The sequence below is a fragment of the Phacochoerus africanus genome, chromosome 8 (genome assembly GCF_016906955.1).
Source record: "Phacochoerus africanus isolate WHEZ1 chromosome 8, ROS_Pafr_v1, whole genome shotgun sequence".
NCBI classification, from domain to species: Eukaryota; Metazoa; Chordata; class Mammalia; order Artiodactyla; family Suidae; genus Phacochoerus; species Phacochoerus africanus.
The window spans coordinates 134,246,995-134,391,173 of NC_062551.1; the positions used below are offsets into that span (position 1 = coordinate 134,246,995).

Sequence of the window (144,179 nt, forward strand, 5' to 3'; positions counted from 1 at the left end):
TCTGATTTACTTCACTCAGGATGAGAGTCTCTATTTCCATCCATGCTGCTGCAAATGGCATTATTTTGTTCTTTTTTATGGCCAAGTAGTATCCCATTGTGTATATATACCACATCTTCCTGATGCAGTCATCTTATCAGTGGACATTTGGGTTGATTCCATGATTGGCTATTGTGAATAGTGCTGCAATGAACATGCAGGTGCATGTGTCTTTTTCAAGGAAACTCTTGTACGCATATATGCCCAAGAGTGGGATTGCTAGGTCATATGGTAGTTCTATGTATAGTTTTCTAAGGTGCCTCCATACTGTTCTCCATAGTGGTTGTACCAGCTTACATTCCCACCAACAGCGCAGGAGGGTTCCCTTTTCCCTACACCCCCTCCAGCATTTGTTATTTGTGGACGAATTAATGATGGCCATTCTGACTGGTGTGAGGTGGTATCTCATGGTACTTTTGATTTGCATTTCTCTAATAATCAGTGATGTTGAGCATTGTTTCAAGTGCTTGTTGGCCATCTGTATATCTTGCTTGGAGAAATGTCTATTTAGGTCTTTTGCCCATTTTTCAATTGGGTTATTGGTTTTTTGCTGTTAAGATGTATAAGTTGTTTGTATATTTTAGAGATTAGGCCCTTGTCAGTTGCATCATTTGAAACAATTTTCTCCCATTCTGCAAGTTGTCTTTTTGTTTTCTTTTTGGTTTCCTTTGCTGTGCAAAAGCTTTGTTCTTCTCTGGAATGAATATCCTTTTCTTTAAGAGACATTCATTTGAGAGAATGAAGGTCTTTAAGGGACATTCTTCAAGAAACCTTCATTAAGAGACAGAGAAAACAAGGGGGAAAAAAAGATTCCTGCTAAGCACATGAAAAAGATCTTTGGTCCCATTTATAGCCCACATCAAACATGCGTGAAATGGTCATTACTAATTAAAAATTACATAAAACTGTTAACATGTCTTGGGCATTTAACCATGTTTTTGGCACTGGGCTATTCTATGCATTTTCCTGGGTTTCTGCTCCAAATAATCTCATACAGTAATCATTATTAGCATCCCTATTTCTCAAAGTATGAAAATGAAACTTAAACACTTTAAGAGACTTTGCCCAAAGCAATTCATCTGATAGGCCGGTGTAGTCAGTGCCATTCAAAACCCAGTCTTTCTGCACTGCATCTCCTTCAGACGATTTGGCTTTTCCCAAATTCACATATAAGGTGGTGCACAGCATCTCTTCCCCTTTATACATTCATTCCTTCAACACTGACTCAGGCCCTGGGAAGAATAATCCTGAGTAAGATAAAAACACTGCCCTCAGGGACCATTCCGTGTATTCAAGGGGACAGTCAGGATCACAGAGAGTTATGTCAGTGCACTGAGTGCTGCAATGGTCTTCTTATCCATCCTGAGTCTACGCAACATGAATCCTTCTAGGCTAGCAGCAGAATCTCCCTTGCATCAAATCGCTTTCAGAAAAAGCCCTTTTTTGAAGGGTTTACCTGACTGCAACAAGCCCACCCACTGAAGATAATCTCTTTTTTAAGGCCATTAAATTAATCATGGATGTGATAGCCCATCATTTACAGATCTGTCCCACACTCAAGGGGAGGGAGTTACACAAGAAGGTAGGTTATAGTGAGGTCACTGTAGATTTCTGATTATCACAAAGGGCAAGACTGAGATCAAAGAGCCCACTTTTTAGTCTTTTGTGGTTATTTATTCAACTATTCATTTCTTTTTTTGTGAAGTATTGTTGATATACAATATTGCATTAGTTTCAGGTATAAGGCATAGTGAGTCAGGATTTTTGCAGATTATATTCCATTATAGGTTATTCCAAGATGATATTCCATTACTTTTCACTCCAAGATAATGGGTACAGTACATCTTTGTTGCTTATCCATTTTGCACATAGAGGTTTTATCTGTCAATCCCATATCACTAATTTGTCCTTCCTCCCATTCATCCCTCTACACTTTGGTAACCACATGTCTGTTTTCTACATCTGTGAGTCTACTTCTGCTTTGTCTATAAGTTCATCCACATTATAAGTGATTTATTATATGTTTGTCTTTGTCTCACTTATTTCGCTAAGTATGTTATTCTCTAGGTCCACCCATGTTGTTGCCCCTCTGCTTTTCTTATTCCTAAGTTGTATACCTGAAACTATGAAAACACCGTACCTCAATTATACTTCAATTTAAAAAAAAAAAAAAAAAACTTTTAATCAAATAGAAAGACAATGAGATTCCTAGATCTGCCTAGAGTAAGATGCTAGATCCTAGACTCCAGGCCTTAAAGACTAAAATAGCCGAAGTTTTTTTATCGCTTCAGTTACTCCTACAGCTAGATGGGGTTCCACTTCTAAAAGCAGTGAGCCTCCCTGACACTGTGTGTAGTCAGGAAGACCAGAGCCACAGCTGCGTCACCCAAAGAACAAAGTCTGGACCTGCCTTCCTTATCTTTCTTCTCACTTCCTGTTCTTCTGCAGCTCCTCCTAGTACAGACTCAAGGTTTCTTACTTCCTGCACTGTCTTGTTTTGAACATTTTATCTTCTTTGCACTCAGTCTGCATCCTCATCTCATCGTTCCTTCCTTTTTTGGTTTCTGTCTCCTCAATGTTCCTCCGTCCTTGGCTTTCTTCCTTCTCTGTTGTTTGTCTTCACTGCTGCTTGTTATCCCCTAATGACTTAATATACAGCTGAAGGATGAATTAAATGAAACAAATGACACAAACCCCTAAGTTAGCACTCCCCCCTTTCCCCTTTGGTTAACCCTAAGTTAGTTTTCTATGTCTATGTGTCTGTTTCTTTCTTTCTTTTTTTTTTTTGGTAAAAACAAAAACAAGCAAAAAAAAGAAAAAACTTATTTTGTAAATAAGTCCAATTTGTATCATTTTTTAGATTCCACAAATAAATGATATCTTATAATATATATTTATCACTCTCTAACTTACTTCACTTAGTATGATAATCTCTAGGTTCATCCATGACGCTGAAAATAGCATTATTTCACTTTTTTGGCTGAGTGATTTTCACATGTGTGTATGTGTGTACCTCTTTATCATTATCATTATCCATTCATCTGTCAATCAACATTACCCAATGTCTTTAGTGTTGCTATGTACATTGGGGTACATGTATCTTTTGAATTAGGGCTTTCTTCCTTTCCAGTTATATGCCCAGGAGTGGGATTGCTGGATCATACGGTACCTCCATTTTTAGTTTTTTAAAGAACCTCCATACTGTTTTCTGCAGTGGCTATACCAACTTACATCCCCACCAAAAAAATATACAAGGGTTCCCTTTTCCCCACATCCTCTCTAACATTGGCTACTTGTAGATTTTTTGATGATGACTATTCTGACCAATGTGAAGTGATACTTCATGTAATTTTGATTTGTGTTACTCTAATAATTAGCAATTCTGAGCACCTTTTCGTGTGTCTATTGGCCATCCGTATGTCTTCTTTAAAGAAATGTCTGTTTAGGGCTTCTGCCCATTTTTTTATCTTATTAACCTAAAGACTCCACAGAAAATCTTATAACTGATAAACAAATTTATCAAGGTAGCAAGATACAGGATTTACAGAACTCCATCACATTTATTTATACTAAAAATGAAATATCAGAAAAAGTAAAAAAAAATAATAATAATAATAATCCCTTTTAAAATCACATCAAAAAAAAAAAAAAGTATCTAGGAGTAAATTGACCAAATAGGTGAAAGACTTATATGCTGAGAACTATAAAACACTGATAAATGAAACTGAAGGTGATTCAAAGAAGTGGAAATATATCCCATTCTCTTGGACTGGAAGAATTACTATAGTTAAAATGCTGTAAAATTACCCAAGATATTTTCACAGAACTAGAACAAATAATCCTAAAATTTATATGGAACCACAAAAGACCCGGAATTGCCAAAGCAACTCTGAGGAAAAAGAATAAAGCTGGAGGCATGACTTTCTCAGGCTTCAGACAATACTACAAAGCTACAATAATCAAAAAAGCATGATATTGGCACAGAAACAGACATATGGATCAACAGAACAGAATAGAAAGCCCAGAAATAAAACTGATACTTATGGTAAATTAATCTTCAACAGTAGAGGCAAGAATATATACAATGGAGAAAAAAATCTCTTCAGCAAGTGATGCTGGGAACGCTGGACAGCCACATGTAAATCAATGAAGTTAGAGTACACCCTCACACCATACACAAAAATAAACATGGGATGGTTTGATGACTTAAATATGACACCGTAAAACTCCTAGAAGAGAACATAGGCAAAGCATTCTCTGACATAAATTGTATTCATGTTTTCTTAGGTCAGTCTCCCAAGGCAATGGCAATAAAAGCAAAAGTAAGCAAATAGGACCTAATCAAACATATAAGCTTTTCCACAGGAAAGGAAGCCATAAACAAAATGAAAAGACAACTTATGGCTTGGGAGAAAATATTTGCAAATGATGTGATCAACAAGGACTTCATTTCCAAAATATACAAAGAACTCATCAAAACAACAACAATGGGGGGGAACAGTCCGATACTTTCAATGCCAAACGCATTGATATGCTAATGATTCCCAAATGCATATCTTCTTTCCTTACCTCTTCCCAGAGCATCAGGCTGCCCACCTACTCTCTCTACTGGATGTCTAGAAGGCATTTAAATTTTAACTGGTCTACATGTAAGAGGAACTTGGTCCCCATGCTGTACAGTGGAAAAAATATTAAATAATAAAAATAAATAAATAAATAAAGTAAAAAGATTTATGCTGTGGATGTGGCCCTAAAAAGACAAAAAAGAGTTTGAAAGTTTTGCTTTTCACATTTAATTGTTGAATTGATTGTTGGGAATTATGTGAGGTAAAGCTTCATTTTTCATTTTTTTCATATGAATAAAAGGTTGTCCCCCCCCAAAAAAAAATTTAACTGATCTACAACAAAACTTGCATTCAAACAGGAACTCTCTTCTCTCCCAGTAGTCCCTATTTTAGTCAGGAACAGAGGGAGAAATATAAATGTTTGTGCATATGTGGATTAGTATACAGGCATATATTCCTAGATCAGTCCATTAAGAAAGGACTATCTTTTGGTGCCAGAAAGTTAGGAGGTGCTCAAAAAATGTCAAAAAAAAAAAAAAAACCAGGATGCCCTAAGGGGAAAGAACTTAAGAAACTAAATAAATAATTTTTGTATTAGATTAAAACCCATAGAATAAAATAAATATCCACAAGCTCATACTAATATAGATAAAGAATTCAATAAGTAAATAAATGAGAGAATACAGGTCTGAATTCCAGTTAATAAATGTAGAAAAAGTGAGGGAAATAGAAAATCAATATTAGGTAAACCCCATCAATGTCTGCTAAAATTAATGAATGAAAGTGTAAGGAGAAATCGGGTATTTACAGATTCGCAAAGTATCTCCCCTGAGACATTTATTCATTTTGAAGGAAAAAAATAGTAATTTAAAGTAGAGAATTTCTGGAGTTCCCTTGTGGCATAGCAGGTTAAGGACCCAGTGTTGTCACTGCAATGACTCGAGTCACTGATGTGGCATGGGTTCAGTCCCCGGCCCAGGAACTTCCACGTGCTGAGGGTGAGACCCAAAAATAAATAAATAAAGCAGAGAAGTCCAGCAGATGCCACCTTAAGTAACTGAGGTTAACATTACCAGGATAGACTTACTGATGTCATGTACTCTTAATTATCACACCCTGAGAAGAACATATAAACTTTATGGTATTCTTGCTAAAAATAACATAACTTCTACTCATAAGAAAACATCAGACAAACTCAAATTGATGGATAATTTACAAAGAAACTGGCCAGAATTCTTCAAAGTTGTCAAGTTTATAAAAGACAAAGAAAGTATGAGCACAGAGTGAAGGAGACTAAGGAGACAAATAAATACAATGTGGGATTTGGGGATGGATCCCAGAGCAAAGGCATTAGTAGAAAAACTGATGAAATTTGAATGAGGTCTGTGATTTAGTTAATAGTACAATACCAATGTTAATGCCCTAGTTTTTATAATTGTATTATGATTATGGGAGATGTTAATTTTTAATGGAAGCTGAGTTGCGGGCACATGGGAACTCTGTGTACTGTGTCTGCAACTTTTCTGTAAGTCAAAAGCTATTACAAAATTTAAATTTAAAGGAAAACCTGCTCACAAAGAAAATCTCAAACCCAGGTGGGTCTGTGATTTTTTTTTTAATATTAAGGAAAAAATAATACAAACTTTTTCACGAATCTTCAAGGACACTCCCAAATCATGAGATCAGTAACCTATATAACATAACCACATGTAAGACTTGACAAGGACATTAGAAGGCAAGAAAGGAAAACTACTAACCAATATTAACATAAACACCAAAAATCGTAAACAGTATTGAGGAGACTGAATCTATCAATGACTATAAGGGATAGTACATCCCAAAGACTTAGGTTCATTGCAGCAGTGCAGGGTGTTTTTACATTAAAAATCAGCATAATTTGACATATCAATAAACAAAGCATTTTAAATAAGATCAGTTTAATAAATTTTAACATTCCTCATTATTTTTAAATAATAATAATAAAATCCTTAACAAACTTTGAATAAAGGAAACTTCCCTAATCTAATAAAGAGTATCTGATGAATAAACAAACAGACAAATAAATAACTATAGCATGCATTACCTTTAATGGGCTAATACTAGAATTTTCCTCCAAGAAAGAGAGTATTTACCATTCAACCTTGTACTAAAGATGCTGAATCTAAATAGGCAATAAGTCAAGATATAGAAATAAAATGCACAAGCATTAGAAAAACATAATCTCAGTAATTAGCAAAAGTGTGTATGTGGACAAATACAGAAAATTATACAGGCACATTGTTAGCATTAATATGTGAATTTAGCACATTCAGTGACTAAAAGGCAAATTGCCAAAAATCAATTAGATTCCTACCTAACAATAACAAAATCAATGATAAAATATAAAAGATACCATTTACAATGATATCAATGTATGCTAAAAAAATTAGGGAGTTCCCGTTGTGGTACAGAGGAAACAAATCCAACTAGGAACCATGAGGTTGCAGGTTCAATCCATGGCCTTGCTCAGTAGTTTAAGTATCCAGCATTGCCGTGATCTGTGGTGTAGGTCACAGATGTGGCTTGGATCTGATGTTACTGTTGCTGTGGCTGTGGTGTAAGCCAGCAGCTACAGGTCCAATTAGACCCCTAGCCTGGGAACCTCCATATGCTGTGAGTGTGTCCATAAAATGCAAAAGAAAAAAGAAAAAAAGAAATTAGTAATAAATTTATCAAGTGATATACAAGAATAGAACTAAATGGAAAAATATACCATGTTCAGAATGGAAGACTTTATTATAAAGATGTTATATCAGCCTGGATACATTTAGGAGAAAGAAACTACTCTGGGAATGTTTAATATAAAGAATTGTTTAAAGTAACAGAAGGTTGTGACAATGAGAGATTGGCTAGAAGTAAAAACTAAAAACTATATAGCAGATATAAGAGAAAGTCATCCTCCCAGGCTGAATTAGAACACACAGGAAGAGCTCCCAGTAGGATGAAGAACTCCAAACCTTAAGTGGGTTCCTGGCTCATTAAATGGCAAAGTGCCTGTCATGTGCTTTGGTGAAAATTGCTGGAAACTCACCCTCTAGGGTGCCAGGAAAGCTGCTCAGAGAGTGATGTCTCATTAGAGTTATGCTGTGACAAAACTACTTGAGAAAAAGTACTGGGAAAAGCTGCAAGCTGCTGAGTGCTGGTGGCCACCATGCTCTGAGGGGACCTGATACTAGAAGAGCCAGCTGTGCATGCTGCAGGAGCTGGGCCCTGGAGAAGTCGCATATGCTGCAGAATTTGCAGAATTAGGAAGCAAAACTCTTCTCTTGCAATATCTCTCCAGTGCTCTGTCCTGACAAATCTCAACTTCATGCCAGCTGGCAAAGGAAAAACATTGAAATGGACGATTTGCATTCAGAGGCTGGGCACTAAAGAGTGAATTTGGAACCAGGAGGCAATTCATTGATAACTGCAAGAGAAGAAGAACAGCATAAAAACTGGAGGACTCACTATTATAAAACTATTGTAAAACCATCATAAATAAGATAGCATGTGATGGATGAAAGATAGACCAGCTGACCAACTGAACAGAATAGAGGCCAAAGACAGACTCACACATACACAGTCGCCTGATTAATGACAAACACCCAATGTAGTACGGTGAGAAGGGAAGATTTAATAAATGGTTCTGAGCCCATTGGAAACCCAAACAAAAAAACTTCATTTTGATCCACACTCAAAAATTAATTCTAAATGGATTGCAAACCTGAATGGGAAAGGTGCAACAATCACACTTTTAGAAGAAAGTTATATGGAACATTTCTGGAATTTGGAGCAGGTGAAGCATTCTTAAATAGGATGCAAAAAGTGTTAACTGTAAAATCTGATGTAGTAAAAAATATTAATATTAAGGGTTTCTTACCAAAATACACACTGCTAGCAATGAAAATACATCCCACAGATTTGGAGAGGAGATTTCCAATTATTCAACAGAGAATTTATATCTAGGATACTCCGAGAACACCTACAAATCAGGATAGACAAACCAATGGAAAGTGAGTGTGTCATAAATGATCAATAGACATATGCAAAGTATTCAACTTCAACAGTCATCAAGAAAATAAAAATTAAAACCACAATGAGCTATCCATCACTATTCACTAACTAGACTAACTAATATGAAAAAGACTAAGTGTTAGCCAGAATGTGGCACAATGGCAATTCTGGTTGTGGAAGTGTAAACTGGTACAACTATTTTTTTTTCTGGACGTGCCCACAGTGTGCTGAAGCTCCCGGGCCAGAGATCAAACCTGAGGCCACAGCAGCAACCAAGCCACAGGAGTGATAATGCTGGATCCCTAACCACTAGGCCACCAGGGAACTCCTGACCACTTTAAAAACTAGTGGGCAATATCAAGGAAAGCTGAGTGTAAGGGTACCTATGACTCAGCAATTCTACCACCTGAGCATTCTCCTCTGCATATTCATCATAAGACATGCACAAGAATGTTCATAGTAGCACTGTTTGTAATAGGCCCAGACCAAAAACTCCTCAAATGCCCATTAGCAATAGAACAAATAAATATGGTATATCCACAAAATGAGGTACTGTATAGCAATGAGAGCAAAAGAATATTATCTTCACACAATATACCTGGATGAATCCCACAATGTTAAGTGAAAGAGTCAGGTGGAAAAAGAACACATAATGTATGATTCATCTGTATTTAAACATAGTAAAAAAAAAAATCAGAATAGTGTCTGCTCTTGCAGAAGTGGTGACTAGAAACAGGAACAAGAAGAAAGTTCTCAGTTATCTTCTTTTTCTTGATATTTCTTGATACAGGTGCTGGTTATATAGGTATGTTCAATTTGTGATCATTTATTGACTATACACTTGTGATTTGAATACTTTTCTGTATGTGTTATAAATAAATTGCTTTTAAAAGGGAGAAGAGAAAAGGAAACATACACAAACACAATGAAATCAAATTAATAAATATGGTCAATTAGCTCATAATTCAAATGTATTGGCTAAGAAATGTATTGGCTAAGAAATGTATAAGCTAAGAAAAATACAACTTCCTTTAGTTATAGCCTTCTTTCAGAATAAGTATTCTCCGGCCACAAGGGGGTTCCCTTGCTACATTCCTTTTCTTATAACACTACATATTTTCTAGGTTCTTTTGGTCTTCTGATGCATTTTACCCATTTATTTATTCTTTTTTATTAGAATACAGTTGAGGGTTCAATGACACACGCTGCTGAAAATCTGCAAATCTGCCAATCATAATATAAAATATGAAACCACAATTACTCTGAAAATGGTCATCCAACAGGTAGTGAAACATATTTCTTCACTCTTAATCTGATTACTAGAAAGTGCATCCTAATCTAATATTTAAATCTATCCTTTGTGGAGTTCCCGTTGTGGCTCAGCAGAAATGAATCCAACTAGTAACCATGAGGCTGTGGGTTCGATCCTTGGCCTTATTCAGTGGGTTAAGGACCTGGCATTGCCCTGAGTTGTGGTGTAGGTTGAAGACCTGCTCAGATCCTGCATTGCTGTAGCTGTGGTATAGGCCAGCAGCTATAGCTCTGATTCAACCCCTAGCCTGGGAATCTCCATATGCCACAGGTGCGGCCCTAAAAAGTAAAAAATAAATAAATAAATAAATAAATCCTTTGTCATTTCTAGACTTTGTTCTTTCTCTTCCTCTCAGGACTGAATTTCTCTGTTTTGCAAAGTATATAAGCTTCCATTAAGACATTTGAGGTATTCTTATCAGCTACATCCAATCTCCAACTTCTTAAACTGAGAGTTGGGTAACACCCACAGATGAGTTTTTTTTTTTTTTTTTCTGGGTGTTGTCATGTTTAAATTTTTTGTACAAACCCTGTTGCAGGTCTCTGTGAATCCTTATGTTAATCTTATTAACTTTCTGTTAAGTTTAGACAATCATGTCAACCTATCATGATCTTTTTAATCTAATTCAGTTTTCAAACTAGATTCCACAAGTCTTATAAACAAAATATTATCACTTAAAAAACACTTTTTAGGTTAGCTCAAAGACAAAAACTTTGACAAAATTTTTAATAAGGCATATATCCAACATTTGCCTGCCTTCAGTTTATTTTCTCCACTAACCTGATAGGTCAACTCAATCTTAGCATCAAACCTGTTTGGCAAGATAGATAGAGATTTACCTAAACTGGGGTCAGACGCTACTTATTCTCACCAGATGATTTTACTTTCTGATTTAAAGAAAACTGCTTCTACAAATCCAGGTCTTCATTTTAGTCAGCATGGAGCATAATGAGAAGGCTGGGAGATGGAAGGAGGAAGAAGCAGACAGACAGACAGACCAAGAAAGGGAAAGAGAGAAGAGGAAAGGAGCAAATTACAGAGAAATATATTGGCGTGTTTACAAACACTTAGAACTGTTGGGAATTAAAGGTTTTGTATCTTAAAGGTACTGTAAATAAAATCTTCAACAGAATTTGTTCAGTGAAATATAAGCATAATATTGTCAAAATAACAAAAGTATATTAATAATGACAGTACCATAGACAATAAATATATTTTCTTATCATGGTAACTATCTACAAAATAACAAATGTTAAAAGAAGTATAGGCAAAATTCTCCTTTCTACAAAATAATAATGAATTCTTTTAGTTTTTGAAATTATATAAAACATTTCAGATCAGACTCCACCAGATCAGCATACATAGCTGCCCACAACTACTCAAAAATTAAAAGATAAAGTATGATAATAGAAAATATATGTATATAAATAAAATTTTTTCTTATTATTTGAAATCTAATTTTCAATTCAACATACATAGTATTTTGCAGAAAACACCCTGGTATATTGAAAATAATTATTTGCCGCTTATAGAACTTGCACTGGAATTTTTAGCTCCATTTAGTTCCAGTCAACAAATATTAATCCTATCTCATATGACTACTACGGCAAATCATCAAAATTTTACTTAATTTTTCTGACAAACTTCCAAGAAAGTGCATAGAATGTTGTGAGAATTATATTGATTATGCCTTACTAAACTGTTCTAGAAAGCCAAATTTTAAGGTATATCTTCATTTCTATTATTCATATCATTCCTACTATCTTACATTAGAGTCCAGTGAATCTAAACCACTAAGAGTGAAGAAATAAAGAATTAATAGCTGACAAAGAATGGCAAGTTTGGAGAACTGGGCAGAGAAATTTTAAAACCATTTTCCATTATTATTCATGCACCAAATCTTTATTGACCATCTTTCATGAGCCTAGCTTCTGAGCTAAGTACCATGAAGAGAGTGGTGTACAGAATAAATAGGGTTCCTGTCCTCACCCAGTTTTCCGTGTAGTGCAGGACACAAATCTTGCAAATACATCCACACATATATATGTAGATTACAGAAAATAATTATAACTATGTAAATCCTCAGTCTTTTCCCATCACCGAACAGGATAATAATAATTTTTTTTTTTTTTTTTTTTTTTTGCTTTATAGGGCTACAACTGCAGCATATGGAAGTTCCTAGGCTAGGAATGGAATCGGAGCCACAGCTGCCAGCCTACACCATAGCCACAGCAACACAGAATCTGAGCCTCATCTGCAACCTACACCACAGCACATGGCAATGACAGATCCTTAACCCAGTGAGTGAGGCCAGGGATCAAACCCACATCCTATGCATCCCAGTCAGGTTTGTTACAGCTGAGCCACGACAGAGATTCCCGGAATTATTTTTCAAATGTTTACATCAAGATAGTCCCAGAAGAGTAGGGTTGAATCCAGTTGGATGGAAAATTTTCAAGCTGGGATATGCTGGGGTCAACTCACACATACTAACGGATAGAAAGAGAGGAGGAACAACATTGCAGTGACTTCAGACCACATAATAGCCAGTGGTTCTGAGATATAAATCATGGTATCCTCTCAAATCTTTGGCATTTAAAAGATATGTGCAGTGAGCATCTGAGTATCCTTGCTTTCAGTCTCTTTAAATGTCTCAAATCCTTGTCACTAAGATTCTTTCTGACCCACCATACAATCCTACATCAGACTGATGAGGCATAGTCTGATATAATTTATTCCAGAAAACTCAGGTTTTTGTTTGTTTGTTTGTTTTGTTTTGTTTTGTCTTTTTGCCATTTCTAGGGCCGCTCCCACAGCATATGGAGGTTCCCAGGCTAGGGGTCGAATGGGAGCTGCAGCTGCCAGCCTACGCCAGAGCCACAGCAACACAGGATCCGAATCACGTCTGCAACCTACACCACAGCTCACGGCAACGCCAGATCGTTAACCCACTGAGCAAGGGCAGGGACCGAACCCGCAACCTCATGGTTCCTAGTCGGATTCATTAACCACTGCGCCATGACGGGAACTCCAGAAAACTCAGTTTTGTGTATAGATTGTATACTCAATGCTGTGTAAACATTATGTTTATTCTTCCTCCCACAGAATAATTTATGGAAGCTTAAGATCCTTATATAATTTCATTTTATAGGTAGCTATACCCTCCAGCTTCTTAATATCTTTGCTAATATAATAGTAAACATTTGATTTTATTTGATATGGCTCAGTTAAAATTTCAAAGCATCTAGAAATTAACTTTTGTATACTCCATAGTTTTTGTTTTTGTTTTTGGTAAGGGCCACACCTGCAGCATATGGAAGTTCCTGGCCTATACCACAGCCACAGCAACACCAGATCCCAGTCAGCCAGGTCTGAGACTTATACCACAGCTCACAGCAACGCTGGATCCTTAACCCACTGAGCAAGGCTAGGGATCGAACCCGGGTTCTCATGGATACTAGTCAGGTTTGTTTCCAATGAACAACAGGAACTCCAACTCCATATTTCTTACTACTGTTTTTCAAAATAGGAATATTATACTTTTTCCTATTCTATATAAAGTGCTTAACCTTGGCAAAAATCTCTTAATTAACTAACTTTCAGAATGGTTTCCATTCTGTTACTTGCAAATTTAGAGATATTGCTCTCATGATTTCATAAACGTTTGGTTTCACTTTATTAGCCATTTCCTTAAAATTACTGGCTAGGATCTAGCAAGAATATTCAAAGTAAGGTGAATAAAGCATGTGTGTGTGATTCTCTTTGCAAAATAGAGAGTCAAGTTATTTCAATTAATGAGTATCTAATTGTTAGAATGTACAGGGACATGAGGAAAGTAAGAATCCTAGGCTCATGGTTAGTTGTCAAGAGAATTCAAGAAAAGCCAAGCATCCAATCCATACAGGAGGAAGAGATATCACAGTGCTGTTGATCCTAAGGGCACCAAAAAGTGTTGCAGGCACCAGAGCATCTCTAAAGCTCTGATCAACCTTTAGCTGCTCCCACTGTGGGAGTCCCTGCATAATTCTAGCCTTCTGCAACCAACACAGCTCAGTTACTATGTCCATTTCTCCTCTAGCTGCCAATTAACTAATTTTCTCCATATTTCCCTATTCAAGTTTCTGATAGTGAGTGAATCAACCTGCTAATTGCTAACATCCCTTTTCAGACCATTTTAAAGGTGTTCATCCTGGTACAGTCACACGTGGCTGCTAAGACGACATGGCATGGAACATGGGCAACCCTTCTTTCCCCATCCAAGCCTTCTGGAGAGCAATTTCCCTTAGGAAACAGGTAAATGGCCAGAAGCAGAAGAACTATCTTACATTTCTGTAGCAGAAATGAAAAGAAAACTCACATTCTACTAGTGGCAGAGCAGAAGGCTAGAATCTTTTTTTTTTTTTTTCCCGACTTTTTGCCATTTCTTGGGCCGCTCCAGCGGCACATGGAGGTTCCCAGGCTAGGGGTCAAATTGGAGCTGTAGCTGCCAGCCTCCGACGCCAGAGCCACAGCAACGAAGGATCCGAGCTGCGTCTGCGACCTACAGTTAACCCACTGAGCAAGGCCAGGGATCAAACCCGCAACCTCATGGTTCCTAGTCGGATTTGTTAACCACTGCGCCACGACGGTAACTCTAGAAGGCTAGAGTCTTAACAACATAGTGGAGATGCTGTACCAGCCAGAACACCTTCCTCCCACTTTCTCATTATCTAAAGGAAAAACACCTCAATATATTTAGTTTTCTCTGTAAGTTCTCTGATACAGCTAGAATGACACTTTCTCAGGAAGCAATAAGATCTAACATTTTGTCTGACACCTAATGGCACTATACTACCTCTGATAAATTATTTTTCTCCATTATTTCATTTAAATGAAACACTCTGGCTTCTATCTTATCCTTTGCCTAACTGTTAATGACAATGCCCCCCGCCCCCCGAATACATCCTTTGGTATCTCATTCTAAGAAATCTCATCCAGTCCCAGGGCTTTAATTATGGTATAGTCTGCCGTATACCTAACTAAACTCCAGACTCTGGTATTTATCTGACTACTGGAAAGATGAACTTCATCTGTGATGAAGATAAGTCACTTTAGACTTACCATTTCCCTTTTAAATCTGATCTTCCTCTGCTCTCTAATTGGGGGGATAACATAATCCGCCCCCTAGTTTGTCTAAATCAGGGTCACTGGAATCAAATTTACTCTCCCCTTCTTTTTGCCCTCTAAATACCATTGTCGCAGCATCCTGGTACTCTACCCCCTATGTACTAGCTCTCTGTTCTGTCCTCTCTCTTTCTTCCTGTTGGAATCATCAGTGAGCTTATCAAGGGCTCATTACACTGCCCTCAACTAGACAATGGCAATAGTCCCTCCAATACATTTTGCTCACTACCGTGAGAGGGCACTTTCTAAAATGCAAATCTTATGTGATTTTCCATGGAAAAGAGTTTGGTGACTCTTCATCGCCCTTAGGATGATACAAAATTCAGTAAGGTCGCCTCTACCAGACCCAGACTCATCTTTGACTGCATCTCATCCTAAGCACCAATGTTACAGTATTTCTTATGCACCATGCTTTTACCATGGATGTATCTTTGAATATACTGTTCCCTACACCTGGACTAAGCATTCCCCACTGTTTACTCTGATCCTCTTCTAGACTAACTGCCAGACAACTGAGAAAATCTGTTCTGATATATTACCAGCAGAAATGGTGGACAGATTACCAATGTTAATATATTACGTATCCTTATTATCTATTTAAATATCAAGATATCCTAGGAGACAGAATGTTATTTTCTCGTGTGTAAGAAAAAAATCACTTAAAAGGGAGTTAAATGATATGCCTGAGCAGAGAAATCAAATATATGTTTGTATTATGTTATTCAGTGAGTTTTATGTTTTATAGGAAACCAAGGACAAATTCTTCTATGCTAAAACTACCAGGTGTTATTACATTAATAATACTCAATATAGACTTCAAATTCCCATTGTGTTTTCTCTTTTTATAAAAAGAACACTGACCACTCAGTTGCCATGAGCTTAGTGACTAATACATGGTTTTAATACATAGCTTTTAAATTTAGGAGGCATTGAAAGGAGTTTAACAAATATTTGTTAAGAGGGAAGGAAGGATCCATATTTCTCTTCAAGATGATATAATGTTACAATTTACACAGTTATTAGCACAGCAAAATTAAGCACCTGTTTTGAACACAAAGTGCAGAGATAAGGATCCAACAGATGTTGCTTCTATTAATGTATGAAGAACTTGATTATTTCCTAATGTTCTGTTCCACCACCATGCCTTTATGCCTGATGACTTCATTGAAAATACTAAGAAGGCACAATTTGTCTTTCATTATTTATGACCTTAAGACAGCTGACGTTAAATGAAGCATGGGCTTCTCACTGAGGTTCTTTATTTTAACCCAGATACACAGCTGAGACCACAGAGGCATAATGCATTTGGGGGAAGATGTAAGACCACGCAAATTTATGCTGATGCTTTGGTACCTACCAGAAAAAGGGTATATGTTTGGTGTCTAGAGTGAGATTTCAAATTATCTGCACCTTAGAAGTTAGTAAACTGCTTCCAGGAAACTTAAAAGAGTTTTGCAAATATTGGAGGGCTTATATGTATAACATTCTATGAAAGAAAAGATTAAATATAGAAGAAAAACAGATAAATTATCTGATAGACATATAGATAGAGATGTGGTATATAAAATTACTGTTAGAGAAAGGGAGTTGATATAAAACAATTAAATGACAGGTCAGACAATGTTTTAACAAAAGCAAAACACTAATAGAGTCTATATTCTGAAGTGTAATTCAACCTGTGCCATTATAAAAGCCTAGTTGAATACCATTCTTTTTATCTTTAGCTTTATTGAGGTACAACTTATAAACAAAATCATTGCACACATTTCACGTATGCAAATTCTTGATGAGTTTGGATGCATACAAAGTTTCTGTTGTCCAAGATAAGTAAGTTGTAGAGATCGGCTATGCACAATATGTGTTGTGCACTGTAAAATACTATTCATTTTTTATGATGTATGTTGAGGTAGGAGAAACTGGGATAAATAGAAATAATCAAATTTATCCATATTTTTAATATGGTAAGCATGGAATTATGCATAGTACTTCTTAAATTTTTAAAATAATTTAGATATGTGTTACTATATCTAGGTTCTCATTATTGATTGTAGTAGTTTCCTCTTTATTTCAATTGTTTGCAAGGCTTTTCAAGAATATTAGATTGCTGAGTTTCCTTGTTTTATCACCTTCCTTGTTCAATCTACTCTCTGAGTTATTAATTTCTTATTTGCGCTGTACTCTGCATCGCTTTTGGTGTTGTGCTTGTCCTCTGAGTTTTTGGATGTGTTTTCCCTTTTGTTCATAGTGCTTTCAAGATTTTGTTGTTCTTCTTCTTCATTTTCAAATGCATTGGATAAATGTTTAATTCAGTTATTTTTAAATTTTATGTTTAAACAATAAAGTTTTGAATTTGCCCTTGAGCAGCTATTTGGATATATTTCATGTTTTAATATGAAAATCTATCTTCACTTTCTCCAGAACGAAGTTGAGTTTGAATTTTACTTTACATCCAACAGTAATTTAGGTGATGGTGCATAATAACTTATTCTTAAAATGTATAAAAAATTTAAATGATTGACTTTGTTATTGAAATAGCTGGCCTTTGGCTCTCATTTGTTTAGTTGGGTGTTTTATAATACTCCAAAATTATTGTTTTTTGTCAAGTTATCTGTATATTTCTAACATCTTTTTACATGAAGTATTTCAAGGTTATGTATTTGCTAAAATGGATCATAACTGTTATATTGTCATTGTGAACCACGCTTATTGATATAAAATTATCTTGCCTAATGACTTGAATTATCTTTTCTTGGAAATTTAATATTTTATCCTTTGCTTTTGCTTCTACTTGCCTTACTACTTTTTGTCATCCCTTCATTTTTTAATCCCCCCTGTCACTACTTTAGATGTGCCATTACAAGAAGCCTGTCATTGAAATATCTTCCTTAAAAAAATATGAACTTTTGCTAAGTAATAAGGGAGACTAACCTATTTATGTCTCCTTTCATAACTGATACAACAGTTCTATTTCCTACTCCCTCTTTTCAAAAAATATACTCATTTTTTTGCATTTTATTTCATAGGCTAAATATTATTAGCTTTAATCTACTCCAGAATTTAACAAAGATATATGTACCAAAAAAGGACTGAAATTCACTGATCTTTTTTTAATGCAAATAAAATATGTGATATTGCCATAAAATAGAATGATGAATGGAGTGAAATTTTGCTCAGGCATCGGAATCTTCTTAAAGACAGTAAATGTGTGAAAGAGTGGGTACAGCAAGAAGTTGGGTGTCCTGAATGAAGACAAGTATTCATAAATTTCATCCTAATGGAAACACAAGATCAGACTATTGAAGGTAAGGTGGATACATCACAAAACACCTTTCATTTCACATTTAAAAAAATAATAATAACTAGCTTGTGTCTTCCAATGCAGTTCGTTAGTATTTAGTTACAAATCAAAACATCTGGGGATCTACAGCTATCTGCAGTGTCGATGTGTATTTTGACGTGACCAAAGGCACTTAGGGTATGCTGCTCAAGACAGATACTGTACACAAAGGAGGCTTATAGTTGTGCACAATTTCTAAAGAAAATTCTGAACACCTCAATACAATATGCTCAAAAGTAGTATACATGATTAAAAATGATGTTCCTTTAATGATTAGGGTTAACCTTGACAGGGCTTGTTGGAATATAAAATAGATAACAATTTTCTACTGCTATGTGCTAGGCACTATACCATGCAATACGTACGGGCACATGTGTGTATACATAAATTCCTATTTATTCAGTTTGTATTTATTCAATGCACACAACCCATGGGGGTAGTTATCATTATTACTCCAATTTCACAGATGAGGAAAGGGAAATTACATAGCTTGTTCAAGGTTATACAGTGCATCAGTTAAGTTTCTCCAGAGAAACACAACCAGTACGATTTATCTTACGGGATTGTCTCAAGCAGGTGTGAAGCCTGGCAATTCCAAAATCCATAGGGCAGGCTGGCAGGCTGGAACCTCGGGCAAAAGCTGCCATCTTGAGTTTGAAATCTGAAGGGCAAGTAAGCAGGCTATAAACTCAGGCATGATTTCTACATTACAGTCTTGAGATGGAATCCCTTCTTTCCCAAGGTCTTCAAATGATTAAATGAGGGTCACCCATACGATCAGGGGTAATCTCCCTTAACTCAACTGATTGTAGATTTTAATCATATTTACAAGATACCTTCACTGTTATTTTCGTGCCAAAATCATCTTTTCAGAGACGGCTGATGGCTGAGAATCAAAGACAGGAAAGAAAAAAAATAACTACCTTTCCTTTTTATATCCATGAACAGTTTCCTCAACCAACTGTAATTCTAATATTCAAATGGGAGGCAATCAGAATAGCTATGGGGACAGTGGGAGCAGAGCATCTAAAGGAATATCCTTCAGATGATGTCCGCCCTACTCAGATTTTAGGGGAGACACATGCCAGCACATTAGACCTTTAAGAGTGCTCACTGCCTACAGCCTTAGATTTTTAAAATCATTATATTAAAACATTTCAAATAGGTCTCCTTTTCAGATCTATAATTACCTTGTTCTCTCTCATCCTTCCTCTGTTGAAGCTTAATGTTCAATGGAATTTAAAACTTGTCATCAGGTGTCTAAGTAAAAGAAGGCACTATCAGATTCATTAAGGGAATGAACTGGCTTCTTAGCAAATCATCTCAAAATTGATGGGACAGTACTTACTAAAAGAGTATACTGCTCAAAATTCCTTTCAGTTAGTTGGGACCCTTTAACTAAATTCTGGTTCATGCATATCAGTAGAAGTGTTTTGTAAGTAAGACTTGAGAAAAATTGATTGAAAGACCTTGCTATGGTTAGTTGGAGCCCATTATTTTCCCTATACCTTTCCTGCTTCTGCAACTGAGACATGATGACTGAGTCTCCTCCCACCATTTTGGATTATGTGGTGACCTGAAGAAGGAAACCACCCCCCCAGATGGTAGGACGTAGGAACAGAATTTGACACCTAATGAAATTGTGGGGCTGCCATACTGACCTCTGGATTGGCTATTTCCTTCTTTCTTTTCCTGCCCTCCCATCTTCTATTGGTGCCACATGATAGGCTATACTAGAAAGAATGTCAGTGGATACAGTTCATTGACGTCAACCTACTGAGGCATAGATTAAGGTAGAGAAAGGTGGAAAAGGATCAATTAATCCAAAGGGTTAAAATTATATTATAAATATGAAAACACTGACCTCAGAATGATTAAGGAGCCTGCCAAATTACATAGGTTTTAAATGGTAAGGTCCTGTCTTGAACTCCTACGTTTATCCTTTGCATGATAGCATTGAGATTAATTGACCCCTGATGAGAAAGAACAGGCCTAAACTAGCATGCAATCAACATGGACAGTGGTTTTGATTACACAGAATGACAAAAAGACAAGAAGGAGGTTTGAAGGTGAGTTCCAGAAAAGACAGGCAAATAAAAGCTTGTTTCTGAGACAAAGTGAGAGTCATAACATCACATCGAAATAATTCCCCCAGATTAAAAGAATTATAAACAGAATTTACAAGCCACTGGCATCATAGACTACATCTAATTTTAATTGTGCAAAGAGAGCCTGAAGTTTCCCTTTATCAGAAGATTTTAAAATAGAATTTCATTAGCTATTAGTCTGTGGTCAGCATAGTCTTTTAGAATGACTATTGCTTCTATCAGACTTTAGACAACTTAAACAACAATATGTCTTCATCTTTGTATCCTCACTGTCTAATACACGTGCAGGTATGATTAAGTGCTCAATAAATACTTGAAGAATGAATTAACACAAATATATTGGTAGTTAGGTCATAAGCTCCTTAAAAAAAAAAAGAAAAAGCTCTAGATTAGACCCAAATTCTACAATTCAGGTTTTCTGGAACAGAACTTTTAGCCTTTATTCTTATTTATCAGTAAATTGGGGAAAATAGACTCTTCCTTCACAGGGTTGTTTGGAGTAATAAATGAACACTATAATGTGCCTAAAACAGTGCCTGGTGTGTAAGAAGCACTCACTGTGTAACTCTAATTCTTATATGTTTTAAAATACCTGTTATTTATTATGTTCTTTTGATTTAAAAAATGTTAACCTAGTTGAAATATGAGCATTGGAGGAAAATGAGGGAAGGAGAAAAGGCACTTAGGAAAGAGAGGAAAAGTTGTGAGGCAGACATTGGAGAGAAAAGATTTGGACTCACATCAGAGAAACTGCATAAGTGATAAAGCATTTATGACCAGAGGTTAGGATCAGAATTCCTAAGATTTCAGACATAGTATTGTTTTCTCATGATTTATAGCTCAGAGGAAATTACAGTATTGGGTATAATGGTGCTATGGTGAAAAAAAAAAGCCATTAAAGAAATGGGGAACAGTGTATAAAAGGCCATGTTATTGGTGAGACCATAAAGAATATCATGGTAAAGGTGGTAACATTTCCATGGTATGATGATAATGTTCGCACCAAAAGATCTATTTATGATGCCAGGAGTAGGGGGAAGGTTATAAGCCGTTAAAAAGCAGGTGATTTTATGAGAAAGAACTAAGAAATACACACACACTCACACACACTTCCTTATATCTGTTTCTATATCTAATTACCTTCGTGTATTTAAAACAAAGTGTTCACATGGATGCCTCCAATTCCAGCCCATTACACTTGGGATTATTTTCCTCTCTTCTCTTTCCATATTTTTAAGTCCCTTCTCTGCCAGTGAGAAACCTTGCTCCCATGATCGATAATATGTTTACTTACTTACCTAATCCCCACTGTATGTAACTAACTCCCAGTCAAGCTAGGAGAAATCTCAGCCCAGGACCCCTGGCTGTGCCTCACCTTCTGCAGGGCATGCTGGCTATGGCAGTAGGAGGGATGGATGGGGAGGAAGGTAGAAGGAGAAAGTCTAGTTAGAAAGTCTGTCTTGGCACATGCCACTTTCCCACTCTTGCAACTGCAAGTACCATTTGTAAGTTTTGTCCAGAACCAAAATCTCTGCCTCCCCTCATTCCCATTCCAAGGGGAAGGGCTTGATCCACAGTAATCTGATGGCCAGGGAAGAAAATGTTTTCAGTTAGGTGAGGTTGGTCCCTTGAAGTCTTTCAGGTATTGCACCAAACTTTGCTCCCCTTAATTTTAGTCACCAGTATTATTGTTGACTGAGACTAAATTTTAAATTTAGCTTTCAAAATGAGGTAGGAATGAGTGTTTGCAAAATGAATGTGTTTCCTTTTCTTCTTCTATTTTTCTCCATCCTCTCCCACTGCCACTGCTTTAGTGCAATGAAGCTCATGAAGTGGCTGAATCTCTCTGAACAACCACTCCAGCCAGGCGCACCCTCCTCCCAGGCTCCAGCTTTCCTTGGATTTTGGTGACACTCCTCTTGATCCTTCAAGCCTCCATGAGCCATAACCTTTTCCACTGTTGCTGGGCTCCAGGTACCTCAGCATTATTCCTTAGCTCACTTATCCATGTCCTCACCTGTGTTAAAGTCTTTTCAGTAGATTCACTGAGTGGAATTCTATTTTCCACCAAGAATCTCACTGGAGGAGGATTAAAACTAATGAGGGCAAATTGCTTACTTGAGTACCTTATTACACAGCACATAGTTATCAAACATACCTACAGTGGCTGTTTAGGAGAGGCCAGCCAACATAGACTAGTTGAAAACACAACAAAAAAGAAGAAGGTCATTGAGAGCCACAATGGGTAGTTCAATAAAAGCTGGTGTAAGTTACCCTTTTTCGCCATCACCCTACTCTTCCCTCCCGTTTCCCTTCTCTCTGGATTTTCAGAGAAACCAAAGGGTGTATGCAATCCAAATACGAAGTTCCTCTTGATTTTTCTCCTGTTATGTATCATTGTTCAGCTGCTTTTCATTCCCATTGCTACTAAATGCTGGGTGTTTCACAGCCACAAGAGTGCAGCTGTTGATCTGTCTACAGCTGTAAGATTTCCCCAACTGCTGATCAGTGCCGTCTAGCAATAAGCGGCTGTATGAACACCAAGGTTATAGGCACCACCTCTGCAGACACCCTATCTCCTTACCAGTGGGATAGACTTGTATGAGGCTCTCCGTGCCTCAGATTCCTCATCTCAAAAATGCAAATAGTAATAGTACACACTGCTCTCACCCTTGGGGAGTCTGCATTGCAATGTCAATGTCATTTCCTTATATCAAGACTCAATTTACACACTCCTTTCTGTTTTTAAACTTTAAATTAACAATTTACAGGAGTTTGCATTGTGGCACAGTGGAAACAAATCAGACTAATGTCCATGAGGATACAGATTCAATCCCTGACCTCACGCAGTGGGTTAAGGATCCAGCATTTCTGTGAGCTGAGGTGCAGGTCGTAGATGTGGTTCCGATCCCACGTTGCTCTGGCTGTGGTGTAGGCCAGCAGCTGTAGCTCTGACTTCACCCTAGCTTGGGAACTTCCACATGCCAAGAGAGTACCCCTAAAATGCAAAAAAAAAAAAAAAATCACAAAATCACTTACATGTTTTATGGATTTTAAGCAATTTATTCCTTTGCTAATGAGGTAAAAATGCATCATTCATTGGTAATTTGTTCATAGAAAGTTTCATTTAATCTGAATTATTAGTTCTGATAAATAACTGCTACCAAAAACTCCCTCCAAATCTCAATGATTAATCCAGGAAAAATGTATTCTTTGCTCATGAAACTTTCCAACACAAAGTGGGAGGAGGTGGATGGAGGGCATGTCTCGGCTGCATGCAGTCATTCAGGGACCCAAGTTGACCAAGCTACCACCATCTTCAACATATGGCTCCTAAGGTTGCCCTAGGTAATAACAACCCCTGGTATTGGAGGAAGTAAGACCAATAGGAGCATAAAGGAGACTTTAGGAATCATCCCTGAAAGAGTCTACCCAGCTTCGATCTACTTTCCATTGTCCAGAACTCAGTGTCCACTCCTAACCGCAAGTAGTTAAAAAAAAATCTAGTCTTCCTCCATGGCCAGGATGAAATGAAATGAATTTAATGAGCCTGTAGCACTATTTCTACCATGGTCTCAGGCTAGGGCCTCTGCTGTCCTGCTGTGATATTAGGATCTACAATCTTGCTGTGACTGTGAAGATGTCTGAAAGGGGGAATTTGCTGCCATCACTTTCTCATATATAAAGCTCATGTTGTTCTTGCAAAGGAAGAAATAAATATTGTTTAAGACATGGTAAATAAAAGTAGTAGAGGTAAAAAACAAATAGCAAAAATCTTTAAATGCAAACTGAAGTTTTCAGACTGCTAAAAGTAGTACAATTTGTTTTGAGCTGGAACTACAGTATTTGCCTAGATCGTCGTTTGAGCTTTTTCTTTTTTTTTTTTTTTCCAAAATGAAAAATGCTTCAGACCGTTACATGAAAATAAAAGCAAACTCTAGGTGTGTACACCAACCTTTGATTCTTTTGTTTATCTTCTTGCTTTAGCTTTAGCAAGTAAAAAAGCACTGAAAATAGAATTTTAATTTACCTGAGTCCTCTTTCCCAGAACTCCAATAAAAAGTAGATAGTGATTTAAATTAGATTTTATGTTATTTATCCAGGAAGACTCCATGTTCAAAATTTATTAAGCATTTCAAGAGTGAAAGCAGAGCACAAACCAAGCATGGGATGCTTCTGAGGGCAGGATCCTGTTTGTCTGCATGGATCACACATGCATGGAGCTGGCCCCACTGATGTGTCTGTCCTGTCGCCGTAGTACACTGTCTGCATTACTGCAGCTTTTGAGTGAATCTTGAAGTCAGATTGTGCGAGACCTTCAAATATGATCTTCTTCTTCAGAATAGTGTTTGGCTTTTTAATTCCTTTGCCTTTCCAATGTGATTTTTAGAATTAACTTGTCAATATCTATAAAATAGCTGCCTTGGATGTTGATTAAGAAGTTTATACTGAGTGCATCCTATGTTGATTGCAAGGAATTGACTTCTTAGCAAAACTGAGTATTCCAATTCCTGAACACAGGATATCTCTCCATAAATTTAAATATCTTAAAATTTTTCTTTCCTTAATGTTTATAGATTTTAGCATACATATTCTGTTCATATTTTGTTTGCTTTCTACCTAAAGGTTTCATTTTTCTTGGTGCTGTTGTAAATTGTATATTCTTTTTTAGTTCAAATTCCAGTTGTTCAATGCTAGTATGTGTGTGTGTGTATATATATATATATATATATATATGTATATATATATATATGATTGACGTTTATCTATAGACCTCATATCTCATGACCTTGCTAAGCTCATTTATTGCTTCTAAGAATTTTTTAGTAGATTCTTTGGATTTCCTATGTAAACATTCATGTCACCTAAAAATAGGGCTAGCTTTGTTTCTCTCTTTCCAAGTTCTATTTATAAGTATATCCCTTACTATATTCCACAGGCCTCTAACTTTATAGGATTTTTTTTCATTATTGAAAAGAGATTGTATCCAATGTAGTATAATCCAGAATTTAATCCATATGATTTTGCTCCTATTATAGTTAATAACAATGATATTAAAGCAGATTAAACTTAATAAGTAGATATGTGCATCTTTGCCATCCAGTTGGTACCTCTCTTTCAGTACAGCATCATTCATCTTCATTTTATTTATATTTATATATTAGACAGCAATTTTCAATCTTGTGTCTTCTCTCACATCCAAATTTTTACTAAATTAAATTTTAAAAATTATAAGCATAATTTCCAATTGGACATTTAAGTTGCCCACGTAAATCTTTATTTTGTTTGACGAAACTAGATATCTCATTAGTAATTCACCATAATTTGGTATAGGAACTTTCAGGTGCATCTTCAAGCTAAATTGGTCTGGGATGTTTTTGCCTCATTTTTTATTAATATAAATTTACATAAACCCATTTATCCATGAATTAGCATTTCAATAAATAAACAAGAAGAAAGCTGATTTCTCACAGATTGATTAAATGACCCCATTTACTAGGTAGTTACAAGTTCTTCCTGGACCTGGCCCTTTTTAACTTATCTATAGATGAAAGCACTCTACTTAGATTATGCTATAAAAGTAAATTATAGAACATTTGAGAGGAAACAACCTATATGAATATCCTTTCTCCTGAGGAGGTCACTTTTAGTTGAACTAGTCATATAATTGAAGTAAAAGAGGTTATGTTTTTTGAATGATTATTCTCCATTTCACTTACTTCCTCGGGGAATCACCCGTATTTATTTTAGTCTTTTTACCTGTATTAATTTCCTGATTTATGACTGCTATAGATATTACCTGATAATACTGAAAATTCAAAAAAATTTTTTTTTTTTTTTTTTAGGGCTGCACCCATGGCATGTGGAAGTTCCTGGGGCTAGGGGTCGAATCAGAGCTAGAGCTGCCAGCCTACACCACAGCCACAGCAATGCCAGATCTGAATCACATCTGTGACCCACACCACAGCTCAAGGCAATGCCTGATCCTTAACCCACTGATCCCTCATGGATCCTAGTCGGGTTCATTACTGCTGAGCCATGACAGGAACCGCCTCCACAAAATTTTTATAACACCTCTTAAAGCAAATGCTTTCTGGTTAGATAGGAAAAAATGAAGAATCATTTAGGGATAAATGCTTGTCAAAATCTCAGGTTTTTTGATTGTTGTCTAGAAAACAAAGATAAGTTAGTCACTGCCATACTGAGTAAACTAAAGTAAAATGAAAGAAAATCAAATTGGTAATCAGTATTCAGTGCTTGGCATTGTATCAATACATGAAGTATAAAAATATAAAGAACTCATCCCTCTGCTTGTTATAAAATTGTGAATATAGTGAAAATGACAAATGCACTGGAAATTCCCTCATGCGCAATCTCAGCTCATGAAAGATTGAGGGGATGAGTTCAAGTTTTATCCATGCAATACTATCATTTTTATTTAAAAGTCTATGGTCAGGACTCTTACTAGGGGTGGAGATAAGAAGCCATCATAAGACCTTGAAAAACAAACAAACAAACAAAGACAAAGGAGTTCCAGTCATGGCTCAGTGCTAAAAAACCTAACTAGTATCCGTGAGAATGCAGGTTTGATCCCTGACCTCGCTCAGTGGGTTAAGGATCCAGTGTTGTCATGAGCTGTGGTGTAGAACACAGATGTGGCTTGGATCCCTCCTTGCTGTGGCTGTGGCACAGGCCGGCAGCTACAGCTCCAATTCAACCCCAAGCCCTGGAACTTCCATATGCCCTGGGTCCGGCCCTAAAAAAAGAAGAAAGAGAGAAGAAATGAAGAAAGAAAAAGAAAGAAAGAAGGAAAGACAGACTTTGAAAAGAGGAAAGGTACTTTGTGCCACCATATGCAAAATAGACCATTAAAGGATAAAAGTGGAAACAGGGAGACTATCCAAGAGTCCGTATGATAATCTAGGAAAGACAGATGATAACGCAATGACTTATGCTAACTTGCTAAGTAGAGTCTGAGTTGGTGACAAAAGATCAGCATGTGATTAAATATATTTTTAATAAGTATTTTAGTTTGGAAAAATTTTAGATTTAAAAAAAAATTCAACATAGTACAATGTTCCCATATTTTACTCACCCAGTTTTGCGTAATAACTTATATAACCTGGGTAAGTTTGTCAAAATAATAAAGCCAAGATTCCCACATGACTATTGCTAAACCCCAGACTTTATTTGGATTTCACTAGTTTTTCTATGAGTCTTTTTTCTGTTCCAGGATCCAATCCAGGATATTACATTGCATGTGGTCTCTTCTGGCCTGTGACAATTTCTCAGGCTTTTCCTTATTTTTCATAACCTTGATAGTCCTAAGGAGCATTGATCAGGTATTTTGTAGAAGGTCCTACCATTTGAGTTTGTCTGGTGTTTTGCTCATGATTAGACTGGGCCTCTGGATGTGAGGGAAACTATCAGAGAGGTGAAATCAAAGTGCCCCTCACATCAAAACAAATTAACATGTACAACTATCAACATGACTTACTACTGGTAATGTCTGTCAGGATCACTTGGTTAAGGCAGTGCTTGCCAAGCCTTTATTTTCCCCATATTCTACCCTTGGGAAGCAAGTCATTAAGCCCAGGCCACCTTTGGGAAGGTGGCAGGTGTGGATTAAATTCCACCTTAGGGAAGAGAAGTTATCGCCATGTATTATTTAGAATCATTATGTAAGAAAGATTTCCCTCTTCTCATTTATTTATTTATTCAATAATTAATTTATACCACTATGGACTCAGAGAAATTTATTTTGTACTTTGGGTTATAAGACAATATTACACTCTTTATATATGATGCTCAAGTTGTTTATACCACTGTGGACTCAGATTTATTTTGTACTTTGGGTTATAAGACAATATGACACTCTTTATATATGATGCTCAAGTTGTTTCAGCTTCGACTATTGGGAGTTCTTTCACGTTGGCTCCTGTGTCCCTTTGTCATACCTCAGCCTTTGCTTTTGCTGGGGCATTTCCTTAGTTTCCATCACTAAATACTGCAGGGTCACCTTCTGTTTTTCCCTGCCCCAGCCCTAGAGTCAACCATTCCTCAAAGGAACCTGGTTACTTTCATTCAAGAATGGCACAGAGAAAGCAATATCTGAGCCCCAGCTGAGAATATGAGATGTTTTGAAGGAAAGGCCTACGGACTTCACTGATGGACTTCATGGAGAGGGTGAAGTCAAGCATGATTTAACCTGAACGAACAAAAACTGGAGGTACCCTTTACTGAGCCAGAGGCGCTGAGAGTGGGCAGATTTGTGGGAGATGGAAAGAACCAGGAATTAAGGTTTAGATGTGATTAGATGTGATTAGAGTGCTAAATACTCCATGGAGATGTTGAGGGGCAGATGGATATTCCACACTCGAGTCCGTGGAAATGTTCTCTACCTTTAGATGAAGGGCTAGTGTACTGAGACTCACAAACAGTTAATACACACATGAATGATTTCCACTCGCCATAAGAAAGATTTTTTTTTTTTTTTTTTTTTGCTTTTTAGGGTCACACCCACAGCATATGGAAATTCCCAGGCTACGGGTCGAATCAGAGCTACAGCAGCTGGCCTACAGCACAGCCACAGCAACACAGAATCTGAGCCTCGTCTGCAACCTACACCACAGCTCACGGCAACACCAGATCCTTAACCCACTGAGCAAGGCCAGGAATCGAACCTGCATCCTCATGGATCCTAGTCAGGTTTGTTAACCAATGCGCCACAAAGAGAACTCCCCATAAGGAAGAAATTCTTGATGTAAATGTGTTTGAACATTGAAATAAATTACTTTTAAAAGGTTATGGAATTCAATTCTAGGAGATATTTTAAAATATACTATTCTAGAATTCTTTGAGCATTTCCTTTGAACAAAAAAATCTACATGGAAATGAATGAAAAGAAGTTGATAATTTTCTGACTAATTTTGGCAATATAAACAGCGACTTTTTAAATCTAAAAGGGAAATCACTGATATCATTTAATGACAAAGGCAAAAATAAAGTGAATGATTTTAAGATTTTTACGTTCACTTATTTCCCAGTATTAAGATTACACATTCATGTTTACTCCCAGAACAAAAGGTCTTTTAATTTTACCTGTCTGGTGGGTATTTTACATTAAAATTGAGCAAGGTAGAAAAATCATTGCAGAACTTTTTATTCTTTGCTACTCTTATTTATATGAGCAAACAACAGACACTAACGTCTACATTACATTAAATTATGTTAAAGGCTATTTGTATTTATTTGTTTGAAAAGTACTTTGAACCAGGTGAACTTTAGCAGCTTTGCCTGAACATTGTTAAATTTTCTACTAGACCTTTTAGTAATATTTAACATACGCAGTCCTTTTTTTTTTTTTTTTTGTCTTTTTGCCTTTTCTAGGGCTGCTCCCAAGGCATATGGAGGTTCCCAGGCTAGGGGTCCAATCGGAGCTGTAGCCACCAGCCTACACAACAGCCACAGCAACACGGGATCCGAACCGCATCTGCGACCCACACCACAGCTCAGGGCAATGCCGGATCCTTAACCCATTGAGCAAGGCCAGGGATCGAACCTGCAACCTCATGGTTTCTAGTCGGATTCGTTAACCACTGAGCCACAAAGGGAACTCCTCCACAGTCTGAGTTGAAGCAAAATCCATTTACACAGAATTAGTCTGGGACAGTTTGTCCTATGAATTGGACAACAGCAGTAAATATATAAAGCCATTTCTAAAATTATTGTTTTTAAAAAAATCTTTCATGTTGAACCTCAAACAATGTTCTCCTCCCACAATGATGTGAATTTTAAGGAATAAGCCTTAGTTTAAAATGCATTTATAGTCAGACAATGAGACACCAACATCAAACGCTTTCACTGACATGTGGAATCTGAAAAAAGGACAGAATGAACTTCTTTGCAGAATAGATACTGACTCACAGACTTTGAAAAACTTATGGTCTCCAAAGGAGACAATTTGGGGGGTGGGAGTTGGAAATCCTATAAAACTGGATTGTGATGATCATTGTACAGCTATAAATGTAATAAATTCATTGAGAAAAAATAAAAATAAATAAATGTTACTCAGATTTGAAAAATTGAAAAATAAATAAATAAATAAATAAAATGCATTTGTAGGAGTTCTCTCTGATGGCTCAGCAGGTTAAGAACCTGACTAGTATCCATGAGGATGCACGTTTGATCCCTGGTCTTGCTCAGTGGGTTAAGGATCCAGCATTGCCAGGAGCTGTGGTGTTGGTCGTAGATGTGGCTCAAATCTGGTGTTGCTGTGGCTGTGGAGTAGGCCAGCAGCTTCAACTCTGTTTTGATCCCAGCCCAGGAAATTCCATATGCCCACAAGTGTGGCTCTAAAAAGCAAAAAAATAAATTAAATAAAAAATAAAAAGCATTTATATTTTCTGCTTAATATTTTCCTTTAAGAGCTTAAGATTTTATTTCAGCAAAATAAACACTTTAAAAGCAATTTTCATGTGTGAAATTCTCTTTGATGTGAGATTTAATGTGTGATATCCAACATACACATTTCTGTATATCCTTTCTGATGCAAGCTCTAAAAAGCAACAAATTGTATTTTACTTCTGCGGGGTTTTTTTGAGAATTTTCTCCATTTTCAAGGAGAAAGTAAAGGGAATGTACAAATTTTTCCATTGGATGAAACGTGGGACTCTTTCTAGTCTTTACACATGGTATATATATATGTGTTAAATCTATTGTTCTTGATATAGAAACTACACTGTTAGGGTTTTTTTATTTCACGAACTGAATGATTTGTTTTATTTAACTAATATAGAAGGCAAAACTGAGGATAAGGAGTTCCCGTCAAGGCGCAACAAAAAAGAATCTGACTAGGAACCACGAGGTTGTGGGTTCAATCCCTGGCCTCGCTCAGTGGGTTAAGGATCCAGCGTTGCTATGAGCTGTGGTGTAGGATGCAGACACAGCTTGGATCTGATGTTGCTGTGGCTATGGCTTAGGCCAGCAGCTGTAGTCCTATTCAACCCCTAGCCTGGGAACCTCCATATGCCACGGATATAGCCCTGAAAAAAAAGCAAAAACAAAACAAAACAAAAAAAAAAACAAACCCAAAATGGAGGATAAAATGTAATATTGAAACCACTCAGCCCTTTATCCTCCCCAGACATGGAATGCTTATTAAGATTCTTCAAAGAAAGTGAATTATTTCATTAAAACCTGATGTACAGCAGGCGTTTCCTAAGGTTCTCAAAAGTCTGCAAGGCTGTGGGTAATCTATTACCATTTACAAGCTGCTGGGTATTCTCTAAAATTAAAGCAAGAGGGAGACAAGACAGTAATTGGTCTTGTCATCAAAACATAAAACAAATTAGTTTTTTGTTGGTTTAGTCCCTACTTTAGAGCTTCCCTAGATAGATTTCAAAGTCAAAGGAAATAAAATCTCTCTAGCCGTCAAACAAGCAGCCTATTAAGGAAAGCTACTGCTCAGGACAGCAAAAGGCTAAATAAAAGATTCCCCCAATTTGGAGAGGCCCCTTCTCTGTTTCTGGGCATGATTTCCCCAAAACCATTCCCGAATAAAAGATATCAATCAAGTTCTTAAAGATCTTCACAGAAGTCAATTGTCATCACTGATCTTGGGAAAATGTTTTCCATTAACAAACTACCGGTTCAAAAACAACTCTTCCTCCAGCCGCTGAGGTGTGTTTTGTGTTCTCTGTCTTCTGTTTCTTTTTTTTTTTTTTTGTCTTTTTGCCTTTTCTAGGGCTGCTCCGGAGGCATATGGAGGTTCCCAGGCTAGGGGTCGAATCGGAGCTGTAGCCACCAGCCTACACAACAGCCACAGCAACGCAGGATCCAAGCCATGACTGCGACCTACACCACAGCTCACAGCAACGCTGGATCCTTACCCCACTGAGCAAGGCCAGGGATCGAACCTGCAACCTCATGGTTCCTAGTCGGATTCGTTAACCAGAGTCACTATGGGAACTCCTGTCTTGTTTCTGAATTTACTCTCCTGATTTGTTGTTCCTGGTTTCTCCTGGAAAGTTGGAAGCAGAAAAAAACAGAGCATGAGAATATGCTAGAAAAAAAATGAGCATGAGCAAGATGCAAAGTATAAAATTGAAACTTACTCCAAATCCTGGGCCAATATATGTGCAATAGATAGGTAAAGGGTAAAGATGGAAACAGGGAGACTATCCAGGAGTCTGTATGATAATCTAGGAAAGACAGATGATAACACTCACACGAACTTGGTAGGTAGAGTCTGACTTGGTGACAAAGGATCAGCAAATGATTAAATATATTTTTAATAAGCATTTTAGCTTGGAAAAATTTTAGATTTAAAAAAAAAATTCAACATAGTTCAAAGTTCCCATATTTTCCCCACCCAAATTTGTGTAATATCTTATATGACCTGGGTAAATTTGTCAAGACGACAAAGCCAATATTCCCACATGACTCTTGCTAAACCCCAGACTTTATTTGGATTTCACTAGTTTTTCTATGAGTCTTTTTCCTGTTCCAGGATCCAATCCAGGCTATCACATTGCACGTGGTCTCTTCTGACTTGTTGCTGTATTTGACATTCTCACATGAAGAATAATGCTGATGGGGAAATGTATGCTATTGTGGTGCTGTGAAGATTTTGTGATATTTATTTCTTTTGCAAATATTGTTTAACTACTTACCAGAGCCATACCTACACTTTCGATTGAATTTGTCTAATAAACGCATTTGCTACTTGTTAGATTTTCAGAATGTTACATTGTTGGGGCTTGAGAAGCTGGTTCAGTGTCTAAGCTACCTTTTTCTTAGAAGCGCAGGAAAGCACAGTAGCTCTTTTAGGTCCTTGGGGAGCAAAATACAAAGTCAATATCTTTAATTTACACCAGAAATATATTTTTCTCACTGTTTTGAAATCTATCCTTTTTTTTTTTTTTTAAAGGCCATGCCCACAGCATATGGAATTTCTCAGGCCAGGGAAAGAATCCAAGCCACAGCTATGGCAACACTCAAATCCTTTAATCCACTGCACAGGGTCAGGGATCGAACCTGAGCCTCTGCAGTGACCCAAGCTGCTGCAGTCAGATTCTTAACCCATTGCACGATATTGAGAACTCCTTAAAATCTCTTTAGTATTGAGGGAACTGACACTCTCTAGTTCCAGGTAGCAGCACTGCACCATAACTGTAAAAAATATGGGACCTGGTGTCACTCTGTAGTAGACCCCTCGCAAACCGGTACTTAACTTCTCCTCCTTGGTGAATTGGAGACAACCATAACGCCTACCTCATAGGTTTGCCATGAAGATTTAAAGAGAGAATGTATGTACTAGTTTGCTAGTGCTGCCAAAACAAAGTACCACAAACTGGGTGGCTTGACCAACTGAAATGTACTGTTTCACTGATCTGGAAGCTAGAAGCCCATAATCAGGGTGTTGGCAGGGTTGGTTCTTTTCAAGGGCTGTGAGACAATGGTCCCTTTCTTTGGCTTACAGAGCAGCATCTTCTCCCTGTCTTCACATCAGCTTCCCTCCGCAGGGGCCTCCTTTCTATATGGCTTTCTTTTTGTTTTTTTCTTTTTTTTTTAATTTTCCTAACAAAAACTTTATTTTTTTAAGATTTTAATTTTTTCTATTATAGTTAATTTACCATGTTCTGTCCATTTCTGCAGTACAGCAATATGTGTGTGTGTATATATACATATATATATATGTATATATATATACACATTATTTTTCTAACATTATCCTCTATCAAGTTCCAGCACAATTGACTAGATACACTTCCCTGTGCTATACAGCAGGATTTCATTGCTCACCCACTCCAAATGCAATAGTTTGCATCTGCTAACCCAAACTCCCAGTCCAGCTCACTCCCTCTCCCTCCTCCTTGGCAACCACAAGTCTATACTGCAAGTCCATGAGTTTGTTTCTTTTCTGCAGATAGGTTCATTTGTGCCCTATATTTGATTTCAGATATAAGTGATAGCATATGGTATTTGTCTTTCTCTTTCTGACTTCCTTCACTTAGTATGGATTTATTTTTGTAAGGACACCAGTCACATTGGATTAGAGGCCTAGCACACCACAGTGTGACCTCATCCTAACCAATTACATCTGAAATGACCCCGTTTCTAAATAAGGTCACATTTTGAGGTACTGAGGGTTAAAACTGCAACATATGAATTTTGAGGAGATAAAATCCAACATGTAACAATGTATATAATGTGCCTGATTCAAAATTAGGCCCCATTAAACATTAGGTATTTGTTTTCTCAAGCCAATGGTCCTGCTTCTGCAAAAAAATGGGTTCTAAAAGGTATCGTCCTGGATGGAACCAGTGGCTTTCTCACTACTCGTTCTCCAAGGCCCCTAGGACATCAGTTACTAACTTCTCTCAGTGTCAGATTTATAATCTGTAAACTGATCAACCATCTCTAAATCACATTGTTGTCCTAAGCATTGAATGATCTAAAAGTATCAGTGCCATTCTGGTGAAGATGAAGCCAATCATTAAGTGAAATCTATGTTAAAATAATTATTAATGCTATTTCAGTGGAGTAACATCATTTGCACACATAACTTGACATTGAGCTGTATGCTTGGCAAATGAAGAAAAAAGGAAAAGACAACGTATGTAAATAATGTTATGGATTGTTTTACATGATAGTCTTTGTATTACATATTCCTATATTCATAATACATACATAATACCCTATGTTGTTATATGCACAAAACCTCAAAAACCAAGCTTCACGGGTGACATAATAGTTTGTCACAAATAATTCTCATTCATTGCCATATGTGCTGACTTTAGAAACTAACCTGCCCTTGACAGATTGCAGCTTGGTGCCATTATCAAAATACCAGACTCTGTTTGCCAGATCTCTTTGACCTTTCTGCCCGATTTAGAAAAATAAGCACCTCAAGAAAAATAAGCACTTCAAGAAACAATCCTGAACTGGTTTACACTTTCCTCATACCAGCCTTTCACTGGAGTCTTAAACATCCTAAAACTTGGCAAAAGCCCTTGGATTAACATAATCCCTGACACTGGTTGGGGCCAAAATGCTCTCCTTCTCTGCTTTATCCCCATTTCTTCTACATTCATTCATCTGGAAGCCTCCAGACTGTCCTTCAAGAGAACAGATACACTGAAGTATTTAACCTGGCTGATCTGTGGACTCCTCCATGTACTTCAATTTGATAGATTTCTATGGTGATTTCTTCACATCATAAAAAGCTTCAGTTCTAGCTTCACAGACTCAGGATGCTAAGCCAAAATGTAGTATTTAATAAAATGTATGCTCATCAAAACAGCTTGCGTTTATTCCAAGAGCAACAGTATCTCTGATCTAATCTGCTAAATAATTATTGTTCTTTAGTTCTCACTTACTTTATCAATGTGCAAGACTCCAGAGTTGTAAATAAGAGGCACATTTCAAATGGATTTACTATTTTCATTTCTCTCTTAAATTTTTCCACATTGATTTCTAAGGTGCTCCGTACAATATTCTTCACTAGTGCATTTCATAATGCATGGTAACAATTAACTGGTATTGAAAAGGTACACACCTACAAGATGGGGATGACTTTATTAGTGATTCATATGTTTGACTACCCTATAAAAGGTAAGCCTTCTGGGACCCTGGTATTTTTCAAACTGCTTTAAAACATCACAAGCCTAGATGATATCTCAAAAATATGAACCGCTTTAATTCCAGAAGTACATTACTAAAGCAGTCAAGAGATGAATAGACAATGAGTAAAAATCTTTAGCAAAAGATTTTCCATATGGGTTTTATTTTTCCAATTCCAGGACGGGGGAAGCAGGAGGAGCAGGGAAGAATCCTCTGTTTACCAAAACATTTAATACAATCAAATGCTTTACAAACTCATGATAAAAACTGTAAGAACAAAGCAGATCTTCCTGGAATATTACTTGCAGGATAAATAAGCTGCAGAGTAGAAAAAGTGAACAAATCTAGCTACACAATTCATTTTTTTTCTTCCAGCAACATACCTTATCTGAAAATTGAACCGAGATCAAAGAAAGGCATTTTAGGAAGAATAAAGGAGAAACAGGAGGAAAGACATGGAGACAGAATAACAAACATTTCTGGTTTTCTTCCTAAAAGGAGCAGATGAGGGATGCTGAAGGTGGAAATCAGTAAGGGAGAGACCAAGGTCTTTGGAGAAAGGAAAACTTTCCATCTTCAACAGTCACTAGAAAAGTGACACGCTTCTGACTGGACACTCTTAGTCCCATGGGCTCACCCATCAATACGATAATGACATTGTGTCCATTCCTATCTCCTTCTGCTGCAGCCTCAATGAGAAGAGTCAAAAGACAGGAGAAAAAGCAGCAGCCATTTCTAGAAAACAGGGCAGAATGTTTTTCCTTCAAAGACCTCATGTAGTAGGAGTTCCTACAGTGGTGAAGTGGGTTAAGACTCCAACCACAGGGCTTGGATCGCTGCAGAGGCCTGGGTTCAATCCTCACCCAGTGCAGTGGCTTCAAGGATCTGGTGTTACCCACAGCTGCTGAAATTCAACTTCCGGCCTGGGAATTTCTCTACACCATGGGTGCAGCCATAAAGCAATAACCTCATGTAGTATAATAGTCTGATGTCAGCTTTTCTACCTCTCCAAGTGACTGGTGAAAATAGCAAGGCACCATAACTATGATATTACAATCCAGATAGAGATTTTTACTCGGACTGGCCAAGATTATTTTCACATATGTCTGACACTCTGTAAAATTTAATCTGTAATATTTCCAAGCATTCATATCTTAAAAGAAATTAAATAGGTAATTAAAAGGAACCAACTAGGGAGTGATACTCAATATTTTATAATGACCTATAAGAATCTGAAAAAGAATGTATATGTAAATATATATATATATATATATATATATTTGCTCTATACCTGAAACTAACACAATATTGTAAATCAGCTATACTTCAATAATAAAAAATAATAATAAAATTTTATTTGAAACTAACTTGTTAGCCCGAGAGAAAGATATTATATCCAAATTATTTTCTCCACTTTCTCCGTTCTATTTTCTATTTTATGGTAAAAGACATAATACACTGTGCCTTTCCAGTGGGTTACCTTTGAATAGAACTAGTCCTGGGAACCTGATTTCATGGACTCATCGAACATATCTTCACCCTGAACTAATTCTTAGATTTACTTAATTTGCTGTAGGTAGAGCAATTGGAAGAATTGGGAGAACCCTGGGCAGTACAAATTCGGTATCGGATGATAGTTTTCTGTAAGCCAGAAGAAATTCCTTAAATCCATGTCAGAGAATGGTAGTTTTCCTTCTCAACTAGTTTCCATTTAACACCTTTTCACTGAGTTAACAACGGTCTCGGACATTCAAGGATGAAGCCCCATAAAGCACATCATTGGAATGTGAGAGTAAGAAATATATACTTTTAAGGAACAAATAAGTAAACACTGGAAAATAAAGCAACCATCTAAGCTTTATGTCAGCTAGTCTCAGAAGTAACTTTATCTGACCCTGGTTATCCCTCTTTTTGATGAATAATGTTCAGGAGTCAGTAAGCCATCTGGATTTAGTCTCTCAAAGATTGAGGATCCATACAGCATGGGTGATGCTTAGAATTTTGATTATTTTATGATTTTCAGATCTAGAATTCTCTTCATATAATTAGCATCTAAAATAATATTGTTCAGGAAAAGGTCACAAGTTACAATTAAGAGCAAGAAGAAACTTTGTTCTGCTTATCAAGAACTTCACTGCCCAAAAAGACGTTAAAGGATTTCAATAAGTATGCCATGCAAGCTTTTGCTCCAGCTAAAATATATTTCTTCTTCTTTTTTTTTTTTTAATTTTTGACTGCATCCATGGCATGCATAAATTCCTGAGCCAAGGATGGAAAATACTCCAGAGCAGTGACCCAAGCCGCTGCAGTGATGCCAGATCCTTAACCCAATGCATCACTGGAGAACTCCCAGCTAAGACATTTTTCAAATCATTAAACAAATAAACAGGTTTTTATCCTATTGTAGATTTAAATGGGCCCTGGAAAAGATTTAAAATGAGTGTGTCAAATGCATTTGACCAAGACAACTTTTGTTTAAAAAACATCAATTAACTGTCTTTGGTGCATTACACTTTTGAAGAAGCTAGTACACACGTACAGAAATCCTGAAGGCACAGAATAACAATGTCAAAAAGAAAACATGAATATTGCACCATAGCCTTTCCTAGTGCACAAGGAAGTTTCCAGATCTCTAAGTCTGAGTGCTTCCTGTAAGAGCATCTTAAATGCTGCTTCTGCCCCAAGAGCTGACCTCATCAATTCTCTGTGATTTTTCTTCAGATAATTTTCATCTGCACTGGTGAAAGTAAGTGGAACAAACAATTTCGCATGCCACAGTTTGGTAGTTCCCAGAGTCAAGTCATCTAACAGTCCCATGACAAAAATTAAATTTGGGTCTCACTGGAGAGATTGACCATCTTAGTTTGTCTCTCGTCCTGCCAACCACTCTATCAGTGCAATTCTCCTAATAGTTTTTTGGGGTTTTTTTTTTTTAGGAAGGGGGTTGTTACTAACATAATTCCCTACAACCTTAACATTTAATAGTAAGGCTATGAAGTGATGAATGTGCAAAGCCTTTTGGAAACCTACAAAGTACATTTCTTTACTTCAGTTTCATCCTAAAAATGTTACAATAATACATGTCTTATGGGGTTTGCTTGAGGATTTAAAAATGTGCATCAAGTACAGTGACTGCAATAAAGTATCCTTGAAAAATTCATTTCTCATCCTTCTCCCTGTACAAAGTTCCCCCTTTTTCCAGCTCCCCCCTTGCATTGGTGCAGAAGCATATGGACATTAGTGATGTCAAAGGACTTTACTGAGCCCAAATTTCTAAGAGCCGATTATCAACTAGAATATTTATTTTCAAAAAGGCACATTCATCTTGTACATAAATGAAAAGAATTTGTTCTTTTTTAGGAAAAATAAGTAATATTCAACTGTTAAATATACGTACAATACAGATTAAAAGTGTTTAGTTTGGGAGTTTCCCAGTGACCTCACAGTTAAAGATCTGACATTGTTACTGTTGTGGCTCAAGTCACTGGCCTAGGAGCTTCCAGATGTCACAGGCCTGGCCAAAAAAAAAAAAAAAAAAATTGGATTTGTGTATTTCTAAAAAAAAAAATGTAATAAGTAGTATTTGGAGTATACATACAAAACACAGAATCCTTTCATCACTTTTATTCTTTTTTTAAGATTTTTATTTTTTCTATTACTGTTGATTTACAATGTTTGGTCAATTCCTGCTGTACACAAAGTGACACAGTAATAGGTAAAACATCATGATACTTCACATGCAGTGGTAGTTACAATGAAGAGTAGAATTTTTAAAGCTCACGTATTGGGACTCAATAGCCATCTACCCTCTCTTAATCATAAGAGCAAAGAATGACTTGTATCCATAAAGAAATGTATCATTAGGCAAGTGAAGGTCAAACCGCACAGGTTCAGATGGTATTAATAATGCAAATTTAATAATAATGACACTGTTAACTACTTGCAAAATTTACTCAAAATTACAACTGAAATGTTGAATCTCAGGGGATGATCATAATCTTGTAAAGAATTACTGGCAATATTTATGAGAATTAAGTTATTTCCAAGAGCAGTGTTGTAATGTAATAGTAGATTCATTTTCCATTATTGAAATCTACAGAAGTTTTTCTTCTGAGGCTAGGGACACTAAAATCATTCTTTTACCCTCATGATTACTTCCCACAAGTCAAAATTATGGGAAGTGTCTAAACACATACAGGTGAATGACCACAATGCCAGCCCACAAGCTAAGCTGTTGATGCTGCTTCATTAGATCAGAATGATTGTTGTCTCAATTCTGAATGGAATCAACAACCCACGATAGGTTTTCTTGGCATGTAAAGGCAAGCTGGTCCAAAATAAGTTTCTATTTTAGTTGGACATGAACTATAATGGGCTTAAATCAGGTAGAAGACCAACAATTTCTCATCAAAGGAATGGATGGAAGATAGATTCGCATGTTTCGACAAAAGCCAATTGATAACTCTTTGTTAGAGCACAAAGCCACAGCCACCAAAAAGAATCCAAGCTCTTTTTCACCCCCAAGGCCTTGGCACATGGGGTTCTTCTTGGAACATTCTTCCCAATCTTCACAAGTTTCTGATTAGCACAGTTAATAAGGGGTGGGGGTGTGTACCACAAACTAGAAAGAGATACACCAGAGCCATAGCTAGATCTTCTACCTCACGGGTAATACCATTATTTCTTAAGGCATTAGTAAAAGCATCACTAAAGGACAATTTTAATATCTGCTTAACCACAATTTGGAAAGCAAACAGCTATGCAGTGCTTCTAATTTTAGCATCTTTAATTCTCAGGACATTTTTAAGCTCTCTGTTTTGCATTTTCTCTTGAGCACTGCTCTGAGGAAATCACTAATTTTATAAAACCAAAATCATAAAGTGATGACAAATGTCACAGTCTTCAGGAAACTATATCCAGTTGTTGCCTTCCACTCTTTCAATTGTTCAAATTTTGCAAATTATTATATTTGACACTGAGATTCCGGAATGGTATATTTATTTAAAGAGCCTACTTTAAACAGTTTTATCTGTGTTTATGTTTGATATTCTTTGTAAGTCTCCCAGCAACCAATGATATATTATTCTTAAGAAGGAGAGGAACTTTCCTAGGTAGAACGATGCCTTGGAAAAGCACCCTGGCCTTTTGCTTCTGTAGCTTTTCTGCCCTTTACCTGAGAAATATCATTTATTTGGAAATTTTAATGCCTTAGAATGAGATTTTGTGTCCAAGTATTTTTATTTATTTTCTATGGTTATTCTAATTGTTTTTAATAAAATCTACTCTAATAATTTACTTGCCCCGAAAGCATTAGTATCATATTTTTCTTGGCAGCTGAAAAGTTTCAGTACCCCTCTGGAAAGCCACAAACTGAGTAACAATTTATTTTACCAGAGCAGGGAATTATTTTAAGATCAACTGGACTCAAGAGTGGAAAATGCAAAAATCAAAGAAGATTCCAAACATTGAAAGTGTAGGGAGGAAAATGTAAAATTTATCCAAATAGCCTTGTAAAAGTCTTTTAGTTAGAACTATAAAATGTAAGCAATATTTTTAGACTTCTGTGGAAGTTTTGCCTGTCTACAACCTGACGCAAAAATTCTTTTGACATCAGTAAGAAATTCACATCCAACTAAACTGTGGCCTCACTTATGTTGGTTTTGTGGGTTTTTTTATATGATTTTTACTGTCAATCTATATTATCCCCTGTTCTAGCTTCTTTTTGTATAGTTCTTACATTTTTCAGGTCCAATTTATTTGGAATTGGAGCAAATCAAAGTGTTTAGGAAAGGAATTAAATCCTCAGTGCTAAAATAATGGTACCATTTTTGCCTTGTCAAAAAGCTTCATGGTTCTTTGTGTGTTTCATGTCATCCCACTTGGAACTGGTTAGCCTAGTTGTTTAAGCCAGGGGCCCTCAAAGTGTGTTCGTTAGACCATCACCGCCTAGGGACCTTCCCCTGGGATCTTGTTAGACATATAAATTCTCTGTTCCTCCCAAGACCCAAAGAATCAGTCATCGGGATAGGACCCCACAATCTGATTTGACAAGACTGCTAGGTAAAAGAGATGCATGCTAAACCTTAGACTTGTGGTAATGGCCTCAACTCTTCTATGGGCCAGCTTCTGTGATTTTACTTTACTGTTCCAGTCTATACTCTTTTTGTGGGCTGAACTATGACGCTCCAAAATGCCTAGGTTTTAGTCCTAATTCCCCAGTCCCTCAGATTGGGACTGAATTCAGAGATGGGTGTTAAAAAACTCATTAAGGTTAAATGAGGTCACTAGGGTGGGCCCCAACCCAATATTACGTGAGTCCTCATCAGAAGAGTCTACTAATTCTCACTCTAGCACAATGGCAGGGTCTCTGGAGCACTGGGACACAAGGATCCAGCATTGCTGCAGCTGCAGCATAGGTTGCAATGGCAGCTTAGATCTGATCCCTGGCCTGGGTCCTTCACGTGCCACAGGGTGGTCAAAAAAGAAAAAAAAAAAATAGACGAGGACAATAGACCACATGAATATAAAAGGAAAAGACTACCATCTACAAGTAAGGAGACAGCCTCAGTGGAAACCAACCCTACTGACACCTTGTGCTCAGGCATCGAGCCTCCAGAAATGGGAAGAAATAAACTGCTGTTGTTTAAGCCTCTGAGTCTGTGGGGCTTTGTTGTAACAGCCCCAGAAAAATAATTCACCTCCTAATTAACCCACCTCACCATCTGGAAACGATTGATGATCATAGAAGATATAAGGTAACGAGAAAATGGCATTACGTAACATTGTATTCTTTAGCAGAAAAACAATTCAAAGTTGGTGTCCTACTGGTGACAGGTCTCTGTTTCATTATTGAATACTTAGGGGAGTATTACTTTTATTATTGTATGGTCTAGACCCCTATTTCCCAGCCTGACTTAATAATAAGGGCAGGTGAGCAAAGTGCAATATTTAAAAAAAAAACCTAACGGAACCATACCCAAGATAAGACTTTAAGAATGCAACTTAGGAGTTCCCATGGTGGCTCCAAGGTAACAAAGATACATGACCAAGATACATGAGGATGCAGGTTGGATCCCTGGTCCTGCTCAGTGGGTTAAGAATCCATCATTGCCATGAGCTGTGGTGTAGGTTGCAGACATGGTTCAGATCCCACTTTGCTGTAGCTGTGATGTAGGTTGGCAGCTGTAACTTCAATTGGACCCATAGCCCGGGAGTTTCCATGTGCCGTGGGTGCGGCCCTACAAAAAAAATATATATATTTTTTTGACTTAAACATTTCTGAAATCGCTATCATGATGTTGAGTCTATTGGTTATACGTCTGGGATTTTAAAAGAAAAGTTAGATGGTAGATGGTCATCTCACATGACACAAAAACATAAATTCCATCAAAACTAAACAATTAACAACAGATAAAAACCAAAACTCGGGAGTTCCCGTCATGGCGCAGTGGTTAATGAATCCAACTAGGATCCATGAGGTTGAGGGTTCGTTCGGGTTCGGTCCCTGGCCTTGCTCAGTGGGCTAAGGATCTGGTGTTGCTGTGAGCTTTGGTGTAGGTTGCAGATGGGGCTTGGATTCCGAGTTGCTGTGGCTGTGGCATAGGCCGGCGGCTACAGCTCCGATTAGGATTAGACCCCTAGCCTGGGAACCTTCATATGCCGTGGATGTGGCCTTAGAAAAGACAAAAGACAAAAATAAATAAATAAATAAAAGCAAAACTCTAATCATAGAAAATGACACATTTAATAATCTTTGAGGGCAGAAAGTTTTTCTAAACAAGAAACAAAACAAAATATCCATAAAAGATTAGTTCTGCCTAAGTAAAAATGTAAAATTTTTGTAGGGTGAAAGACATCTTCACTGCAGAAGAAAATGGCAGCCTGGGAGAAAAGTATTTGTAACATAAATAAAAAATAAGTGGTAATACCTGCTATGGACTGAATTGTGTCCCTCTCCCCAATTCCTATGTTTAAGCCCTACCCCCCAATGTAATGATGTAATGGTATTTAGAGGAGGGATCTTTGGGAGGTAATTAGGTTTCGATGAGGTCACGAGAGCAGGGGCTTCATAATTCCATTAGTGCCCTTAGAAAAAGAGGCCAGATAGTTTCCTCTCTCTGTCTCTCTCTCTCTCCCTCCCTCATCGGCCCTCCCTCTCCCTCGTCCTTACTTTCCCCCTCCCTCCCTCCCCACCTTCCTCTCTCCCTCCCTCCCCCTCTTCCTCACTGCCCCCCTCCCTTCCTCTTCCTCCTCCTCACTTCCCCCTCCCCCTCACTACCTCCCTCCCCCTCCTCCTCTCTCCCCTCTCTCCCTGTTGTTCTGCCAAGTGAGGACATAGCAAGAAGATGGCCAGGAAGAAAGCCCTCACCAGCTATCTAATTGGCTGGCACTTTTATCTTGGACTTAACATCCTCCAGAAATGTGAGACATAAATTTCTATGGTGTAAGCCAACCAGTCTATTGTACTTTGCTAGAGCACCTGACAAAGCTGACAAGATAATTTCCTTAGCATACACAGTCTTCCTGCAAGTCAAAAAGAAAAAAATGAGCATATTAAAAATGGATAAAGGTCAGGAACAGGAAATTCTTATACAGGAAGTGTAAATGACTAATAAAAGTATGAAAAGATGCTCAGCTTCATTAGCAATGGGAAATGCAAGTAGCATAAAAGATGACTTAAATAGGATTTATTTTTGCCGATCATATTGGTGAATAAAAAGATTGCTGGAATACACAGTAGGTGATGTCAGGAATAGGGCATCTTAGAAGAGAATGGGGATACATACTGCAAGTTTAGTAATGCATACTGACACTGAAAATGAACATGTCTTAAGCCATCAATTCCACAAAACGGATATACAAAGTATAAGAGTGTGCATATCAAAATAAGCATTGTTTGAATGAGGAATAAAAATTTTCCTTCAATGGGAAAATTGTTCATTTAAATTATGGTACACGTAGGGAGTCCTCTGGTGGCCTAGTGGTTAAGGGATCCGGCATTTTCACTGTTATGGGACGGGCTCAGTCCCTGGCCAGGAACTCCCATATGCCACAGAGAGAGACCACTAAATAAATAAATAATAGTACATGTATATTGTGTAATAATATTTAGCTGTTAAAGGACAGTGTTCTGATTGTATTGATGTGGACTACTGAAATAAAAATGTTCCGAACGCAACAGCACGTCTCATATGATCTGATTTTTTTTAATTAACTTGACATAGGTGTGTACTAGTGAAGAACTGCCTCTTTTAACATGGGAAAGTTAGCACTATAACAGCAGAATGCACTTTGTTAATTTGGAATCTTACCAATTAGACATTAAAAATATTTCAGGAGTTCCCACTGTGACGCAGCAGAAAAGATTCCGACTAGTATCCGTGTGGACAAGGGTTCAATCCCTGGCTTTGCTCATTGAGTTGGGGATCTGGCGTTGCCGTGAACTGTGGTGTAGGTCACAGATGAGGCTCAGACCCAGTGTCGCCTATGGCTATGGTGTAGGCCAGCAGCTGTAGCTCCAATTCGACCCTTCACCTGGGAACTTCCATATGCCACAGGTGTGGCCCTAATGGCCCTAAAGAAAAAAAAAATCGAATGAAATTGAATAGAAAGACTTTATATCCTAAGTAGAAATGTAAAGGGCACTTCAAATCCAAAATATAGTTCCATTAGACTTCAATAATTCTATGTCACTTTGTTGTGAATAGGAGGCATATAAAATGGTATTTTCATTATTCTTTCATGAACCACCTAGATTGCTAACTAAAAACTATACTTTAGCAAATAGGATATTATTGAAAGCATAAAAACCTTTAAACTACTTTTTCATAATTGTGCGTCTTATCTTCATCATATCGGTTTCAGTGGATGATTTTGCAGGGTGGAAAGACAGCTCTGCTAGCAGTTGCTTGCAGTAACTCCCTATAGAAGGTGTGAGCAGAACATTTGGTAAATACGAATTTACATCTCAAGATGACCATGATTTAAATTTATTTATTTTTATAGTGATTTTTATTTTTTCCATTATAGCTGGTTTACAGTGTTCTGTCAATTTTCTACTGTACAGCAGGGTGACCTAGTTACACATACATGTATACATTCTTTTTTCTCACATTATCAGGCTCCATCATAAGTGACTAGGCATAGGTCCCAGTGCTATACAGCAGGATCTCATTGCTTATCCATTCCAAAGGCAATTTAGCCAAGTTCCCCATTTACTTCACGTTTGGGTTCAAAATGAAGCGACTATTGTCACTTGAATAAGAAATGTAGTTTAATCTTGCTATAGTGCTATTACACTACTTTGGGTTTTCTGACAGTTTGATAAAATTCAATGGCAAGAGGTATAACAAGGTATCAAGATATTCTCTTATAAGGAGACTGAGAATGCAAAGGCAAAAATATATTTCAAACATCTTCACTTATTTAGAAAAGCAAATATTTTAGATGTTGCTGCAAGCAGGCAATTCTTGGGCATTTTGCCGAAATGACTCACTCCTTGCATCTTTAAGAACCAAGTTTTTCACTTTTTATTCCATAGTGTTTTGTTGTAATCCAAAAGCATGTGGCATATATGTGGCATTCATTCTGCTTTATAGATTACAAGATATTTAGAGAAATAAAACACAAATATTTTCATCCCATGTTATTTCTAAATTTAAAAAAAGATATTTTTAATGTTTTTAAACCTGGCTCCAGTTTGAATGCTGTTAGGAAGACAATATTGAAAAAAAAAATACCTAACGTGGAAATCACTAGTACTATCCACCAGTTATTTTCAGCTCTCTTCCTGGGCATATCATAGTATTGCGCTTACCCACCTACCTGCTCCTCTCCGCGCCCCTGTGCCCCGGCAGCACCTGTGCCATATGGTAGTTCCTGGGCCAGGGACCGAATCCAAGCCACAGTTGTGACCTATGCCACAGCTGCGACCATGCCATACCATTGACCCACTGGGCGGGGCTTGGGATGGAACCCCACACTGCCACAGAAATGACACTGGATCCTTAACCTGCTGCACCACAGTGGGAAGTCCTTACCTGCCCCTCTTGAAGTTAGTAGGGCCATACCAACTGCTCTGGCAGAGATGTGTGAGCAAAGGCAGTAGGTATCACCTCTAGGTGGAAGTTCTAAGAGCCAGTGCATGACTTATCATACTGTTTTTTTTTTTTTTCCCCTTTAGCACAGCAAATAGGACATATAGGACAGTGGCTGCTCTGTCACCTGAGGTCTCAATGAACAGGGCTCCCCTTCTGAGTGGGTGGAATCCATAGGTGAGACACAAAACTTTCTGGCTTTATGGCACTGAGATGTGGGCATTTTTTTTATCACAGACATACCTGGGCCACTGTGTTTTGGAAATGATCAGATTCCCATCAGAATTATGACCTACCTACATAAGATGAGGCACAGGGAAAGAAAGAAAGCAAGTGGCACAGAAGAGTGGGGAGGAAATGTATAGGAAAAGGTAATAACATGCTGAAACTCTTCCCATCTAACAGCAGATTAAAAACAGGTATTTAGGTTCAAGAGTTCCATGTTGTATATCATCCTAAAAATAACCACTCTGGGAGTTCCCAGGGTGGCTCAGCAGAAACGAATCTGACTAGTATCCATGAGGACACCAGGTTCGATCTCTGGCCTTGCTCAGTGGGTTAAGGATCCATCATTGCCATGAGCTGTGGAGTAGGTCACAGACACGGCTCAGATCTGGCTTTGCCGTGGCTACGGTGTAGGCTACAGCTCCGATTCCACCCCTAGCCTGGGAACCTCCATATGCCACGGGTATGGCCCTCAACAAAATAAATTAAAATAAAATAAATAAAATAAAACAAAAATAACCACTCTGGATAAACACTAGTCCACCTTTATTTTTTAAAAATCATTTGTTTGAGCTTTTAAACAAGTCCAAGCACTAAAATTACAATAGTTGCATACTGATAGAAGCAGCAAAATATACATAACACTATTTACTCTCTTTTACAATCCAACAAGTATGAAGAGCACAAAATACATTTTTTATTCACACAACACATTTCACCTGCTGTTAAAATATGTCAAAAACAAGTTGAAGTCCAACACTATTTACCAAGTGGTAAAATATTCTGACCCCCAGATGAAGAAAATGTATACTCCTCATCTTTATAGTCCCACCTTAGACAAGTAATTTGGAGCAATGACGGTGCTACAGGTGAAGCTAGCAATACATTTCACAAAAAGTTCACTTTATGTGTTTAATGAATAATCTCATTTGGATTCTAAACTCAGATTAGGCACAAAACTGAAGCAGGTTTTTCTTTTTAAGACTGAAAATGAGCAAACGAGACCATTTGTTACACAAGACAGATACAGCTAATGATATCTGTATTTGTAGATGTTAACTTTTAAGTATTTCTCACTTCATCAATACAGATAATTAGAAGCAACTTTATGCCTTTTGAAAAAAATGTTTAAAAGGCATATTTCTATTATCCAGCTAAATCCATCAGTAAGAAATCTGATGTTTGAGGATACCAGCTGTAAGAATCAGCATGAGCTGTATCCATATTCATAAGCATAAAAACACATGTTCTTCTACTGGGGGGTGGGGGTTGGCTCTCATTTTTTTTTTTTTTTGGTCTTTTTGCTATTTCTTGGGCCGCTCCTGCGGCATATGGAGGCTCCCAGGTTAGGGGTCCAATCGGAGCCTACGCCAGAGCCACAGCAACGCGGGATCCGAGCCGCGTCTGCAACCTACACCACAGCTCACGGCAACGCCGGATCGTTAACCCACTGAGCAAGCGCAGGGACCAAACCCGCAACCTCATGGTTCCTAGTCGGATTTGTTAACCACTGTGCCAGGACGGGAACTCCGGCTCTCATTTTTTTTGAACGTTTACGAACATCAAAAAATGTCTGGCATTTTCAAGTTACTTGCCTGGAGTAATAGAATTCCCCAGAAATGATATAATCAAGTTACATGCGAGGTTGCTTAGCTAATATTGTATCCAATGAGAAGTTACTCTGATGGTCTAAGGACAAATTTTAAAATTGAGCATAAAACTTCAAAACTAATAAACTTGCTGAACACTATTTGTGCTATTTATTTCCAGTAATTAGAACAAATACACTTCCACTGGGAACATTTACATGAAAGTTATTGGTAGGTGCTCCGCTTTATTACTTATTACACAGTAAGTTGCCAAACTACATTGAAATACATAAAATAACAGAAATAAAATTCTGAAGTCAGATATACATACTGTTACATTCACTTAATTCATTTTCTGTGGACAATAAAAGCCTAATACAATGTAAACACATATCCTTTCACTTAATTTTTTTTTCCAATTTTTGGTGCCTATTTCTTTCATCATCATTAAATCCATTTAGTAGCCCTAAACCTATGCTCAGATAATACAGCTAAACCTTCCAGGATATACAGAGAATGACTGCCCTGTCACTCCTCCAAATCTTGCATGCTAAGCTCATACTTTCCCGCACATGATCATGTCACAGAATCTCCTCAACCCAGATACACATGGCCAGAGTGACATCATGGCACGAGAGCAATAATTGTGCCATTTGAGTAGAAGCCTCAAGGAGAAGAGGTCTAAGGTCCTGGGTGAGGGTTTCTCCTCCAGGGCTGTCCCCAATCTGCATCCACAGGCATGTTCACGCAGCATCCTCCCCCACATGGGGCAAAAAGATGGAGCTTCAGTTCTTTGTGCCTCAGTTCCCCAAATGTCAACACTCTCTCAAGCAGCTGTGGGAAATAAATATCTCCTCCAAACTATCTACAAGTTTTTTTAGTCTTTCAATGCCCCTAAAACACATGAAAACATTTATGTAATATAACAGCAATCACAAATTGCAAAGTCTTTTTTAAAGTATATACATTGGAGATATATATATATATACATATATATATATATATATATATACATACACACATATGTATATCCCAAAATAACCAATATGTATTTGTCCTTTTAAATTAAGAATGCACAAAAATTTTTGCACACCTATGCTCACTTTGCACCAAGAAATTCTTTCCTTTAATTCAATTTGGCAAATATTAAGCATCTACTATGTGCTCTATATATGAGGATGATCTAAATTTGTGTGACTAATCATTTCCTGGTCATAAATTAAGACTATTACATGCCAGTGCATATGTTTGTTGCCCCACTTAAATTCACTGTGGGAAAAAAGTAGTTATCTTTAAAACTTCAGTGAGGCTATTTGCTTAATTTCTTCTAATTTATTCATTAGAATTTACCAATTTCACTCACCTAAGTTAACAATAATTCCAATGTAAATTACCAGTTAGGAGCAAAAAAATATGTGAAAATAATAAGTCTAATTGAACTGCACAAATTTCCTAGAGAATCTAAAATAAGCCTCACAGGGAAGATTAATTTTAAAACAGACCCCAGTTAATGAGGTCAAAGAACCCATTTTACAGAAATGCATTTCTCTATTGTAAAACAGAATTAAATACCCTATGCTCTGATAGACTCAGGATATTTTGAGTGATTCCTAAAATTTATACAAACAAGCAGAGAAAATATCTAACGTCTTACTGGGAAATCTGGGGAGAGATTTTATCCCTTGATCTCTTGGTTAACCATTATGAGAGCCTCCAAGTGCCTGGTGAATTGCCAACCCTCCCTTGACATTGCAGCACAGGTTGTAGAAGATGCCATCTTACAGATCGAAAGCACCCTCTTTCAACTGAAATTTCTGATGGGCTTTGTATGTGTGTGTGTGTGTGTGTGCGTGTGCGTGTGTGTGTGTGTGTGTGTGTGTGTGTGTGGTGGTTTAAGTGGAAAGCAGAAACATGCCACCTACAGATAGTCTTTGCATTTTATGCTCTAGGGGTTGTGTTTCTTTTGTTCTCTGACATAGAAATGACAACCCAAGGTAAAGTTTCTTTGCCAATGTTCTTTGCACCTATCACTTGGGGGTTATTTTTTGTTTGTTTGCATTATCCATGGCAGAGCTTCTCAGGAACTGCTATAACACAAGTTACCTACAACATGTGCTGATACAGCCTTTGTTTCTCTAAAAATTATTGACTATACACCAGATGTTTCAGAGAGAAAGGTGATTGAAAACTGTGCAAATCTATGACTTATGAATATCTTCAAACAACAACTGACCTTCATAATAATAAATGCAAGCAGTCATATCCATCAATATGACAAGGATAGGCTCATTCTAAAGAGGCTCGCAAGATCAGGCAACCTGACAGCCACATCTCACGTACGTGGAGGTCATTATAAGACAGAGTGAACCCCTGTGACATGACCATGCATGTCTTAATCGAGGCTGCATAATGAGGGACAAAACAGACAAGATCAAAAGCGGACACTCCATCTCATTGTGCCTAGTCTCTAAGGAACTGCTACAGAGCAGTGACCCCAAAGAGCCATTTCACTGTGTATGTGGTATTAGGATGGTCTTTGATAAACAGGCCAAGTAAGTGCTACCAGCTTCAAAGGAGTCATTCATTTCAAAAGCTTCAATAACACAGATAAGCCCAAAAATATTTTCAATTTGACTCCTATGGCATTATTTAATTGTATTTACCTCCAGTTGAGAAAAACATGTGAACATGTGCAATTACGCAGATTATTTAAAAATTTCAAAAGTCACATCTGACAAAAGTGCCCCCAAACTACCTCGGTGAGGGCTGATTTTTCCAGTTAGGCTTTTTGCATGTCTACAATTAACTGAAACATCACCAAAAATTTTCTTCACCCTGTCCTAGACTTAATGCTGATTTACTGTCCTAGTGAACTAGGTGGTTGTTTGTTGAGTTACTTTCTCCGTAACTGGTGACTCAGAAATAGCAGCAACCTTTAAGGAATTTTTAATGGAGCTAAGCTCCCAAACATGTAAGCTGATGATATGCACTCCACAACAGCGTCTGGTGAGCTTGTAGAGATTCTTAAGGACCGCCTTCCGCAGAAGAATATACACCCAGGGATCTAAGATTTGATTCCATGTTGCCATTCGAAGAGTAAAAAGGGTTGTTTCACAGGCATCCAGATAATCTGGTCCATTGATTCCAATGGTGGCCATTGTCACCTGCAAAAAAAAACAAAAACAAAATAGAGCTCAGTTGATAGACATTTTCTCAGACCTACAGTTTTTTTAATTTAACTAGCCATGAGGCATGGTATTCATTTCACTTTCCACAAAGTGATGTTATTTTGCAAAATACTGACAAAAAGCAATGAACAGCAAACGAAACACTGATGTAGACCTCTGAATCCTTTGAATTCAAATTGACATCAGAACTACAAAAATGATAACTTAGGGAGTTCCCGTCGTGGCGCAGTGGTTAACGAATCCGACTAGGAACCATGAGGTTGCGGGTTCGGTCCCTGCCCTTGCTCAGTGGGTTAACGATCCAGCGTTGCCGTGAGCTGTGCTGTAGGTTGCAGACACGGCTCGGATCCTGCGTTGCTGTGGCTCTGGCGTAGGCCGGTGGCTACAGCTCCGATTCGACCCCTAGCCTGGGAACCTCCATATGCCGCAGGAGCGGCCCAAGAAATAGCAAAAAGACAAAAAAAAATGATAACTTAAATGGTAAGTCAAATATGCACAAACAGAATGACCCAGAGGACAAACACTGATCCTAGTAATAGACCTGAATAGAAAGTTCAAAGCCAACACACATTTGTAAGTTTCAAAGAAAAAAAATACAGCTTATTTATGAATAAAGTTCAGAGAAGCTAAAGTTTAAATAACTTATAGATGAGTGTTTAAAAAATTAATTTAGAACATCCTGATAGTGATTTTCACATGGTATGTTATATTGTTCTGGAATGTTGCTTTTAGAATTTTGGTAACCACAATGATACCAATGTCTTCTCTTTCATATTCCCTTTTCTTTATCTTTTACCCTAGCTTTCACTTGGCTAAAATATTCCAAAAGTGGAACGGAATTGTCTAAGCGCTTAGAGGAAATGAGTTCTCCTCTTCAATACCATTGAGACTTAAAAGAACCATGTAGAATTTGGTCGCATGTGTCCATTTCCTGACCACTCCAGATGTTAAAAAGATCATCTTATAGTATAAATTCCATAAACAGTCCCAGCTATATGTTAGAATGGGTCCAGCTGATCCCAGCTTTAACTTCTAAATAAGCAACTGCAAAACAGATAAACAAGAAGTTTTTGAAAATGCCTTGGTTATAGAAACAAAAAACAAATAAATGAACAAAAGATAAAACTGAAAACTGAAGGGAGACTTAGACTATTATGACACGGGGATGAAGAGAAGATGTAGCAAAGCCTAGAACCCAAGTGAAAAGAAAATCCAGTCTTCTTGGTCTTCTTAATGGACCATTATCATGAAGAAACATCTTAATTTGGACTGGTGGTACTAATGGTTGAAGGAGAAATGTTCCTTACCAAAACTTTTTGCTATCATCAAAACAAAGTACAAACTCCTTAATTGCCTTCTTGATGAGGGCTCTGAAGTCTACTCTACAATCTCATCTCTCCTGCCAACATCCTACGCACCAACCCTTGCAAAGGCCTCACCTTTGCAATGCCCTTCTGAGCTTTGGCTTGTGTGACTCTCTTTTGAAACTCTGCTCCCTATTTCTCTGCCTCACAAACTCCTATCCATCCTTCAGAGCCCATGTAAAAATGGACTCACCTCCATGAAACTTTGTCCAACATCACTGAGGTAAATTAGCAAGCTGTTCCCTCCTCTATTCTCCCAGAGCACCCTGTCCTTATCAGTTACAGCACTTGACACATTACATGATAATCATGTATTTACCTGTATATCTCTGAGCATCTCTTCCTTTTAATTTTATCTCTAATATCCAGTACAAAGCTAATACTTTTGATGTTTTCAGTGATTTCTAAAATGAATAATATTATTTTACTTTTTATTCAGTGAGGCTATTTCTAAAAGCACAACAACTCGTCATCAGAGAAATATTTGCTCATCCACCACAATGATCTAATATTTTGAGGCTGAAAATGTTTCTAAAGTTTTAACAGAAAAGCATTCACTAGTAAAGGATTCCAGGGTGGTTTGCTGCCACTGAAAGGAACAAGATCTCATAGTCTATGCAGATCCTTTGGAAAATGATTCTTTCCTTTATGGTTCATTTTGCAGGGGAAAATGTATCAAACTGCAGGCCTAAAGATTCTCTAGCTAAATAAGGCTGACCAAGTTTCAACACAGAGAAAACTAGTCCCCACACAATAGGTACAGACTCTTATATCACTGCTCCCTAAGTTAACCAGTGGGATTGAAGACATAAGCCTAGATAAGCCCTGTTTCTCTTAGAAGAAAGCAAAGTCAAGATCCAATTGGCCTTTGGATTGAGACATTTTTGACTGTATGTTTTTTCTTTACTAAGTGCCAGGCAATACGCTAGACCCTGAGAATTCAACAGCAAACAAAGCAGACATTGCTTGCCCTTATGAACTTAAATCTATTTGCTGAGTTTGGGGGGAGTTTTTTTGTTGTTGTTGTTCAAGAATAAAGGAACCAATAGCTCTCTTGCCTCATGAATACTAAGTGAAAGCATTTCCTATTAATGACTAGGTGTGTTTCTGGAGATCTCAGAGCACAGCCAAGACACAGCTGTATGCGGCTGGGAGCAAGATGCTTGGTGCAATTGCAAGGAACAGCTGGGCCTAGCTTAGAGACACGCAAATTTAAAATGCAAGCCCTTCTCTCCTCCCTCCCTTGCATGCAGCAGTGTGGTCACTAGCCATGAGAAAAAAACATTGAGTCCTCTCCTGAGGGCGACCAGTACCCAGGCTTCTCTCCAGAGAACCAGGGCAGTGGCCACTCACTCTCATTCTCTCTCACTCCCTTGACCCCCAGCACCAGCCTGGAAGAGAGGCTGCTCTAGGGCCTAGCTTGGGAGAAGCACCAAACACTAAGCCACCAATAAAGATGTGGGTAGAGCATTTTTGTGTAAAAAAAAAAAAAAATCACTAGTATATTATTGACAATATATATTATTGACAATTCAGGAAAACCCAGCTATGCAACAAAAGATAAACTATGGTACTTTCATGTAATGGAAAAATATGCAAGCACTGATTTTGTGGTTTAATCTTAATTTTTTAAAAGCAGGTTACTAAACTGTATTGATTGTATGATCCAAATTTGGGGGGGAAAGAAGATGTGATTTTGTGTATGCCTTAGGGAAAAAAAAAAACCTGGGATTTATTTCAATATTTCCCGTGGTTAATTCTAGCCAATGGCAATGCAGAGGATTTTATTTTTCTCATTTGGTTTGTCTCTAATTTACTAATTTGTCAGACAGATCTTGCAATATTTTCCTAATCTGCTCTTTTTTCCCCCAAGTAATTTGTTCAAATACACAGGCATATCTTGTTTTATTGCCCTTCACAATATTGAAGGTTTGTGACAATATTGAATTATCAGATGGTGGTTAGCATTTTTTAGCAATAAAATATTTTTAATTAAGGTATGTACATTGGTTTTTAGACATAATGCCTATACAGTTAATAGCCTACAAAATGGGGATAAATGTCATTTTATATGCCCTGAGAAACCAAAATTTGGGGCTATTTACTTTATTGTGATGTTTGCATTATTGTGGTGGTCTGGAACGGAACCCACAATATCTCCAAGGTAGGTGTGTACTACTGTACTAAAGAATGAGAACCAGGGAGTTCCCTCTGTTAAGGATCTGGTGTTGTTTCCGTGGTGGTATGGGTTCAATCCCCAGCCTGGCGCCATGGGTTAAAGGAGTCCAAGTCACCCCCGCTGTGGCATAGGTCGAAGTTGCAGCTCAGATTTGATCCCTGGCTCCTGGATCCCTTACACTTTCATATGCCATGGGTGTGGCCAAAAAAAACCAAAAAACAAAAAACAAAAATGAATGAGAATAAATGTTATTTATTTATGAGTGTCTATGTGTGTGGAGTCAAGTGCAGCAGAACTACCGGTGAATTCCAGCCCTGATAGGACTTGCAGAAGTGTGGGAGTTGGGGGAAAAACAGGAATATCTACCATTTTCCCTGGGCTCCATCAAGAGTCACCTCATACGCCTTAAAAGCATTCTTTCTCAGCCAACCCATTGGAATGTGGATTCCAGAGAGTCAAGCCCAGATCCTCATCACACACACACAGCCTTTCATCTAGTTTCCAAGAGCTACCCAACATGTAACTACTATGTATTATTTTCTAAAATACCTTCTTTTGGGCCTTGGTCATCTTGGTTAATGATTAGGATACTGAGAAGTGGACAGGGACAAGGGTTTGGATGTTCTATGGAAAAATCAATGAATTAACCTGATACTTCTCAGACACTTGACATTAAAAGGAGAGAGAAATAATGAAATCCAAGAAGTGTATGGGCAGGAGTGTTCCTGTTCATTTCTAGTTGCAAAAAGCCAAATAGATAGATAATGCAATAAAATCTCCATTCATTTGGGTCACATAATATAATTAGATTACCTGTTAAGGTCACCGAATTAGTGAATCTGCCAGGCTAGTTTACTCATAGATAACAGAGCTCTTATTAAAATTTTATTCTGGAAGTTACTCCAGCATCGCCCATCCTGAGTCTGTATAATCTGTTGACTGGTATCAGTATTCTGGTGGCTGTTCACAATTAAAATCAATGGTAAATTCAAGAATTATGCTTCTGTTCCTTTAAGTAATCATGAAAGTAAATCAATCCAGCAGTGAGTAGTTTTTGAGTATCTACTATGTCCAGGCATTGTGGTGGATGCTAGTGATAAAAGGAACAATATTTAGAGAAATCCCAACATATGATATATTTTGATTCTTTATCTAGTTTTCACATCTGTCTCTGATGCTAAAGTATCATCTTGAAGGCATGCATCTTTGTCTCATTGGTTCTCTTCTGTACCCCAGCTCCTGGCATACAGTGGGGAAGTCATTATTTGTTAAATGAATTCAATGAATGAAGTCCCTATGATGAGAGACTGGCAAGAAAACAAAGAGTTATAATTGGTACATAATATAATAAAGACATAGAACTGATACTACAGGCAGAGCTACTTTCTGGTATATGATCACAGATGCCATCATTAAAATGATGAGTTTTTGCAATTTTTCTAGTTACTCAGACTTAACTAATTTTGAGATTCTGCTATAATTTGTCTGGATTTCTCCTTGGCACCAATTTTTTAAGGAAACTTAATACATAAAAAACCCATTTCTGATAGAATATCCAACTTCTTTAGATACCAAGCATTTTCTAGAATTTTATCAATATCTATTTTCATATGAACACTGTCTATGAAAAATATACATAGTTCTCATCTAGTCACGGAAGCAGGTATTTTCACACACAATTATCTTAATCCAAGAAGCAGACATTCCTTCCCTCCTTTCTGTCATCATAGAAGACTTAGTTTAGGGAGGCTTTTTTGGAGAATGAAAGCATACACAGAAGTACACTGATTTGCAAATTATTGTTCCTTATAACTTTGTCATCCAAAGACTGATCTTTAGATTTGGCACTTGAATAACCACAGAGATAGGGGACCAATTGTGACGATGTGATTACAATTCAGTCTTACAAGATAATGACAAAGATACACTTGGAAGCTTTACCAAGAAGCCACTTCATTACGTCTCCATGTTTGAGACGTTCAATCTTTGTGTTAATTTGGATAACTAGTGACTAAAGAACTATGTACAGATGATTGACATTTAAATGTCATAGCACCTCTGAGTACCTGCAAATTAGAACCTTCGATTTAATTGAATCTTAATGGCAATTTTGAAAAAGGCACATTATATAAATCACTGAATCCATCTCAATACAACAGGTAACTTTCAGAGTTGAATATATTTGTGGTGAGTTAACTGTATGGCATTTATTCTTAAAACAGAATCTTTTATCTCTGCATCAGTGACTATAATAACATTAAAGAAAAAAAAAACTTACTCTAGTGCAACTCCCAAATAATAGATTTTTTTTAAAAAAGTAACCAATTGAAACATGAAGACTTTATCAGGATGTATCTTTCAACTAAACACTTTTTCCAAACCTAAATTTTATAAATCTCTATACTGTTGAATATAGAAGGTAATGTTTTGGTCATTTCCCATTCATTAAAATTAAGACAGTACTTGTACATAGTGAATGATTCAGAGATATGTAAGACAGAAATATTATAGTTCAGGGAGAAACAGACAAAAGCATATGGTATATGGAGAAAGAGACAAAAGAAACAGATAAAAAACAACAGAGAAAAGAAACAGACAAAGCATGTGATATATGGAGAAACAGACAAAAGCACATGACTCTAGAACAGCTGTGAAATGTTGCCTACCCCCCAAAGTACACATCAGTGCTGCAAAATACAAACACTTGCACAGATAACTTTTCTTCTATTTGATTTGTTGCTAGAGGATTAACCAATGGTCCAGCTGACAGCACATTTTTTTCCTCTTTCTAAAGACTCTGACAGTCACAAAGAGATGAGAAAACAGAGCATGCTATATCAAGACAGCTCCCTCTAGAATGCGACAGTCCCAAATTATAATACTTTATATGCATCTTTGCTTCTTCCTGCCAGCTGAGGAAATAATGTACAAAATGAAGAGTGGGAAAAAAATTTTTTAACTGAACAGTACATAGAGAAGGGGGAAAAAAGTATAATATCTGAAAAAACAAAACACTAATCTTTCTAGAGAAGGTTAACTTGTAGAATCCATGTATTTTCATCTTCTATTCCAGCATCTTCTCCCAGGCCTGCACTTTTTTGAGTCTGTTTAGGAGGAAAGTTCAGGCCAGAACCCCAAGGAGTAATTGTCCACATGGTCCCCTACTGCTAGTTCAAACAAACAAAGAAACAAAAACTGTAATTTCTTTTTATGACACTTTTCAAAGGAAAAAAATACAGTCATTTATCCCAGAATACTAAATATAACAAAAGTTTTAAATAAATAAAATATATGTGTATATATGTATATATATATACACATTTATATGTGTGTGTATACATTTATACATATATATATATCATATGTGATAATGTTTTAAGGAAAAAATATAGAAAATGGGAAATGAATTCAATCAAAAGACAGTTTTTACAAACCAAATAGAGACTCTATTTAGCTACAACATGAGTAACTTACCCATAACTGAATGCAAACAAATTGTACAATTAAGAGAACATCTTTATTATAACTACAGACTCTATCATAGAGCTGGACCACCATCGAAACACAAGCTAGCACCTCAGTCCATAATAACTGATCATCCTGGCAGTTATGGGATCCTAAATCAAGAGAAAGGCAGAAACTCTCCTGTAAACCAGAGCAACACACTGTATGTACGACTCACAGTGAGAGGTACATCCACAAATAATAACAACAAAATTTAGAACTAAATATTGCTCTGTGCTACAAAGGCATTTTTCATGTATTAGGTCAAATAATCCTCACAACCCTATGACATATGTACTGTTGTTATCTATACTTTACAGATAAGAAAAGGATGGTTCAGTAAGATAAGGGACCAGTTCATGTTAAGTGTTAGGGCCCAAATGAAAGCACGTCCAGGGCCTGTCCTTCTAATTACTATACTAGGCTGCCTCGGGGCCCTGCAATTAACTTGCTCAATATTCTTACCAAACTTCACCCAGGAGAGTAAAGACAGCTTCCTAGGGAATGGGAAACATGGAGAGAGGCACCTGCCTGAGGGAACAGAGCTCTCACTGCAACCAGGCCTAGGGAAGGTGGCCTAGGTATATCTACTGCTCCAGTCGGCATCTCCATTCACCCCAGGGCAGTGGTGGAGATGGGAGGAGAAAGCAGTGTGGGATCGAAGCCCTGTTCCAGCTAAAAACATGCCTGAAGAAGCCCTTCTCTTTCTCCCTTCAGATGAACACAGATATGTCCACCTTGCCCCTGAGAGAGGCCAAGAATAAGGGATAGGCCACAAAACAAGGTTTAGGATTGATGTCTCTGAGTCAGGGGGGTCCAGGGAACGTCGTTAAGTTTCATTATCAGTTGTTACAAGATATTGAACATAGTTTCCTGTGCGTTAGAGTAGGTCCTTGTTGTTTACCTATTTTATAATTCGTAGTGAGTGTCTGTAGATCTCAAAGTCCCAATGTATCCTTCCCCACCTCCCTTTCCCCTTTGGTAACCCTAAGTTTGTTTCCCATGTCTATGAGTCTATTTCTGTTTTGTAAGTAAGTTCATTTGTATTATTATTATTATTATTATTATTATTATTATTATTATTATTATTATTATTATTTTTGGATTCCACATGTAAGCGATCTCCTGTGACATTTGTCTTTCTCTAACTTAGTTCACTTAGTATGATCATTGGCACCAGCTTATGAACCTAGATAAAGACCTCTAAGACAGCCAAGTCTCTGTTAAAGCACCTTGAATGCATCCACCCACCCTGCCTCATGTTACCCAGTCCCAAGTCCTTCTGGGATCTGACCAGGTAGGAGTCTATGCATCTGTATCTCTCCCCTTCATCCTCCCAAATCTTTCGCAATTTTGACTAGAGACTAACTCTTCCCTAAGGCCAGAAGAGACTTCCTGGGAGATGTTTGTTTTCTCACCTTGAAAAAAAAATTAAATATTTAAAACTCACTTTAACTGACTAGGTCCCTTTAAGTTAAAAAGGTATGATTGGACAGAGTAGAAATTAATGGTCTTAAAGGTCAGAGGCAGTCCTTGGAACAAAAGTTCCGCATAAGCTTTCTTTTACTGCCATTGTTTTTCACCTTGAATCCTTGATTTGGATCTGGTGTTGCCACTCCTGCTTTCTGCTTAAATCTCTGAACTTCTGCACTTGACATTGCCTGTTGCTTCTTGTCTTTCTCATCTAAGCTGTGGGAGTCTTTCCCCTATTAACCTGTGTAAGGTGGAGGAGAAGGATTTGAGAAAGTGGGAGACATAATCCCTATCCTCTGTAGGAAAAGAAACTGAGGGAGAGTGGGTGTGCGTACGTGTGTAACTGAATCACCTTGTTGCGCAGAAGTGATCACAACGTTGTAAATCAACGATGCTTCCATAAAACTTTTAAAAATGGGGGGGTACCATAGACCACAAAGATGAAGAAAAAAAATCCTATCCTCAAGGCATTTACAATATAACTGAAGGACCATAATACATACACCAACATTATCTCACTATATTTTTTGTGTTGTATTGTCGGTCCACGCTTATGAAGTGGTGCCAAGCATGATGGGAATGTAGAATGCAAGATTACCGAGCTATAGAGAGCTTAGAGAAGGCTTTCGGGAGAAGATGGGGCAGGAAAGATAGAAGGATGGGTCATTCCTCATGAGGGAAGGACAGGGAAATGACTGTTTTTTTGGCATTCATGAAATATTTGATAATAGAATAACAAGTTGAAAAAAGATAAGTGAATAAATAAAGTAGTTGAGTTTGCAAGACAAGTTAGGAGCCTAGAATATAATAGTCTTTTTTTTTTTTTAGGTGATAAGTCACTAAAGAGGGGACAGGATGGGGGTTAGAGACATCATCAAATTGGATCAAAGAGCAAATACATTGGTGCTACCTCAGGTCTGTCATCTGAGGCTCTAGAACTGGATATTTATGCCCTGAAGTAAATCCATTCTATACTACACATATTTAGATGTATGTATATATTTATATTCAAGTCTGAATGATTTAAAAATACATAGGTAGAATGAAGGTAATTTCATTCTACATAGTCACTAAGAGTACAATTAATAAGACGCTTACTTCCTATAATGCACTAAGAGTTAGGATCAAGTCACAAGGGCCAGGCAAAGGAGGAACTAGCTGACAGAATCCTCGCAGCACCGCTAGATAGTTTGTCCTGATCACTGGAAATGATTGTCCCATTGAGCATCATACTTACTGGACCAAATACAGAGTGTTGATTGGTTGTCAAAAAGGTGCAAGGGCAGAGGAGAGCTATCTATCCAGAAGAGAAAGGTATTTTTTTAAACATTAACTAATAGATGTAGAGTGACAGAATAGACAAAGCTCAACATCTTTTTTCCTTCTTCATATCTACCCCAGGATGAATGGCACGATTATCATTTTATTAGTCTCTTTCCTTTTACCCTTTGACTGATCTTCAAATATCCTTTTGGATCTTGTTGTTTTAATCCAGAATACTAATCATTATCCTTAGGTGATCATTTCTGTTCTTTGATAATGAGGGGGAAAAAAATCACTAGGCAAAAATTGTAGGTCTTAGAAAAAGAAAACACGTGTACGAAAATACGTTTCTTTATACGTCCCACCTTGTTGTTACAAAAGAGATTTGAGGCATTTTACTTTGAACTATTCTTTTAGCAGCATTGTGAACTCTAGCTTTTTCTAGCTATGATTATCTACCTCAAACCCATAGTTAGGATGAAAAAATATTGGTTACACTCTAAATATTAGCAATGATAGATGTATAAGATATTTCATCCTAATCAAGAAATGTTTATCTAAAACATCATGACTAAAGTAACTATTAGCAACTCATCTATGATTTAAAGAGAGAACAACTAGTTGGAAATCAATTGTAGTCTTGGAGGCACAGTGTTTTGAGAACAAAAGATTACTTTGTTTGATGGCTGGCACACAGTTTTAATAGCAAAAGCAGATTGTAGCAGTAAGGTGTTCCCGGGCGGATGTTAAGGTGTTTCAGCAAAACATCCACCCTGAAACACATTATGTTTTTCCAAAGAGAAATTTCCAACAGGCAGAATTGGTTTATTATTATAGAAGTTTGGAAAGATTTTCTAAAACCTCCAGGCTCCAGTGCAATAGTTGATTATGCAATAGGAATTTTTAATGAAATGAGTGTCCCTTTAAGGAGAAAATATGTTCATAATTTTTAAGAGAAAATCAGTCATTGAAAAAGCTAACTAAACCCACAGACCAAACCGCAAAAGCTCTCAGCAACCTTATGCGTAAATATTGTTATATCTTCTATACAGATGAACAAATTTACACATGGAACACACAGCTAGAACGGCCAGGGTGAAGATTATAAGCAGAACGGCCAGGGTGAAGATTATAAGCAATGTCTAACTCTAAAGCATAATATGAGTAGAGTGCAAAATGAAGTCAACATGTATTTCTGGTCAGGAAAAAAAAAATCAGACCTTGAAGATTATCCAGTCAATTTAGTTAAAAATAATTCTATTTCATAGCAGCATTTGAATCAATCTGGTTGTTTGGTCACAAAGATAAGACAATTTGTTAATCGCTGAGATTGTTTTTTACTTTCTGAACTTATTCTCTGAAAGTTATTACACTTTTAATTTTTCTTCAGGGTATCTAAGTAGCAAACTGAAATTCATTTCCCTTAGTTGCAAGTCAGTATATACACTAGCGTTCTCTAGGCAACAACCCTACTGGCCTAAATCATCAAATTTGTTCTCTCCTTTGTGATTTTCAACACTTTAAATACATATCTCATCTCATGGCCCCAAATACTAGCCACAAAGCTCTGTTTCAAATCCATTTTCTCTATGGAACAATCTAGTGCAGTTGTTATACCCCAAGTGGTTCTATTTCCTGATACTTTGTTACATATCATCCAATCTTTAACTGTTTCAGATGCATATACAATGACTTCACTAAACCATAACCCCAATCAAGAGAGCCTTTGTCTTGTGAATTCCTTTATCCCCAGTGCCCTGCTCAATATGCAGTACATAATAGGTGCTCAATAAATAACAAATGAAGGAATAAATGAGAAGAAATTTTGTAATCCACAGAGGCTATAAACCATGACTTTATTTTACACTGTACAGGGCACAAAGTGAATACCTAATTGTTACCTGGCATACAACCTTTTCAGTAATGCATAAAGCTATCCCAATTTGCTTCAACAGCTGCATCATTATCATAAATAAATGAATAGCCAACACTTATCAAGTTCATGATACTGCTATGTCCAATTTACAACAGAAGGCAGAGATAATGAGGTTGCAGTATTTGGGGAGAGGAGATCTTTTTAAATTTATATTTTGCTTTATTTCTGGTAAGAGACTGATTTATTTGAAAGGGTAAACTTGAAAATTTAGCATAAGAGACTGATGGGTCCCTTTGGTATGACTGTACAATTACTATGACATCTTTGCATTCCATTAAGAGTTACTTCCCAAGACCTCAGAAAGGCTGTCCTTTACTGGTGCAATACACCATCATCATCAGATATTACAATAAATTCTTTCATATAGTTTTAGATATAGTTAAGACTCAGAGACCACCACCAATCATTGTCTAAAAGTCAAGCCATTTTACTATAATATGAAAATTTACTGCTTTTACACCACTTAAACTCTTAATCCACAGCTCTCATAAAAATCACAGAATCCAACCTTTAAATAAAAACAAAAATTTTACAGTGCAGAATATAAGGTTATTAGGTTGAGCTGATGTCCTTTCTGAAAAAAAGAGAGTGCTAATTGTCAGATCTCTGTATTTTTAAAGCATTTCATCTTACCTAAAAATTCATTAGTTGATACTATAAATTATATCTGCTGCCTCTGTGGCTGAATTCAATAGCTCGTGGTAAAGTATATGAAGAAAACTTTGAGAATTTGCCAAAGTGGTCTACTAGAAAGGAAACATCAGCCATGTTATCACTCATCTTTAACAAGAGCTACATGGCCTGGCAAGATCTGCCTTTTATGAAACAGATTGAGTCCTCCATCTATTTAATGGATAAGCCACAGTTATCTCTATAGTGAGCACAAGTGCATTTCTACGCTTTTAATGAGTGACTGCAACACATCCATGAACTATCTCCTTGACTTACTGTTGACCCCAAGCTTTTGATCTGCCAAAGACACTGCATTCCCATTACTTTTTAGTTTCATGGATCAGTGTCTGTCCTGAGAATTTACTTGCCATGCTACTGACTGAGGTAGTGCCTTACTGCCTCATGCGTAGCTTGCTAAACAATTACATGCATCATGATCCTCTTCCTTTCATTTGTCCTAAATGAAAGCATATAGAAATGCTGATGACCTGGCTTCATTCTGATAAAATCACTGGTGTATATGTCCTGCCCCTCAATGTTTAGGAGGATCTATGGGTAAAACTGTTTGGGACCCTGGATTTCTGTGGCAAACTGGATGTCAAGGCTATCAAGGTTACCCCTACATTATCCACTTACACCACATTTTGGTCATTCCTTGCTGACAAATGATGCCAAACAAAGCAAAAGGCAAGAGCACTGGCTCATGCCTAGCAGGATTCAGTCATCTCATGTAAGGCTATCTGTAGAAAAGCATCATGACTATTATGAAGGTTCAGGAATGTTTCTGCGTCCTTTGCCCTTAATGCAGTGTTAAACTTGATGCTACATCCACCTTGCACTTTAGTAGCCTCTCTGAAAAACCTATGGGTTGTCTTCAATTTCTTATCACCAAAAGGACAACACTTTGAAATAAAGATCTAGCAATATATATATATATTGGCTTTTTAGAATGGCACAAGCAGCATATGGAAATTCCCAGGCTAGGGAATTTCCCGGAGCTGTAGTCGCTGGCCTATACCACAGCCACAGCAACTAAGGATCTGAGCCACATCTACGACCTATACACCACAGCTTGTGGCAATGCCAGATCCTTAATCCACTGAGCAAGGCCAGGGATCGAACCTGCATCCTCATGGGTGCGAGTCAGATTCATTTCAGCTGAGCCACAATGGGAACTCCAAGATCTAGAAATATTTTTTTAGTTCCAGTGTGTAACTTAAATTGTGTACAGTTCTTGCAATATGGGGCAGGACCTGGGATTTCATTTGTTTGTTTTTGTCTTTAAAGGCATGTTGTCAATCTAATATAAATGTCAGTAACAGACCAAAATCAACAGGTTTCCCCTTGGTGCAAGCATTATATAAAGAATTATTATATAAGCATATAACTAATTTCAGAATATTGCTTTCTATTTATAACTAGTGAAATGGAACAGTCTCTAAGATTTCAAAGCAACACACAAAATTTCAATACCACCTATAGGCCCCATAGTATAATAAAGAATTTGGGTGGACATTATCCCCTGATTCCTGGGCAGGAGTCTCTAAGCCCTTGAAATTTCTCAAATGATATGTGTGTCTTATTTTATAATTTCATAAATAATTAAAATGTCTACAGCTTCATCTATCTGTTATTTGATAAAGTATTTTCCCTTTGTTACTTTTATGGACTCCATGGTACAATTTTGAGTTTTGATATGAGATATTCACAAGTTGAAATAAACTACTGAGTTTTGTTATGTATTCAATGTTAATCAGCTGTAAAATATGAATTACAAGAAGGAGGCAACTGCAAATCATTTTAATACTAGATTTACAACCTGAAAATAAATATTATAAATTTTCACCTAGCTCCCCCCCCCAAAAAAAAATGATCGGTGTGTCTTTATTGTTCATGGTGGGCTAATGAAGTAACCCATGGTGGACTCCTAAACAATTTCAGGATGGGGGTGACCCATGCTAGAAAAACCACTCATGTAATTAGTGGATTGGAGCTTTGAACCACATGAGATCAGCCTGACCTCCTGGAGACTGACATGGTCAGTGATTTACTCAGTCATGATTAGGTAATGAAACCCATTAAAAACTCTGGACACTGAAAGTTTGAGTGAGCCTTCCTGATTGGTGCTGCACATTGATGTATTAGGAGGGTGAAAGTCTTAAAGACTTGTAAGCTTGGTGTTTGGGACCCCTCCAAGATCTTGCCCCATGGGTCTCTTCTTTTGGCTTCCCTGGTTTGAATCCTCTACAATAAAACAGTAAACAGAAGTAGAACACTCTCCTGGGTTGTGTGAGTCACTCCAGAGAATCATCAAACCTGAGGAGGTGGTGGGAAGGCCTAACTTTGTTTCCAATTGGTCAGAAATGCAGGTGGCCTGAGAATCCTCAAGCTTGTAGTTAGTGTCTGAAGTAAAGGCAGTCTTGCAGGGGACTATGCCCTTAATCTGTAAAATCTGAAATAACTCTGGGCAGTTAGCATCAGAATTGCATTGCAGGTCCCTTGTTACATCTAGAGCACGAAAGTATGATAAAGGTTAAGTAAGGCTGGAAATATTACAATAGCCCTGTGCTGCTTCAGTTTAGGCATCCCGATATTGATCTGACATGCTGCAACTGGTGATGGGATATCATTTTCATACCATTAAAAAGCAGTCAGAGGTGGAGACCCCATCGTGGCTCAGCAGTAATGAACCCAGCTGGTATCCATGAGGACTTGGGTTCGATCCCTGGCCTCACTCAGTGGGTTAAGAATCCAGCATTGCTGTGAGCTATGGTGTAGGTCACAGATGCAGTTCAGATCCTGCATTGCTGTGTGGCTGTGGTGTAGGCTGGCAGTTACAGCTTCCATTTGATTCACAGCCTGGAAATTTCCATAAAAAATTTTTTTTCTTGGGTTTTTTCAAAGTATAGAGTTTTTAGATAAAATCATTATGCTCTGCCTCTGATTGGCATAAGACAAATACTGCATTATAGAAAAATATAAAGGTTGGAACTTGAAAGAAACTTAAAAACCATATAGCCTATTTTATTCATTTCACAGGGAATAAAATAACTGAGGCCAAGGAGGTAAGTGATTTGCCCATCAGAGCTGGGACTAAATAAGATCTGCAACATTCCAAATCATACTGTGACTTCCAAATGCCTTGTGGCAAAACACATTCGGTTACTGAGGCAGATGTATTCTAGTCTAGTTGCCTTGCCAGTGAGAGAGAGAGACAGCCAAAAAATGGCATGCAGGATACAATCACACGTTTTGCCTTTCTTCTATTGGTCATTAAAGTAGCCCCTTTCATGTCTCTTCTACATCCCTGCTGACCTAACAAAAGAGGTAGCCTGTGCAGATTTTCACTCATTTTATAAGCATTCCTAGAGCGTCTATTATAAATCAGTCCCAGGTACTTAGAGATGTTAAGATTAATTATTAAGCCCCTTTTGGCCTAGTGAGGAGAACACTGTCCTTCATAAAAAATAAATAAATAAACGCAGCTGGGTGCTCTCTTGTAGCCCAGCACGTTAAGGATCTGGCATTGTCACTGTGGTGGCTTGGGTCTCTGCTGTGGCACGGGTTTGATCCAGCCCAGGGAACTGCTACATGCCACAGGCATGGCCAAAAAAACTAAAACAAAATAAATGCAGCCTATTATAATTAGTCCTGTGATCAAGGCCATGACAAAGCACAAAGAAGAAAGCTGAGGGTATCACGAGTGAGTCTTCTCTGGCTGACTAAGGAATTTGGTCATTATTCTGTAAGCATGTCAAGCTATTAAAGGAATTTAAACAAAACAAAACAAAAGCAGAAGAAAGAAAAAAAAAGCTCTTCCCCACTGCATACACGGGACATGACCTTGCCAACTTACTTGAAGCTTTCAACAGAAATGCTTCCTCATCTTTTTGCTTTTCTTTCTATATGGTTCAGCAATCACTGGCTTTGCCAAAGCCAAGAGAAGGCCAGGTACACTCTAACTCAGCCTTCTTCAGCCTTGTGATAAAGAAGGTACAACTGATCCCTTGTCTGACCAGCTAACACTCAATTCTGTAATTCTTGGCTCATGTGAGAAGACCACAAAAGAACTTAAACCAGACAGAGTAAAGGAATCAGGCACCCTCTTGAGCATCTAAGTGCAACCAAGAGCCCCCACAGATCTCCAGCTCACTGAGTGGCTGAGGCACTGTCTGGGGCGGCAATGCAACTAAGAGATTTCTGGCTGCAGAAGACCTTCCAACATGAAGTTCTGTCCTACAAGGAACATTGGGGGAGATGCTGCCCCTTATGTAATTCTTGGGGAGTTCCTCCAGATTCCAGGGGTGAAAAGTGATACCATCCATCAACACAAACACACAAGTATAAATTAGTTATATGATGTTAATTCACTCTTTGTGAAGACACCTAGCAGGTAAGAACTTACTATCAGGAGGCAAAGCTGAATGGAAGAGCGTCCTACAAAATAATGACAAGAATTCTTCAAAAAGTGTCAAAGTCATAAAAGATAAAGAAAGATTAAGAAATTGTCGCCAGAACTAAGGAGGCATGACAATGTAATGCTGGACCCTGGATTGAACACTGGCATAGAAAAAGGTCATAAGCAGAAAAATTAGTGACTCGAATAGAGTCTATATTTATATTAATTACATTGTACCAATGTGATTTTCTAAGTTTTGATAATTGTATTATGGTAAAACAAATGTTAACATTAGGGGAAGCTGAGAGAAGGAGATATATATATATATACTTTTCTTAACATTTTGCAACTATTCAGTAAATCTAAATTTTTTTAAAAAAGCTTTTTTTTAAAGGAATGTAGGTTTAGAATCAGTCATGAGTTTAAAACACAGTTCTAAGACGTACTATCAACGTAGCCTCGGGCAACTTCCTTCTCTGTGCTTTACTTTCCTCATCAGTAAAATGGACATCATAACAAATTTGGAAGTGAATAAGGTTGAATAAAATACATCAGCATTAGTACTGTGTCAGGTACATAATAAGTTCCTAAAAATTATTTGCTTATGAGCATTACCATAATTATTCAAGATGTCATTCTTACTGTTGTCATTATTAGGATTTTCTGGTTCGGGAGTCATTTCAAGAACTAATAAAAGTGCAGTAATACGGTAGATAGCATGTATTTATTCTCTTCCTCATTTTGTTGGAGTCGGATGGAGTAAACTGGCTCCAAAACATTCTAGGGTAAACTAACTCATCAAGTCTTGGGTATGTGCAGTCGCTGAATGTGGTGTGAGAGGGATGGAGGTTGAAGAGGACAAGTGCAGAGATGGAGACAGTCTTGAACAAGTGTTCTCATCACCTTATATCATTCTCTTTCAGTGAACAGATGACTACACTCAACAAGCTACTACATCAGCTGCCTAAAAGGCACCATTAAGATTAAGCAGTCCATAAACTGTTACATGCTGTCAGTTAAAACCACATTTGTGTTCCAAAGCATCGATAGGATTTCGTTTTTAGAAATTTGGTATTGATATTTTTGCTGAATTGGAGGCTGCTTTTAGACAGGCTAGGAATATAGTTCCCAGGGATTAGGAGTGTATCAGGACAACATCTGAACTAATGAATTACCTGAATACTTAAAAAACCCTCTGGATCTCTTCTTTAAACAACGAAATATAGACAGGCCCTGATCTACACGCTTTTGAAATATCACTCATTTTATCAGCAATGCGAGATCCAAGCTTTGTCTGCAACCTACACCATAGCTCACAGCCATGCCGGATCCTTAACCCACTGAGCAAGGCCAGGGATTGAACCGGCATCCTCATGGATATGAGTAGGGTTCATTACTGCTAAGTCACAACAGGAACTCCCCCCATGAGCTTTAAATGGAACTATTTCTCCTCTTTCCACTGCTTCAAGGAATTGGCCACATGGGACTCACTCTCTAAAAATACTATTCCAGAGCTTTAAAAGTTTTTAAGGCATTCTCTGGTGGTCTGGGGGGTAAGGAGCTGGCATGGTCACTGCTGTGATACACATTCGATCCCTGGCTCAGGAACTTCCACATGCCATGGGCACAGCCAGAAAAAAAAAAAAAAAAAAAGTTTTTTAAGTGGACTTCTGGGAGAAGGGCAAGGGAAATGCAGAAACTAGTTCAATCTTTCTGTAGGACAATTTGGCAAAGTATATCTTATGCCTTCCTAAGATACTTCCTCTTGAAACCATCAATTCCATGTCTATGAATTAATTCTAAGGAAGTAAATAGGAATAGTGTGAAAAAACCCACAGAATGCTCACCTCAGTGTTGTTTATAAAAAAGAAAAATAGAAGTCCCTAACAAGCAGAGATTTGTATAATAGGTTATAACAAACCTACATGACAGAACAGTTTGCATCCATTAAAATAATGTGGCCTAAGAATGCTTAAAGATAAGATAAAATATTTATATTATAGTTAAGAAAATTAAAAAGATTACAAAATAATAGCATTTTGATTTGACTACTGTAATAATTATTACAATAGCTGAAACATTGCATAATTACCACCTACCTTCTGAAATAGGTACTACTAATATCCTCATTTTAATTATAAGGAAAAAGAGACAAAATTAACTTGCTCAAGGTTAAACAGTTAGTAAAGAAAATCTGGTTCCCAAAAACCATACCCTTAATACAGCCTAACACATGTGTATGCTTTGAGAAAGGCATGGAAGAATATCAACAGAAAGGTAACAGTACTTAACAGAGGCTGGGTATGTACTTGTGGTAAGCAGAATTTCTAGAACGATCCCCTAAAGATGGGCCCACCTAATCCCTGATTATAATGATGTATGTCTCCATGATTACATTTTATTATAAGGCCACAGTGGACCTTAATGCAGTGCGATCATCCAGGTAGACCTAACCTAATCACAAGAACTCCTTTTTTTTTTTTTTTTTTGAATCTTCAAACTGTATTGAAGTATAGTTGATTTACAACGTTGTGTTAATTTCTGCTGTACAATACAGTAATTCAATTCTACAGATACATACATCCCCTCTTTGCAAAGCAGAGGACTTTCTTCAGCAGGTCACCCAAGAAGTCACTGAGATTCCAAGTGAGAGTGGGCTACGATGCACCGTAGCTGCTTTGCTGATGGAGGGGACCACTTGAGAAGAGAGGTCCGCCACCTCTAGGACCAGAGAGCAGCCTTGGGCTGACAGCCAGCCGGGGACCTCAGAGCTACAGCTACAAGGAACTGGATTCTAACTACACCTGACGTAGCTCTGCAGAGGATTCTTCCCCCTGAGCCTCTAGGTTGGAGCCCAACCTCACTCTGACCTCAACTCCAATTCCCCGAGCAGAGAATCTAGGTGAACGCACCTAGACTTCTGACCTACAAAATGTGAGATAATAAAATGGGCATTTATATACTGCTAAGTTTGTAGGAATTTGTTACGTGGCAGTAGAAAAGTACTATAGTACTTAGGCAGGACTTAGAACTAGGAAACAGTAAAATGTATGTATAAAAAGCTACAATAGCATTACACTTGATGGAGAACATATAGATGCATTTTAAGATCTGGAACAAAACAAGGACACCTATTATTGCTACCATTGCCTAACTTACTTTATAATTCCTGGCCAATGTGTTTTTAAAATGAGGAATAAAAGAATTAGAGGAAAAGAGATAAACTTTTGTTATCTAGAAATGATCAGAATCAAATGATCGAAACCAACAGAACTGTTCAGCAAGTTGCTGAATACATGACCAACTTAGGGAAATCAAAAATGCTTCTCCACACTATTACCAAGCACAGAATATAAGAAAAAAACACCATTCAAAAATAGCATAGAAATTATAAACTCTCTAGCAATTACTTAAGAAATAAACATGCCCTTTAAAGGGGCTTACATTTTTCACTTCTTTTTCTGTATTTTCCAAACTTTACTTAAGAAACATATATTGCTTTTCTAATAAAAAATGTATTATAAACCAATGGTAATACTCAAAATATTTAGAACATTGCTATAAATCAATCAGAGTGGCACAGGCGAGAAAGTAGTTCAACCACACAGGTTTGTGCCAAGTGAAAAAGAGCTGCACGCCTTAGTGTTAATTAAGTGATTATTATAGTTTTCTCCCTGAATTGGCTGGCTTACTTTTAAAATGCAAGAAACAAAAAACAAGAGCTGGCATAGATGGGAGAAGGACATGTCTACAGGGATGGAGAACAGAAAAGCAGGAAAGCAAAACCAGCCCATGTGGCCTGCACATGACCAGCAAGCTGACCATCCTCTCCTGCCTGAGGGGAAAAGAGCAAAAACGTGTAGCTCAGATTACATCTCCCCACATGAACTCAGTGGCTCAGAGAATGTGAACGCCGGGGACCATGCCATTACCTCCCTTCAAATTATGAAATGACAAGGTTAAATCCTGGGATCTTGATTTTCAGAGTTCGGGGCAATCAAAAGGTAGTAATGAAAACATGTCAACATGCTAAATAAGTACTTTTGCAAAATCCACCAGAGGGGTAGGTAAACTTAACATAAAAAGCAGCGAAAAGAGTTCAAACTGGGGAGCTCCCAAGTCGTGGCTCAGCGGGAACAAATCTGACTAGGGCGTAAAATATGTAAATAATCCATGCAAGCCTGTAAAACCTACTTAGTCATGAAAGCAGACATACAGTATAAAATAAGTATACAGGGAGTTCCCGTTGTGGCTCAGTGGGTTACAAACCCGACTGGTATCCATGAGGACACAGGTTCAATCCCTGGCCTTTCTCAGTGGGTTAAGGATCCAGTGTTGCTGTGAGCTGTGGTGCAGGTCGCAGACGTGGCTCAGATCCTATGTTGCTGCAGCTCTGGCGTAGGCCAGCAGCTGCGGCTCTGATTCGACCCCTAGCCTGGGAACCTCCACATGCCGAGAGTGTAGCCCTAAAAAGACAACAACGGCAACAACAAAGTCACATTGGTTTCACTTTATAAACACATTCTAGGAAGGCACTAGACTTTGATGGATCCCAAATGGAAGGCAGTTTGTTACGATATTGCACTAATGATTCATTCATATCCCTAGGAAAGGTCTAGTAGGTCTGAAAATGACCCCCTAAGGCATCAAGGCTGTTCTTTTAGGAGACTGTCAGCAAACACTCAGGAAATTGTATCCTCACACTGCTGTAAAACTGTGGCTCCAGTGCCACTCCTTTCTTTCCAGTATATAAATTCTCTGTTATTTTTTCCATCAAGCTACCAAGTTTTGTGGTATTATTTGCAATACCAGAAAGCCAAACCCTTCCTCTGTGGTTATATAGAAGACACTGTATTCCTAAGAGATTTTGCAAATAATACCACAAAAATGGCCTAGCTTAAAAGAACATGAATTTTCCCAGAAATAAACACGAGGAGATAAACATATGCAATCAACAAGAAACTCGGCTTTGATAAGAAGGGCTGGTTTGATAAAGCAGGGCTGAATTAGCCTTCGGATTTCCCTGGTTGGGTTAACAAGTGAAAGATACAAGATCCAAAACCCTGATTGCAAAGGTCCAAAATCCCAAAAGGTAAAATGGTGTCAGGTTGGCATCTTCAAGCAAAACTGACCTTATTAAACACATTCATATTAAGCAGCACATCATGAAAAGAAAGGAGGCGGTAAAAACCTAAAATGGCATTTACTACTAGTTTATGGAAAAGAAATCAGTGTGAGGAAAAGATGAGATCATTTAACCCAAAGAAGAAAACAGAAAGTTTATAAATCGGTGATTGAATAGAAAGACCTGAATTGCAATTCTGGAAGAAAATTCAATCTCTTCATTGGTAGTTAATAGCCTACTTCGCGAAACCCAAAGACCACCAGAGACCACATAAACCTGAACTCAAGGGGGCTTTGGTCAAGAAATCTCTACCCTTCATCGCTTGGTGTAGACTAAACACAGATGAAGTTTCCGGCAAAGCTGCTCCCTGGAAGGCCATGGGCACTTGCTCACAGGGTTCTTTTGTAACAGAGCCAGTTCTTCTCATGCCTCCCCAAATAAACTACAAATTCCTTTGAAGTTAGGATCCCATTTTATTCATGTTTACACACCCATGGAGCACTTGTGCAAAAGCCCGTGGTAGGCATCTAGTGAGTGTTTTTTGAATTACCCTGTGTTTACTAGAGTATCATATGGAATAATGGTCATAACAGTGATCAAAACAATCACACAGCACCTTTCACTGGGTCCCTACTGGGTGTCATGTGAAAATTCACAGGCTACTTGATCAAGTCAGCGATGTAGTCAATACTGTTATCCATATTTTACAGAAGTTGAAATTAAAGCATGGAATTATCTAATGTGAGTATGAGAGTGTGTGTGTGTGTTTGCGTGTAGTTGTGCAAAACAAAAAAAAATTAGTTATAAAGAGAATTAAGAGAGCCAAATAACCTCATTGCGAAGCAAAATGAGACAGCTAATTGCATATTTTAAACCAAATGAATATTCATCAAAATGCCCTTTGCTAGGTTAGCAGAGAAGATATATGGAGATTATTAACTGAGTAGAATAGAGAAGATTAACTAAACATTTCCTTTAAAATTTTTGCCATCCAATATTTTAAGGCTTAAGGAGAATCATTTTGTTTGTTCATTTGTTTGTTTTGGGAGGTTGGCCATAGCCATGGCATGTGGAAGTTCCCTGGCCAGGGAAGGAACCCGTTCCACAGCAGTGATCTGAGCCACACCAGTGACAACATCAGAATCCCAACCTGCTGAGCCACCAGGAAACTCTAAGGAGAATCATTTTGAAAGTGTTTCCTTTGTTACTCCAAGCTAATCTTTACAGTGATTTATTATTTGCCTTCCCAATCTAAGTTCTAGAAAAGTAATGCATTCATTACTCGTGTTCCAAATGAAATTTCAAACAAAAAACTTTCTGCTACATTACACTCTGTTGTAATTCCTTCTCTATTTAATAGCCAAAGTTATCTTTTAAAACCATACATCAGGTCATATCTTTCTCTTGTTAAAAAAATATTCCAACCAAATTTAATCCAAATTCATAGTGACCTACAAGGTCCTAGACAATCTGACCCATGCCTTCCTCTCCATCCTCCAGCCTTGCCTGTGCTCCCTTGCTCCAGTTAATGGCCTTTGTTTCGTCTCTCAGTACAAGAAGCTTATCCCCACCTTTGGGTTATTATGCTGGTTGTTCTCTCTACCTGACCACCCTACCCATAGATCTCCCCATGGTTGGTTCCTTTTTGTTATCCAGGGCTAACTTCATCATAAGGCCTTCCTTGAATATCTAATCTAGAAGAGTGATAGCCCCATTCTCAGTCATAGCAGTTACTGCTCTGTGAAGTCATTGTGTTAATTTCTTTGATTACTTCTTCTGTCCTTCCCTCTCTCCCCTCCCCTCTCCCTCCATTCCTCCCTCTCTCTCTGCAAAAAGCCCCACCTCTGGCCACCACTACCCTCAGAAGAATGGCACCTCCATGAAAAGGAATATTGCCTGTTTTGTCCAGCCCATGATCCTGGAACATAGAACAGTGCCTGATGCATGGAAGATGCTAAGAAAAATATTTATTGGATAAATGAACATTTCTAAATATATTATATTTGTGGGTGTGTTTTAGTTGCTTTATATGGTGAATTCTCACTAAGGCTCTATCTTTGGCTTTTCCAAAAAATCAAAGACTAGGGCTTCCCCCAGCTGCAAACATGCCTGGGTATGTCTGCAAGACATTTGGAATAAACAGGCTCTTCAGTGAGAAATGAACATATTTTCAAGATAAAAGTTTGTTTTGTTGTAATCGAAGTTCTGAAACTGACTCCTCATGGCACTCTCTGGTTTTAATCAAGCTTCACTGGTCCCTCCAAACATTCAGCAAGGACTCTCTCCTCTGGACAGAATTTAAAGTTCCAATGATAGAAGAGAAGAGAAAAATACTTCACAAAGGGTAAGAAAAATCTGTACAAAATATAGACTATTTCCGATAGTCAATATCAACTAACGGAGTTGCCAGTTTTTAAAAATTTACTCAGATAAACTAGGACCCATTTAAGCTGAGGACACCAGTGGAAAGTAGGAGACTAAGGGCATTGTCAGTGCTCTGGAAGGGAGAAGAAAAGCAATTTTCCCCTAATTTGCTGAAGGCAGGCCTTTGAGAAAATTTATTCAAAGATTTACTCCCAGTCAGGCCTATGTTAGTTCAACAGCAGAGTACAAAAATAACCCTCCTTTGAGTTCTCTTCATCTTTCTCCACAAACCACAACCAACTCCAGGTTGTTGAGCTGTCTTCCATCAGAACTCTTCCCTGTGAAGCTTGACTTAAATCTGAAGATATTTTAATGAAAATTTCCACTGTAACACATGGCCAGTGATGTTACCACAGCTCATGATGCTAAATGCAAGTAATGTCCAGACTTATATGATTGTATCCTTTGGGTAAACCTTCTGATCTATAGAATCATAAACATTTTCCATGTCTGAGGAAATATACAAAGGGCGAATATATATGAAAAGGCGATAGGGTGGGTTAACATCTGTAAAGTGCTGAGACCAGTGTCTGGCATATAGTAGAAGCTATAGAGAAGGGGGTTTTAATTAATTAATTCATACACTCTAAAGCAAACTTTCCAGGCAAAAATCTCACGTTTAAAATGATAGCAATTATAGTCTCTACTTACACTGCAAAAATTTTACTGATTTTTTTTGGAAAAGAACATTTACAAATAAAATCCTTATGTGACATCATATGCATTTAATAACCATCACTATAAGGATGTTGTTTCACTCACTAATCTCATTTGTGATGAAAGGATTCTAATGAGTGAGCTCCATTTTCCTTAAACCTCTCCAAGTAGTATACCAGGCACCACAGGAAATAGAGTAGAAACATATGGCCTTAACTCGTCATTAGGGGCTCCCTGTCCATCTGAGAGATTAGACTGTCACAGAGCAAGCAGTACATAACTACAATTATGTAGAATTAGATGCCATATTTTATCCATAAAAAGAGAGATATACATGGACTAGAATAATCAGAGCAGGTTTCATGATGCAAATAAAAACAAATCAAGATTTTCAGAATTGGAATTCCTCTAGTAAAAACTCTATTTATTAGATTTGCATCTAATAAAAAAGTAAAATAATATCTAATAAAATCAGATTTGCATCGGTGAAGGTGCTACAACAATGTATTCTTAGAGATTGGATCTCTAGCACCAGCCATATATACATTTGATAATACTTCATGCTAAACCATGCAATTTGGGCATTTTATTTGTGAAACACTGGGCTTTCTTCAAGAAATTTTAGAAGGAGAAATACTTAAGTTCCTTAACCAACATGTACACATGAATGTTCTGATTTTAATTATAAAAGCATTCTCTTTTTTTTTGTATTTTTTTTCTTTTTTTGCCACACAGGCTGTACATGGGAATTTCTAGGCCAGGGATTGAACCTACACAGCACAGCAGCAACCAGAGCCACAGCGGTGAGAACGCAGAAGCCTCAACCTGCTAGGCCATCAGAGAACTCCCAGTATACTACATTCCCCGTTTTTTTTTGGGGGGGGTGTCTTTTTAGGGCTGTACCAGTGGCATATGGAGGTTCCTAGGCTAGGGGTCTAATCGGAGCTGTAGCTGCTGGCCTACATCGCAGAGCCACATCTGCAACATACACCAGAGCTCACGGCAATGCCAGATCCTTAACCCACTGAATGAGGCCAGGGATTGAACCTGCGTCCCCATGGATGCTAGTTAGATTCGTTTCACTGAGCCATGATGGGAACTCCAGTATCACCTATTCTTAAAGTCATGCTAGCATGTTCATTCTGCCACCTCTTCCTCAGACTGGGTGGTAGGTCTGTCACTGAATAGGGGAGATAAGGCCAAACTCTCCCTTCACCCACCACAAAGAAAGCTCCTGTCTCCCACAGATCCCATGGACTTCAGTGGACAGGGAAAATGAGATTAATTCCAACATACAGACCTTCATTCTTCAAGCTGAAATATTTTTGAGTGTTTGGCTGGGGTAGGGTAACAGAGAAATTCCTCAGTACTCATTGGGTTCTATAACTTTACCCAGGACCTAAGTATACAGGACATGCTTCATACATCATGGTGAGGCATGATCTTTAATTGACTGGTTCCTTGTCTCATATCCCATCTAGCAGATACATAATCTCTGGGTGCGTTGAATTGATTCAAACTTGAGTTTTTGGCAAGCAAGTAAAACAAACAAACAAACAAATGTCCAAGAGAAAGGTGACACCAATGCTGTGGTTACAGCTTAAGTCAATTCATACTCAAAACTGGTGGTACTTGAGACAAGGGCACGGATAGAGGTAAAGCAGGTTATTCATTCATCTTAACAGCCATATATAAAATGGCTTGCTAAATCAACCATGAAATCCACATCAATCTAAAACCATCTAAATAAGTAGACTTGCTTTTGTATTGCTACCATTTACCTTAGACCAACCTAAAGTGGACCATCAGGAGAAGGTCAATAGCACGCAATGAAAATTACTTCTAGACAGACCGCTATCTTCTCCACCATCCAGGAGAGCTTTTAGCAAGCTGGCTTTGGCATCAGTATCCATAGATCAGGCTCTATGAGCTTAGAGAGATGAACTAGAAAGGCAAAGATCTCCTCTAAATGTTACCCATTGAGAACTGCTTTGAGGAGTTCCCATTGTGGCTCTGTGTGTTAAGAATCTGACTAGTATCCATAAGGATATGGGTTCGATCCCTGGTCTCAATCAGTAGGTTAAAGGATCTGGCATTTCTGTGAGCTTGGTGTAGGTTCCAGACACAGCTCAGATCCCTCATTGCTGTGGCTGTGGCAAAGGCCAGCAGCTGTAGCTCTGATTCAACACCTAGCCCGGGAACTTTGACATGTCCCAAGTGTGGCCCTAAAAAGAAAAAAAAAAAAAGGAACTGCTTTGTACTTTTTTTCTTTCTTGACTAAAAGAGAAATTCTTTATATTTGCTTGAAAAAAAAGAAACTCTGCCTTAGCTGTGTCTGGACTTTCAATGGAGAAAAGAATCACCATCCCATGATAATGATAACTTCAAAACTCAAAAGCACCTCATGCCATCAAAGTTTATAAAGAATATGGAATTTTTTTGGCTGCATCTGCAACATACAGAAGTTCCTAGACCGGGAATCAAACCCATGCCACATTAGCGACTTAGCCTATGCAGTGACAATGCCAGATCCTTCACCCACTGAGCCACAAGGAAAATCCTCAGGTAGCTTTTTGACTCAGAAATAGTATATAAGAGAAATATTGAAATTGACAGTCAGAAAATATCATTAGAAAAGCATATAAAGATTAAACTGTATCAAAAACTAATTCCCTACCCACTCCACTGCACATGAGCATAAAGACAGAGCTATCTGTGGTTATTCTTGTAAGGTGGAAATAAGTTTTCATATTAGGAAATCAGGAGTAAGAAGACATTCACACAGTTGTTTCCTCCTCAATGCAATTCTGTCTGGCTTTTTTCCTGAGTGCATTTCTAATTTAAGCATGGCTGAAGGATATGCCAGATTGGAAGAATATTCTCAGAAATTTCTCCCTAGAGTACAGGTCTTGGGCAATTCCAACTAAATCCTGGAGCAGGACTGGGTGAGGGACAGGCCGGTTATAGCGGCTGAGGTCTTCTGCAGTCTGTAGCAACTGTGTGGGACCAAGCAGAACTGACCTGCTTTCTAAACGGGAAATTGTACATGCTCTTCCCTTCATTGACCCCCTTCTGCTTTAACTTCATGCTTCCCAAATCAGCAGAACTAAAGCATCTACCAGAATACAAGCTGCAGGATATAAGAAAACTTACTCCCCATATTGTATTTTTTTCAATGTCAGAATTCTCGAGTCCCACCAAGAGGTATCAGGGGTATGACAGAGAGGGAAAGAAAAGCTCTACTAGTTCTGTTTGACTGTTAGGACGATATTGTATTCCACTAATAAGGAAGCACTAAAAGTTTCTTAGACTATCCCAAGAATAGTCCAAGAAATGCACAAACAAAATCCAAAATACTCAAAAAGCCTATTGCTATTACTGCAGCAATAGTGCTCACCTTCAATACCAGATGAAGAATTCAAGGCAAAATGTTTTAAAGTGGAGAGAGGTTGCTTTATATTTATAAAAGGAATAATTAACAACAAAGATATAACAGACACCAATTCACCCCTAAGGACATTACACTGAAATCTAAGGCATTGAAATCCAATGAAAACCATTAGAGATGCAAATATAAACTAACAAAACACAATATAATGAAATTCTACATTCTCATACACATTATTTGAAAGAACAATTAGAAAGAAAATAGTGGAGATTCTATGATAATTATCTTGATTAAATGGCTATGTATTGAACTTAGTAACTTAAAAAAAGAGAGAATGTAGATTATCTTCAAATGCCCATGGAATATTTACTAAATCTGTTAATAAGAAGCTAACCTGAAAACCATAAGATTTACAAGTTGATATAGGACATTTTTAAACTATTAAATTAAGCAACCTTCTGGAAAGACTAATTTAAAAGAAAAAATTCAAATTTTATACAAAATATTAGTAAAATAAATACATATATGAATGCATACATCTATAATTTGCATAATATGTATAGGTTAATGGAGAAGAATCTTTATAAGCAAATTCTCAGGACAAAAATGTTGTACTAAATTTATACTCTCAAAAATTGATTAAATCCTACTAAATGTACTACTAAATTCTACTAAATGTATCAGGACAGAGTATAAAATTCAAAAAAGAGCCAGCAAAAAACTAAAACTCGATCAAGAAAATATTGAAATGATGCCAAATATCTCAAAACAGCTGATGACATCCAAGTTACTTCAGTTATTTCAGCGCATGGAAAAAAAAATCCCTTCTGTTTTTCAAAACTAATATAATTCTAGTATTAGAGGCAAAAGGATAAAATAAAATTATAGGCACAATATAGTTTTTATTGATACATACATGTGAAAGAGTTCTCCAAAAATATATACAGGTGCCCAACATACATATGAAAAGATGCTTAACATCATGAGTCATTAGGGAAATGCAAATGAAAATTAGAATGAGCTACCACTGGACATCAACTAGGATAGCCACAGTAAAAAAAAATTTAAAGAAATTAAGTATTGGCAAAAATGTGGAGATACTGGAACCCTTATACATTGCTGATAGGAAGGTAAGATGGTACAGCCATGTGGAAAATAGTCAGAGACTTAAACAGAGTTACCATATGCCCTAGCAATTCCACTCCTAATTATACACACAAAATAACTGAAAATAAATGTTAGTACACAGATGTTTACAGAAGAACTATTCACAATAGCCAAAACATAGGAAAAAAAATATATCCATCAACTAATGAATGGAATGAATGGATAAAGAAAATGTAGTACATTTATCTGAATGAATATTATACAGCCACAAAAAGGAATGATGTAGCAATTCATGACATTACATGGAACAACCTTGAAAACTTTATGTTAAGCAAAAGAAGCTAAAGAGTAAAAGGCCACATACTATAAGATTCCATTTGCAAGAAATACCGGAATAGGCAAATCCATAAAGACAAGAGGACAGAGTCATGGCTGCTAGAGACCATGGAGAATGGGGAATGACTGCTTAATGGGTATGGGATTTCCTTTGGGGAGGAGTGAAAATATTCTGAATAAGATAGGGATGATGGGTGCACAAAATATGAAGGTATACCCTTTAAAATGATTAAAATAGTGAATTTCATGTTGTATGAATTTTGTCACAATAAGAATAAAAGACATATCCAGATCAGTGTTTTCTTATATATTTGTTTGAAAAATAAAAGAAAATAATTTTTTTTGCTATAGAAAAAAAGTCTTTAAATTTTAGGATAAAAATTATGTGAAGCATTCTTATAAAGAAATTACCAAGTTATTATTGAAAACCTGATTAAGATCGTGAAAGGGAACACTACTTTGTAATTGATAAATTTAAAATTCTAAATAAAATGTGAAGAAAATGGTAATGCTACTTAAAGTTAGAGCAATGGGAATGGAATAAAGGGTATGGAAAGATCCCAATATATTTAAGAATTTCATAAATTTTATTGTAATAAAGGTAGGAATTTAAAACAGTTGCAGAAAGACCATTTAATAAATGATTTGCCGATAGCTAGTTAACCAGAAAAAAAGAAAATTCACACTATTAACTTGCCAACTAAACCAACATAAATTATAAACGTATTAAAAACGCAAACACAAAAAGAATGAAAAAGCAAAAGCTCAAGAAGAAAAAAGAAATGAATACCAATATCATTTTAGCTGGAGAAAGTCTTTTTTAACATGAAACAGCAGTAACTACAAAAGAAATTACTGATTCATTCACCACTACTTGTATAATTACAATACCAAATTGAAAGGCTAGCATTCAACCTAGAAAATCAACTGCTTTTATGTCAACCGATTTTATAATTATTTTTCTATATTGGCATTATTTGTTCTTTGTTAACCAAAGAGTTCTTGAAAATCATTTGCAGATATCCACACATTCACAAAAGAAAGAAGATAAGGCCAAATAATATAAGAAAATCAGTTTACTTTGTTAAAGAAACTCAATTCATATGTATTCTGTATCAGATGAGTAAAAGAATGTACTCAGAATACTCATATGTTTCTCTCTAGGTAGTGAGATTTGGAAGATTTTCTTTAATTTTATTTGTAGTTTCCTACACTTTCTTACAATAAAATTTTACAAGTGAAAAAAAAATTGCATTTGTTTAAAGTAGCCTGAGGGAACATAACAGATGAAATTTAATATCCATCAAAAGGAGAAGATATCCATGGAAACAGGGGTCTTTCTAAAGGAGTTCTGAAAACATGAGCAGCCCCTCCACCCTCACACCTATATGCTGCCTTGGTTGCCTCACCTCGGCTCCTCTCCTCACTCCTGCCTTCCGTGTCTGTGTCATTCATGTGGTTTGTATTTTCCTTGTTTTCTGGTCCATGAACATGAACGCAAGCAGCAAAATAAGAGAAGATATAATCACCGTAATAACAATAACAATTACTGTTGTTGCTGCTGCAATGTTATTCTTTAATACGTACTAATGCACCTTCAGGCCCAGCAGTTCCTCCACTATTACTAAAGCCATTAACCCTCTGCCCTGCTCCCAGGCAAAGGCTGGAAAAATACAAACAGTTATATGTATGTCATATTAAAAGAGGGAAAAGATGGAAAAGGAGGATGCGCATAAAAGAGATTGGAGGAGCGGGTACAAAGATCGTGGGTAAATGGAAGGAAAAAGAAAGTGTGATTTCTAGAATCTGGCTCAGACATATTTCCCCAGGCCATGTCTCTGTCTCTATGTCTTACTCTCCACCTGCAGAGACACACAGCTTTTGCTTCAGCAAAAACTTGCTGAAAGAATAAATCAATGAGGAAAATTAAGCAGATTAAAGCAGAGATCTATTTTTAATTCTCTTCATTTATAGTATGAATGTTCACAGCAACCTGTTTTTCTTTATTTTCTGTCCTGACACTTTCTTAATCTAAATTCTTGGAAAGAGTTAATGGGTTTTGTAATGCTGTATTTCACCAACATTTATTTTCCTTCTATATCCTAACTCACTTTACTTATCAAAAAACAGTATAAAACACTAATTTGAATTCCTAAATGTTTATTAGCTAAAGAAAATTTTTTACTACACTTGTGGAAAAGTATTCTAGCTTTTAATTTTAATTTATTACAAACTTGTATTCTAATCTTGTTCAAGCCTGTCCCAGATACTAAAGAGTTTCTTATTTGTAAACTTTTATATCTCCAGCACCATTATTATGTCTTTTCTCTTTGGCTTTACATTACTTGACTTTGGATTACATTTATTTCCAGTAATTTTTTCCTTTTAAAGACTATGCTATAGATATTTTTAAATTAGGAAAATAATCTCACCCACTACATAACAGAATACCTGCTATTCTAACAGAAAGTATATTTGACATCTTCTTATTTCAATTTTCTAAACATGCCCTTTCTTTTCCTTTTCTATAAGCAATGTTAATTAAGGCAATAGATATTGTGAGCAATTAAATCACAAAATTCTCATTCTGCATCTAGAACACTGCCTGGCACTTGGTAGATGCTCAATAAATATTTGTCAAATAAATAATTCCTTGTGTAGTGTACAACCAAATTGGAATAACAGCTTACTACTATAGCACTATTATTCACTTAATAACTAATTAAAAATGCCTCTGATCTTCTTGCCATCAGATGACCTTTTGTTGACTTTTATTGGTTAGCAGCATGAATATTTAATAGTAACAGCAACAATAATGATAATAGTATAATAACTGAAGAATACAGTACTTGCTAGGTCAGGCACTATTAATCTATTTAGTCCTCACAACAACCCAGTGAGGTGGGTACTATTTCTCCACGTTTTTTACATACGAGGAAACTGATGCACAGAGTGGCTAGGGATACATAGGAAGCATAAGAAACAGAACTTGAGCCCAGCTTCAAGACTACACGATATTGCCTCTTCAAGAGGTAATATGTGAGCTCTTAAACAGGGTAAGCCTTTTCCTCCAACTAAGTTATACGCTCTTTGAAGAAGAAGCTTTATCTTTCACTCCCTAGAATCAGTCACAGCTACAAGAGTAGTGCTTTATACATAGGGGTCTGAACAATTTTTGCTAACTTGAACTTGACTCGATGAAGTATAAAATAATACTTCATCAATTATTTAAGTATAATGATAACTTGTTAGTTATCATACTTGAATTCAAATAAGATGAAAAAGATTAGCATGAAACATCTCCTGCTGAGCTGGTGAGAGAGTGAAATGAGGAGCAGCCATCTGAACCTTCAAGTGAAATTGTCCAAGAATGTTTTCTAAAGCCATGAGCTCCCTCTGTCCCTTTTCAATGCAACCAAACCTTCTCAATAGAGCAGAGAATGAAAAACATCTGAACTAAACACAGATGATTATTTCCAATTGAAATGGTGGGTGGCAATAACAACAATAGATGTTTGAGGATTTGGGGATTGTGGTGAGCATTTACTATGTGCCAATCACTGTGTTATGAGATTGTGAGGAGGGCAGATCCCATTTTCTGGTAGGACTTTCAAGTCAGTGCTATTACTACAATCGGTTCACACATACACAACGCTGTATACAAAGCTGGCTTAGAGTAACTCCAGGTCGGAGCTAAGAGGTGTTGGGGTTGACACACTGCCCTCTGCTTGGGCTTGAATAACTGAGAGATTCTAAAAGAAAAGCTTGATTTGGGACTGTGCACTAGAAGCTAAAATGAATCTTCTTATGTAACCCAATTGCCTGTGTCTCTTTGCCATCACACCACAGCTACACTCCATTTTGGTATTTCACAGCCTGCATTTAATTTGGGGATTCAATAGCTTAGGATGAGTGAGAAAAATCACCTTCCTGTCTGTATAAAGCCACAACTGTATCCACTCCTCTGTGGCACTACCATGCTGACACCCAGGACAGAGGACTGAGAGATAAATTTACACAAGTTTTGAAAGGTAATATTTGCAAATACCCAAAGACAAATTTCTCCCATTGAATAAAATCCTCTCTAAATACAGATAAATAGCATTAATATGCCAGGTAAAATCTGCTGTGGCTATAGACACTTTGAAAAGCAAACATAAATGGAATGCATTTTACATACTTCCCATAAGACTAAGCAAATAAAGTTAAAACTGGCAACCCAGGTAGATTTTGGACACATCAGCAGCTTGAATTATTCTTCAAATATTTGGGGGCTTAATTTAAAACCCCAAAGCACATTAAGCCAAAGAGTTTTAAAGAACCATGAGGGTATAAATTTAATCCACATGTTTCTGATTCACTTCTATTTGAATCATTCAAGTAATGTTTTCTAAGTGTTGCCTCAATGTCTATGATATCTTTGGGCATTTTTATGTTTTTCTCCTCAAAAACAGGAAGTCATATTTTTCCAAGAGTAAATAAACTTAAAATACCAAAGTATTCCCGACCACCGTGCACATCCAAAGCAACAGATTTTTGTGTAAAATCTCAACCTAGCAGCATCATTTTTTTTAATTGATTGATTTTGCTGGTCCAATTTTACACCATATATTTTCATGAAGGGAGACAACATACTCAAACGAGTTCAACTCCCTTTTGTCTCTTTTTTATGGCCGCACTTGAGGCATATGAAGGTTCCCAGGCTAGGGGTCTAATCAGAGCTGTTGCTACCAGCCTAGGTCAGAGGCACAGCAACGCCAGATCCAAGCTGCATCTTCAACTTACACCACAGCTTATGGCAATGCCGGATCTTTAACTCACTGAGAGAGGCCAAGGATCGAACCTGCAATCTCATGGTTCCTAGCAAGATTCGTTTCCGCTGCACCACGACGGGAACTCCAAACGAGTTCAATTTCCAAGGCCTATACCTAGCTCGATATGTTTACCAAATGACGTTGCAAACCTATGCGTCATGGACTTTATATTCACATAATGTAGAAGCAAGTGGACTTCCAGAAGATAGTTCTAAGCTGGATTCTGCAGGAAACAGACTTTAAGACGGAGATCTATATGCAGGAACTTTTCGGGGGAGTGCAAGGCGGTGGGGAAAGCAGGATTTGGCAGAGGGAGAAGCAGGACTGGAATGCAACCTCTGAGGCACAGATGATGACTGTTCAGCAATGTACCAAATGAGGCAAGGGGACAAGCCCTTTGGATCCCCACACCCATCAAGGATGACCAAAAAGAGGGGAGCACAGTCATAGGCCAGGGAAGCTCCCCTTGGCTGGGGGTAGTTTCCCTGAGAGCAAAACTCAGCCCACACAGAATCTGGGTGGGCCCCAGTGTCTACCAAAGAGGGCTGTTGCAGTTTTCTGAAAATTAATCCTTTGCACATATAGAACCTACTCAGTCTTTAAGTCTGAACCGTGTATTTACTCAGTCAGCTGGCAAAGGCTTGAGTGTAAGAAAGCCCATTTCATAGAAAAATTTCAACACAATCTACCATGGAGATTTTATTTATCACCATGTATGACCAGTGTCTGCAGGTGTTTACTCAAAGGAATTTTCTCCTCTTGTCTTCTGAAATGACTCCCTCAAAGACAAAACACCAATAAAAAGTAAATAAGTTTGGGGGAGGGAAATGTGTACACATAGAGGAAAAAGGCAGTGCTAAAGATAATAATGGGACAAAAACAACATTAAGTTCTATCACCTAATTTTTTCCTTTGCCTTCAATACTTCCCTTTTAATACCTGGTTCCTTCATGCATTCATTCAACAAATGGTTGGTTTATGACCTACTGCTTATAGAAACTAAAACATAAACCATTAATATAGAGCCTAGCCAGAAAGGACCACTGAGACTAAGAGAGGAAAGCAGCACATAAACAAAAAATTATAATATCATCGGATCAAAGTAACACCAATCCTAATTTATCCATGAAGTTCCTCTGGATGCTGACAAAATTCCTAAACTCTAGCACCTGATTCAAACCGCAGAATGTTCAGGATTCTCCAGGACACCACTTCCAACTTATACTCCTGGGGAAGCTCTGAACACACTTCCCCCTCTCCCACCTCTCTGATCCAAACCCCAATCCAAAGTATTAGATGATCCCTGAGGCCGACCAATCACGTCCGAACTTCATGGGAAGAGTGGGTCCAACGTGGAAATGAGAGCTGTCACCCACGGATTCTGTGAAATTCATTTAGCAAATTCTTCCTAAGCCCAACTCCGTGCCAGGGATTGGTCTCAGAACTGAATCCAGACACAGCAATAAACAAGGTCCCTTCCTTCAAGAAGCTTACATGTTAGACGTATAAGCAAACGACAACCCAATAAACAGAGAAATGTATCCTGTGATATCAGATACTACTAAGTGCTATGACAGAAGTAACACAGAGGAATGAAAGAGAGAAGAGAAAGGGTACTTTGGAAGACAGCCTAGCCAGACAACATGAGATTTCAGAGAGGAGTCGAGGGAGAGCCACATGGATGTGAGGGCGAAAGTACTCGAGGCAAGAGGCCACCAAGACTTCAGGGACAGGAATGTGCCCCAAATCCCTTAGAACTGCTTCTCTGCCAGCTCCTGTCATTGACCTCACACCACGTCTCCATGCTTGCCCAAACATGAAAGCAGCTTGAATTCCCATCCTGCAAGATGTATTAATATATCTCTAGCACATACCTTTTCTTCTAGATACGAATTTTGAGTTGCATGTGTCTGAGCAGTTTAAAAATTTCCTCAAAGTAGAACCCAAGTGTTATCAGTCCCTTATCCAGACAGCATCACTGCTGCTTCCAGATTCCAAACCAGGGAATACTCCCACATCACAAAGGAAACTAGCTAAAACCATTTACGAGATCGCCTCTAAAGTCAGGAACAATGCAAGAATAACCAAAAAGATGTGACACAGAACTACAAGAGAGTCTGGTTTTTTTTTTATTATTTTGTTTTGTTTTGTTTTGTTTTTAAGGCCACACCTATGGCATGTGTAAGTTCCTGGGCTGAGGCAGAATCAAAGCTGCAGTGGTAGGCCTATGCCACAGCCACAGCAACGCAAGATACAAGCCGTATCTGTGACCTACACCGCAACTTGTGACAATGCTGAATCCTTAACCCACTAAACAAGTCCAGGGATTGAACCCACATCCTCACAGACACTATGTCAGGGTCTTAACTCACTGAGCCATGACAGGAATTCCTGTCTTTAATTTTAGAATGAAATCCATTCAAAGCCCTTTATTTGGTACAATTAGATCCAATGATGAATCTTTTTAGTTTGGGAAATAAACATGCATTTCCCAGAGTTCCCGTCGTGGTGTGGTGGAAATGAATCTGACTAGGAACTATGAGGTTTCAGGTTCGATCCCTGGCCTTGCTCAGTGGTTAAGGATCCAGCGTTGCTGTGAGCTGTGGTGTAGGTCGCAGATGCGGCTCGGATCCAATGTTGCTGGGGCTCTGGCGTAGGCCGGCAGCTATAGCTCTGATTAGACCCCTAGCCTGGGAACCTCCACATGCCGTGGGTGCAGTCCCCCCCCCAAAAAAAGGACAAAAACCATGCATTTCCCATTATATATGTACATGTTTATACACTTTTCACATGAAACATATAAATATATATCCATTCCCCATCCTTTTGGCGTAGAGAGGTGCACAAGACACAAAGAGTTCCATTCTATAGTTCTTAAATACAATAATGAGAGCCAGACTCTCAAAGAAAGCAACCTTCACTAATAATCAATGTTCTAATTTGCTGTGTTGTTCCATCATTTACCATTAGCCCTGTGAGACCTGGTCTTTATGATGCCAGTATCTTCAGCAATTCAGCAAAATTCAACTAACCATTTGGTTCTTTGATTTATATCTGACAGACATCTTAGTGACGAAATGTTTACGAAATATTGACTAGAAATACCAGCATAAGACCAACAACCTTAGAAAAACCAAAATCTGCCTATGCAAGAAAACAAACTTCTTGGGTTAACTCACCCACTTAAGATATCATTTTGCTCTTCATATACTTTATACTTCTTTTCCCAATTCAAAATGATCCTCTACCCTTGAAGAGAAGGTAGACAAAGTAATAGCCTTCCAGAAAAGATCGCTCAAGTTTAATCGTGTCATAACTTGATAGTTGCTGACTTGGGTAAGAGATTAAAAATTACCACTCAGTTTCAATATTTGCCTAATAAACTCTCACCTACAGAACTCAGAATCCACATTCTGGTCAATCATTTCCAATCTCTTGACATTCATACTACTTAAGTTACAGTCAACCAGTCAACAAGTATTTATTGCTCTGCAGAACTAGTGAAATAAGCATAGCAATAATAAAAAAAATTCCTTTTAGGATTACATATTCTAGAACTGAAACATTAAAAAGAATCACAACCTGTAAAAAGACAGGAGAAAAGAGTATTAAGAAAATACTACTTGAAAGTGCTGGCAAATGTCTTCTTTTTCCCCTGACTCTAGAAACATCAAAAGAATATCTTCAATATTTATTTATTAGGATAAAGTGATTCACTAGGATGCACATAAGACAATGCTATAACTGCGATTTGACTCTCAAAGATTTTTGCATTAACTTGTTGCTAAATAAAACTGTAAGCTAGTAAGTATCTATTGTATTTTCCTGTAGTTTTCAGCTGGGATTGTAATTAATGAGTTAACCATGTTTCAAACTATAAAATTCAGATATTGAGAAAAGTTTAAAGTCATTAACAAGTTATATTTTAGACAAATATTATGAGTGTACTACATTTCTGAATCTCAATTCCTGAAATTACACACTTAAACACACACACACATAAACACACATATTTCCCCCTTTGTGGAAAAAAAGAAATTAAAAAAAAAAAAAAACATAGAGGATTTTTAGGGCAGTGAAGGTATTCTATACGCTACTGTAATGGTGGTCACATGTCAATACACACTTGTCTGTACAACACAAGGAGAATTCTAATGTAAACTACAGACTCTAGGCAATAATAATGTATTAGTATTGGCTCATGAGCTCTAACAAATGTACCACATCTATGTTCATAACAAGAGTGACTGAGGGTGGAGAGGCGGGGGACATGAGGAAGTACATGTGAACTCTGCTTTTCTCACTTTCCTATAAACCTAAAATACTCAAGAAACATAAAGTCTATTTAAAGAGAGATTTCTAACATCATATCATCTTAACTTTGTATTAGTTAAACTCAATCAAAATTAATAAAAGATCCCCGTTTCCAGCAGCTACGAATTCAAACAGTTTTAGAAATTGTGCCACTATTGATATGTTGTGATACAACACATCCTGCCAAGCCCAGAAACATTAAAAAGAATCACCTGCCTTTCTCATTTCCTCTTTTTAGAGCATGTACCTGTACCCTCATTCCAGTTTGAGGCTTAAAAATGACTGTGAACACAGCTCAAAGGGTGTCTACAGATGTTCATTCAAATGACAAATCAAACAGTTCATCCTGATCAATCATAGAGAGAAGGCAGATGGTGTCAGGGAGGGCTCTGACCTGGAAGATGTCCCCATTACAGCGTGTCTATGGGCAGTTAGAAGCTCACTTGGTTTCAAAGATATTTTAAAAACTAAGAAGCTTTTAAAATATAGGGGGGGGGAGGAATTCCCATTGTGGCTCAGCAGTAACAAACCCGACCAGTATCCATGAGGATGCGGGTTTGATCCCCGGCTTCACTCAGTGTGTTAAGGATCTGGCACTTTCAGATCTGGTATTGCTATGGCTGTGGTGTAGGGCCGAAGCTACAGCTCTGATTCAACCCCTAACCTGAGAACTTCCATATGCTGCAGGTGCAGCTGTAAAACAACAACAACAGCAACAACAAAGAGGAAAGAATAAAATAAAATAAAATAAAATAATAAAATAAAATAAAATAAATAAAATAAAATATAGGGAGGAGAATGATGGTTCAGTCATTAACACCTATGCTGTTCCTCCTGGGCATTTAGTGGATAAAGGAGAAATGTTTCAACAGAGGAATTTGTGTTGGGTGTTATCTTGGCATTCCCAAGTCTGAGTTTTTCATGCAGGTTCCATTTAACGCAATCCGTTGGCCTTAACCTAATGCACAAAGTACTTGTGTCCAGACCACAAGTTAGTGCTTCAGCTGGAACTTGCCATGAAGATGCGAATCTCAACCAGAGAATCTAGGAATGCAAAGAATCCTTGAAATAACTCAAAAATCAATCCATCAAGGAGTATCCATGGTAGACCTACTGCACATTTACTGTAGAAATAATTTTCACACTAAAAAAGTCTTTTAGAAGTATTGTTACACTGGTGTCATGGATGTACCAATAATTCATAGTTAAACAGAACACAGACCTCAGAAAATATTTCACAAAAATAAGATTATGTCTCTACTAGGAAATAAGCTCAAAAGATGAATTAAAATGTAATATCAGGGGAGTTCCGTCGTGGCTCAGTGGTTAACGAATCCAACTAGGAACCATGAGGTGGCAGGTTGCTCAGTGGGTTAAGGATCCGAAGTTGCCATTAGCTGTGGTGTAGGTTGCAGATGCGGCTCGGATCCCTTGTTGCTGTGGCTGTGGTGTAGGCCAGCGGCTGCAGCTCCAATTCGACCCCTAGCCTGGGAACCTCCATATGCCACAGGAGCGGCCCAAGAAATGGCAAAAAGCCAAAAAAAAAAAAAGTAATATCTATTTAAATAATAACAAAAATTCAGGAAAAAAATTAGAGAAAAACATGAATTCCAAAGATCCATGGCAAGAAGGAAATTTTACTACCTTCCATTGTCTTAAGCTATCACTATCACTCACTATCACTCCTATTTCTCAAAGTCAAAAGCTAGAACTAAGCAGAATTTTAAAGGTGACTCAGAACAAGCAAAAACCAAAACACCAGTGATTAATGCCAAGTTGTCCAGATTATCTGTTTCTCATTGAGTTCACTATTTCACAGTTTTCAGGTTTTTTTCCCAGAGCTGTGGCCTTCATTTTTTTTTAGTTTCTTTCAATATTTTCAGCTATCTCTTTTACCCCTTCTCAGTATTATTTCCTTTCCGACCTTCAAATTAATCTCATTTTTACTCAGACTCACTTTTTATTTTGAAACGCTACTCTATTTCAAAGCTTAAGAAGAAAAGGAGCATTATTCTATGGGAATTCTCTTTATCAAGTCCAAGAATGAACAGGGAAGTGGTTTCAAATGTTTAAAGAACTGGCCTCTGTTATTCAGATTCAAACATCTAAACTCTGAGCTCAGAAGTTCTCGCTGTGGCTCAGTGGTTAACGAATCTGACTAGCATCCATGAGGACATAGGTTCCATCCCTGGCTTTCTTCGGTGGGTTAAGGATCCGGCATTGCCATGAGCTGTAGTGTAGGCTGCATATGTGGCTCCGATCCTGCGTTGCTGTGGCTGTGGCTTAGGCCAGCAGCTTAGATCCAATTCAACCCCTCGCCTGGGAAACTCCATATGCTGCAGATGTGGCCCTTAAAAGCCAAACAAACAAACAAACAAAAAACTATGAGTTCAGATCAGAACTCTACTTGGGTTCACCTAAGACCTCCTAAACTGACAATAAGCTGGCCTCAAAATGTTGACATGCCATTGACAGATGTAGCCTAGCCTCCCCTCGGTTGGGCACCTAGGACCAATTCTGGAACACCTTGGAAAACTATTTAAATGACACAACAATTCAAGAAGCTAAATTCAAATTGTGAGGAAATAATAGGAATAGAAATAAAGACATATTTTAATATATTCTGCAGAATAAAATAGACTACCATAGGATCTGTCTGCAGTGGCAGCTCTCAAAGATTTTTCTGCTCATCAGAACCATCAGGGCTGTTTATTAAAACTCTACTGCTGGAGTTCCCATTGTGGCTCAGCAGTAATGAACCTGACTAGGATCCATGAGGACGCAGGTTCGATCCCTGGCCTCACTCAGTGGGTTAAGGATCCGGTGTTGCCATGAGCTGTGTAGGTCGCAGACGAGGCTCAGATCTGGCATTGCTGTGGCTATGGCAGAGGCCAGCAGCTACAGCTCCGATTTGACCTCTAGCGGGGAACTTCTTCTATATGCCACGGGTGCAGCCCTAAAAAGACAAAGAAACCTCTACTGCCAACAATTCTTGGACAGTGGACCTATGTGGGCTTAGAAGAATTGCATTAGCAACAACTGCCTTCATACTACTATGCAAGGTCTGACCATGACCTTTGTGTTATGTCTACCTTTTTCTCATCCTTTTGCTTTAACCTCTGTGTATCATGTATATCACTATCTTTGGGTATCAGCCTATTTCCCCATTGGTACCAAAAAAAAAAAAAAAAGGCATGAAAATAATCTTGGCTGCCATCAGTATCTACTACACAAGGATGTTTTCTCTTTCTTTGTATGTTTTCATTTTTTCCAACGTAAAGTAAACTGTTTGAGAGAGTTATATAGTCATAGTTATCAATCATAGGTTTGTTTTTTTTTTGGTTTTTCTACCTAGAGAATCATATAAATGATTTGTGTTCATTGCTAATTCTTTAACATTAGCCTTTACTTCCAAAGAAAAATACCGAGATGTTAAATAGAGCTGCTGGCTAAACTGAAAAAGAGAAGGGAATGAAATGATAAGGGAAGAATCCCTGGCTCTTCTGCCAATCATAGCCCTCCCTGCATTACTGGCATCCTGGGTTAATGAATGAGGGATTTGTTTATCTGCTCTATCCATCTAATTCACCTGAACTATCCAACTATCTCAACTCAACTCACCACCTCCCTTTGCAAACTAAGGCCTGGTCATTGCGTGTGGAGAAGAAGCCAGACTATAAATTACAAGCCTATGTGACTTTCTATCAAGACTTACTGGGGTCCATTCCAATATTGTTTTAGAGTTGGTCACTTGTTTTCACATTTTAGAACCTAATCATATGCAGTATATTCAAATCACGTTATTTCTGTTAAAATCACTTTATACCACACTACAAGCAAGTAACATGATGGTTAGAATTGTTTAGCAAGATATTTCTTTTAATTCTGGGCTTGCGAGGAAATCACTGTGTCATACATAGCTTAATTCTAAGCCAGAGCTAAGTGCTAAAATGAGTTCTGAGTACGAGTAAATCCCAGTATTTAAAAGATGAAACGGCAATTACCCATCAAGGTTAACAACTTTGAAATAGACAACAAACCTTGTACTGAATATAGATTCACTGAAGAAAGCAGAAATTGTCAAAACCATAGGTCCTTACCAGAAAGGGACTCCAGCAAACGCAGGAGACGCACATTATAGCCAGGAGCTGGATGACCATTTCAAAATGATGAGACCTGCCTTGTCTGTGCTGCTGACTTTTAAATTTAACTTTTAAAAGTGAAATTCCCGTGATGGCATTGCAAAAGAATGAAATACTAAGGGCTAGGAGCCCCAGAAAAGAAAAAAGTAAAAGATAAAACCTATCTTCCCAGTCTGTGATATGATCTGTTTGGTAGAAACACCAGGTCCTTGACGCTTGAATTTTGTAGTCACGATGCCCAAGGATGGGTAGCAAAGCTACAAAAACAGCAAAAAAACACGCGCCACTCAACATCATCTTAACATGTTTGGATGTAATTTTCGTAGAATGAAATATTGGTTTGGTGACTCCAATACATCGCTCAATGGCCATCACACTGCCTAGAAAAAGAGGGCACAGACCAGAGAACACCATGCAGATACCAAAAATACTGCAAAGGACGTTTGATTGGTCAAAGCGGATCCAGTCTTTATTAGAAGCATATACAAAGACTGCTATGGCTCCATTGATGAGGTGGCCAAAGAAATCTGTGATTACTAGGGTACTAGCCAAAAGCAAAAAGGATGACTTGTATTTCTGTCTAAATCTCTGGTATGCCTTCATGAGAATAGCAATGGCAAGGCTGTTTGATAAGATTCCCACTGTCATGAAGATTATTGAAAAAGACACCGAAAGCCCTTTTTCCGTTTGGCAAGTTGCATTTGAAAGGAGCTCGGTTGCAGGAGATGCTGGCTCTTTGGAACTGTTCATGGACATTGTTGTGGAGTAAGAGCTGGCCACTCAAGTCATCTCCTTCTCAAAACACTGCAGGCTTGCAGTCCAGAGATCTGTAGCATGAAGACAGAGAAATTATGAGCACTGGATCTGACAATTAAAGACAAAGCATCCCCTAGCACCCTGTGGTGGAAATCAGATTTATCTACCCTATCATGAGCAAGGTTGCCTCATACTGAAAACAGTACACATCTGCCTGTGGCTCCACATTCCATTTTCAAGGTGAAGAAACTCCCAGAATTGAGACCCCTTGGTTAACCTCTGTGGCTACTCTACAAGTGGCCACCTCCTAAATACTCACCTGACACTTCACTGACACCTTAAAACTTAAAACCTGAAAAAAGTTTATGAAGTTGTTAACAAAATTAGATTTAAACCCAACTGAGTTTCTAAAAGTCTAAGACTCTATTCCAGTAACTAAATGACCTTCTAAAGTCTCTGCTTTTTTTCTCTGATGGGCTTTGTCCCCAAAATGCAGATTGTTCCTTTAGGAACTATACCACTTTGTCAAGCAGACAAAATAATCTCCAAACTTTGGGAGGGTGCAGAGTGGAGCAGCAAGCTCACTGATGTTGAATAGGGCTTCTCTGAATAAGCTGTAAAACTTTTGGTTTTAAATCAAATAACGACAAACCGTATGCATCAGTGTCCCATGGAAGCCTCAGTGTTGAGTCTAAAAAGATTTTTCTGGTCCAGTTACCACCTGCACAGAAATGCCCGTTCGTGATAGGAAAAGAGGCAGGCCGAGCTGAGGGCACATCTGCCTAGATGCTAAGTTACAGCTTCAGGGGAGAACATCCAAAAGCAAATGATTTCTTTGTCGCTCTCTCCCTATTGAGTTGAGGCCTGAGTCACAGATCCTCTATACCCACCACCATTGCCACCCCGCCCCAATTCGGCTGGCCTTTCCCGAGCAGCTTTCCGGGAGGCTAGGAATTCTGGAGCCAGCCTCTCCTGGGACCGGCCCAACTGGGGCCGCCCCGGCTGCCTGGAGGGAGGCCGCCTCCTCCGAGTCTTACTCACAGCTCGACTTTCGCCCAATACTACCGCACCGCCCCCAGGCCTCTGCTTGCAACATCCTTCCCAAACCTCTTAACTTGCTGAAACTTTCTGCGATTGCTCAAACGCCAGAGGGCCGGTATCCCTCCCACCCCGGGGGGCGCCCAAGGCCTGCGCTGACCCGGCTGTGGGAGTGTCACGGGCAGGGAAGGAAGGGGCGAGAAAAGGATCTCTTCCTTGACCCGTTTCCCTCCTTTGGCACCCGTTTCTACCCGGTGCCCAGGCGCGCGACTCCCAGTCCGGAAAGATCAGCCGGGGTACCCTTTTTCTCTGCTGCCCCCGCCCCCCCAGCTTGGGGTATCCGGTTTAAACTTATTGGCAAGCGCAGACCAAGGTGCCCTCCCGGGTGGCCGGCTGCTCCTGCTGCCGGGCGACCAGGCGTGGGGTGGCTAAACCTCAGTCAGGTTGAGCATTGGAAGGCCAATGCGTGGGAATCCGGCCGCCAGAGGGGTGGTTACCTTGGCATCCCCGGCCGCGGGCAGGGCTCTAGGCAGAGCAGAAGAGCGCGCCGGTCCATGGGCCATCCCGCGCCAAGCGCCGCTCCGCAGCCGCCGCACGATCGCGGAGCGGCGCGGCGCTCCGGCTCCGGCTCTGAGTCGCTGCGCGTCCTTCCGCGCGCTCTCCCGGCGCGGAACCTGCTGGGCGCTAGGCTCCTCGGATCACTTAGCACCTAGCGGCGCTTGCAGCCTGGGCGGGGTGGAGGGCGCGGTTGACCTCCGCCCCTTCCCCTCCTCTCCGCCCCTTTTGCCTCGAGCCCAGAGCCGGACCAGGAGAGACGTGAGCACCGCTCGGGCTCCTTTATCAGCATCCGCGATGTCCTCTCAGCTGCCCGACCACTTAGGGGAAAGTTTTTAGTCATTTTCCAGCTAAAGGCGCCATCGCTCAGGCTGTAAAACAGCCTCCCGGAGAGCTGGGAGAAGCCTGCAGACAACTGTCGAGACAGCGTGTGGAACTGTGAGATTTGTAGTTTGCAGACCATTCATCTCAAAGCCAGCTCCAAAGGGATAAAGAAATCAGGTAGAAAGAAAGAAATGATGTATTTGAGGAAGGGCTTAGTGACCAGTATCCCCAGAGAGTTCAAAACAGGTCTTTGGGCCACATGTTGTCAATGGAAAGTCACTCACTGCCTTAGTGACTGGACATTTCTAGCTTTCTGAAGAATGTGAGAAAAAGGAATGCCAGGTATTCTCAAAGACACCTGCAGATAAAGCATTAGTAGCAATTTTTTTTTTTTTTTTTCCATTTCTTGGGCCGCTCCCGCGGCATATGGAGGTTCCCAGGCTAGGGGTCGAATCGGAGCTGTAGCTGCCGGTCTACGCCAGAGCCACAGCAACGCTGGATCCGAGCCTCGTCTGCGACCTACACCACAGGTCACGGCAATGCCGGATCGTTAACCCACTGAGCAAGGGCAAGGATCGAACCCGCAACCTCATGGTTCCTAGTCGGATTTGTTAACCACTGCGCCACGACGGGAACTCCAGTAGCATCTTAATGATTATAAAAGCCCAATGATGAGAGTTTCTTGTGGTATGTTGACCCAAAGAGATGTGAATCTCTCTTTTGTGGAGATCATTTTATGATCAAGTAAAGAAATATCCACTACTTCCTTAAGAATGATCATTCAGAATTAGGAATATAAAATTATAAAATTATCATTTTAATGCTGTAACTGCTTTTTGCTAATATTGTTTTGATTCATACCTATGAACAATATCTCGTTTTTATAAGGAATCACTTATGGAAATCTCGGACTGAACTTTGATCTTTTATCAATAAAATGTTGCCACAACATTCAGGAAAAATCAGTGCCACATGGAAATAAACCCTCTTTTCCCCACTTTAAAATCAGAAAGGGCCTCTAAATTCTTGGACGTTGAAAAGGATCATAAAATGCTAATGTGAGATAAAATAAATTAGCCATTAACTATAGAAAAGAATGATTGCACAGTTTTCCCCTGTGGTAGATACTGAGATCTTTTTAATGATATGGTTATAACTTGCAAACTACACTGTTCCTCAGGTACCGTCAGGGAATTGAAAATTCGGTTAACCAAATGTTTTGGTTAGCAGAGAATATTATATTTTTAAAAAGCTGTGTACAGAGTTCCCGTCATGGCGCAGTGGAAACTAATCCAACTAGGAACCATGAGGTTGCAGGTTCAATCCCTGGCCTTGCTCAGTGGGTTAAAGATCAGGCATTGCCGTGAGCTGTGGTGTAGGCCAGCAGCTGTAGCTCTGATTAGACCTCCATATGCCATAGGTGCAGCCCTAAATAAATAAATAAATAAATAAATAAATAAATAAATATAATTTTAAAAATTAAAAAGCTGTGTAATAAACCACACCAAAAATGTGAATGACACAGAGCACTATTCTTTAGTGATTAATAGCACTTAATCACCTTAGATGAAATTATCTAAATACTTATGTCTCTCCCATTGAACTAAATTCTTGCAGAGGTCTGATTTCTCTCTCCACCCTTACTCAGGACTATGCTTGGTCACTTATAGAATGTTGTCTGAATTCATCAAAATGACAACTAGCATTTCCAGTATTAAATCTCAAGACCTTGAAAAGTCTTTCCTCTCTCACTGGCATATCTCACTAACATCAGTGACTAAATCTACTGGGTATTAAAAAGAGAGAGAGAGAATTCTCAAATTCTCATTAATACAATTTTAAGTCGTGATATTTATTATGCAATATGTTCAAAACCAGTAACGTCTTCTTCAAAGTACTAGATAAATCTTATTTTTTAAAAAAGAATCTACTTTGCATGTATCCTTGGAGTTCCCTTTTTAGAATCCATTCCTTAAGCAAGACGCATTTCCCCTGAGTATCAATAAAAGATGCTAATGCACCTACAACTCTTCTCAAGATAGAAGAATATGTTATTATTAGAGCAAGCTATTAATCGGTATGGAAGATTAAACAACTGACTATGCTTAGAAAAAAAAAAATGTCTGGCTTTATGGCACCCAAATCTGATCCCCTATTCAAAGTTCCCAGTGGTAGCCTCTGACTGCTTATATAAGGAGGAAGAGCTGGTGAATCAACAGATGAGAGAAACTAACAGACGAAAAATTAGCAGTGGGAGAAGGGAGCTGGCTGATAAATCTTCTGAAAAGCAGTCATTGGTATTGTCACTACTGAGAAATGGACTCGCAAAAAAAAAAAAAAACCCTCTTAATTTATACATTCATTTAACTAATTTCTTGAGCACCTGAGTTATGTCAGGCACTGTCTCTAAGGGAGAGGTACAGCTATGAGAACAAAGCATCCACATTCTTGCTCTAGTGAGGCTTCTGGGCTGGGGTTGGGGGGGGGCACTTACTTTCGTGGAGCAGGTGCCCACAACCTTGATATGACTTAGTGGCTTCCCATTGGGTTAAATGGAGGCAAAGCTTATGTTAGCCTGTCTACAAGGAGAAAACATACCATGACAGGTGTGTGCTTGGCAATCACACCTGTCATGGTGTGATTCAGGATTCATTCAGGATTCGATGCATAGCGCTTCGCTCAGAAGAGCGTGCACACTATAATCAAAGTCAGAGAAACCAGGACTCAATTACACCGAGGCTGAAACAAAAACTCCATGTAAATCCAAGGGAGTGTTGGAAGTTGATTTTTATAGTTTTAATAAAACTGTCTAGGAAAGCTTTTCTGGAATTTGCCATGGACATTAATGCTAGAAACTATGCCCCAGTTTGGTAGTAATGAAAATAATAACAACTTCTTTTTTTATTTTTATTATGTGAACTACTTGCAACATGCAAAATAACATATGTAACACATTTGTAAGTTGTGAATTATAACACAAAATAAACACTCATACACCTACTTCCTAATTGAAGGACTGCATTAATTTCCTAGGGCTGCTGTTATAAAGTACCACAAACTAGGCGGCTTAACCAAAGAAATGTATTGTCATATATAGTCTGGAGGTTAGAAGTCCAAAAACAAGGTGTTGGCAGGGTTAGTTCTTTCTGAGGGCTGTGAAGGAGAATCTGTTCCAGGTCCCTGGCCTAGCTTCTGATTATTTGCTGGCAATCTTTATTGCTCCTTGGCTTGAAGATGTATCACTCCAGTCTCAACCTTTATCTTCACATCCATTCTCTCTATACCTTCATCCTCACTTGGCCATCTTCTTGTAAGTCCAGTCATATTGGATTTGGGATCCCTCCTACTCCAGTAGGACATGATATTAATTGATTACATCTGCAAAACCCTATTTCCTAATATGGTCACATTCTGAGATACTAGGAGTTAGGGCTTCAATGTATCTTTTTTCAAGGGGTGTAAATCAATCCATAACAAGAACTATACTAGAATGTCCTCAATATTGTTACCTCTATCTGCATATTTCTGTCTTCATTTCATCCATCTATACCCCTCCTACAGAGACAACAGAGGTAACAACTGTCCTGAATTGTGTGTTTGTCATCATTCTCTTGCATTTTTTGTTTTATCATAAAAATGTGCTGATGAACCAAGATATTATTTAATTTCCCTTGTTTTGTAACAATCTTCTGTAACTTGCTTTTTTAATGCAAGATTTATAAGATTCACACATATTATTGTATGTAATAGTGGTTATTCATTTAAAATATTCTATAATAACCTAATGTTTGCATATCCAATTTTTTAAAGTATCATTGTGTTAATAACCATTGGAGTTATTTTCAGCTTTTTGTTCTTAGGAAATAATATATGAATAATCTTGTATTTTTCACTCTGTGCAGGAGTTTCTTTAGGATATATATGTTGAGTGAAATGACTGAGTCACAGGGTATGAGAAGGTCTAACATTCCAAGATAAAGCTAAAATCTTGTATCAATTCACATTCCTTCAAACTGTGCCTAAGTGTTTTCCTTCAGCCACATTTGCAATAACACTTGGAATTGTCTATCTTTTTAATGATTACCAACCAAATGGTTGTAAAATGATATCACATTCTGGACCTAAATTACATTTCTCTTTCCTATTTCTTCTGTGAAATATCTCTTTGCCTCTTTTGTCCAAATTTTTATAGGGTTATCTGTCTTATTAAGTCTATGTGTTCTAGATACAAATCCCCTATTTGTTATAGAGCAAACATCTTTCTCCAAATCACAGCTTGCCTTTTCATTTTCTTTACTCTCATTTCCTTGCTATCATTTTGTTACAAACAGTTCTTAATTTAATGCAATCAAGCTTAAGTATTTTGTCTCATCTTTTGTGTTGTACTTTAGCATTTCTGTGTGTGTGTCACATTTTAAAAGGCTTTCCAGAACCTAGATTATAAAGATAGTCTACTACGTATTTTTGAAACATTTTAACATTTTTGTCTTTCACATTCAAGCCATTAATCTTTCAGATAATGATTTTTGAGTATTTGGGAGGTAGGAATCCATGGTTTTTCTCCATATGGATAATCAATATTTCTGGTGCCATTATTAAATAAACCCGCTATTATGGGCTGCATTGTGTCCCCACAAATTCATATATTAAAGTCCTAATCCTAGCACCTCAGACAATGACGTGATTTGGAGATAAGATCTTTAGAGAGATAAGTTAAAAAGAGGCCATCAGGGTGGGCCCTAATCCAATATGATTAGTGTCCTTATCAAAAGGGGAAATTCGGTGACAGACACACATGCAGGGAACATGATGTGAGCATGAAGATGGCCAATTACATATCCTGGAAAAAGGCCTGAAACAGAATCTTCTCTCACAGCCCTTGGGATGAACCCATGCTGCCAACACCTTGATTTTGGACTTCTAGCCTCCAGAACTGTGAGACAGTTCATTTCAGTTGTTCAACTCACCTAGTGTGTGGTACTTTGTTAGGGCAGCCCAGGCAAATTTATACATCCTCCCTTCCCCACCAAACTGAAATATGTATCTCTCCAAGACCAAGTTGCCATATATCCACGGGAAAACTGCTACTTGTTGACTGCCTACCATACAATAAAAACTGTACTAAGTACTTTCATCACGGTATAATATTTACTCCTCTAAACAAATGCGTGAAGGCCAAGTGGCCAACATCTCTTACCCGAATTATGGTGACAACCTCCTCCGAATTGTCTCCAGGCTTGTTCGATTCCAATCCATTGTCCTGTGCAGTCAGAATGATCTATTGAGTATGGGCTCCCAGGCCACACTGGCCAGATTCATAGTCAAGGCCCTGTACTAATAACTAGCTCCATAATCTTAGAAAATTACCTATTTGTGTTATGCCCTCGTTTCCTCATTTTAAAAATGCAAAAAGCAATAATACCTACCTCATGGACTTGTTATAAGAATTAAATTAGTTAAGTGCTCCGAAAGTACCTGATGTGTTCCCCATGTGGTAGGAATTACTATATCTTATAAAAATGCATATATGGTTATGTTGGTCCCCAACTTCCAACCTTGAAATGCCTTTCCTTTTCTCATTATTTCCCCCAAGCAGTTTCTCCGAGGCCTCGGTTCATACGAGGTTAATTTTTTTTTCAAAAATCAATTAGGTTTGGAAAGCTATTAAACAAAGGTTATACAGAATCCTTTAATTGATGACCATTAAAAGATATTAATGTGTGTTGTGAATCTTCTGGAAGGGAGAGAATGCTCATTGGGTCCCACTGGACTCTGGTCTCCTTGGGAAGGACTGTATGGGAAGTGCTCTTGTCACCTTAGGATACAGTCTGAATTCTCTACGGGTGGTTTTCACGGCTCTTCCTAATCTGTCTCCCTACATCTGCCCCGAGGCTGCACTCTCATTCCTCACCCTTAGAACTCTGCCTCGGTGACACTGACAGCCTCAGCTCCTGCAACCTATCCCTTGGGCTTCTGTCACCTCTATCTTTAGCGATCTTCCTTCAACCCCTCACACACTGCCTGATGCCGATTCAGGCTTCAGAGTTCAGCACACATTGGCGTGCTTTCTGTACATCATGCTAGCTGCACGTCTATCCTCACAATTGTTTCCGCCACCATGCATGTGCTGTGGAGGTGCTCAGAAATGAATGAATGAATGAACGAATGAGCTAGACATACTATAGACGTGGGAACCCAAGCACAAAGAAGTTAAGTAACTTGCCTGGTTAGAGTGGCAAGTCCATGTGACAAAACCAAGACTGTCTGGCCGCAAAAACCATGCTCTTACCAACTCTTTGTACTTCTTCTGGGTTTAATATAACATGAAGTGCTATCCTTTATGAACAGGGTTTGTTGTTGCTAAGCCTCACCACCAGAAGGACAGATGCCCGTATTGTTTTTCTGTCAGTGCAAAAAGTTTTGCAATAATCCATCTACATTCTTTCACAATATCCCAAACCAACAGTGCCACTTTTTTGACTGATGTGTTTGTTAACTCTTCAAGACAGGAAGAATCAAAAGTCTATAAGGTGGAAGGAAGAGAAAGGTTAGAAGGAAACAGAATAGAAAGATAATATTTATTGATTTTCGTCCCTGTGCCCAGCACTGTGACAAGCTCTTGATTTTTTATTATTTTTCTAAATTTTATTGGAGTATAGTTGATTTAACAATGTGTGTTAGTTTCAGGTCTACATCAAAGTGAATCAATTTTAGAGAGAGAGAGAGAGAGGGAGATAGATGATAGAGAAAAAATATTATTTTTCCCATTCTTTTCCCATGTAGGCCATCACAGAGTATTGGGGAGATTTCCCTGTGTGACACAGTAGATCCTTGTCACTTATCAATTTTGTATATAGTAGTGTATATATGCCACTCCCAACCTCCCAATATATCCCTCCCCTCAGAGTTCCTCTTTGGTAACCATAAGTTTGGTTTTGAAATCTTTGAGTCTATTTCTGTTTTGTGAATAAGTTCTTTTGTATCATTTTTATTAGATTCCACATATTAGTGATCTCATATGATATCTGTCTTTCTCTGCCTGACTTATTTCACTTATTGTAATAATCTCTAGATCTATCTATGTTGCTTCAAATAGCATTATTTCATTCTTGTTTATGGCTGAGTACTATTCAATTGTGTATATGGACCAGGTCTTTATCAAATCCTCTGTTGATGGGCACTTAGGTTGCTTCCATGTCTTGGCTGCCATGAACATTGGCGTGCACGTATCTTTTCACATTATGGTTTTCTCCAGATATATGCCCAAAAGTGGGGTTGCTGGATCATATGGTAGTTCTATATTTAGTTTTTAAGGAACCTCCATGCTGTCCTCCATAGTGGTTGCACCAAGTTATATTCCCACCAACAGTGTAGGAGGGTTCCCTTTTCTCCACAATCTCTCCAACATTTATTGTTTGTTGACTTTTTGATGATGGCCATTCTGACTGGTGTGAGATGATACCTCACGGTAGTTTTGATTGGCATTTCTCTAATAGTTAGCGATATTGAGCATCTTTTTATGTCCTTTTTGACCATCTGTTTTCTTTGGAAAAATGTCTATTTAAATCTTCTAATCTTTTTTTTTTTCTCTTTTTACGACCACACCTGTGGCACATGGAAATTCCCAGGCCAGGGATCTACACCACAGCCACAGCAACACCAGATCCAAGTCACAACTATGACCTATGCCACAGCAATGCTGGATCCTTAACCCACTGAGTGAGGCCAGGGATCAAACCCACATCCTCACAGATACTATGTCAGGTTCTTAACCCACTAAGCCACAATGGGAATTCCCATGGAAGGCTCTTTAATGTGCAAATCAATGCCACCAGGTGATCATTTTATCCTCATTACACAGAGGAGAGATAAGGAAACTGAAGCCCAGAGAACATAAATTCTTTGCCCAAGATCACAGAGCTATGATGAAATTTTGATGCAACCCAAACCATGATCTACTTAGAAATTCCTGCTTCATTTGGGGACAGGGGGCCAGTGCAGACCCTCTTAAACCTCCCCACCAGCCTGAACCCTGTTCTAGGCTACCCCCTCTGGAGCCTTGGATGCCTGTCACTATTCACTATTTATTCTATAAATTTATTGGGCAGGGTGTTTTGCTAAAGGACTTTGGAGATGAAGAGACATGTAGCCCCAGCATCTGCCCCCAAGAAACTTAAAATCTAGACTGGCATGCTATTTCTTTTTAATGACCCCCCCTCATTTTTTTCACCTTTCTTTTCATTTCACCTTCATTCTTTTCCAGGCTCCTATTTTTCCTTTTGATACTTTCCTTCCTGATTTATCTGACTTCAACATTTGATATAGATATCTGGAATCCAACAATGGAACAAATTCAATCCACCCAGTAAATTATTATTTTTAAACAGCCCAGAGCAGGTCAGACACAAGACATAGGTGTGTGACAAAAGTGCAAGTGACAAGCAAGATTTTGTGTTATGGGAGCGGATGAACCAGATGTAGCATCATAGAAATGCCTGAAGGCATTGAGGACTCTGGCACGGGGCCAAAAAGAAAGATGGTGTTATGCAAAAAACCCCCACTTTGCCTCCTTCACTTTTTTTGCTTGTTTGCATATGAAAAGATATAATTTACATTTATTGAGAACTGACTATGTCTCAAGGACCATGCTAAACACTTTCCAGATGTATTTGACTAACTTTCCCAAGAACTGTATTAAAAAAAAAAAAAAAAAGGCAAAACCATGAGTTTCATGTGGCAACTGAGGCACAGAAAGATTAGGGGTTAAATTGCGAAACAGTAGAGGAGGAACTCAGTACCAGGTCTATTCAGCTTCTTGCCCCTAACCTCTGGCCTGACTGCCTCCCTGAATATGATGAGCAGCCAAGACTCTCCTGCACACTGTGGCTGGACATGCAGGGTTGTCCCAGTATTGGCAACTGTCACAGAATGTCCTTTTGTGGTTAAGTGGTTATCAAGGGTCATCTTGATTCCTCATCTGCATTCAATACTTGTCCACAATTTTCATGCGAATTTTTATTTTGTGAAGTTTTGAAACACCCACATCAAAATCCAAAGCAAATCTGAAACCACCATGAAGGATGATGAGACCATCCTTGTAAAGAGAAAAGGATAGAAAACTGCCCCTAAGGGGGAAATAAATAAATAAATAAATAAATAAAAATGACTCCCTTGAACTTCAACTCACTTGAAGATTGCTCGAAAAAGAAAATGTTGATAGGTCCACTGTTCCTCCAACTCAACCCAAAGGGAAACTGCTTTCTCTGAAAGATGGAACCATCACAGCTGTGGAAACAACATCAAAAAAGCTGAGTTCCAGAGAATGGGACTGGCTTCTTGGACACGCAGCCAGTGCGACCTTGACATTTGTTAATCATTTTATCTTTGAACGTGTGTATGTAAGTGAAGTCCACTGGGACAACAGAGCCTGCACCACAGGCTTCGACCTCAGACTCCTGCACTATCCCACCTCTCTGGGATAGGCCTCCTTGGGATGGGTTCTTGGCCAACCATTCCCCTGTCCCAGACTCTAGTCAGCTTTCCTTACACCCTTACCACGTGGCTGCTGCCACTCGTCACCTAGTATCATAGTCCATGAACACAGGTCAGAAAAAGAATTTTCCAGGAGTTCCCGTCAAGGCGCAGTGGTTAACGAATCCAACTAGGAACCATGAAGTTGCGGGTTCAATCCCTGCCCTTGCTCAGTGGGTTAAGGATCTGGTGTTGCTGTGAGCTGTGGTGTAGGTTGCAGACGCGGCTCAGATCCCGCATTGCTGTGGCTCTGGTATAGGCCGGTGGCTACAGCTCTGATTAGACCCCTAGCCTGGGAACCTCGATATGCTGTGGGAGCAGTCCAAGAAATGGCAAAAAGACAAAAAAAAGAAAGAAAAAGAATTTTCCAGCATAGTGAGGTGAAAGGAAAGAAGTATTTATTGAGCTAAGAGATGCTGTTAGCACAGTGGGATGATTTTCTGATGATGCGTGGCCACATCTGTTTTTATAGCCCAGGGAGAGGAGAGGTCTTACAATATCCCTGCTGACTTGCTGATTGGTTGGAGGAAGAGAGGACTTAAGACACTGTTGTTGGTTGGTTGGGGGCAGTGTATAAGGCCCCCATAGGGGTGGAGTGAGGAGTGGGCCACATACGTTGTCTAGTTAAAGGCAGGAAGGAGCAGGCCAGGTTGCTTAAAGGAGGGAGGTGGGATTACAATGTGACAGGTAGGGTGATGATAATCAGTCTGGTAATTCCTGTCTTGGCCAGAGGCATTGAGTTCTGTTTCCTTAAAGAGGCTTGAAGTCCAACATCTAGGAAGGGGCCAGGCCACAAGCTTGGATAAGGTGAGGGTTATGCACACACCCGGTGGCATCTCAAGGCCAAGCATGCTGTTGCCTTCCCACTCCAGGTGAAACTTGTCTGGGCCAGGGCAGCAGCAGGCCTCTCACCCCTTCATCTAGGGACTGAGCACATCCTGGCACAGAGTTTGAGGTCTTCATGGTCACTCATCTACCAGGGGTTGTGGCAATGGGCCCATGAAAACAGGGAGCCTGGCTCAACACCCCTGGCCCAAGCTCCCACCTGGAATGCTGCATATGGGGTCCTTTGTCTGATGGGAGGAGGAGCCCAGTAGCCATCAGGAAGAAGTAAACGCACATGCACCCCACATCATGGAGCGGGACACTTGGGTACCAGTGAGGATTTTGTACTGGCCCCTATGCCCCAAGAACCCCTTCAGCCAGCTCTCTTCTTCCTTCCAACTTTCCTCATTCTGTCTTGAGTTTGTCTCTAACCAGCTGCAGGCACCCTTGAAGGACAAGCCACAAAATACAAACTGTGTAATTTTGATGACCCCACACCCAAGTGAAATGCAGTGATATTTGCATTTGAATTGGCATTGCACAATATAGAGAAGGACAATATAATTCATGCTAGCAATGAAACATTTTATTTTTTGTTTTCTTAGACCATCTAATAGCAAATAAACAACACGATGACAAGTCCAGAGACCACACACAAAAAAAAAGCTTTATATTTCACTATCTTTAACTGCACTTTTTTTTCTGCCTTTTGCATTTCTTTCTTAGCTTCCACCCATGGAACACTGGATTCTAGTCATCTGGGTACTCCTAGGTTGTAACATACAATCAATAAACATTGTAAGTGAATGAATAATTTCCTAAAACAATTTTTCCTTTATGGAACAAAAAACTTTCTACCTGTTAGACTGACAAAGAGGCATTTTGTATCTTCAGCACTTTTGTTTCTTCCATAAAACTTTGCACAAGTCCTTTGTTGATGTTCATTAGTGTATACTGAATAACCACACACATTTGTGTTTTCCCTTGTCTGTGTAATTGTATCGCTCTAGACAATAAGTGGAGATCAAAATTATAGACTGAAAAAATTAAAACCAAAAAATACTTGCAAATTATCCAACACACAAGGCAGAAAAAATAATTGCGAGGAAAAGTCATTCTCAGAATGACTTGTGCAACTAATTAGCCACATTCTCCACAACATGTTTCCTATCCAGGCAGAGTTGAAGCATCACAGCTCATTTTCTAAAAGTCAGTTAGAACTTATTCTAACGTGGCTGATATTGTTTCTTCTTCTACCATACAATTTTAAAAAGTCAAATTGCAAGTGGAAAGCTCTGTATGGTCATGAATCTTTTTTAAAGTACAAAAAAAAAAACCTTGGCTTTCAGAGTGTAACGTCTCTGACAGTAAGCGGCTCTCATCTTGTGAAAGTGTCAGCCAGAGCCCGTTATCACTAATCAGAAGGAACAACACGGCTGTCAGAACGTTGTGTCCTTGACAAAAGAAACTTCGCCTTTTTCACACATGTTGGGAATTTTTCTTTCATAACATCATCGTAATTGAGAATAAGCCTTTATTCTCAATAGGAAAACCATCAGACTGAAAGGTCTCCCTTTCCAGAACACCTTTCCTGTGCCCTGAATATCTTTCTGCATCTCTGCCACAGCTGATGGTTTAAGCACAACTGAATGAGGGTAAAACTTAGTCTCAAACTGTGACCATTCTCCTAACATCTCCAGTCCTTTTTTTTAAACAATCCCAGGTATCCGGCAGGTCAATGTATTAGTCATCTTTGATGCCCCCACTCTCCTTAGGCCACCAACAGCTCAAAATGCCAACTCAGTCACCAATCAGCTGATTATCTTGGACAAGTCATCGGACCCCTCCGATCTTCAGATGTCTCATCCACACATTGGAGGACAACAGGAAAAAGGGAGAAAAAGAGAAATGGCCAGTCTAGAACGGTCCTTAAGATTCTGTATTAGTCAAGGTTCTCCAGAAAAACAGAATTAATAAGGTATGTGTGTGTGCATATATACATCACATATACACACGCACGCACACACGTGATATATTACATATATACATTATATACACAAGGTATATCACACATATAGTATGTATAAAATATATGTTACATATAATATATTATATATATAATGTATATTGTGTATATTATATTATGTTTGTATAATATAATATACATGTATATTAATTATGTATATTAACTATGAATGTTCAGTCCACAGGCAGAGACCTGGAAGAGCCATGTTCTGGTTCCAATTCAAAGACCCCTGGAGAATTCCCTCTGACTTGGGAGGCCTATCTTCCTGTTCTATTCAGGTCTTCAGTGAATATACATATACAAGCACATCTTCTTGGTTCTGTTTCTCTGGAGAGTCCTGATACAAAATCCTCGTGGGAGGAGTTTAGCCCAAGGTCTTCCACCACCTTGCCTGCTCTCCTGATACAAAATGCTAATCATATCCCTTGGCCTACTAAGTGAAACTGGCCTTCCCATACAGCATGTCAGTGGTCAGGGCACCAGCAGTTAGACAGCATTCCATACAGAGAAGCAGTCACACAAGGAGCCAGAAGTCAGAAGAAGAAACTAAGGGAGAAGACTGTCTGTAAAGGGCAGGTGAATGAAGTGGGATATGGAAGCCAGCTCACTGGACATGCAAGTGCCCAGGATGCATCCCAGGGACACCATGTGGTCTGCTCCTGTTCCTCTTGGCTGGTGGTCTGTGTTCACTGGTACACCTCCATCAGAACTGGCCCAAGAACTTCTAGAGAAGGCAAGGAGAGCATTCCCTGCGACTCCTATTATTGGTTTATTCATTTATTCAACACAGTGGTTTAACTCGAACAAAATTCTAGAGGCAACAATTTTGGACGTTCTGGAGTGAGTTTGCCATCAAGTTATACAACTAAAATGGAAGTGGCCAAGAGACCTTCGATATAATTGGCATGGTAGAGTCACCCAAATATAGCATGTGAAGAAGAAAGAGAAGTTGAACCCATAATCACACCACCACATAGGCGGGTGATTTTAGAATTTAACCACATCAGGGTGTGGTATGGAAAACATTGGATAAACCATGCCGCCACTGAAAGACTGAAGGTTCTTGGAGTATGAAACGAACCACTGGGCCAGAACTAGGTTGGCAATCATTGTGTCATTGCGCCTTCAACTTGCCAAGGCATCTGCTCAAAGCAGACTGTCCAGGCTGTTCTGCCATGAGGGCTTGACCCATCCAACTAAAATTTAGTTATTTCTGCTTCACACATAGAATCTGCCAGCTTCAGATACATTAAATCCAGATATCAACTATGCCAAAGGTGCATGCTGCAATCCAGAAGAAGAAAGAAAATTAAGAGCAAATTATTTCATAGGCCAGAAAAAGAAAAAAATTTAAGAGCAAATTATTTCATCAAAATTATGAAGTTTGACCTTTAAATAAATCACTCAAAACTTTTTAAAAGGAGGCAACGATATCCGCTGAAATTCAGTTGACTTCAAGTACAGTCTTTATATATTAATGCTCAAAAGCAATGGAAAACTTTTGTCTCACACACTTCATCAGCTGATTGATTTTACACTTCCATACTGTTTGGTGTTTTGAAACTAATTTAGACGATGTCTCTGTGTCTACGGTTATCCTCTACTTTGTCGGTAATTTGTTTTCAATTGAAGCCTATTTAACTTACCTGGCCAGATATTTATTATCTTCTAGGAAACACCTTCTGGCAAACCTGTAAAATGGTTTCCTCTTCCAAACAGTAGGCTTTACCATGGCTTGCCTGATCAGCCAGCAAGCTAGCTACCTCTCTCTTCATCCTTCTCACCCTCTCACCTTAATCACCGGTGCTTTTTTTCTGCCTTAGGGCATGTGTACTATTGTTCTCGGCCTGGAATAATTTTGCCACAAATATCCACTTAGCTAACTCCTTTACTAGCTTCTTGTCTTTTTGCGAATCTCACCTTCTCAATGAGGTCTAGTCCTGGCAATACTATAAACTGTTCCCCCCACCCCATGCCTCACCAGCACCCCTGCATGGATCAGGCCCTCTCTATCCCTCTAACCTTACTTTTCCTCTTTTCCATAATACTTATTACCTCCTAACAAAATATATGATTTCTTTAGTCATCATAACGATTATCAGCTATCTCCTCCTCTAGAATGAAATCTCCATGAATGCTTTAGTGTCCCATGGCTGCAATAACAAATTCCCACAAACTCGGTGACTTAAATAATATAAATATGTTCTCTTGTGATTCTGGAGGTCAGAAGACCAAAAGCAGTTCCACTGGACCCATGTCAAGGTGTTGGTAGGGAGGCTCTGTTGCCAGGATCCACCCCTTCCTCTTTCTCAACTTTCAGAGGCTGCCTTCATTTCTTGGTCTGTGGGCCCCTCCTATATCCTCAAGGAACATCACTCCAATCCTTACTTTCTCCTTTTCTGAAGGGAAATCTCTCTCTGCTTCCATTTTTTAAAGATGCTTGAGTCACATTTAGGGCTCACTGGGATAATCCAGGCTAACTTCCTGTCTCAAGGTCCTTAACCTAATCCTACCGGCAGAGTCCCTTTGACACACAGGTAGCATATTCACAGGTGCCTGAGACCAGGATGTTGACACCTTTGGTGGGCATTTGCCAGCCTCCTCCAATGAGGAAAGGAACTTTGTTTTGTTCTCCCAGGTTATCTTAACCCAAGCCTGAAACACACCAAGGACTCAATAAATATCAGTTGGATTAGTAAAGGTAAACTGCTATATACAGTTAAGTTATATAAATAGTTACAAACACTTAGTTCAGAATGTGAATGTATCTTATCTGATCTTGAGACCCACTCACAGAGAATTTCACAATCTAGGAAAGGCATCTGAGGCATCCATACTGACTAGTGTTAGTCATATAATTCCTTTACCTCTGCCACATCTTAGAACCTGTCTTTCTGTGAAATAAAGCAAGCCTCTATTGAAACAAATCTCCTCTGAATGATTAGATTGAGATAGGACCCCCCCCCCCTTGTTTCTTTTCTTTTCATTATTTCACGTTTTTATTTTGTCCATGTGCTGTACAATCTCTGTGATGGACTGCTTCTCAGGATAATACACCCAGAGTTAAGAATTCAGAAGGTTTAACTAACCAGTCAACGAGTATTGAATGACATACTAGCCTTGGCATGCTATTAAAATGCTTATTACCTCATAGACAAGAATTACAACTCCAGATGATAATCCACATTATTGACTCTCAAAAATACACATTTTATCATTGATTATTTGAGATTCATAAACCTTATGGAAACACCCAGGAGCAGTGGTCACTTTCAGTTAATAACTATTGGCTCTTTACTCTATCTTGTGAAGTAATTTATGGATTCCTATGGATAAAGGCTCTATTTATGTATTCATTCATCTGTCTTGTTCCACAGAAGATCTGACTGTGGTTTCAAGGGGGTCATTTTAATAATCAGATGGTTACATAAAAATGCATTAAATTACAAAACCAGGGCTGGGAAAAATACAAATAATAGAGTAAGATTATCAATACTGGGGAAACATGTAATTTAGCAACATTATAGAATTACTATAACTGAGCCTCCTATTTGGATTCAAGCTTCTTAGTAGGCCTCATGTAAATGAAAAAACAGTCATATGGTTGTTGCAGACAAGGAAGGAAGGGAAAAATGCAGTTCTTTGAGGTGGGGGAAGGGGAGGACTGTTCCTAGCACAGGAATGAGAAACACCGTGACGGAAGATGCAAAACATGATGTGACAGGTAATGTGCAAAGGTAAGTTAGAACACTGGAGTCATAAAGCTCTGGGTTTAAAAACTGGCCCCACTACTTAGCTTCTACAGGCCTCAGTTTTCTCATCTATTACTAGGGATTTTATTTTTTATTTATTTATTATTTATTTATTTATTTATTTATTTATTTATTTATTTATTTAGTTTTGGTCTTTTTGCCTTTTCTAGGGCCGCTTCCACGGCATATGGCAGTTCCCAGGCTAGGGGTCGAATCGGAGCTGTAGCTACTGGCCTACGGCAGAGCCACAGCAACGCCAGATCTGAGCCGTGTCTGCAACCTACACCACAGCTCATGGCAACGCTGGATCCTTAACCCACTGAGCAAGGCCAGGGACCGAACCCGCAACCTCATGGTTCCTAGTCGGATTCGTTAACCACTGCGCCATGACGGGAACTCCAATTATTACTAGGGATTTTAAAAGAACCGACCTAACAGTATTATCATAAAGGATAAATCATGTGATATGTGCAACGCAACTGAACATGGATAGATAGCAATATCTACCTTAAGGACTGCTGTATAGAGTAAGCAATGCATGTGACGCAAAGTAATACATCATTGTCCAGCATAGCCACAGACCAACAGATTCAAGCCATGGTAGCTATTATTAACATCCACCAGCATTTCACATCTAAGATAAATGTCCTCCCTGGGAACCTAACTGGAAACTTAAATGTGAGGCTCTGATATACTGTTTTGTATAAATAATAGTGGGATGGAGTTAATTTGACAATTTCTAAATATATTGCCAGCTTTGCTATATATAATGGTAATATCTAATATTATTGAGTGCCTGCCATAGAACCAGAAACTTCTCCATCTGATATCACCAAATCCTCACTACAACCCTATGAGGAAAATACTCTTCTGTTCCTCATTGTATAAATAAAGAAACTGAAGCTCCAAGAATCTAAGTAGTTTGCTTAACCGCCCTACAAGGAAGTAACTGGTAACTCTAGCTTCCTCCAAATTTGATTGAACAGACTGTTACCACCTTATAATAACAGCAAACTGGAAAGTTCCATTAGAGAGCATTTAACGTCTTTGTTTTAAAGATGCAGAAACAAGTCCTCAGACAAGGCTGGGGACTTGTCCAAGGTTCTCAGGTAATTACATCAAAACCAGCATGAGAAGCTCTGCCCTCTGTGCAGAGAATGGAGGAGGGGATATGGTCAACAATCCTCCTGGCTAAGAGAGCTGTGGTTGGTGGGTGCATCCATGTTTATGAGAATGGTCCCAGCACTGCTCTGCTGCAGCATTCACTGACATTCAAAAACAATTCAGTGAAAAGAATTCATTAAAATTAATGTTTGACTAAATCTGATGATTCTGTTCTGGTGGCTCATTCTATCACCTCATTAGGCAGAGCCCTTGTCTTATTCTCTCCACGAATTTAGTAATGAAGCACAGCCTTGATCATCAGGTGCATGGTAGACCAGGCCCCTGTTCTGCCACTTCATCTTAATCTCCTGCTCTGCAATGAACAAAATGACTAGATCTATCTCATTAAATGAGAGCAGTCTCTTTCTTTCTTTCAGTCATTCATCAGACATCTACTAATGGCTCTTGTAGTTCTTGAACGCTTTGAAAATTCTTGACATTGCCTGTTTTCCTAAGTAAACTTTAGTTGGTCATTTGCATGCTTGGACTGTCAGAAGTAATCAATTTTTTTTTTTTTTTTTTTTTTTTTGCTTTTTAGGGCTGCAACTGCAGAATGGAAGTTCCTAGGCTAGGGTCGAATCAGAGCTACAGTTGCTGGCCTATACCATAGCCACAGCAACTTGGGTTCTGAGCCACATCTGCGACCTATACTGCAGCTCACAGCAACACCAGATCCCCAACCCACTGAGTGAGGCCAGGGATCAAACCCGCATCTAGTCAGATTCTTTTCTCCTGTGCCATGAAGGGAACTCCCTGATCAAGATTTTTGAGCATTTTCTATGGTCCAAAGAACTACTTTATTTGCATTAACTCATTAACCCATTTTATTCTCAGGACAGTACTATGAGACAGGTGCTGTTATTATCCTGATTTTGCAGATGAGGAAACTTACAAGAGGATAAATAAAGCATCTGGGATCTCAACATTAGTAGGTGGTGAACTCAGAGGCAAAACTGGGCAGTAATGATCCAGAGCCCACATTCTGAATCAAATTCTGCTGAATGACCCCATGGCAAAGATGTCAAAAGAAACTGGAATCTATTATTACTGAAATTTTGTTCTAACGAAACTGAAGCGATCAAAAGAGAAAAGGCAATATATATAAGCACGGAACTCTTTTCACAGAAGAATTCGTACATTGTCTATGCCCCCAAAGGTTAGCTCATCTGCCTCTGTGTTCATCCCAAATTCTTAAACATTTGTACTCAGAACTAACATTTATAGAGCACCAGCCAGGTAGGTGCTGTGCCAGACATAGAACACGATCTTGTTCTCTGGTAACTGAAGAGTCCACACGCTAAGATGCTGCTTGGTGCTCACTCAGAAGTTGACTCCAAATACAACAGCCATGCTCTCATTCTCTCTACAAAACCAACATGAGATCAAGGCAGAAATAATATATTGCTGGGAAGAGTAAGAATTCAACGACCTAGCAAAACTTAAAGCACAATTACTGCATGTTGTTACCCATTTTACTATGTAGAAACACTTTATGAATTCATAATATTTTTTCACATTACAACTTCAATGATTTAATATATAAAATGTATAATATACATATGTATATTTAATATACTTTATAAATTCATAAAATTTCTCTCATTATAATTTCCTCAATAATATTTTCTCATTTTTTAAATCGACCTGTTCCATATGAAATATGTACTTACAGAAGTAGTTTTCCATACTTCTGCAAACAAAAAAAGTATATACAAGACATATATTATTGGAATTCCCTCCTTCATGGTTTCTGAAGGTCATTTCATAGCTGAATTTCTTACAGACATCATTTGGGATAAAGAAAAAAATGGCCTGGATGTCCATTTCAGGGTCCACTGAATCCCCTTCCACTCATTCTCTATACTATTCATTGAAGCTGAAGATACAGAACACTAATTATTAAAGAAATGCAGATCAAAACTATAAGGAGGGTATCACCTCACTCTGGTCAAAATGGCTGTCAACAGAAGTCTACAAATAATAAATGCTGGAAAGGGTGGAGGAAAAGGGACCCCCCCCCCCCCGCCCAGACTGTTGGTAGGAATGGACATTGGTGCAGCCACTATAGAACACAGTATGGAGGTTCCCTAAAAAATTAAAAATAGAGTTACCATAAGATCCTGCAATCCCACACCTGAGCATATACCTGGAAAAGACAAAAACTCTTAATTCAAAAAGATACATGCACCCCAATGTTCATTGCAACACTATTTACAACAGCCAAGACATGGGAGTATCCTAAATGTCCACTGACAGATGAATGGATAAAGATGTCGTACATATATATACAATGGAATACTACTCAGCCATAAAAAAGAATGAAATAATGCCACTTACAGCCACATGGATGGACACAGAGATTCTCAAACTAAGCAAGTCCTACAGAGAAAGACAAATACCATATAATATTATTCAAGTGTGGAATTTTTTTTAAATGACACAAATAAAACTTACTTACAAAACAGAAACAGATTCACTGATATAGAAAAAAAAAAAAAAAAACTTATGGTTACCAAAGTGGTAAGGGAGGGGGATAAATTAGGAGTTTTGGATTAACAGATACAAACTACTACATGTAAAATTGATAAGTAATAAGGGCCTACTTTAAAACACAGGGAACTATATTCAATATGCTGTAATAAACCATAATAGAAAAGAATATATATATGTGTGTGTATTAATGAATCACTTTCTGTATACCTAAAACCGACACATTATAAATCAACTTTACTTCAATTTAAAAATAAATAAATAAATTTGAAATTTTATTTTTTATTATTATTTTTTTTTGCTTTTTTAGGGCCACACCCACAGTATATGGAGGGTCCCAGGCTAAGGGTCGAATTGGAGCTGCAGCCACTGGTCTATGGCACAACCATAGCAATGGCGGATTCACGCCATGTCTGTGACCTACACCACAGTTCACGGCAACACCAGATCCTTAACCCACTGAGCGAGGCCAGGAATCAAACCTGCATCCTCATGAATACTAGTCAGGTCTATTTCCACTGCACCACAGTGGGAACTCCGAAATTTTAAACTTAAAAAAAAAAAAAAAGATAAGCAGCCTGGAACTCTCTGAAGCTGTATTACACACTGAGCAAGAGTACAGGCCCTAGTACCAGTGTTCCTGGTTCAACTCCAGCTACATCAGATGTTAGCTGTGACCTTAAGCAAGGTGCTTGATCGCTGAATGCCTTGATGTCCTTAACTGCAAATTGGAGGATAAAAACAGTGCAGCCACAAGTGCTAATATTCCTCAACACGCACCAGTATGAGACTTATGGTTCCTAAAGCACTGAAACGCTTTCATGCCAATAGAGTAGCTGCCTACTCAAGCACCGCAGTGCCTATATACAGCCTCCACCCAGGCCCCTGGGTTGCCTCAACACTAGAAACATTGATTTTAAAAATTAGAAAACTAATATCTTTTGGTTTTTTGTTGTTTTTTGTTTTGTTTTGTTTTTTGGGGTTTTTTTGTTTGTTTGTTTGTTTGTTTGTTTTGCTTTTAAGGGCCACACCCTCAGCATATGGAGGTTCCCAGCCTAGGGGTCAAATTGGAGCTGTAGCTGCCAGCCTAAGTCACAGCCATAGCAACAAGGGATCCTTAATCCACTGAGTGAGGCCAAGGATCGAACCCACCACCTCATGGTTCCTCGTCAGATTCGTTTCCACTGTACCACAATGGGAACTCTGGAAAGCTAACGTCTTGAATAGCAGAAACCTGACTACCAGCTCCAGCTCTGTATCCTGAGTCCATTCCAACGGGCCAGAACTCATGCCCTCTAGTTTGCTAAATGTTTTGAATATCACTTCTGCCTACCTCTTATGGTTCCTCTTAGGGCTGTTATAAGAGGCAGATAAATTTCAACTTACTATAGTAAATGTTTGGGAAAATTTTATTATTACCTTTATCAAAAATATTAAGAAATATGCAATGACAGCTATGTACACCACTTAAAAAGATCACCCCTAAATATTTCCTTAGTTATCATATAGTATCAATTCTTGAGGTTATTTCAAAGACAAATCAAGTGCTTCTCAGAGTAAAAGAAAAGCCAAGCAGTGAGAAGAATCTCTCTGAGAAAAGCTCAGTTGTCAAAATGTATGCTTATTAATATTAATAATACAAAGCAAATAGATTGTCTAGAATTACAAATATGAAGGGGTTGAGAGCCCATCCAGTTAAAAGAGGTGTTGCTATGTATGAATATAGTTAGATTTCTCACAGTATAAGACATGATCTTTTCTAACATAATAAATGCTTATTTAAAACAAAACGTGGAGTTCACCTTGTGGCGCAGTGGTTAACGTATCTGACTAGGAACCATGAGGTTGCAGGTTCGATCCCTGGCCTCGCTCAGTGGGTTAACAATCCAATGTTGCTGTGAGCAGTGGTGTAGGTTGCAGAAATGGCTCAGATCCCGAGTTGCTGTGGCTCTGGTGTAGGCTGACAGCTACAGCTCCGATTAGCTGGGAACCTCCATATGCTGCAGGAGCAGCCCAAGAAATGGCAAAAAAGACAAAAAAAAATATATATGGGAGACAGCAATAGCAGTTCTGAGAGGAAAGTTTATAGCAATATAATCTTAGCTCAAGAATGAAGAAAAAGCTCAAATTACAACCTAACCTTGCACCTAAAACAATTAGACAAGGAAGAACAGACAAAGCCCAAAATTAGCAGAAGGAAAGAAATCATAAAGATCAGAGCAGAAATAAATGAAATAGAGACAAAGAAAACAATAGAGAAGCTCAATGAAACCAAAAGTTGGTTCTTTGAAAAGACTAAGAAAATTGACAAACCTTTAGCCAGACTCATCAAGAAAAAAAGTGAGAGGGTTCAAATCAATAAAATTAGAAATAAAAAAGGAGAAATTACAACTGACTCCACAGAAATACAAAGGATCATAAGAGACTACTATAAGCAACTATATGCCAATAAAATTGACAACTTAGGAGAAATGGACAGATTCTTACAAAGGCACAACCTACCAAGACTGAACCAGGAAGAAATTGAAAATATTAACAGACCAATCTCAAGTACCAAAATCTGAAATTTAAAATGTGGATTAAAACTGTTCCAAAAAACAAAAATACAGGACCAGATGGCTACACAGGTGAATTCTATCATACTTTCAAGGAAGAGTTAACATCTATCTACTCTTCTGAAACTCCTTCAAAAAATAGCAGAGGAAGGAACACTCCCAAGCTCATTCTATGAGGCCACCATCACCCTGATACCAAAACCAAAGATACCACAAAAAAAGGGAAAATTACAGGCTAATATCACTGATGAACATAAATGTAAAAATCCTCAACTAAATACTAGCGAACTGAATCCAAATATATATTAAAAGGATCATACACCATGATCAAGTAGGACTTATCCCAGGGATGTAAAGATTCTTCAATATCTGCAAATCTATCAATGTGATACACCACATCAACACACTGATAAATAAAAACCATATAATCATCTCGACAGATGCAGAAAAGGTTTTTGACAAAATTCAACACCCATTTCTGATAAAAACTCTCCAGAGAGTGGGCACAGAGGGACCCTACCTCAACACTAAAAAAAACATATATGAAAAACCCATAGCTAACATCATTCTTGATGGTGAAAAGTTGAAAACATTCCACTAAGATCAGGTACAAGATAAGGACGACCACTTTCACCACTATTATTCAAAATAGTTTTGGAAGTCCTAGCCACAGCAATGAGAAGAAAAAGAAATAAAAGGAATCCAAACTGGAAGGAAGAAGTAAAACTGTCATCGTTTGCAGATGACATGGTACTATACTTAGAAAACCCTAAAAACAGTACCAGAAAACTGTTAGAATTCATCAATGAATTTGGCAAAGTTTCAGGCTACAAAATTAATACACAGAAACCAACTGCATTTCTATATACCAATAACAAAATATTAGAAAGAGAAATCATAGGAACCATCCCATTTACAATCACATCAAAAAGAATAAAATACCTAGGAAAAACCCTACCTAAAGAGACAAAAGACCTATGCTCTGAAAATTATAAAAAGATGAAAGAAATCAAAGATGACACAAACAAATGGAAAGAAACACCATGCTATTGGATTGGAAGATGCAATATTGTCAAAATGACTGTACTACCTAAGGCAATCTATAGATTCAATGCAATCTCTATCAAATTATCAAAGACATTCTTCACAGAACTAGAACAGAATATCTTAAAATTTGTATGGATACACAAGAGACCCCAAATAGCCAAAGCAATATTGAAAAAGAAAAATGAAAATGGAGGAATCAAGCTTCCTGACTTTAAACAAACTAAAAAAGATACAGTCATCCAAACAATGTGGTACTGGCACAAAAACAGAAATACAGACCAATGGAACAGGATAGCAAGCCCAGATATAAACCCAAGTACCTATGGTCAACTAATATATGACAAAGGAGGCAAGAAAATACAGTGTAAGAAAGATAGCCTCTTCAATAAATGGTGTGGGAAAACTGAAAAGCCACATGTAAAAGAATGAAAGTAGAACACTATCTAACACCAAAAATAAATACAAAATGGATTAAAGACCTAAAGATAAGGCCAGGCACTATAAAACTCCTAGAGGAAAACATAGGCAGAATGCTCTGACATAAATAACAGCAACGTCTTGTTTGACTTACCTTCTAGAATAATGACAATAAAGACACAAATAAACCAATGGGACCTAATCAAACTCAAAAGCTTTTGCACAGCAAAGGAAACCATTAAAAAAATTTAAAAGACAACTCACAGAATGGGAGAGAATCTTTGCCAACAATGCAACAGACAAGGGCCTAATATCCAAATATGTAAACAACGCATGTATCTCATCAACAAAAAATCAAACAACCCAACTGAAAAATAGCAGAAGACCTAAATAGACATTTCTCCAAAGAATACATACAGATGGCCAACAGGCATATGAAAAAATGCTCAAATCATGGTGCTCCTGTCGTGGCTCAGTGGTTAATGAACCCGAATGGCATCCATGGCCTTACTCAGTGGGTTAAGGATCTGGCGTTGCCGTGAGCTGTGGTGTAGGTTGCAGACACGGCTTGGATCCTGTGTTGCTGTGGCTGTGGTGTAGGCCAGTGGCTTCAGCTCCAAATCAACCCCTAGCCTGGGAACTTCCATAAGCAGCAGGTGTGGCCCTAAAAAAGACCAAAAGAAAAAGCTCAAACCACTAATTATTAGAAAAATGAAAATCAAAACTACAATGAGGTACCACCTCACATCAGTCAGAATGGCCATCATTAACAAATCAACAAACAAAAAATGCTGGAGAGGGTGTGGAGAATAAGGTACCCTCCTCCATTGTGATTTTGGTGGGAATGTAAATTGGTACAACCACTATGGAAAACAGTATGGAGGTACCTCAGGAAACAAAATATAGAGCTACTATATGATCCAGCAATTCCACTGCTGGGCATATATCCAGACAAAACTTCCGATGAAAAAGATATGTGCACCCCTATGTTCATAGCAGCACTATTCACAAAAGCCAAGACATGGAAACAACCTAAATGTCCATTGACAGATGAATGGATTAAGAAAATGTGGTACATATATACGATGGAATATTACTCAGCCATAAAAAGTACAAACTAAAGAGTTCCCGTCATGGCTCAGTGGTTAACGAATCCAACTAGGAACCAAGAGGTTGCGGGTTTGATCCCCCTGGCCTTACTCAGTGGGTTAAGGATCCGGTGTTGCCGTGAGCTGTGGTGCAGATTGCAGACGCGGCTCAGAACCCGCATTGCTGTGGCTCTGGTATAGGCCAGCGGCGGCTACAGCTCTGATTAGACCCCTAGCCTGGGAACCTCCATATGCTGTGGGAGCAGTCCAAGAAATGGCAAAAAAGACAAAAATATATATATATATATACACAAACTAATGCCATTTGCAGCAACATAGACAGAACTAGAGACTTTCATACTAAATGAAATAAGCCAGAAAGAAAAAGACGAATGCCATAGGATATCACTTACTTGTGGAATCTAAAATATGGAACAGATGATCATGTCTAAAAATAGTAAACAAACAAAAAACAGAGACAGATCATGGCCAGGAGGAGCAGACTTGGAGTTCCCAAGGGGAAAAGAGGAGGGAGTGGGATGGATGGGCATTTTGGGGGTTTTTTTTGGATGCAAACTGTTGTATTTGGAATGGATGGGCAATGGGTCTCTACTGTATAGCACAGGGAAATGTATGTAATTGGGTCACTTTGTTGTACAACAGAACTTGACAAAACACTGTAAATAAACTATACTTTAATAATAACAATAATAATAATAATAAATTAATTAATTAAATGTCTTTTCTCGGAGTTCCTGTCATGGCTCACTGGTTAATGAACCCAACTAGTATCCATGAGGATACAGGTTTCATCCCTGGTCTTGCTCTGTGGGATAAAGAGCCCACGTTGCCGTGAGCTGTGATGTATGTCGCAGACACAGCTCAGATCCCAAGTTGCTGTGGCTGTGGCGTACGCTGGCAGTTACAGCTCTGATTTGACTCCTAGCCTAGGAACTTCAATATGCCGTGGGTGTGGCCCTAAAAAAAGACAAAAATAAAATAAAATAAAATAAAATAAATAAATAAAATAAAATAAAATAAAATAAAATAAAATAAAATAAAATAAAATAAATAAATAGTTCTCTAGAGTTCAGCAAGAAATTAATTAAATAGTAAGAGCCCTTTAACACCATTAGAAAATAAAAGTAAAGTTTTAGAATAATACTTCAGAGAGGGCTTTTTTATGTATAAGATTGAATATTTGAGCATAAAAGAGTTCGATGGCACAGACCAATACTTAAAAATATTTCGTTTTAAAATTACAGGAAAAACTATATTTATAAGTTGACACCTTTTTATTTCTTCTGTTGGTTCCCAGGGATCTCAGTTCAAAAACAGACTTTGCATACATGTGTGTGTACAGCAAGTGTATGAGGCAGGCTAAAATTGGTGCAGACTAAAACAACCAGCTATCAATGGGAAGTAACACTCTATGGCTCAAATGAATTCACTTTCTTTTAAAGTCAAATAACAATTAAGGAAAAGTTTTTTGTTTTGTTTTGTGTTTTTTTGTCTTTTTAGGGCCGCACCTGAGGCACTCACAGGCTAGGGGTTGAATCAGAGCTGAGGCTGCCAGCCTATGCCACAGCCACAGCAACTCCAGATCTGAGTGGCATCTGCAACCTACACCACAGTTCATGGCAACACAGAATCCGTAACCCACTGATCAACGCCAGGGATGGAACCTGCATCCTCATGGATACTAGTTGGGTCCATTATCGCCAAACCACAACAGGAACTCCAGGAAAAGATTTTTAATTACTGAAGCAGCGGCAATCTTCACTATGAAACTATTCCTATGCCCATCAGCATTTTCTCTCTAGAAGAACTGAAGACAGGTTTTATGATTCACAGCTCTCAAAATTCATCCCTGGTATTTTTATGAGGTTCAAGATAACTTTGTAAGGACGAAGACCTAGATTGTCTGGACATCTTTCAGAAAAGAAAAGTTGAGGGATAATAGGAAAAATAATGTCAGCCATTCACCAGCATCTCTGGAAAACTCAGGAAAGTAGACCAAGTGATTCAAAAAGACAGAGAACAGGAGTCCAAAGGCTATAGAGGAAGACTCCCTAACTCAGGCTGCTGCCAGGGCAGAAAACTGGCACTGAATGGCCAGACATTGTTTCCCCATCTGCGGTGCCTCCAGGGGAGAAGTGAGTATTAAACTACTCTGAACTGGCCGTGCAGAAAGTGCCAAATAAATGCTTGGGTCTTACTATCATTTCCCTCATTAAAAAGGGAGGCGCTAAAAGTTTCATTTGAAAAACAGTCATTTTTCATTGTTTCTCAAAGGGAAACCTGAAATGACGTATGATTCCAATTAGATTCTTTTGTTGCTGTTTATAACACACAGTTTATCAACGGCTAACAGAAACTTGGGAGTTTACATTAATAGCATTGTTATTTTCTTATAATTTTAAGTTGAAGTTCAAAGTTTTTTAAAAATAAAAATATACATTATGATTAGATTGAAAAAGATTTCCCGGGAGTTCCAGTTGTGGCGCAGTGGTTAATGAATCCAGCTAGGAACCATGAGGTTGCAGGTTCGATCCCTGGCCTCGCTCAGTGGGTGAGGATCTGATGTTGCTTCGAGCTGTGATGTAGGGCACAGACTCGGCTCAGATCCCACATTGCTGTGGCTCCGGCATAGGCTGGTGGCTACAGCTCCAATTAGGCTCCCAGCCTAGGAACCTCCATATGCCATGGGAGCGGCCCAAGAAATGGCAAAAAGACAAAAAAAAAAAAAAGAAAAAGAAAAGAAAAAATATGTTCAGGAAGATAAGTTTTTGTAATTTTTCCTATTACATTTTAACGAATGTAAATCTTAAAAATACAGTATCAAGTTACCAAAAAATTTGGATCACAAAGTATTGTTCTACTCCCCTCTCCTTCCCTTTTTGAAGTGAGAAAAGTAGTTTGCGGAAGGATCTAAGAAATATAAAGCATAACTAGAAGATGGAATAAAAATAAGATAGGTATGGCAGAGAGAAGTAACAGGGACAAAAATGATTATTATTTGCAATTTAATTTTATTTATAGAAAATTATATAATTTTATTTTTTAAAAAAGTATGCCAGAAATGCAGTTTCCCTGTCATGAGCTGTCATTAAAAGTGAAATTTTATTTACTTAACAAATAATTTTGGGAGTTTCCCTCGTGGCTCAGTGGTAATGAACCTGATTAGCGTCCATGAGGACTCAGGTTCGACCCTTGGCCTTGCTCAGGGGGTTAAGAATCCAGCATTGCCATGAGCTGTGGTGTAGGTCACAGGTGCAGCTCGGATACGCATTGCTATGGCTGTGGTGTAGACTGGCAGCTATGGCTCCAATTCGACCCCTAGCCTGGGAATTTCCATATGCCACAGGTGTGGCCCTAAAAGAAAAAAAAAAAAAATTGCAGGGCATTGCTACGGCACTGGATGACACTCTGGCATACAGCAGTGAACAAAACACCAAAATCCTTTCTGTTGGGGAGCTTTCATTCTAACGGGAGAAGACACTGGGCCCTGGCACCAACTATTCTCTCTGTCATGACTGCTCTTACTGTTCTCTGTCAACTTCCTCTCATACTCCAGGCCTCCAGTGAGGAGGTAACCACATCAGCCCAGGAAGGATATGATGGTGGCTTGGACCAGGTTGTGGAAATGTGAGAAGAGGTTGAACATATTTGGAAGGTAGAGCCAATAAGATTTACTGCTGGATTTGACACAGGATAGAAAGAAGAGTCAAAGGTGCCTCCAAGACCTTGGTCAAAGCAACTAAAAGGATGGAGTTTCTTTTAGCTGAGAAGCATAAGACTAAGGGTAGAGAAGGTTTGGTGAGGGAGATAAAGATTCAGTTGCAGATATGATAAGTTTTAGATGTCTGTTAGAGATTCAAGTAGAAGTGTTGATCAGGTGGTATATACATGTCTGGAGATCAGAGTGAAGATGTAAATTTCAAATTGTTACAATAGATGATATTTAATACTAGGAGACTGAATGAGATCAACAAAGGAATAAGTAGTTACAAGAAAAAGAGGAGGGGCTCTTACATTGAGTACAGGTTGATGATGAGGGAACAGCAAGAAAGATAAAGAAGTAACAGATAGAAAGCAAACCAGGCAAATATGGTATTTGGGGTGGGGGAGTAAAAAAAAAAAAAGCAAAGGTGAAAGACAAAAAAAAATCAACTATGACGGATGCTACCAAGAGGTCAAATAAAGAATTGATGTTTAAGAAAGTGAAAATATCTGGTGACTCTGACAACAGTACCGACTATATACTATATTAAATGCTATATACTATACTAAATACTATATACTACTAATTATATACTATATACAAATAAATATACATTAAATACTAAATACCATAATTTTTCATTTGCTGTGGTATGAGAAAAAGTTTGGAAAGTGAGTTACGAAGTCAGATCTCAAACCCAGGTCTTCAGACTCCAACTTTTTATTTATATACTTAATATAATCTTAGTATGTAGGGATAAGCACCAGTAGTAATATTTTGATCTGGAAGGGAGTCCCATATGACTGTTGGGGTTATTTCCTGCTCAAAGGTGCCCAGCAAAGGGAACAAGTAGAGCTCTAAGTATGTGAACTTGCAAAGAGGAGATCACGCTGTGTACTGCTTTGTAAGCTACTTTTCTTTTCTACTACACTGCAAACATTTCTCACATGGTCACATTTGGAGATTTTTGGCAACAGAGCCATTCATTTAAAACCATAGGTAAGAGTGAAATAACTTTGGGAGAAATGAAGACAAATAAAAAAGGAAGCCTACTAAAGATGTTGAACATAAGAGAAACAAAGAAGCAACATGGGAGTTCCTGCCATGGCGCAGCGGAAACGAATCCGACTAGGAACCATGAGGTTGAGGGTTCAATCCCTCGCCTCAATCAGTGGGTTAAGGATCTGTTATTGCGGTGAGATGTGGTGTAGGTCACAGATGCGGCTCGGATCTGGCACTGCTGTGGTGGTGGCATAGGCCAGCAGCAACAGCTCCCATTAGATCCCTAGCCTAGGAACCTCCATATGTCCCGGGTGCAGCCCTATAAGGCAGGGAAAAAAAAAAAGGCAACATAACTACAAGATGGAGGTCATTAGTGAAATTAACAAAAGAGGTTTCAGTGGGCTGATGTAGCTCAAGCCAGACTGGAGATGGTTTAAGAGTGAATGGAGGTGAGGAGGAAAAAGCAATATGTGTAAAAATGTCTTTCGAAGAGTATTGTTTTACATGCATTAATTCATTTTATTCTCACAAAATTTATGAAATAGGTACTCTTCCTATCCTCATTTTACACATGAAGAAGCTCAGGCTTAGAGAGGGTAAGTAATTTCCCCAAGATCACATAGCTACTAGGTGGCAGAGTTGGAATTTGAACCCAGATCACTTTAACTCTTAAACCCATGCTCTTAACTACTCTTCTAAATGGCAAGATACACAGCACAAGAATAAGTACAGATTTAGATATTCTCTCATTCATTTGTTTAATGTACATGAGTTAAAGGTGACAATAAACTTTGAGATGTTTAACACAGAATCAATTTTGAATATCTGAAAAACCAGATTTGATATTCAAAAACAGGCATTTAAAACTGGGGACCAAAGTGTTAATCAATCACCAAAAATGCATTCACCACTTCCTATGTACTTAACAACGGTGGGATAACACTAAGTATAACTAAGTTGTCTGTTATCAACTAGCTGAATTCACTTGGCTACTACTTTAATAAAATGATGAGCCAAACCATTAACACTATGTGTAATCTAGGTAGTATTTGCTGATATTTCTATGTGGGACAGTGGAAAGAGATATTTGCAAGGTTGTTATAAACTCGTTTTAAAATACTCAAATCTAGTTTATTTTCCAGGCAATTTTTTTTTTTTTTTTTAGGACCACACCTGCGGCTACAGAAATTCCCAGGCTAAGGTTCTACACCACAGCCACAGAAACACGGAACCCAAGGGTCACGTCTGTGACCTACACCACAACTCAGGTCAGCGCTGGATCCTTAACCCACTGAGCGAGGCCAGGGATCAAACCCGCACCCTCAGGGATCGTACTCCTCCAAGCAATTTTAAAACTGGGAAAGGTTAATATTTCAACACTCTTTATCCATTTTTCTTTTTTACGATCCAATTACTCCAAAATCATATACCTTAGGTTATACACACACTTTACAGGTCATGTGGATATAAAACATGCAGTACCATACTGTTAAGAGTATTCTTATGTCTTGACATTTCCATGGATTTCAAAAGGTGTACAATTGGGTGTTTTATTTCCATTCCTATGTACTTGAGCAGAATTTCCTTCAGTATTAAGTTGTTCCAGCTATTATCACACTACAATGTGTCCTTTCTTCTACATCAATCAAAATCCCTTTATTTAAAAAAATCTGTAATTTTTTACATTCTTCTTTGCATTGCTCTAATGTTTTTCCAGACTTTTTCACTTTATCACAGGATTTTTCCATGAGTGAACTTCAGCCAAATTCTTAAGATTCATGCTTGATTTTTATACTGCATTGCTTCCCAAATTCTCCACAAGTGATTTACTATTAGACTGACAAACTAGAAAATTCTCTAGGAATTCATGTGTACTTATAAACAGTCCCTAAAACAAGGTGTGTGTATTCAACTCCACTAACAATTAGTAATATATATGGATATATATCAGCATATGTGTTAATAATAATAATAATAGCTGCCATGTTCTCTATCTCTTATTTGGAAATATTCTTGGAAAATAATTCAAAATAGAATTGATGAGTCTATTCAAGTAGAGCTATATTCCACTCATACATATGGAATATGCTACATTCCACTTGTGTATTGCTATATTCCAATTCTATATAATTATATTGATTTTAAATTAATATACTTAAAATATATTAATAATTTAAATTAAATTAATATATATTAGTCATAACATATAATTGTTATATATTCATATATATTGCTAGTAGAATAGAGCAAATCTATTGTTCAACTCTGATTTAGATTTCAGACTCTTATCAATTCTACATGTTAGATTACTTTCCAAGAATATTTGTTATTTCCAAAAACTGTCAGAGAATATGGTGCCTCTATATAAACAGAATGGTGCAGAGCAGCCAGAGCTTGGCATCTTCCTTGACTGGGAGATGTTGACAGATTTAATCAATCAGTTGAACAGCAACCGAGCTGCTTATGCTGGAGACCCACCCACAACAAAGGCCTCTAAGACAGCTCCATTGTCATGCTCACATCATTTCATGAACAGCAAGCATGCCCCTGAGATTATGCTCACCAGATCACCAATAATTCTAGGACTCAGCTGAGAATTGGCAAAGGATCTCAGTCATCTTTGCATCCCATGCCACAGCAACAACCCAAGCTGCTGCAGTGACAACACTGGATCCTTAATCCACAGGGCCACCGGGGAATTCCTACATCCCCAGTTCTTGGCATAAAACTAGTACCTCAAATGTTTGAGAAATGAATGAGGATAATGAATAAGAAGGCAGGATGAACAGTGCCACTAATACTGCATTGTAATTCTGTACCTCCTTTCCACCAACTGAATAATTTGAGGATTTCTCAGTGTCCTTATTTCTTTTAACTCCCCAATCCCTTTCATCTAACTTATTGGTAAATTTAGTTGGTCCCGCTTCCAATATAAATTCCACCTCCATCCACTCCTCTCCTCCTCTCTGCCTCATAACATAGCCCAACCCACACTCTTAAGTCTCACTTGCAGTACTACAAGAGCCTTCTTACTAGTTTCCTGCTCCCACTTTTATCTACCTCCAACGTTCCTTACAACTTCCAGAACAGTTTTTTTAAATGTGAATCTAATCAATGCCCCCGACTTGCCTAACATGCATCAACAACTTCCCAATATGCTTTAAATGAAAACCTACCCCTCTCCTCCAAAATATCTACATAATCTAGACCCTGTCTACCTCCCAACCTCATCTTCTGCCCTTCTTCCCTGAACCCACACATTTCCAAGCACCCGAGCCCTGTTGTAGTTTTTCAGATACACAAAGAACTTCTCTCTGCCAGACTGAAACCATAAGAGAGAAACAGTTCCCCAACAAGGGCTTGATTCTTTAATGTTAGGGAGCATAGCTAGACATTTTCTAGTGAAAGTTTAAATTCCACAGTTGCAAAGAAAATGCTATATACTTACAGAAATAATTTTTAAAAGATTATCCCCAAATGAAAGAAAATCAAACAGGTGTTAGATTTCAATCCTATATTATTAAGCAAGAATTTTAAAAGCCAATCCTTTAGCAGCTCCTAGAAAAAGAAAAAAAAAAGCAGAACCCTGAGAAAAAGAACTGTGACCTCAGAAATATTTGTCAGATCAAGAAGAAAAAATTAAAGAAGGTAACAGAGTTTTGCAATAACTTGATAAGCTTGATTTATTAATACATAAAATTTTGTACCCAATGAAATATTCATTCTTTTCAGATACCATGGAATTATCTTAAAAGTTAATGATATAGTAACCCATAAAAGAAATCATAGTAAGTTCCAAAAAGCATAAATATTACAGTGTGCTTCACTGACCATAAAAGCAGGTATTACTAGCAGGCATCCTCCACACCCCCGTTATCCAGCAAATAATTTGCAACTTAAAAAAAAAAATCTTTCTCCAAATTATTCGGGTTAAATAGAAATTGACTCTGAAATGACAGAATTTTTAAATGAAAGGCAGTAACAACAGTGAAACTATTAAGATGAAGTCAAAGAGTACGGAATAAAAATACTATAACCCCAATTGTATTTCTCAGAAAATATGAAATATCAAACAAATTAATTCATCATTCTTCTAAAGGAGCTAATGAAGGAGAAAGTGAGCAAGCCAAAAGGGAGTCAAAAGAAGGAATTCATACAGATGGAAACAGAAATTAATAAACTAGAAATGTACTGTTTCTAAAAATTATGAAATGGCATTAAAACCTTTGGCTAGTCCAAATAAGACAAATATATAGAAAGACTGAATAAGAACAAAAAAGAGAAAGAACAAATGATATGCAAAATTAGCAAAAAGAAAGCCAATCTAGTCACAAATACAGGTGAGACTGAAAATCTAGGAGTTCCCATTGTGGCTCAGCAGGCTAAGAATTCGGCATAGTGCCTGTGAGGATGCAGGTTCAATCCCTGGCCTCGCTCAGTGGGTTAAGGATCCAGCCTTGCCTCAAACTGTGGCATAGCCATGCAGCCACAGCAGCTGCAGCTCCAATCTGACCCCTAGCCCAAGGAGTTTCCATATGCCTCAGCTGTGGCCATAAAAAGAAGGAGAAGGAGGAAGGGGAGATGGGGAAGAGGAGGAGGAGTAGGAGAAGAAGGGGGAGAAGGAGAAAATATAAATAAAATAGGTGATATTCTAGAAAAAAATAAATGATCAAAATTGACCCAAGAAGAAGCAGACAACCTAAAAGGCAAATCTTAAGAAATAAAATTTTTAAATTGTCAAATTTATACCATCCTAAAAGTCACCAGGCTTTTAACGGCTACCATTATTAATATTCAACATAAGCAAGAAGGATTAGTGGCAGTTAGCACTTTCCAAGCACTGTCCTGAGCACTTTGCATTACTTTGTTAGGTAACTACTGCCTTGCACCACTTTATAAGCAAAGAAACAGAGACAGGCAAAATACCTTGTCAGCTTTCACACAGCTAACAATGGGGCAGGCCGGGTACTGGAATACAGACTGCGTGTAGAGACCACAAAGCCTAACTTCTTAACCTCTAAGAAGAATGATTTCACATGAAAACAGGGTGTTATTTTTAAGAGTGAGAGAAGAAACACTAATCATTTCAGCAAGAGTAGAAAATTGATAAAATACAGTGTCAATTCCTGCGTTTGAAGAAACATTCACCTTCCTTCACAGAATTAAAAAAAAAAAAGTATTTCTCAGGAGCTCATAGCAGGCACAATACTCAAAAGTGAAATGAGAGAGAGCCAAAATTCTCAAACTGGAATTAAGGCAGGAGATGTCCATAGGTATGTTTAGAAAAAATTGTCTTCCCCAGAACAAACAAGTTCGTTTGTTTAGCTATTAAGCAAGTTAAAAGGGTTTCTTTTACACGAAGGCATTTCTCAGGGGCTTTAATATGCTACTGTGTTTGTTCTGTGCCTCCACTGGAAGAGAATTTGCTATGCAGTTTCCCAAGCTTCTTTGACTACTGAACCCTTTGTTCTCCCCCTCTGGGAACTAGTGTCCATACCTACGCCGTTTAGAAAAGACCACTCTGCAGCCTGATAGAGCTGAAGGCATTTGTAGTAAAAATCCCAATGAAATAAGGATTCTCACTCTGACAGCTTCTATTCAGCATTACTCCAGATGACCTAGCCAATGCACAAGAGGAAAAGAATAAGAGGTACATACTGGAAAGGAAGAAAAAACAGTATTTGCAAATGATATGATTGCCTACACAGAAAACTCAAGATCAAGAGAGTCCATTAAATTATTGTCTTTAAAAGACAATAACTTAGATATATTTTTAGATATGATAAGTATGTGTATAAACTGGCCTCTATGCTCAATGAGCTCCCAATTTATCTAGCCAGATTTATATGTAGTCAGAAGGAGGTGAAAAATAAGGATAAGAGAGGAAAACAATCATTGAACATAAATAAATCAGTTAATAATTTCCCCATCTTATCTCAAGAGTAGCAATAAGATTAGAGGAAAAGCACATTTCCCTTGTTCTGAATTTGGTATTCATGGAAAATTGCATCAACTCACAGGATAGTGGCTAATACAGTTAGAAGTAAGTCTGCTTATAATTAGCTGCGTGACCTTTGATAAGCTAAATTTCCTGGGTATGAGATTTGGCAGAATCTTGGAATTAATACAAAAATTACAAATCACCTAATATGGACCAAAAGCCTTATAAATATTTACTTTGATATACCATATCACTTCAGAGAATTTATCATAATAAAGAAGTAAAAAATATGAACAATTATGCTCACATCACATTTTAAGAGTGCAACTTTGCAAACAACTTCAATGTACACAAAAGCCCATTGTTATAAGAAATTATAGTACATCCACACTGTGTACATAAACTGTGTATAGTACACTGACCTTAAAAATACTGTGACCACATGAGAAATGTTTGCAATGTATTGCAAAATGAAAGTAACTTACAAAACAACATAGAGTGTGATCCTAGCTTTGCAAATTCACACACTTGAATGGGCCCCACTTGCCTCCTTTGCTGGGCACCTGTGAGCAGGAAATTACCTAAACAGTTAGATAAAGATGTCCTGGGGATCAAAATATTACTGGTACTTATCTCTACATACTAAGATTATATAAAGATGATTTGTATTTTCCTTTCAGGCTTCCCATGTATGCAAAACCTACCCAATTCTGTGGCACATTTATGCAATGGAATACTACTCAGCCATAAAAAGAATTAAATAATGGCATTTGCAGCAACATGGATGCAACCGAAGATTCTCATACTACGTGAAATAAATTAGAAAGAGAAAGACAAATACCATGTGATGTCACTTATATGTGGAAACTACAAGATGACACAGATGAACCTATCTACAAAATAGAAACAGACTCACAGACATAGAGAATAGACTTGTGGTTGCCAAGGGGGAGAGGGAAGGGAGTGGGATGGATGGGAGTTTGGGGTTGGTAGATGCAAACCATTACATCTAGAATGAATAAGCAATAAGGTCCTACTGTACAGCACAGGAAACTATATCCAATCTCTTGGGACAGAACATGATGGAAGATAGTATGAGAAAAAATATATACATCTATGAATGGGTCACTTTGTACAGCAGAAATTGAAATAACATTGTTATTTCAATGAACTATAATTTTTAAAATCCCTTTAAAATTCCATGAGTGATATTTTATCTAGGTTAACTGCAAAACCTGTGTTTAGTCCTCTTGAATAACACTTCTCCCAGTGTGTTCTTCCATTCCATATTTAAATGTCTCTGATGACATGACTTGAGGGTCCACAGGAAGACCTTCCAACTGTAAGAGAATTTGTTCTCATGTTTAGCTGTAACCTGATTCCCTACAACTTCCATTCAGTGGTCATGGAGAATAAGTTTATTCCTATTAGAGACAAAAGTTCTTCAAAAAATTTTAAGATGTCAATCAGGTACCATTGATTCTTTTCTCCAGATAAAATATCCTCCCAAATTTTTATATTATTGCTCTTGGTGGAACAGATTTGTAATATTTCCCTCCACATGTGAAAAGATCTTTTCACATATTTAGTGTGGGAAAGAGGTGAATACTATCTTGCCAGCTTCTCAAACTGGAATAGGCATGGTAAAAATAATAGTTGGAGTAACATTTTATGATGCAGCATTCTTGCTACACTGCCTTTGCTAATTTAAAAGAGCAAAGTTTTTAAAACATATTCAAATTATTAATCTATTTTGAAAGAATCAATGTTTATCAAGTGTCTAAGCTGGATTTAGGGTAAGTTACAGCCTAAAAAGTCACAGCAAAAGATCACATTCTTTGTCATTTTGTTCTGTTGTTCAAGAACTCTCATAATGATTCCACCTCTTGGGTAAGGAGTTGGCAAAAAGAATTGTTCCACCCATTTCTATATGGGAGATGAGAGAGAAAAAGAATGAGGCCCATTGTTAATGAGAAATTTCTCAGTCCCAAGGATGTATAAAGAGTCCTAGTAACAGCATATCTTAATACAAAAAGTTCCAATAAAAGCAAAAAATAAAAATCATTATTAAAAAAATAAAAATAAATAAAAACAAAACAAAACAAAAAAAAGCAAACAAAAGTACATAAATCATCCATGCAAGCCTGTAAAACCTACTTAGTCATACAAGCAGACTTACAGTATAAAATAAATAGAGAGTTTTCTTTGTGGCTTAGTGGGTTACCAACCCAACTAGCACCCATGTGAATATGGTTCAACTCCTGGCCTCGCTCAGTGGGTTAAGGATCTGGCATTGCCATGAGCTGAGGTGTAGGTTGCAGATATGGCTAGGATCTGCTGTTGCTGTGGCTGTGGCACAGGCCAGCAGCTGCAGCTCCAATTCAACCCCTAGCCCAGGAACTTCCATATGCCACAAGGTGTGGCCCTTAAAAAAAAAAAAAGAAAAAAAAGAAGGAAACAGAAGAATGGAATTGAAATATACTCAATATCTTGTAATGATCTACAAGGGAAAAGAATCTGAAAATGTATACTTTGCTGTACACTGAAACTAACACAACATTGTAAATCAACTATACTTTAATTTACAGCATAAAAAGAAACAGAGAATTGAGGAAACTGTGGTAAAAGTCAAACGTGATAAAGGCTAAAAGACACTCCCACAGTCGCATTCTGGATAAAGGGCTGGGTGAGAACCTCTGGAGGAGGAAGGAGGAGGAAGAAGATAAGCACATAGTCCCTCTCACCCTGACCCCCTTGACTCTTCCATCACAGAGACACTAGGACATAGGGAAGATGACTCCACAAAGCAACGTCCTGAATTGTCTTCAGTTCTCTGGGATAATTTTTCAACTGGGAAGTTAAGACATAGGAATCTTCCCCAAACGTCATTTCTCCAGGTATCCCCGTCCTGCACTGTCAATCTCCCCACCTCTATCCTGAAGCATTCAGACATGCTCTAAGGTCTCTTTCCTGGATCCCACCCATGCCCACACAGCTACTATTCCATACCCCTGCTCTGATTCACATCAAAGCTTAGCAAAAAGTCTCCCAGTACCCTATCACCACTTCTCTACCTTCCATTCCCTTTCCTTTTTAACAGTTTTTATTAATTTTGAATTAAATAAACATGCTTACTCATTGTACCTAGTGAAGAAATCCAGTGGTACTAAAATAACCTTTATTTTATGCAAGGTCCCAATGTTAATAATGTGGTTCATCCATACCCCTTTCCATGCATGAAAACCTATATGCATGTCTACAGGGGCTTTGTTATCATATTCATTCTTTTTTTTTTTTTTGTCTTTTTGCTATTTCTTTGGGCCACTCCCTCGGCATATGGAGGTTCCCAGGCTAGGGGTCGAATCAGAGCTGTAGCCCCTGGCCTACGCCAGAGCCACAGCAACACGGGATCCAAGCCGCGTCTGCGACCTACACCACAGCTCACGGCAACGCCGGATCGTTAACCCACTGAGCAAGGGCAGGGACCGAACCTGCAACCTCATGGTTCCTAGTCGGATTCGTTAACCACTGAGCCATGACGGGAAGTCGTCATTATTCATTCTTACAAAGAGAAATTGCATTGCGTAAAGTATTTGCTACTCGCTTTACCAATTTGACAATCCATGATAGAATCCACTTCAATCTGGCTTCTGTCCTACCGTGCCCCTGAAATTGCTTGTCAATATTACTACAGTTCTCCCTGTGTTACTCACCACCTCCATGCTGTCACTTCTGCAGTTTTCTCTTTCCTCTGGTTCCCGGCAGAGTGTGAGAGAGGGGACCACCTCTACCGCAATCAAGCACAATCCTGGCTTGATTTTGTGATGCCTCGGTCCCTAGGGTTCTTCCTATCTCACTAAGTATCTCTGCAGTGTCTTTTGTTGGCCCCTCCTCTACTGACCCCTAAATGTCTGACATCTTGGGGCTTTTTTCTCTTTTCTACTTCTGCAATCTTAATTTGACATCTAATAGAAATTGTATATTTCTCATGTCCAATTGAACTCAGAAGTTCCCATTGCAGCAATGCAGAAATGAATCCAACAGTATCCATTAGAACATGGGTTCCATACCTGGCTTCACTCAGTGGGTTAAGGAACCAGTGTTGCTATGAGCTATGAGCTGTTGGCGTAGGTTGCAGACATGGCTTGCATCCTGTGTTGCCGTGGCTGTGGTGTAGGCCGGCAGCTGTAGCTCTGATTCGACCCCTAGAACCTGGGAACTTCCATATGCCACAGGTGAGGCTCTAAAAAGCAAAAAGTAAATTAAAAAATAAAATTGAATTCATCTTAACCACTAACTACCCATTCACTCCAACAAACATCCAAACGGATCATCAGAAAGGTCGTGGACTTAATAAGTTTGGACATCAAGGAAAACTTATAATATATGAATCATCAGTAATAGATGGTTTTAAAGCCATAGGTATGAATGAGATAATCTAAGGAGAGGCAACAGTCAGAGGCTTTCCCAAATCCCCTAAAGAAATCAAAGGAATGTTTTATTATTTCAAGTTTGAGGGTTTTTTAAAAGAAAAACACAGTGTGGAGATTACAGATTATTTCATGACCGTGAATCAGCCCTTCAGTCCTAAAAAAAGAGGCTCTGCTTGCAGATATTTGAATGGCTCAGAGGGAAAGACAAGACAGTCAGGGGTTACAAAGGACGACAGAATCCAAACTGAGCCTAGCTGTGACACGGGCAGTACCAGGGGCCCCATTTTCCTAATCGGCTTTTACACACAACCTTTACTCCAGCTGCACTTCTTTGTCAAAAGCCAGAGAGCAACTATCTGACCATCATCTCTTCATTATCTTTAGAAGGAAGCTCATTCCTTGAGTTATACGTGGTTTTGAGAACTACGAAAACAGCAAGTGAGCTTCTCTGGGTTTCTTATCTGAAAATCAATCCCACTGCTAAAGCCGGCTGAACCAGGTGAAATACTGACATCAAACTGCTGACATATAGAGCATATAGGCTGAACAACAGTCACATAAAATCAATGAAATAACCATGAATTCCTGTCTGCCAGGTCAAAGTAACTCTTAAGACTTTTTATTTTGTTTTTGTTTTTTGTTTTTTGCCATTTCTTGGGCTGTTCCCACAGCATATGGAGGTTCCCACGCTAGGGGTCAAATAAGAGCTGTAGCCACCGGCCTACACCAGAGCCACAGCAACACGGGATCCGAGTCGCGTCTGCAACCTACACCACAGCTCACGGCAACGCCGGATCCTTAACCCACTGAGCAAGGCCAGGGATCGAACCCACAACCTCATGGTTCCTAGTCGGATTCGTTAACCACTGAGCCACGACGGGAACTCCCAGAACTTTTTAAAAAGTAGTTATCATAAACACATTGCTGATGCCCATGATCAGCCTTTTTGAAGAAGAGATAATGTGATCACATAATTTGGAATTTGTGTCTTTTTCTGAGTTACAGAAAACTCATTTATTATGAGGCTGAGTCTATATAACAATACTATACTATATTCGTTAAATATGACAATTATTTAATCAATAATATATCCAAACAAGTGTTTAATGTCATATATTCCAAGCATCAGAATGAACTGTAGTTTTGAGGAAATCAGGAGTATCACCCATGAGTGTTCACTTTATATTCTACTTTAGCAATTCATTCTAACTCATTATCATATCAGAGATCAACTAAGTAACCTAGATAGAAGGTTTGCAGTCCAGATAGTAACCCAAAGAAACCATATCTTCCAAAAACAACATTCATTGCTTTGTTCAGTAACCAAACACTGACTGTTACCGATGTATTAGACACTTAGCCCAGTAGAGACAGCTGCATGATGCATAACCACTCCCACAACATAACCAGAGCCTATGAGAACACAGCTATGAATTCCGAATATTACCTATATAATAATGGGGTGTGTATATACTAAGTGGGTTTTTTTTTTTTAACTTCCACTAATTAGAAAAGAGCTTATGCAGGACAAGGGAACTTTAGAACAATAGTAAATTGATAATGGTGAAGAAAGAATTAGTTCAAATCACTGAAATAAGGAAAAAAAGAATTCCAAGAAGGTCAATCTTTTTGAAAAGGTCATAGAAAGAGTTGAATGTAATGAAAGTTTAGCCATGTCAGAGTTGAGAAATTTGGCTTATCCTTAAGGAAACAATGCTAAGTACACAAGAAAAATTCTCCCTTTGTAGAAGGAAAAAGTTCAGCAACCAAGAAAACATGCTGCACAAAGAGTGTCTAAACACCAGAAGTACGAAGGACAATGTAGCTCAGGACATAGGGTTGAATAGCATGGATGCTAAGAGCTGGGCCCCAGGCAGAGTTCCCAGGACTGAATTCTGACTCCACTATCTATTATGTTATGTGACTTTTGGGTAAGTTTTCAAACTTCACAGTGCCTAATTTTCCCTGGTTATACATTAAAACTAGGTCAATAATAGCCCTTACATTATAGATTTACTTTGTCATTTCTTCTTCTTATTATTATTTTTATTTTATTTATTTATTTATTTATTTTGGTCTTTTTGCTATTTCTTTGGGCCGCTCCCACGGCATATGGAGGTTCTCAGGCTAGGGATCGAATCGGAGCTGTAGCCACTGGCCTACGCCAGAGCCACAGCAACGCAGGATCCAAGCCGCATCGGCAACCTACACCACAGCTCACGGCAACGCCGGATCGTTAACCCACTGAGCAAGGGCAGGGACCGAACCCGCAACCTCATGGTTCCTAGTCGGATTCGTTAACCACTGAGCCACGACAGGAACTCATTATTATTTTTAATAGTTATTTCCCCAATAAAATTTTTTTTCTACTGTACAGCATGGTGACCCAGTTACACATACAAGTACGAATTCTATTTTCGCACATTATCATGCTCCATCATAAGTGACCAGACATAGTCCCCTGTGCTACACAGAAGGATCTCACTGCCAATCCATCCCAAAGGCAACAGTTTGTATCTATCAATTTTAAGCACCCTATTCATCCCACTCCCTCCCCCTGCCCCCGGCAACCACAAGCCTATTCTCCAAGTCCATGACTTTCTTTTCTGTGGAAAGAATCATTTGTGCTGTATATTAGATTTCAGATATAAGTCATATCATATGGTACTTGTCTTTCTCTTTCTGACTTACTTCACTCAGGATGAGAGTCTCTAGTTCCATCCATGTTGCTGCAAATGGCATTATTTTGATCTTTTTTTGTGGCTGAGTAGTATTCCATTGTGTATATATACCACATCTTCCTAATCCAATCATTCGTAAATGGACATTTGGGTTGCTTCCATGTCTTGGCTATTGTGAATAGAGCTGCAATGAACATGCAGGTGCATGAGTCTTTTTTAAGAAAAGTTTCGTCTGGATATATGCCCAAGAGTGGGATTGCTGGGTCATATGGTAGTTCTACGTATAGATTTTTAAGGTACCTCCATACTGATCTCCATAGTGGTGTACCAGCTTACATTCCCACCAACAGTGTCCTTTTTCCCCACAACCCCCTCTAGCATTTGTTATTTGTGGACATATGAATGATGGACAATCTGACCCGTGTGAGGTGGTATCTTGTGGTAGTTTTGATTTGCATTTCTCTAATAATCAGGAATGTTGAGCATTTTTTCATGTGCTTGTTGGCCATCTGTGTATCTTCCTTAAAAAAATGTCTATTCACAGACAGACCAATGGAACAGAATAGAGAATCCGGAAATAAACCCTGACACCTATGGTCAATTAATCTTTGACAAGGGAGGCAAGAACATCAAATGGGAAAAAGAAAGTCTATTCAGCAAGCACTGCTGGGAAACCTGGACAGCGGCATGCAAAGCAATGAAACTAGAACACACCCTCACACCATGCACCAATATAAACTCAAAATGGCTGAAAGACTTAAATATATGACAGGACACCATCAAACTCCTAGAAGAAAACATAGGCAAAACACTCTCTGACATCAACATCATGAATATTTTCTCAGGTCAGTCTCCCAAAGCAATAGAAATTAGAGCAAAAATAAACCCATGGGACCTCATCAAACTGACAAGCTTTGGCACAGCAAAGGAAACCCAAAAGAAAACAAAAAGACAACTTTCAGAATGGGAGAAAATAGTTTCAAATGATGCAACTGACAAGGGCTTAATCTCTAGAATATATAAACAACTTATACAACCCAACAGCAAAAAAGCCAATCAATCAATGGAAAAATGGGCAAAAGACCTGAATAGACATTTCTCCAAAGAAGATATACAGATGGCCAACAAACACATGAAAAAATGCTCAACATCGCTGGTTATAAGAGAAATGCAAATCAAAACTACCATGAGATATCACCTCACACCAGTCAGAATGGCCATCGTTAATAAATCCACAAATAACAAGTGCTGGACGGGCTGTGGAGAAAAGGGAACCCTCCTGCACTGTTGGTGGGAATGTCAACTGGTACAGCCACTATGGAGAACAGTTTGGAGATACCTTAGAAATCTATACATAGAACTTCCATATGACCCCGCAATCCCACTCTTGGGCATCTATCCGGACAAAAATCTACTTAAAAGAGACACATGCGCCCGCATGTTCATTGCAGCTCTATTCACAATAGCCAAGACATGGAAACAACCCATATGTCCATCGACAGAGGATTGGATTCGGAAGAGGTGGTATATATACACAATGGAATACTACTCAGCCATAAAAAAGAATGACATAATGCCATCTGCAGCAACATGGATGGAGCTAGAGAATCTCATACTGAGTGAAATAAGCCAGAAAGACAAAGACAAATACCATATGATATCACTTATAACTGGAATCGAATATCCAGCACAAATGAACATCTCCTTAGAAAAGAAAATCATGGACTTGGAGAAGAGACTTGTGGCTGCCTGATGGGGGGGGAGGGATCAGGAGCTTGGGCTTATCAGACACAACTTAGAATAGATTTACAAGGAGATCCTGCTGAATAGCATTGAGAACTTTGTCTAGATACTCATGTTGCAACAGAAGAAAGGCTGGGGGAAAAATGTAATTGTAATGTATACATGTAAGGATAACCTGACCCCCTTGCTGTACAGTGGGAAAATAAAAAAGAAAAAAATGTCTATTCAGGACTTTTGCCCATTTTTCCATTGGGTTATTGGCTTTTTTGCTGTTGAGTTGTATAAGTTGCTTGTATATTCTAGAGATTAAGCCCTTGTCAGTTTAGATTTATTTTGAAGTTTAAATTAACTCATCTCCTTGAAATACTTAGCTCAGCTCCTGATACACAGTCAAGATCCAAACATTTTCTGTTCTTGCTAGTTTTCTAGAGAATTCTTACTTTTACTCCTCATATATTTATAGAGTCCACCAAGTAGATTACACTCAGCCTGAGCTGTCACTAGGAGATAGATATTGGGAGAACAAAATTGATGAGATCCCTGCCTACAGAGGGCTTACAACTGGCAGGACAGAGAGAGAAATAATAGACAATCGCAACATAATGTGAACTTAGAAAAGGAAAATAGAAATGTATACAATTCCATAAAAATAATAAAAACTAAAAATTTAGTCAACTACTGGGGTTGACTGAATTCTATTTCTCAAATGCACAGGATGGTTAGGTGAATTGAATGGATCATCTGTTTTAGCATCCTAACAAAACATACCAGTTTTCTAAGTTAAGGCAGAGGCTGTGGGGAGAAAGCAGAGTAAAGAGTGACCACTTTTGCATTTGGAATGGATAAGCAATGAGATCTTGCTGTACAGCACAGGGAACTACGTCTAGTCACTTGTAATGGAACATGATAGAAGATAATGTGAGAAAAAGTGTGTATATATGTGTGTGTGTGTGTGTGTGAGACTGGGTCACTTTGCTGTACAGCAGAAGTTGACAGAACATTGTAAATCTACTATAGTAAAAAAAAAATCTTAAAAAATAAAATAAAAGGAACAGGAATAAAGAAATAAATAAAAGAGAGTGCCCAGCAGCAGGAATAGGCTGTTTGAAAGAGTTCCCAGAGTTCAAGCCCCATCCTTCCTGTAGAGAAAAATAGCAAATGTGAATTCTCTTCTCTATATTTCTCCTTCTTTGACCTTACCAAGAACAGAAATTTGCAAATTACAAAATTGGTAATATATTGTGGGGAAATTGGTCCAAGTAAGTGAATATCTGAATTAAAGAATTTTTTCTTTTTTCCCTTTTTTTTTTTCAGCTGTAACAGTGGTATGTGGAAGTTCCCAGGCCAGTGATTGAATCCACACTGCAGCTGCCACCTGCACCACAGCTGCAGCAACATTGACTCCTTAACCTACTGTGCCATAGCAGGAACTCCTTGAATTAAAGAATTGTTAATTATAGTTTTTTCCACTTTTAAGCATATAAAATAATGAAGCTGTTTCCCAGGCACCAAGAAAGATATTTACCTTGAAAGCAGGAAGGACATGTATCTAAAATATATATATGAAATCATATATATATATATGAGTCCTTATATAAGCAGGGACTCATAGTCTCTGTTTTCGAGGTGCTCAAAATCTAAAGAAAAGAACTCAGGCTACTGCAATTGTGTCTAATTTAACTCTTTGTTCTGGCTGCCTTTCAATG

The 144,179-nt window shown here is 38.2% G+C and overlaps 1 protein-coding gene across 1 annotated transcript; it reads right to left on the reverse strand.

The window, feature by feature from the left end:
* Positions 1-50,118: 50,118 nt before the first annotated feature.
* On the reverse strand, positions 50,119-97,858 carry PTGFR (prostaglandin F receptor). Its single transcript, XM_047794295.1, has 3 exons — positions 97,673-97,858; positions 95,340-96,208; positions 50,119-52,260 (listed from the first exon to the last, which is right to left on the reverse strand). Exons 2-3 carry the CDS (start codon positions 96,135-96,137, stop codon positions 51,970-51,972), a joined length of 1,089 nt encoding a protein of 362 aa, XP_047650251.1. The 5' UTR covers positions 96,138-96,208; positions 97,673-97,858; the 3' UTR covers positions 50,119-51,969.
* Positions 97,859-144,179: the final 46,321 nt, after the last annotated feature.

Excerpts from the sequence above, each read along its gene's own strand:
- PTGFR (XM_047794295.1), bottom strand. The coding sequence starts at position 96,137 with ATGTCCATGAACAGTTCCAAAGAGCCAGCATCTCCTGCAACCGAGCTC. Across the intron at positions 52,261-95,339 it reads TTTGCTGGAGTCCCTTTCTG|GTGACAATGGCCACCATTGG; the intron begins GTAAGGACCTAT and ends TTTTTTTTGCAG.